Source organism: Salvelinus namaycush, chromosome 17 (assembly GCF_016432855.1).
Source record: "Salvelinus namaycush isolate Seneca chromosome 17, SaNama_1.0, whole genome shotgun sequence".
NCBI lineage: Eukaryota > Metazoa > Chordata > Actinopteri > Salmoniformes > Salmonidae > Salvelinus > Salvelinus namaycush.
Window position 1 is genome coordinate 11,110,663 of NC_052323.1, and position 141,179 is coordinate 11,251,841.

General features: G+C 44.4%; 8 protein-coding genes across 16 annotated transcripts; 7 read left to right on the top strand and 1 right to left on the bottom strand.

The window, feature by feature from the left end:
• Nucleotides 1–4,375: 4,375 nt before the first annotated feature.
• On the top strand, nt 4,376–12,908 carry LOC120062009 (NADH dehydrogenase [ubiquinone] iron-sulfur protein 8, mitochondrial-like). The gene is made up of 7 exons (XM_039011808.1): nt 4,376–4,438; nt 5,213–5,267; nt 5,355–5,423; nt 5,680–5,769; nt 7,399–7,571; nt 12,188–12,316; nt 12,491–12,908. The coding sequence occupies exons 2-7, from the start codon at nt 5,228–5,230 to the stop codon at nt 12,620–12,622; spliced, it is 633 nt and encodes a 210-aa protein (XP_038867736.1). The 5' UTR covers nt 4,376–4,438; nt 5,213–5,227; the 3' UTR covers nt 12,623–12,908.
• Nucleotides 12,909–13,292: 384 nt separating this feature from the next.
• Nucleotides 13,293–17,215, top strand: LOC120062295 (GTP-binding nuclear protein Ran). The gene is made up of 7 exons (XM_039012147.1): nt 13,293–13,353; nt 14,601–14,665; nt 14,814–14,898; nt 15,317–15,442; nt 15,924–16,111; nt 16,450–16,620; nt 16,836–17,215. Exons 2-7 carry the CDS (start codon nt 14,633–14,635, stop codon nt 16,878–16,880), a joined length of 648 nt encoding a protein of 215 aa, XP_038868075.1. The 5' UTR covers nt 13,293–13,353; nt 14,601–14,632; the 3' UTR covers nt 16,881–17,215.
• Nucleotides 17,216–21,010: 3,795 nt separating this feature from the next.
• LOC120062296 (syntaxin-3-like) lies at nt 21,011–46,490 on the top strand. 4 transcript variants are annotated; one of them, XM_039012148.1, is made up of 11 exons: nt 21,034–21,390; nt 41,391–41,465; nt 41,547–41,646; nt 41,743–41,817; nt 41,921–41,991; nt 42,117–42,225; nt 42,318–42,391; nt 42,462–42,596; nt 43,190–43,300; nt 44,526–44,646; nt 45,334–45,444. In XM_039012148.1, the coding sequence occupies exons 1-10, from the start codon at nt 21,361–21,363 to the stop codon at nt 44,616–44,618; spliced, it is 873 nt and encodes a 290-aa protein (XP_038868076.1). In that variant the 5' UTR covers nt 21,034–21,360; the 3' UTR covers nt 44,619–44,646; nt 45,334–45,444. The 4 variants fall into 4 exon arrangements, 3 of the variants coding, with proteins under 3 accessions (XP_038868077.1, XP_038868076.1, XP_038868078.1); XM_039012149.1 differs by lacking the exon at nt 44,526–44,646 and having other exon boundaries at nt 21,011–21,390; nt 45,334–46,490; XR_005478393.1 differs by lacking the exons at nt 44,526–44,646; nt 45,334–45,444 and having other exon boundaries at nt 42,462–43,063.
• A 3,752-nt stretch (nt 46,491–50,242) lies between these two features.
• LOC120062298 (lysine-specific demethylase 2A-like) lies at nt 50,243–68,484 on the top strand. Its single transcript, XM_039012151.1, has 23 exons — nt 50,243–50,519; nt 51,248–51,286; nt 53,927–54,065; nt 54,265–54,343; nt 54,501–54,547; nt 54,671–54,849; nt 56,540–56,646; nt 56,828–56,921; nt 57,028–57,181; nt 57,254–57,369; nt 57,505–57,631; nt 57,727–58,040; nt 59,845–59,922; nt 60,082–60,336; nt 60,413–60,553; nt 60,782–60,871; nt 64,653–64,898; nt 65,006–65,038; nt 65,143–66,179; nt 66,328–66,491; nt 66,610–66,756; nt 66,997–67,212; nt 67,303–68,484. Exons 2-23 carry the CDS (start codon nt 51,251–51,253, stop codon nt 67,482–67,484), a joined length of 3,981 nt encoding a protein of 1,326 aa, XP_038868079.1. The 5' UTR covers nt 50,243–50,519; nt 51,248–51,250; the 3' UTR covers nt 67,485–68,484.
• Nucleotides 68,485–69,101: 617 nt separating this feature from the next.
• On the top strand, nt 69,102–78,342 carry LOC120062299 (ankyrin repeat domain-containing protein 13D-like). Of its 2 annotated transcripts, none has more exons than XM_039012153.1 (16): nt 69,102–69,703; nt 69,835–69,970; nt 71,581–71,705; nt 72,144–72,189; nt 72,355–72,498; nt 72,670–72,859; nt 72,960–73,026; nt 73,117–73,198; nt 73,304–73,365; nt 73,481–73,611; nt 73,737–73,894; nt 74,729–74,842; nt 76,557–76,729; nt 76,943–76,977; nt 77,095–77,319; nt 77,505–78,342. In XM_039012153.1, the coding sequence occupies exons 1-16, from the start codon at nt 69,620–69,622 to the stop codon at nt 77,566–77,568; spliced, it is 1,836 nt and encodes a 611-aa protein (XP_038868081.1). In that variant the 5' UTR covers nt 69,102–69,619; the 3' UTR covers nt 77,569–78,342. The 2 variants fall into 2 exon arrangements, with proteins under 2 accessions (XP_038868081.1, XP_038868080.1); XM_039012152.1 differs by having other exon boundaries at nt 69,104–69,703; nt 76,889–76,977.
• On the bottom strand, nt 78,211–90,198 carry LOC120062302 (signal-transducing adaptor protein 1-like). 2 transcript variants are annotated; one of them, XM_039012160.1, is made up of 10 exons: nt 90,099–90,198; nt 82,091–82,162; nt 81,868–81,984; nt 81,666–81,722; nt 81,267–81,445; nt 81,043–81,174; nt 80,744–80,813; nt 80,439–80,541; nt 78,926–79,102; nt 78,211–78,806 (listed from the first exon to the last, which is right to left on the bottom strand). In XM_039012160.1, exons 2-10 carry the CDS (start codon nt 82,100–82,102, stop codon nt 78,703–78,705), a joined length of 951 nt encoding a protein of 316 aa, XP_038868088.1. In that variant the 5' UTR covers nt 82,103–82,162; nt 90,099–90,198; the 3' UTR covers nt 78,211–78,702. The 2 variants fall into 2 exon arrangements, with proteins under 2 accessions (XP_038868088.1, XP_038868087.1); XM_039012159.1 differs by lacking the exon at nt 90,099–90,198 and adding an exon at nt 82,377–82,751.
• On the top strand, nt 89,440–95,730 carry LOC120062301 (zinc finger CCHC domain-containing protein 7-like). Of its 4 annotated transcripts, none has more exons than XM_039012157.1 (9): nt 89,440–89,499; nt 92,414–92,848; nt 93,637–93,698; nt 93,838–93,933; nt 94,001–94,171; nt 94,328–94,363; nt 94,455–94,559; nt 94,732–94,849; nt 95,022–95,730. In XM_039012157.1, the coding sequence occupies exons 2-9, from the start codon at nt 92,446–92,448 to the stop codon at nt 95,495–95,497; spliced, it is 1,467 nt and encodes a 488-aa protein (XP_038868085.1). In that variant the 5' UTR covers nt 89,440–89,499; nt 92,414–92,445; the 3' UTR covers nt 95,498–95,730. The 4 variants fall into 4 exon arrangements, with proteins under 4 accessions (XP_038868085.1, XP_038868083.1, XP_038868086.1 ...); XM_039012155.1 differs by lacking the exon at nt 89,440–89,499 and adding an exon at nt 89,506–89,684; XM_039012158.1 differs by lacking the exon at nt 89,440–89,499 and adding an exon at nt 89,506–89,684 and having other exon boundaries at nt 94,034–94,171.
• Nucleotides 95,731–96,072: 342 nt separating this feature from the next.
• LOC120062300 (E3 ubiquitin-protein ligase RNF38-like) lies at nt 96,073–118,119 on the top strand. Its single transcript, XM_039012154.1, has 12 exons — nt 96,073–96,209; nt 96,878–97,436; nt 101,204–101,253; nt 104,233–104,444; nt 104,586–104,910; nt 105,050–105,178; nt 114,168–114,335; nt 114,446–114,607; nt 114,774–114,877; nt 115,080–115,283; nt 115,392–115,491; nt 117,190–118,119. The coding sequence occupies exons 2-12, from the start codon at nt 97,169–97,171 to the stop codon at nt 117,250–117,252; spliced, it is 1,785 nt and encodes a 594-aa protein (XP_038868082.1). The 5' UTR covers nt 96,073–96,209; nt 96,878–97,168; the 3' UTR covers nt 117,253–118,119.
• Nucleotides 118,120–141,179: the final 23,060 nt, after the last annotated feature.

Consider the following 141,179-nt stretch of genomic DNA (forward strand, 5'->3'; position numbering starts at 1 on the left):
GGAGTCCAGAGTCTGACAGGGAGAGAGATTTACCTGATAACTTTACTCTGCAATATTTGTATATTTACAGTAGGAATACCATAAAGGCCCAGTGAGGTTCTAATAAATGATTCTATCTATATAGTTGAGTTGTTTGCTCTATCTTACCTGGTAGAGGTCCTTGTTGCGGTGCATTCTGTCTGTGGCACCACACAGCAGTGGCCAACATTTAGCCCTGAGGGATGCTGGGATGCCTTTCTGACACTGCTCTTTGACCTGAGAGACCGGTGGAGAGTAAGGATCATGCAGGAGCAAATACCTGGGTCTGGTGTCCCAGAAGAGGTTACATCAAAAATGCCAAGTACACACCTTGCTGGACTTCTTTAGTAAGACACGATCCCATTGGCTGATGATGTTGATCCACTTCGTCTCTCTCTGTCTAACGAGCTCAGGAGGCGGGCCTTCACTCCTGGCACCAACATATCATAAGCAAAATAAGGTTTTCACTTTAAGCATAACTGTCATAATAACATTTTAAAGTCAGTATCTTTCTAGGGCAGGTAACTAACTCCTCACTTTGACTCTTTCCTGTTTCTGAGGACCAAAGTCCTCTCTAAGGCAGCCAATTTACCAAAATGTACTGAGTTGAGTCAACTGCACCTTCATGTCTCGTCACAGAGAACGAAAACACCGTAAAGATACACAGGAAACAGGAAAACCGCATGGTGGCGGTGTGACTATCTCCATAGCAACAGGTCAGGATGTTCAAGGACACAGAGTGAGAGAGTGTAGGAGATGACTGTTAAGAGGATGTCTGTTATATTTGTGTTCGGTTATTAGCTGGGTTTATTCTATGAACTAAATAAAGAATGACTTATATTTGTATCTATATAAAAAAAAGTACTGTGACGCTGAACTGTGATCTTTCGTGCTACAATTGTTTTTTTGCATGAAGTTGCAAGTTATAGGATGAGTCTTTAGTGTCTTCTGATCACCAGAAATGCCTTATTGCTCAGTTTGTTTCTCTTATCATAACTAATCAATCCTTTAAAGGGCAGTGCAGTTAAAAAGGTGATTTCCACTCTGTTGTTTTTTAGGATATTTCCACACAGGTCGAAATAGCACTGAAATTGTGTAAAAGCTACAGTTGAAGTCGGAAGTTTACATACACCTTAGCCAAAGACATTTAAACTCAAACTCAAAACTCGTTTTTCACAATTCCTGACATTTAATCCTAGTAAAAATTCCCTGTTTTAGGTCAGTTAGGATCACCACCTTATTTTGAGAATGTGAAATGTCAGAAGAATAGTAGAGAGAATTATTTATTTCAGATTGTATTTCTTTCATCACATTCCCAGTGGGTCAGAAGTTTACATACACTCAATTAGTATTTGGTAGCATTGCCTTTAAACTGTTTAACTTGGGTCAAACGTTTTGGGTAGCCTTCCACAAGCTTCCCACAATAAGTTGGGTGAATTTTGTCCCATTCCTCCTGACAGAGCTGGTGTAACTGAGTCAGGTTTGTAGGCCTCCTTGCTCGCACACGCTTTTTCAGTTCTGCCCACAAATTTTCTATAGGATTGAGGTCAGGGCTTTGTGATGGCCACTCCAATACCTTGACTTTTTTGTCCTTAAGCCATTTTGCCACAACTTTGGAAGTATGCTTGGGGTCATTGTCCATTTTGAAGTCCCATTTGAAGTCCCAAGCTTTAACTTCCTGACTGATGTCTTGAGATGTTGCTTCAATATATCCACATAATTTCCCTTCCTCATGATGCCATCTATTTTGTGAAGTTCACCAGTCCCTCTTGCAGCAAAGCACCCCCTCTTATTTGTGTAAGATCTTTTTGAAAAAAATACCTGAAATTTCAGCCTGTTCAAGTGGGATGGAACTTTTGGACATATCGTGATGTCACAATGTGATCTGATTATAATAGACCAATGACTGTTCATCTGGGTAAGGGGGTGGGCTCTAGACCATCCTATCAGCCAAGCATGGCTGTGTATGTAAATATCTTCAAATTTGTTTCCTAGAGCCTACATCAGTGGTCACCAACCGGTCGATCGCAATCAACTGGTCAATCTTCAAGGCATTCCTAGTTGATCACCAAACATTTCTGTAGAAAAGCCAACAATAAAGGCTTGTACTCCTTTTATTTACTTTTTTCCGGGTTGCACTGCTGATGGTAGGTACACTTGATTCAGAAGCCCTGGCAAAGGTAAAGTGTTCCCATTTTGAACTATTTAATTTGTCCGTGGACCGGGAGATCTGTGGCTAAATAGAGTGTGCCTACTGCGCTGGCCAATCGGATAGCTCCAATCACAGTTACTACAGCTTCCATGACCCCCGGCCACAGTAAAGTTTGATACTAGCCTACGTGAGATTTCACTACTTTTAAAACCACGACCAGAGAGAGACTGTCAAAGAATACAGCAAAGAGCTGCTGTTTAATGAGTGAGTTAATGCCTAAGTTTTTAACACTCTCAACACTGTTTTACTCAACACTATTACAAAACAGAAAACGTGCTTCTCCCATCTTCCACTTGAGCTGAATGAGTAACCAAGTGTCTTGATAGCACTGCATTGTTATTATTATCTGCAGCTCGTCGTGTCCATTTTAATATCGAGGAATATTTCACTTTCTCTGGTCATAGGAACAACATGAATTTGTGCATGAGGCAGTGCCACTCGAGTTTTGCCATCAGGTGGAAGACGGTGCGCCCTCTCTCTGGTCAGTCTCACCGGAGGAAAGGAAGGAGAGAGCAGGGACTGTGAGAGGTGGACCATTTGCTGCTCTCTCCATCCTTCCCTGCGCTGCGACTAATGCCGTGTTTAAAACATCTGGGAACTCGGAAATCTCCGACTTCCAACTTCAGTGCGTTCAAGACAACTGGGAAGTCGGAAACTCGAGCATCTTTCTTGAGCACTGACTTTCTGACCTGAAGATCACTGACGTCATGATTTGACCTAGTTTCTTTCCGAGGTCCCAGTTGTCCTGAAGCACCATGACCATCAGATGCAGGTACCATCAGTCCATTATAATAAAAAGCTAATTATTTAAATGTATTTACATTTACTGCACAAACCTCATTCCTACACGACTGTCTTTGTTAGGTTAATGTTACATTTTTTAAGTCAAGGGAAATAAATGATTACAAATATCTTTTTGTTTTCGCTAAATAAACACAGTGATTTATTAGACATACAGTGGTGATTTAAAAATAAAATGACAAAGACTGTACATGGGCTTTAAAAAAAGAGTGAGAGAACAGAAACTGGTTATCAGTGCTGCTAAGCCAGAGACTGCTTCGTACTGACCCGGCAGTGGATCCATTCACCAGGATGAAGCCGAAGCGGTCTGTCTCTGTGGCTGGAGTTGGAACACGGACCTCTGACCCCCTGTCAGAACCAGAACTGTCCTCTCCGCTGGGGGGCATCTGGGTCGGAGTGGACGCACTCAGCATCTTACTCTACTGAGAGAGGAGAGGTCCCAGTTTCAAAAATACTCATCACTTCTGTATTGATGTACCAGAGTGTGTCCGTCTATCTCCGTTGTGTGTATCTGTACTTTATGTGTGTTAGAGCTAAAGCAAGTATAAGTGCAACACAGAAGACTTATCCTGTATATTAAAACCCTTAGATCAAACCTACAGCCCAATTGTTACATAAATAAAGTCATTTAACACAATCTAGGCTTCATGCATACAGTGTGGTGCTACAGAATCTAGCCACAGCATCAACAGATTAAGTTGTTCAATTGGAAGCAGAGGTGAAGCCCTATCTACTTCCTGCCTCGACATAGACTGTGACTGTCACCACACCCGGTAGTTGTAAAGTAGCAATGATGTATAATGGTGTAAAATCAAATACCTTTGAGTTCTCTCTCCTCTTTGATCACTGGGTGGAATGCTTGCTGGAGAGAAGTGTTTGGTTAGAACGAGATTGGAAAGAAAGCGAGAAACTTCCGCTATTCAGTCTTGCTCTCTCACAAACTCATATTGGGAAGTCATTATTGTGTGTGTATATATATGTGTGTGTGTGTGTCAGTGGTGGCTGGTGGGAGGAGCTATAGGAGGACGGGCTCATTGTAATGGCTGAAATGGAATAAATGGAATGGTATCAAACATATAGAAACCATACATTAATTCCATTCAAGCCATAACAATGAGCCCCTCCTATAGCTGCTCCCACCAGTCTCCACTGGTGTGTATGTCTGTGTCTAAGTGACTGTGTATAATAGGAGGGTGGTGTGATGAATAATACCATATTTTGATATGCACTGGATAGTAAGTGCATAGAACTTTGCCACATTCAAAATGGCGACTATGTCTAGCCAGGCTTACAGTAAGTACACCGCTGTTTCACAAGCCTCTTCTGAGTTCCCCTCCTCTCGTGGGCAACAGTGCCAGTGCAGTGGCGGTTGTCCCTTGCGTCTTTTGTCACAGGTTGTGGGAGCAGGTATGTTTCTTTCTGTTTTACAATGTTTGATGCTGTTTTATTAAACAAAGATGTAATTTGACATGTTTATTTCGTTTTTGAATCGTTATTCCTGCATTTTCAATTACAGTGCTTAGAATACTTGCGAAGTAAACGGTCCGGTCTGGATAGCGATATTTAAGTGCGCAGCATGTAATTATTGTTGCCTGGACAGCTTCACCATCATATGGTCCAGACAGCTCAGACAGCCTACTGTCGATAGTGAGTTATTATTCAGAGTTTTAAATAGAACCGTTTTTCCTCAAGGTTTATTTATCAAAACAGCCTAGTTAAAGTTATAAACTATTCGTGATTTACGAGAAACTGCACGCTTTGTCTTAAAACTTTCTTTGCTAGTGACAACGTATTCCTACAGTTGTAGCCTATACATTGTAGATTTTGGGGGGTTATAATTGTACGGGAGCCTACAGTATTTATTTGTAAGGTCAGTGTGATTGGCTGGGAAAGTGTTTATGCATTGCGCCTTTGCGTGACCTGTGACGTCGGCCTAAAGGCCAGATTGGGGATGGGAGATTAGGAAAGTGCAGGGTAAAGCAGCTGCCTGACAATCTGTTCACCGCCTTACATACACTCACAAAGAGGTTTGTGTTTAGGATGTGCTCACTGGAGGTCACGTAGGGGCAGAGAGAAGAGGGTTGTTTCTGCTGTTGGACATGTGGGATCAGGAATCCACCATTTTGCCTATTTGCCTCATTGACCAACTATTCAACAAATGCTCCATATCTCTCTTTCCAGGTGCTTCTTGCTTTGATGTCTACTGCAGTGCGTTTGCTTTACTGCCCCTGGCCAGGTAAGACTAGACGCCTGTAAATCAAATTGCATTCATTGGTGGGGGTGACGGCTACATGTGTCACTGTCTTCTCTGTTTCTTTGGTAGGCACCTTTGGAGTTATCAGCCCCGGTTTGGTTCGACACTTCAGCCTCAGTGTGCAGAGAGGGATGTACAGTAAGTAACACAAATGTTGATATTCAGTAGTACCCATAACAACGAATTTGATTTGGCTTCATAGCTGCCTCTCATCTCTTCTTCTCTTTCTCCTCTCTCTCTCTCTTATCTTGTTCTCCTCTCTCTCTCGTATCTTGTTCTCCACTCTGTGTGTGTGTGTGTGTGTGTGTGTGTGTGTGTGTGTGTGTGTGTGTGTGTGTGTGTGTGTGTGTGTGTGTGTGTGTGTGTGTGTGTGTGTGTGTCTGTGTGTGTATAGAGTATGTGAATGCCAAGGAACTTCCTCTTGATATGAGGTCAATCACAGACCGAGCTGCTCAGACTCTCCTGTGGACCGAGCTCTTCAGAGGTGACACACACCATTTGCATAACACAGTTTCTCTGGAGTCCCCCCCTCTAAAATAAAAATCAAAGTACATACTCTACCAACCACTGTCCATGGTGCTGAAATTGCGACATGTCTATGCGACGGCAAACATTTATAGGTTTTCTGGGGTGCCAGAGCTTAGCTTTAGCTAATGGATAAATGTTTATTGGTAGGCCTATTTGGTCGGCATTTTCTCATGTTAAGCCTAAGATTTCACAAAGCTATACACAGTGTCGCAATGCTGCTATTTTTAGACTGCTGGCTGGCAGCAATAATGTAATTAAAGTTGAAAATTCAAACATTGCAGATTCTAAAATAAATGTTTGATGCAACAGCATACTAATCAGCTACCAATTAATGTTTGGGGGAATAAGCAACTGTCCTGTATAGGTTACCTGAATCTGCATGAGATGAGCCGTCCTTACACTCTCACCCAGCTTGGATAAAATTTGTGCGTATAACCAGTCTATTAATGCCAAATAATAGTCAGTCCATCCTCAAAACACTAGCTTATTAGGGTTTGTTTCATTATGCAGTGTACTATCTTTTGCTATATACCGTATTTAGCTTCTATTTATAAACTTTTTAATAAAAATTCACATGAAATAGCCTAACAAGGAGGAAAAAGTAGTTGGCTTGAGGATAAATTCAGCCACTATTTATTGTTGAACTCAGCTGGTTTTGTCTGGCTAGTAGCCTACACAAATGGGCTGCAATATTCAAGGTAAATTAAATCCAACTTAAGAGACTCCCCTGGTGTCCTGAAGTCCTTCTTTTTTTGTGTGCAAATGTTTTCACCACGGCCTGTAGGTCCAGGTTGGGGGCCTGACTGTTTTCTATAGTGAGTATTACCAACCCAGACAGTCTTTCCTGAGACATTGTGCATTATATGTCCATTGTGCTGCACACAATTTAAACACAGTCTTGAATGATGCATGCCAAGAAAGACCAGAGATAAGAGACAGTTGATATTGCAACCACACAACTCAAACGCTGGTTCAACATGTATGAACAAAAACGCAAACTGCTATCTTTGTTCAGCCCTCAAGAACTGTTGTCTGCTAAAGACGATAATCTGTTTGCATCTGGCAATTTATCGTCTGTCCCCAGAGCTTCCTGTAGGCGACAGTTAATCTCTTTCCGTAACGCGTTGAGGCTGGCAATTAAGAGAGGCTCAATTAAAGATGTTACAAACTTGCTAATTTTGAAGCACAACTCCCTTCTCCACAGTTTTCCTGATGTTGCTACATCAATATAGCTGTTTTTACCATCCCTGTAACTATCGCTTCTGCAGAGATGTTGTTTTCTAAACTAAAAACCACATAGAACTACCTGAGTAAGCTCCCCTCAATCACTTTTACAGTCACATTCCTGAAGCCCAAGAAATGAACGTTTAGCTTCCTAGTACATATGGAAATTAAAAAGGTTTATGAATAACTTTTTGGAGGGTTACTGCCAATGATTTATTAAGTAAAATAAATTAGACATCGATGACAGGCGAGTGGGGTCCCAGAGCTCGTGGTCCCAGAGCTTTGCGGTACTCTGGTGATGTGCACACACACACAGCATAAGTAACATTTATTTACCTGTCTTTCCCACACACTCCTCCAGGATTGGGGATGACTATGAGTTACCTATTCCGCGAGCCCGCTACCATCAATTACCCATTTGAGAAGGGTCCCCTGTCTCCTCGTTTCCGTGGTGAACACGCTCTGCGCCGGTACCCCAACGGAGAGGAGCGCTGTATCGCCTGCAAGCTGTGTGAGGCTGTCTGCCCTGCCCAGGTGACCCATATACACCCACATAAACACACTGGTAAAGCCCTCAATGCCCTGGCCACTATACTCACTAGTACTACAAACTACTGTATGTAGGCATAAGCATCATTAATACCTGCTTGCCTTCGTAAAGTATTCAGACCCCTTGACTTTTTCCACATTGCAATAGGTTACAGCCTTATTCTAAAATTGATTACATCGTTTTTTCCATCCATCAATTGACACACAATACCCCATAATGACAAAGCAAAAACTGTTTTTTATACATTTTTGCTCATTTGTAAAAATAAACTTAAATATCACATTTACTTAAGTATTAAGACCCTCTACTCAATACTTTGTTGAAGCACCTTTGGCAGCGATTACAGCCTCAAGTCTTCTTGGGTATGATGCTACAAGCTTGGCACACCTGTATTTGGGGAGTTTCTCCCATTCTTCTCTGCAGATCCTCTCAAGCTCTGTCTGGTTGGATGGGGAGCGTCGCTGCACAGCTATTTGCAGGTCCCTCCAGAGATGTTCGATCGGGTTCAAGTGGCTCTGGAGCAGGTTTTCATCAAGGATCTTTCTGTACTTTGCTCCGTTCATCTTTGCCTCGAACCTGACTAGTCTCCCAGTCCCTGACGCTCAAAAACATCCCCACAGCATGATGCTGCCACCACCATGCTTCACTGTATGGATGGTGCCAGGTTTCCTCCAGACGTGACGCTTGGCATTCAGGCCAAAGAGTTCAATCTTGGTTTCATCAGATCAGAGAATTGTGTTTCTCATGGTCTGAGTCTTTACGTTCCTTTTGGCAAACTCCAAGCGGGCTGTCATCTGCCTTTTACTGAGGAGGGGCTTCTGTCTGGCAACTCTACCATAAAGGCCTGATTGGTGGAGTGTTGCAGAGATGGTTGTCCTTCTGGAAGGTTCTGCCATCTCCACAGAGGAACTCTGTCAGAGTGGCCATCGGGTTCTTGGTCACCTCCCTGACCAAGGCTCTTCTACCCCAATTGCTCAGTTTGGCCGGGCGTCCAGCTCTAGGAATAGTCTTGGTAGTTTCAAACTTCTTCCATTTAAGACTGATGGAGGCCACTGTGTTCTTGGGACTCTTCAATGCTGCAGACATTTTTTGGTAAACTTCCTCGACGCAATCCTGTCTCGGAGCTCTACGGACAATTCCTTTGACCTCATGACTTGGGTTTTGGTCTGACATGCACTGTCAACTGTGGGACCTTATAAAATCAATTGAATTTACCACAGGTGGACAGCAATCAAGTTGTGGAAACATCTCAAGGATGATCAATGAGAATAGGATGCACTTGAGCTTAATTTCGAGTCTCATATGTAAATAAGGTATGTATGTCTAAAAACCTGTTTTTACTTTGTCATTATGGGGTATTATGTGTAGATTGAGGATTTTCTATTTTTTTCATCCATTTTAGAACAAGGCTGTAACGTAACAAAATGTGGAAAAAGTCAAGGGGTCTGAATACTTTCCGACGGCACTGTGTATATACAAAAGTATGCGGACAACCCTTCAAATGAGTGTATTCGGCTATTTCAGCCACACCCGTTTCTGACAGGTGTAGAAAATCGAGCACACATTCATTCTCCATAGACAAACATTGGCAGTAGAGTGGCATTACTGAAGAGCTCAGTGACTTTCAATGTGGCACCGTCATAGGATGCCACCTTTCCAACAAGTCAGTTCGTCAAATTTCTGCCCTGCTAGAGCTGCCCCGGTCAACTGTAAGTCCTGTTATTGTAAGATGTGGAAACGTCAAGGAGCAACAACGGCTTAGCCGCGAAGTGGTAGACCACACAAGCTCACAGAACAGGATCGCCATGTGCTGAAGCGCATAAAAATTGTCTGTCCTCGGTTGCAACACTCACTACCGAGTTCCAAACGGACTCTGAAAGCAACATCAGCACAAGAATTGTTCTTCTTATTCGATGGGGTTTAACGGCGGTTGGCATCCAATGTTAATGGTGCATTACCCCCACCAGCTGGACAGGGTATTGAATAAGAAACACACAAAAAACATTCCGGGAAAGGGGAAAATGACATCATACAAAATAAAACAAGACAACTATTATTATTTTTTTTTACAAAAACATCATACTTCTTCAATCACAGTCCACTCCAAAATACATCCCTACACAGGCTCAGGGGACTGTGATGGGGTTACATTCACAGACGGAATTTCTTGCACAGCCTCGGCTATGAAATCACGAAGAGCCCAAAAACATTCAGCGGCATTCACAATGATTCCAATTTTCTTAGACTTCTCTGCTTGTGTTGTACAGTTTATGATCCTTGCAATAAATAATACAAAGTCCATCTTTTTAACATGTAGCATTTCACTATCCCTCGGTTGATGAGAAACATTCACTGGTCTTGGTGGCTCTACTACCATTGCTTTTTCCCTGCCACTTGTTCTTTCCAATTTTCTCACCGCCTCCAGATAGGAGACATGCTGGACACGCCTTACCCTTGCCACCTCATTCTCCTTCAGCCTAACAGGGCATTCCAAGAATTCAGGTACATGTTCACCTCCACAGTTGCAGCATTTCCCTTCATCTGGCATACAATATTTTTCCCTTTTGCACACACTTGACACATGACCAAATCTTTTACATGTATGACACTGAAGGGGCTTGTGCCCAGAATCTCTTACAGGGTATATCATAAATCCTAACTTTATATGTGAAGGGAGAGACTCTTTATCAAAGAACAGTAGCATGGATGAAGTGAACTTCTTTTCTCCGTCCACCATACAGGTCAATCGACATGCACCAACCACTCCATCGATGTCTTCAGTAACATCCTCTGCCTTTATTTCTTGCGCCACCCCAGAAATATCCCCCTTGATAGGCTCCCTGCTACGAAAATCCATGCAGGAAACATTCCACTCCGATATCTTTTTGAGTCTTAAAACACGCTTCTTCTGCTCCACAGACACACAAAACAACTAAATAAGACCACTTCTTGTGACTCTCACCGACTCCACACTTTCTTCCAACACATTCCAGATTTTCCTGGAGACGTTAAACGGATTTCCCAAGTATCATTGATCCAAAACCGTGACTCCGACCAAAAACGAGTCTAGTGTTTTCCTATTTTCCAACAGCTTTACTTCTCTTGTTTCGCTTTTTTTTCTTTGTCACTGTAACCCACTCATTCTCACTTTCTGTACTATTAGCTTCACTCGACTCACTAGCAGTTTCAAACAAAAGCTCAGTTTCCGCCATCTCCGTTCCACCGTTTCCCAAACTCAGTTCTGGGTGCATGTTTTTGTTGTTTTTCCGTCTTCCGGCCATATCTTTCTTTAGCTATCTATCTACATGTATGAACTTGGTTTATCGTTGATAAAACCACACAAGAACTGTTCATCGGCAACTCTATGAAATGGGTTTCCATGGCCGAGCAGCTGCACACAAGCCTAAGATCACCATGTGCAATGCCAAGCATTGGCTAGAGTGGTGTAAAGCTCGCCGCCATTGGATTCTGGATCAGTGGAAGCGCGCTCTCAGGAGTGATGAATCACGCTTCACCATCTGGCGCTATCAGACGGAATCACGCACCACCTGCATCAATGCATAGTGCCAACTGTAAAGTTTGGTGGAGGAGGAATAATGGTCTGGGGCTTTTTTTCATGGTTCGGGCTAGGCCCTTTAGTTCCAGTGAAGGGAAATCTTAACATGCATACAATGACATTCAAGACGATCCTGTGCTTCCAACTTTGTGGCAACAGTTTTGGGAAGGCCCTTCCCTGTTTCAACATGACAATACCTCCGTGCAAAAAGTGAGGTCCATACAGAAATGGTTTGTCGAGATTGGTGTGGAAGAACTTGACTGGCCTGCACAGAGCCCTGACCTCAACCCCATCGAACACCTTTGGGAGGAACTGGAACGCCGACTGTGAGCCAGGCTTAATCACCCAAAATCAATCCCCGACTTCACTAATGCACTTGTGGCTGAATGGAAGCAAGTCCCGCAGCAGTGTTCCAACAGCCAGTGGAAAGCCTTCCCAGAAGAGTGGAGGATGTTATAGCAGCAAAGTGGGGACCAACTCAATATTAATGCCCATGATTTTGTAATGAGATGTTCGACGAGCAGGTGTCCACATACTTTTGGTCATGTAGTGTACCTGCAGTCCATAACACTATCCAGGGTATCGGTAACTTCATATACTTTACTATGCAATGGTACCCCAACCAGGTAACCCCTGCAAAGTCCAGTTACCTCCCCCGGTAATCGAATACCCCCTGCACAGCTCATAGGGTACACACTGGTTGTGTCCGAATACCCATATTAGCGTACTACATACTTAAACTGAATACTCATTTTCACGTTTGATCTAGTAGAATTCACTTGTCTTTTCCGAAGCACGTGTTTGACAACAACTGATAATCAGATAAATTGATGCGCTGTTCTACAATGAACGAATGGCGGGAGTCAACGTAATCGCGCATTAGATGACGCAATCTGAGTACTGTTTTGGAAATTTCACATACTATTACACTTTCTGTTTTCATATTATTTAGTATGACGGTATTGGTATTCGGACACTGACATTGTTTATTTCCCTCGGCCTGCTCATTCTGTCCTCTCTCTGCTGCCCCCGTGTCTGCCCCAGGCCATTACCATTGAGGCTGAGACTCGTGCAGACGGCAGCAGAAGGACCACTCGCTACGACATCGACATGACCAAGTGCATCTACTGTGGCTTCTGCCAGGAGGCCTGCCCTGTTGATGCTATTGTGGAGGTAAACAGCTGGCAAGCTCACTCTCTCACACACACACTCACTCACTCAGAGCTTGTCAAATTCTAGTGGCTTTGGTCATTCTAGAACAGAACTTTCAGTAGCATATTCTACAACATCTGGTGTATTCTAGGGTTAAGGGTTTCCTGACTTATTTAACTTTTTCATGTCCTTCAGGGTCCAAACTTTGAGTTTGCCACGGAGACCCACGAGGAGTTGCTGTACAACAAAGAGAAGCTGCTGAACAATGGAGATCAGTGGGAGTCGGAGATTGCTGCCAACATACAGGCAGACTACCTCTATAGATAGACCTAACTACCTATACTATGCATACTGTAAACACTAAGACAATCCTATGTCAATTAATAATACACCAACTACGCAATAGATCATACTTTTAACATAGAGCCAGTAGGCATATTGTCAAAGTCAAATAAACACGCACAAGTGTAAAAGCAAAAGCGCACACATTTGCATTAATCACTATTTGATTTAAGTGTATACCTCATGCAAATGTTGTCATATGAGATTTTGAATAAGTAACTGTCGATTTAATTGTACCTTATTTATTTGTAAGAAAATAAATTGTGTTCTGAAGGCCTCCTGTTTGTACTTTTTCATACTGATTTGGGTATGAAGTACATGTGTGATTGAATGAAGATTAGAAAGTGATGGTTTGTCATAGCTTGAATACAAATATTATAGCTTGCACTCTTTTCCATTGTCTAGAAATCATATGGCCAAATTGCAGAAGAAATTACTGAGAAAAAAAGCAACCATGGCAACAAAACAAAACGTGCATGTTACATTTTACAAAACGTTCATCATTTGTTTTTAAACCATCATAAAGCTGTCCTGATAAAGCTTTACTACGTGTATATCACAGAGTCGCAACGTTTTTTATTATATCTCAATTGTTACAACAAAAATAGTTTATCGCTGGCGTTGATCACGTGATATGAGCGGAAACTGACTCAGGTCATCGCTGAATCTCCCGCGAACGCAGCCATTTACTCTTTTCCGCTTCGTTTCAACGCCGGGTGAGTCTGAACATTTTTCCTGATGTGACGCTAGTCTAAATTCAATTTCTAATCATTGTGAATCAAAATTGGGACAATCAGAGACACCTAAGTGCGTTATTGGTGTATTTATATCTTCAGTTTAGTAATTATTTTGTCAATAAGCGAAGTTATTAGACAGTTGTATTGATTTCTAGGACCACGTTAGCTTTGAGTAGCTCTAGTAGCGAAATGCTAGCTAACGTTAGATGGCAACTTTAATTTATTGTTTCGTTTATAGATTTCATTGAGGATGTTTCGTTATATTGTTATTGTCCATACAAATATCAGATTGTAGCAGTTTTGTGCATGGTTAATTTGTTACATAACAGAACCATTACTTAGACTGTTAACTAACCAGAGAACAGATTGTGCTGCACAGACATTGTTCCAGCCGAAACTAGAAAAGTGCGGCAGCCTGCTGAATGGCGCACTCATTAAATGCTAACTAGCTAACGTACGCGCTAGCTAGCCATCCTCGGCGTTTAGACTGCATGCTGTGCTAGCTAGCTAACGTGACATCACATGAACTGATTAATACTATATTTAGAAGGCATAACTACAGGCCTGCATTTAGGTTATCGATCGGATTGTTTACACGTTGTAATATCCTGATTTGTCAGATGTCCGGAAATATGCAAAGGTTTAGGAATAAATTGCTAGTTTAATAAAACGCGCAGCTAGTTACCAAGGTTTCTTGTTGGTTAGCTTGGACGCGTGCTGCTATGTCGAATGGTTGTTTGGTTGTTGTAGTTCAGTGGTTCACAAACTGCTGTGGGGCGGGGGACCCAAAGAAGAAAACATTTGTATAAAGGAACTCTGTCGGGCTTTAAACATACTTTTGAAAGTTGTGATAGTGCATTATCAGTTAATCTTGTCCTGTTCGTCATTGCACACTTTAGAAAGCTATTTATAACTTGTCAGAAATGTCCAGATCAACTAGCCCATGTCAGCCAAGGTTTCTTTATTTAGTTTTCTTAGCCCATGTATATTGTAATTTGTCACTCAATATCACATTAAACATGAGACAATGTGTAGAATTGCAGAAAACAAGATTTAAACCAGCAAAATTCTCTCCAACGAGGGTGGGAGTGGGAAAAGTTTGGGAACCCCCTTTTTCAAAACTACAATCTCATTAGCCACTACTAGTTAGTTAGTTGATACAGCTAGCCAGGGTAGCCAGCTAACTGTACTAGCTCGCTAACCATACCACCCTGTCTGTGTTTTAGGAGAACATAAAAAACCCACGACACATTCCACAATGGCAGAGGGAGAGCCGCAGGTCCAGTTCAAGGTGAGGATTTTTTCTTCTATCTCACACATTTACTGTTTATTTTGTTTTAGAACATGAAGCAGGATCATGTTGAGTTAGGTCATGGCTGGCTAGCTAGCTGCCGCCCCCGCCAATTGTGTTCCAACTTCTAACGCTCTTACCCTCTCAGCTTGTGTTGGTTGGCGATGGAGGAACGGGAAAGACCACTTTCGTCAAAAGACATTTGACGGGAGAGTTTGAGAAGAAATATGTTGGTAAGTCGCTCCCCATCAGCATTTAATTACTTACACCAACACACCCATTTATATCGCGACCCCCCCCCCCCCAACACATCCACATGTTTTAGGCCTTTGCACTCAGCCTGTAGTGGTAGAATGGTTTATTGGAGTTTTAGTCGTTGGGGGGGGACCATGTTACACTGCAGAGGCCTCCAATAAGAAAGAGAGGATACATGGAGGCACCAGATAACATCGTGCAGCAAGGGATCGACTCGGAATGAAACCAACAGCCACCATTCCAGCACCTGTTTCTAAACGGTCTCTTCCTCTTCTGCCCACTTCCTCTTTTCTCTCCCTTATTTCTCGCTACCTTTCCCTGTCTCCCTCTCATCTCTCCCTTCTTTTGCCTGTCCTGTTGGGTTTCTGCTCTTCTCTCCCCTTTCCCTCTTTCCAGCCACGCTGGGAGTGGAGGTGCACCCGCTGGTCTTCCACACCAACAGGGGGGCCATCAAATACAATGTGTGGGACACAGCCGGGCAGGAGAAGTTTGGAGGGCTCCGAGATGGCTACTACATCCAAGGTATTGTATAAACGTGCTTGTTTGCTTGGCCTGGAAGTTTTGCTGACCAGGAGGAAAAACTCTGGGCCCTAGTTACTAAAAATAACTGCTCTACTGACATACTTGCCTACAGAGTTTTGTATGGAATATCACTGGTCAGTTCTTATAACCGAGAGCTAAAGTTCAGCACCTATTTAAAAGGGGGGAAAAGTGTGTGTATATATATATATTTTTTTAATAACCTTGCCCTGAAGCAGATTACTTTTAGTCAATGAAGAAGTTGCCACCCCAGGGCCAGGAACTGTCTAGTAGAGAATGCAAAGCTATTCTGGGTAAACTGCCCCCTCCAGTAAGGATGCTATGTTGAGTAGATTCATGTTGTGACACTCCCTCTCTACATCCTTCTCTTGCTTTCTTTGCCTCTTCACTCTCTGAATCCCCTTCTGTGCTTTTTTTCTCTGCTCCCTCGTTCCTCTCCACTCTCCTCCTTTCTGCTCTCCAGCCCAGTGCGCAATCATCATGTTTGACGTCACGTCCCGAGTCACCTACAAGAACGTACCCAACTGGCATCGTGATCTGGTGCGAGTCTGTGAGAACATTCCCATAGTCCTCTGCGGCAACAAGGTAGACATCAAAGACAGGAAAGTCAAAGCAAAGAGCATCGTATTCCATCGCAAGAAGAACCTCCAGGTACTCATTACACACTTTAATACAGTTGACTAGCGGTGTTGTACCAAGCTACCCCCTGTACCCGGACTTTGAACTACTCCCCTCTGGGCGCAGGTATAGGGCACCCCTCTGCAAGAAAAACAGAACTAGACAATCATTTGTGCCAGGTGTGATATCCCTCCTAAATAGTTCAGGCGAATGTTCCTATCGACTCAGTAAGGCCAGCAATCCAGTCTTTAAAAAAGAATGTTTTAAATAATGTTTTATTGGTATGTAACTGGTATGAAAGTTGTATTTTAGTAAACATTTTAGACCTTGTTCTCCACAGCTATGTTATAACCCTCTTCTCTCTCTCACAGTACTACGACATTTCTGCCAAGAGTAATTACAACTTTGAGAAGCCCTTCCTGTGGCTAGCACGGAAGCTGATTGGAGACCCCAACCTGGAGTTCGTGGCCATGCCCGCTCTCGCCCCACCAGAGATCCTCATGGACCCCTCCCTCGCAGCGCAGTACGAGCATGACCTCAAAGTGAGTAGAACCGCACAGTGGATGGACTGCGTCGAGACAGTCAAATGTTATCGGTTTAAATTGGATCAGAAGGTTCTGATCTTATCTGTGTCTTACCGTAGGAAATTGGATCAGAATGGCTAGATGATAACAACATGCATCAATGTTGCTGATTTGTAAATGGTGTATCGTCGTAACCCTAACCGTTATTCACTTCTGTCTCCCCCCCTCTCCAGGTTGCATCAGAAACAGCGCTCCCAGATGAAGATGATGACCTTTAACCTGTTGTGTATGTATGTATGACCCCCCCACCCCCGTGTGTCAGGAAGTTGTTGGAGTTTGGCCCCTTTAAATGTAAAATCCCGTTGCAGATTTATTTTTATTTTGGAACTTTTTTTCCGTTTCTGTTTTAAAACAGATAAAAATACAAACTTGGTAAAGTCGTGTGGTTCTCTAGTTTCATTGTAAGACACCCACCCTAGTGTTGGCATGGTAATGTGCAACTCACCATCATCAAGCACCACCCTCTGCCCTTACCCGGCACACGCTGGACTAAGGCCGACTGACTGGAAGCACTTGGGGGAATAAACTTTGAATAAAAACATTCTCAATACAACATGCAGTTGTCTTTGATTCGTTGTTTTGACATGTCGTTGGGGGTAGAAGTTGAGCATTGTAGACTCAAATCTATCCAGTAGCTGATTGATTAAGCAAACTTGCCATAGTTGGGGTGAATTTCAATTCGGGAAGTAAACTGAAATTCAAATTTCCCTATGAGGAAAAATTGTTTTATTGGAATTTCCATAATTGAGTGGAAATGAAATGGACTCTGACCCTGATACTCTGTATTGTGCCGGTGTGGTTTAACTTCTGAAGAAAACACCACTTACCCAGGTTCCTTTTTGATATGACTTCACAATATATTTAAATGATATCTCCCAATGTCCTGGTGGGAATATCACACATTTGGTAAAATAAAAAAGGGCAAATGAACAAAAATGTTTTACTTTTTGCTTATCCAGTATGTGAGGGCATGTGGCACACTGCAGATGTATTCCATCCTGTTTACTCAGGAGGAATTCATTGCAGACTCCTGGCGAGTCTTTAAACACCATGGTTAAAGAGGTGCAACTACTTTTTAAATATGGCCACGGACTTGAAGCTAATGTTATGTACTGAACAAAAATATAAACGCAACATGTAAAGTGTTGGTCCCATGTTTCATGAGCTGAAATGAAAGGTTGCATTTTCCATATGCTCAAAAAGCTTATTTCTCTCAAATATTGTGAACAAATTTGTTTATGTACCTGTTACTAAGCGTTTCCCATTTGCCAAGATAATCCAGCCATCTGACCGGTGTGGCATGTAAAGAAGCTAATTAAACAGTGTTATCATTACACAGTTGGACCTTGTGCTGTGGACAAAAGGCCACTAAAATGTGCAGTTATGCTACAACACAATGCCACAGATGTCTCAAGTTTTGAGAGAGCGTGCAATTGAAATGTTAACTGCAGGAATGTCCACCAGAGCTGTTGCCAGATTATTGAATGTTCATTTCTCTACCATGAGCCACCTCCAATGTCATTTTAGGGAACTTTGCAAACGTCCAACCGCAGATCACGTTTAACCACGCCAGCCCAGGACCTCCACATCCTGCTTCTTCACCTGCGGGATCGTCTGAGACCAGCCAGCCGTACTGCTGATGAAACGGAGGAGTATTTCTATCTGTAATAAAGCCATTTGTGGATATGAACTCACTTGCCAAGTGGGTGGGCCTTCGCTCTCCCAGGCCCACCTATGGCTGCGTCCCTGCCCAGTCATGTGAAATCCATAGATTAGGACCTAAAATATATTAACCCTGGATTTCAGTACTCTACCCTGCACCTTAGAAACTACTGCCCTATGTACATAGTCATTGAACAATGGTCACTTTAATAATGCTTCTACACCAGCATTGCTTGCTGTTTGGGGTTTTAGGCTGGGTTTCTGTACAGCACTTTGAGATATTAGCTGATGTACGAAGGGCTATATAAAATAAACTTGATTTGTTTACCTGCTGTCCTATATAACTAATATGGCACACTTTTTCTACTCATATGCTGTCTATACACACCATTGTATACATATTTATATTCTGGACTCAAACATTGCTTTTGTATTTTTGTTAGGCATTACTGCAATGTTGGAGCAAGAAACAAGCATTTTGCTGCACCTGCGATAACATCTGCAAAATATGTGATGACCAATAACATTTGATTTTAATTGCTGATGCTATGGGCTTTGAAGCCACCGGTAGGACATATTGGCACTCACATATAATTTAAAAGTATGTATTTTTTTTTTTACGGCGGTGTAGGAGTGCCAAGATGGTGGCTTCAACACAGCGCCCCCAATCAGTAATCTAATGTCTATATAAATAATTTGTTGTTGTCTATTCCCCGCGCTACGCTCTATTGGGTTGCAGTTTGTCGGAAAGACCACTGGGTGTCAGCCTTGTTGCGTCTTAGAGAAATCAACATTCCCCGTTCCGCAAGGCTCTGATTGTAGTCTCATTGATTGTGGACTCGTAACAGCCAGTGGTCCAATCAGAATTTCAACAATTCTCAACATTCACGAACGTTCCAGTCCTCAAATTCACTTTAATAGGATTTGTGTTGATTATTGATTAGTTATGTCTGTGAATTGTTTAGTGTGTGTATTTTGAGAGAGAGAGAGAGAGGTATGGTATGGTATTGTGCGCGAGGCTAGACGGCTACTTGCCCACTCTCATTCGTGGTGGTGCCATAATAAAACAACAAAAGCTAACAAATTATCACTCACAGGCCACCCATAAAAAACCCTTTCCTTATCCTTGCTTAACAGAGGGTGGTGCGATCTACCTAACGCATCACCGGGGGCAAACTACCTGCCCTCCAAGACACCTACAGCACCTGATGTCACAGGAAGGCCAAAAAGATCATCAAGGACATCAACCACCTGAGCCACGGCCTGTTCACCCCGCTATCATCCAGCGGTGAGGTCGGTACAGGTGAATCAAAACTGAGACCGAGAGACTGAAAAATAGCTTCTATCTCAAGGCCATCAGACTGTTAAACAGCCGTCACTAGCCGGATTCCACCCGCTTACGTAACCCTGCACCTTAGTGGTTGCTGCCCTATATACATAGACTTGGAATCACTGGCCACTTTAATGTTTACATACTGCTTTACTCATTTCATATGTATATACAGTATTCTATTCTACTATATTTTAGTCAATATCACTCCGACATTGTTCAATCTAATATTTATATTTTTCTTTATTCCATTATTTTACTTTTAGATTAGTGTGTATTGTTGTGAACTGTTAGATACCACTACACTGTTGGCGCTAGGAACACAAGCATTTTTCGCTACACCCGCAATATCATCTGCTAAATATGTGTATGTGACCAATAAAATGTGATTTTAACTGAGAGAGAGATGACATATCTGTGTGACAGTGAATGAGTGAATGTTAGATCCCACTAGAGGTGAAGCAGAATAGGCTATAAACATCGACCCTGTGTAGGCCTATTTACCAAACAAATGTACGCACATACCTGTGAGTAAATACGCAGAGACGTGGTGCACATTCCGATGCGTGCAGGCTTTTTCTACGAGAATATCCTAATGTACATCATATTGTCACTGTCAATGTAGGTGTTTTCACTCTTGATCCCTTTCAGACAATTTTTGTGAACTCAGTGAGGCTCCTTACATTTTTTGTCCAGTGTGAACACTCAAATATTTCAGACTCCTCAAAAGAGTCCCCAAAGCAAACCGAACTGAAACCATCTCAAGAGGTGGGCTGAGTTAGTTTCGCTTGGAGTCCGTGATCTGGATCCTTTTTTAGGTCAATGTGTACACAAAGCTCCCCAGGTTCACTTGTCATTATTCCCGCACCACACACTAGACTACTGCAACACTTCCTTTTTTTTACCCCAGAATTCACTATTTTATTTTTTACTTAACCTTTATTTAACGAGGCAAGTCAGTTAAGAACAAATTCTTATTTACAATGACGACCTACCAAAAGGCCTCATGCGGGGACAGGGGCCTGGGATTAAAATAAATAAATACAACATAAATACAGGACAAAACACATATCACAACAAGAGGGACAACACAACACTACATAAAGAGAGACCCAAGACAACAACATAGCAAGGCAGCAACACATGACACAACATGGTATCAGCACAAAACATGGTACAAACATTATTATTATTATTACTTTAAAGATGACTATATGTGAAAACACCCTGAAGTTACATGAATTCCACTGAGACTGTGCCTCCCCTTTATAGGACATTGGTTGGCCAACACGCACAGGTAGGTATCACGCTGGCCTGGGCGTGGCCCCATACACGACTAGTGGACAAACAAGGAGCCTTTCGCGCATGCGTGAGCTCGAAAGTGCGTTTTATAACAATTACTTGAGAAATTATGCAGGGTGAACACAACTTGTTTTAATCCCCAGACCGAAGAGGAAGAGATTTAGTTTCTCCCCTAGCGGCCATACTGTATGGACTATTGGTGGAAAAAGCAGTATTTCAGCAGCAAAAATCATTTTAAGAAGAACCTTGCCAAGACTTTGGTAAAGTTGATCTTCAACCCGCTGGCGGTGGGATTCAGTTCAACAGCTAGCTGTCCAGCTGGTTGAGGGATTTCACAGATTGGGGATTGTATATTTAAGATTACTATATTTATTTTTTAGCTTGTTTTATTAACAGTCGTCAAGATGAAGGACCGATTGGAACAACTTAAAGCAGTAAGTGAGGTCTGGGAAGTGTGACAGGGGCACCTTTTCACAGAGCGAGACAAATGTTATAACCTCCTGTGTTAATGCAAGAAAGTTCGACAAAATTACTTAACTCATTATCGGAACCCTATTTGGACTGCCGCTATTTGATTACATAATTAATAACGGTTTATTTAACTAGGCAAGTCAGTTAAGAACAAATTCTTATTTTCAATGACGGCCCGGTTCTGAACTGCCTTGTTCAGAACGACAGATTTGTACCATGTCAGCTCGAGGATTTGAACTTGCAACCATTCGGTTACTAGCCCAACGCTCTAACCACTAGGCTACCCTGCCGCCCCTTGAAAAGATGCATGAGAGATGATGGAAAATATCATTGTTTCTGTTATGGTTTTATTGTTCTTCAACTTGGATATTTATACTGAACTAAAATAGAAACGCAACGTGCAACAATTTCAAAGATTTTTACTGAGTTACAGTTAATATAAGGAAATCAGTTGATTTAAAATAAATAAATTAGTCCCTAATCTATGGATTTCACATGACTGGGCAGGGGTGCAGCCATTTGTGGGCCTGGAAGGGCATAGGTCCACCTACTTGGCAGCCAGTGTAACGGATGTGAAATGGCTAGCTAGTTAGCGGGTACGCGCTAATAGCATTTCAATCGGTTACGTCACTTGCTCTGAGACCTGAAGTAGGGTTTCCCCTTGCTCTGCAAGGGCCGCGGCCTTTGTGGAGCGATGGGTAACGATGCTTCGTGGGCGACCGTTGTTGATGTGTGCAGAAGGTCCCTGGTTCGCGCCCGTGTCGGGGCGAGGGGATGGTTTAAAGTTATACTGTTACATTGGTGCCGTGACCCGGATCACTGGTTGCTGCGGAAAAGGAGGAGGTTGAAAGGGGGGTGAGTGAAATGGTTAGCGGGTACGCGCTAATAGCATTTCAATCAGTTACGTCACTTGCTCTGAGACCTGAAGTAGGGTTTCCCCTTGCTCTGCAAGGGCCGTGGCCTTTGTGGAGCGATGGGTAACGATGCTTCGTGGGCGACCGTTGTTGATGTGTGCAGAAGGTCCCTGGTTCACGCCCGTGTCGGGGCGAGGGGACGGTTTAAAGTTGTACTGTTACACCAGGACCAGCCAATCAGAATACGTTTTCCCCCACAGAATTGCTTTATTAGACAGAAATACTATGCGGTTGTGAGGCCGGTTGGACATAATGCCAAATTCTCTAAAACAATGTTTGAGGAGGCTTATGGTAGAGAAATTAACATTAAATTATCTGGCAACAGCTCTGGTGGGCATTCCTGCTGTCAGCATGCCAATTGCACGCTTCCTGAACTTGAGACATCTGTGGCATTGTGTTGTGTGACACAACTGCACATTTTAGAGTGACCTTTTATTGTCACCAGCACAAGGTACACCTTTGTAGTGATCATTCTGCTTCATCAGCTTCTTGATATGCCACACCTGTCAATTGAATGGATTATCTTGTCTAAGGGGAAATAGTCACTAACGGGGAACCGTATGGAACATTTCTGGGATTTTTTTATTTCAGCTCATGAAACCAACACTTTACATGTTGTGTTCTTGTTCAGTGTCATTGCCTGTGTCTCTCTTGGGGACATGTTGGTGTCTTGTGTGGCAGTCAGCAAGTGGGGGGTGGAGGTTGAGGACAAGGTAACGGGATCACGGGTGTGTCAAGTGTGCAGTGTGTCCTGGCGTGCTTCGAGTATTGGAGAATGTGGCGTCACGTGGTCAGTTGATTTCTAATTTGGGCTGACAGTTGTAGGCTTTCATTCCCATATAAACGGCGTTTATAATCTCCTGTAATTAAGCTGCAGTTGTAATTGACACCTATACTAATTAACAATCAGTAGTGTAATGCAAGGCCTATAGTGGTGAGATTGGTGATTGTTCAACATCTCAGATCCCTTTCCACACTCTATTAGCCTAGAACTTGTATTAGGTATTTAGACATTATCCCACTCAATGTGATAGTCGGTAGCCTAGTTTCTAACACAAAACAACCAGGATGTACAATTCCAGTTGAAGACTGTCCGTTTCGCCTTTGGGTGAGGTGCTGCTGATCCACTCCAGCCGTGTCAGATTCTGTTACCATGGCCTTACTGTTGGACAAATATGTGCCATGTTTAGTTTGTCAAATGGTGCCCTGAGTCGTAATCTCCCAGGTACAATGGGTTTCTACTGGGAGGGTAAGTAAAGTCAAAATGGTGTGGCAGTTTGTTCAGGTATGACCATTTACATAAAACAAGACTGACTGGAGGCCTTGAACATCTGTAGGGTTCTCTCTCATCTGTTTTCCTTCTAATGTTTAACTTTGTGTGGCTGTATTGTTGTGCTCGGAGCATGAAAAGGTCAGCTGACAGGTGCAGTAGACAGAACAGACTACAACAGGAAATAAGGGGGATAATTTCCCTGGACACCATATTATATTCAGTCTGGTCTTTGTAGTAGCTCTACAGGTAGATCTCCATATAGATTGCCTTCTCTGTACAGCGGTCTGACTGTACTCTAGAGACATGTTCAGACATGCATCTTTCAGGTACACAGTGACATTCAAAGTGGTTTGTCTTGTTTCCCATAGTATGGCCTTTATGCACTAGTCTCACTCCAGTGCAGTGTCGCCCTCTAGATCAGTCACAATATCCAGAGACTTATCTCCCGGGCTTCAGTCACAGTAGCCTTTGACAGCAAGGTTGCCTCTCTTACTTCAATCTCTTTCCAGTCTATCCCTCTCTCTCCACAACCTGTCATTCTCTCTCTGCGGTGTAGTAAAATTCACATTGGGTAAGGTTCAGCTCTCGGAGAGGAAATGCTGATCCCAAATCAGTTATTATGGATAGTGTAATCTAATCAGAGCCCCTGTCCAACATAAGCGTGATCTGTGTGTCTGTAAAGTCATTCACGGCGTTAATGTACTAGACTAGATCCAGGAAGAGCATATGGTTGAGATTAAGCATTGTAGCGGAATTACAATGTGAGGACCAATGAAACGGCTCCATTATGACGACCCTATAGATTGAGGGTCAATCGAACGTCTCCGTGTTAAACACGTATGTCTATAGACGAATGATCAGTGATGCAGTGCCGTTGTAAAGACTGTCTAGTTATTTACCCTGTTACAGGGGAAATATGCAACTAGACATACCTCGAGCAACGTAGGCAGAATCTGAAGCCTCTAATCACAAAGGCAGGTGGAGTTGTAAATCACAAGACTGGTTTGCTGTTTATGAGCCTGGTTGTGGAAGTTTCTTATAACCGATGACTAACGGGAGAAAGAGAGACACTCCCTCTTAACCTTGTGGTCTCTGTGTTAAACTGACGCACACGATACTCATCACAACCCTCTCTCTCTTTCACACATTTTATTCCCTCTCTTCCTTGTTTATGCTGAATGAGAGCGACAAAGTGAGATGACAGGAAGGAAACGAGTGCTTAGTCTTATCTCACTGCCGCAGCACTACCACTGTGTGAAAGAGAGCAAGAGACTGTTTGTGTGTGTTTTGACTAGGCATGCGAGTGTCATGTCTTTACGTGTATAGTGCCAGTGTAAATCACAAGTGTATCGATATACAACTCTCTCTTGTTGTAAAAATAAAAAACAAGATCCTGGTGAACGCTGTCCTTTCCAGTATTATGATTTTAAAAACAGACTGTATTTGTTTTGTGTCCAACCTGTATGCGATGTGATTGACAGGGAAATTAACTGACTCTGAGACTTTTGAGAACTTAAGTGGCCCTTTCTTGTCTTAACTTAGACCAGGTCCCGGCTTCCCGATAGCGATTGAACTTACAGGCTGAGTACACCGCTCGCGTCGCGTGTGCAAGCGTGCAAAATAAATGTAGAAATCTGTTATTCAATTATTGCACCCACACTGCTCGCGCGCGCCAATGAGCGTCTGCGTTGCCAAGGGCTAATAGTCAGTTCTATTTCTGACGCAGATCGCGCTGAAAGTCATCTCCTCATTGGTTTATAGAAGCAGGTACCCACGTGCCATCTCCTCATTGGTTATACCCACGTGGGTGACTGAAAGACAAACAAGGTCAGTGGTGGTAATGCACCTAATTTATGTAAATTGCCAATCTCAATATAAAGTGAAGAAAAGAAAAAGCCTGGAAGGAGGAGAGATGACAAGAAACGATTCGGTTGACCGTTTTATGTGTGGATTAATTGGCGGATTAGAGGACCTTGTGCATTTCAGGTAAAATAACAACTCAATGTTTATATCCCAGGACAAATTAGCTAGCAACAGCAAGCTAGCTAAATAGGACAAATTAGCTAGCAAGTGCAAGCTAGCTAGCTAAATTGCCATAAATATTTAATGCTTTTCGACCTGTCCCCTAATTAATTTAATTGGTTCAGAGTTTGTTTTCATATTTTAACCTGCGTGTTGTGATTGTGTTTGGTGTGGGGGGACAAAATGCATTTATGCACGATGGCGCACGCGCGCAGTCAGTTTGGGTTCCGTGTTAGGCTTACGAGTGTTTTTAAGGATGTATCTTTTCTACAACAGCCGGAGATGTAACGCACGTTTTTTTCTCCAAAACATAGCGTAGAGAGAATGGTTGCTAAGTGCATTGTAGGAGAATGTGTTGATATTGATGGGATTGAAAGGGCGCTGTTCTCGGATCAGCTTTCTCCAGCTCCGATGGTTATAAAATGATTGCGGGATTGTGCGGATCTCCTTTTCTTTTTCAAGTTTTCTACTGCACCTCGCCTAAACAGGTGTGCGTTTTTTCTTTCGCCTCCATCCAAATATTAACATTATAATTATTTTACAAGACTGACGATGGATCAGCTCCTAGAGCGATATTACCACCTACAGTAGCAAATATTGAGGTGGCTTATTCAAACGCTTACCCAATAAAAATGCACTAAATCACCTATTTGGCACATTTTATGCTACACCTGAAGTATATTGAGACTAATTGCAGACAGTAGCCTACAAGTAGCAAAACTGAACTCAACTACTTTTTATATTTTAATTCAGTCATCTCGGTTTTAATTTGAAGCATTCTAGAGTTAGTTTGTATCAATTGCAAAGACATTGCCAACTTTGTATTTGTAGTCAACTTTGTTCTGAAGACCAATCAATCAAATGTGTATATATACAGTGGGGCAAAAAAGTATTTAGTCAGCCACCAATTGTGCAAGTTCTCCCACTTAAAAAGATGAGAGAGGCCTGTAATTTTCATCATAGGTACACTTCAACTATGACAGACAAAATGAGAAAAAAAACTCCAGAAAATCACATTGTAGGATTTTTTATGAATTTATTTGCAAATTATGGTGGAAAATAAGTATTTGGTCACCTACAAACAAGCAAGATTTCTGGCTCTCACAGACCTGTAACTTCTTCTTTAAGAGGCTCCTCTGTCCTCCACTCGTTACCTGTATTAATGGCACCTGTTTGAACTTGTTATGAGTATAAAAGACACCTGTCCACAACCTCAAACAGTCACACTCCAAACTCCACTATGGCCAAGACCAAAGAGCTGTCAAAGGACACCAGAAACAAAATTGTAGACCTGCACCAGGCTGGGAAGACTGAATCTGCAATAGGTAAGCAGCTTGGTTTGAAGAAATCAACTGTGGGAGCAATTATTAGGAAATGGAAGACATACAAGACCACTGATAATCTCCCTCGATCTGGGGCTCCACGCAAGATCTCACCCCGTGGGGTCAAAATGATCACAAGAACGGTGAGCAAAAATCCCAGAACCACACGGGGGGACCTAGTGAATGACCTGCAGAGAGCTGGGACCAAAGTAACAAAGCCTACCATCAGTAACACACTATGCCGCCAGGGACTCAAATCCTGCAGTGCCAGACGTGTCCCCCTGCTTAAGCCAGTACATGTCCAGGCCCGTCTGAAGTTTGCTAGAGAGCATTTGGATGATCCAGAAGAAGATTGGGAGAATGTCATATGGTCAGATGAAACCAAAATATAACTTTTTGGTAAAAACTCAACTTGTCGTGTTTGGAGGACAAAGAATGCTGAGTTGCATCCAAAGAACACCATACCTACTGTGAAGCATGGGGGTGGAAACATCATGCTTTGGGGCTGTTTTTCTGCAAAGGGACCATGACGACTGATCCGTGTAAAGGAAAGAATGAATGGGGCCATGTATCGTGAGATTTTGAGTGAAAACCTCTTTCCATCAGCAAGGGCATTGAAGATGAAACGTGGCTGGGTCTTTCAGCATGACAATGATCCCAAACACACTGCCCGGGCAATGAAGGAGTGGCTTCGTAAGAAGCATTTCAAGGTCCTGGAGTGGCCTAGCCAGTCTCCAGATCTCAACCCCATAGAAAATCTTTGGAGGGACTTGAAAGTCCGTGTTGCCCAGCAACAGCCCCAAAACATCACTGCTCTAGAGGAGATCTGCATGGAGGTGTGTGAAAACCGTGTGTGAAAACCTTGTGAAGACTTACAGAAAACGTTTGACCTCTGTCATTGCCAACAAAGGGTATATAACAAAGTATTGAGAAACTTTTGTTATTGACCAAATACTTATTTTCCACCATAATTTGCAAATAAATTCATAAAAAATCCTACAATGTGATTTTCTGGATTTTTTTTCTCATTTTGTCTGTCATAGTTGAAGTGTACCTATGATGAAAATTACAGGCCTCTCATCTTTTTAAGTGGGAGAACTTGCACAATTGGTGGCTGACTAAATACTTTTTTGCCCCACTGTACATCCCTTTTTACATCAGCAGATGTCAGTGCTTATACAGAAATCCAGCCTAAAAACCCAAACAACAAGCAATGCAGCTGTAGAAGCACAGTGGCTAGGAAAACTCCCTAGAAAGCCAGGAACCTATGAAGAAACCTAGAGAGGAACCAGGCTCTGAGGGGTGGCCAGTCCTCTTCTGGCTGTGCCGGGTGGAGATTATAACAACACATGGCCAAGATGTTCAAACGTTTATAGATGACCAGCAGGGTCAAATAATACTAATCACAGTGGTTGTCTAGGATGCAACAGGTCAGCACCTCAGGAGTAAATGTCAGTTGGCTTTTCATAGCTGAGCATTCAGATGTCGAGACTCCAGGTGCGGTAGAGAGAGAGTGGGGGAGAGTCTAAAAAAGAGCAGGTCCGGGACAAGGTAGTACATCTGGTGAATAGGTCAGGGTTCCATAGCTGCAGGAAGAACAGTTGGAACTGGAGTAGCAGCACAACCAGGTGGACTGGGGACAGCCAGGAGTCATCAGGCCAGGTAGTCCTGAGGCATGGTCCTAGGGAGGGAGCATACTTAAATTCATACAGGACTCCAGATAAGGCAGGAGAATTATACCAGATATAATACTGACCCTAGCTCCCCCGGCACATAGACCAGGGATTCTTAAACTTTTTAAGCCTGGGACCCAAATTAGAAAGTCTGTTTTCCTGGGACCCAAGTTTATGAAAACATGCAACTATACGTAAATATCGGTACATTTCCTTGCTCTTATGCAAGCCTAAAACAAATGCAATATAGACAAATAACAATTAAATATAATAATATAAATAGCTATTCATGTTTATTTTTGATCACAAAGATGTAGAGCAGAAAACATATGCGCGCACCCACAAACCTAATGAGAGGTGTGTGTGTGTGGTTGATGTTTCAACCAGCATTTCTATTCTGGGCCCCGTTTTTAATTGTGCAACCCTGAGGTCTTGCTCAGCATGGAGTCTGTTTCTGTATGCCAGAGTTGAGAACCCTGACTCGCATAGGTATGTGGCGCCAAACTGGATCAGGACATCTACTGCTTTCTCAGCCAGGCAGAAGACCACATCCTGCTGTAGATGAGCAACCCAGAACTGTGAGTGGGTTTGCCTCAAAAAGCATCTTGCTTCAATTAGTTTATTCCAGTTCAGAATTAAAATGGTTACTTGAATTTTAACAGCAAATGTTCCAACCTACACTTGTTTTCACCAATTATTTCTACAGTAAGATGTACAGTAGGCCTAATCTTTTTTCATCTTCATATGTACTGTTACTTAGGGTTGCACACAACCAAAGCAAGCTAGCTAGCTACTGATAAACGTTAGCTATCTAGCTATATTAGCTGTGTACAAGGGAATTGTTTGAAAGAGAAGCTCACATCTACCACTATAAGAGAGAGTACTCCCTTATTTCTGCATATCATCTGTTATAAAACGACAACAATGCTAGCTGACAAACTTTTCCACTGTCGAAGCACTGTTTCCTGAAGCATTCTTCCCTGTTTTGAAAGAACTCCCTGGATTTACCGTCATGCTGTGGATGTTTGGTCAGGACGTGTCTTTTTAATTTTACGTTTTGTTACTAAGCACTTCCCCGCACAAAAGACATTCTGGGTGCTCCTCGTCATTTCTCAAAGTTTGTATGAAACCAAGAGAGAGAAGAAACGCATCACCGTATTCGCGTTTCATGATGATTGAGCTCAGCCAGAACTTGTGGCTAGCTTGACTCATTTGATGGCGAGTGGAAATGACAAGTCATTGGCTGACAGCGCATCATCTGCTGCTGAACGACAGCGTTGCAGCGTGTGGATCGTGGAGTGATCTTCAAGAACTGCAGAAAAAAGATCTGGTGAACCGCAAAGCACAAGGCATCTCCCTCCCACTCGTGCAGCTGCCAAACTGACACCACTGCTAAGCAGAGAGCGCACCGAGAGCACAGTTGCACATGGCCAAATCAATTCCAGTAATTGATTAAAGAATTATACATTTACTCTAACGCATCGCGACCCACCAATAACAGGTCCGCGACCCATACTTTAAGAAAGGCTGACATCGACTATTGCAGCATAGATACCGGAGGCTGAGACGGGGGGTTGGGGGACACTGTGCCCGTCTGACGATACCCCCAGGACAGGGCCAACTAGGCAGGATATAAGCACAGTCCCCACACCACTAGAGGGATATCAACAGACCACCAACTTATTACCCTGAGACAAGGCTGAGTATAGCCCTCCCACTGCACGAGTCTGAGGAGGCGCAAAACCGGACATGAAAATCACGTCAGTGACTCAACCTACTCAAGTGACGCACCCCTCCTAGGGACGGTGTGGAAGAGCACTATTAAGCCTGTGACTCAGAGGCAGAGAATCCCAGTGGAGAGAGGGGAGCCGGCCAGGCAGACAGCAAGGGCGGTTCGTCGCTCCAGTGCCTTGTCATTCCCCTTCGCACCCCTGGGCCAGACTACACTCAATCATAGGACCAACTGAAGAGATGAGTCTTCAATGAAGACAAAGGTTGAGACCGAGTCTGCGTCTCTCACATGGATAGGCAGACCATTCCATAAAAATGGAGCTCTATGGGAGAAAGCCCTGCCTCCAGCTGTTTGCTTAGAAATTCTAGGGACAATAAGGAGACCTGTGTCTTGTGACCATAGCGTACGTGTAGGTATGTACAGCAGGACCAAATCAGAGATAGGTAGGAGCAAGTCCATGTAATGCTTTGTAGGTTAGCAGTAAAACCTTAATCAGCCCTAGAGGCTAGCACTGGAGTAATATGATCAAATGTTTTTGGTTCTAGTAAAAGATTCTAACAACCGTGTTTAGCGCTAACTGAAGATAGCTTTGTTTCTTTGGGACCTAGAACTAGCATCTCTGTTTTGTCTGAGTTTAAAAGTCAAACATTTTCCACCATTCACTTCCTTATGTCTGAAACACAGGCTTCCAGGCTAGGCAATTTTGGGGCTTCAGCATGTTTCATCTAAATGTACAGCTGTGTGTCATCCGCATAGCAGTGAAAGTTAACATTGTGTTTCCGAATGACATCACCAAGAGGTCAAATATATAGTGAAAACAATAGTGGTCCTAAAACGGAACCTTGACGAACACCGACACTTACAATTGATTTCTCTGAGCACAAACCATCCACAGAGACAAACTGATATCTTTCTGACAGATATCTAAACCAGGCAAGAACTTGTCCATGTAGACCAATTAGGGTTCCAATCTCTCCAAAAGAATGTGGTGATCGATGGTGTCAAAAGCGGCACAATGGTCTAGGTGCACGAGGACCGATGCAGAGCCTTGGTTTGATGTCATTTACCACCTTCACGAGTGCAGTCTCAGTACTATGATGGGGCCTAAAACAAGACTGAAGCGTTTCGTATTCATTATTTGTCATCAGGAAGGCAGTGAGTTGATGTGCAACAGCTTTTAAAAACTTTTTTGAGAGGAATGGGAGATTCGATATAGACCAATTGTTTAAAAAAAAACATTTTCCGGGTCAAGGTTTGGCTTTTTCAGGAGAGGCTTTATTGCTGCCACTTTTTTAGTGAGTTTGGTACACAGCCAGAGGATAGGGAGCCGTTTTATTATGTTCAACATAGGAAGGCCAGGAAGTAGCTCTTCCAGTAGTTTAGTTGGAGTTCAGCTGGAATGTTTAGAGGCCATGACTATTTTCCTGAATGTATCAAGAGATATAGGATTAAAGAACTTGAGTGTCTCCATTGGTCCTGGCAGTTCTGTGCAGACTCATGAAAATTGAGTTTAGGAGAAATACGCAGATTCAAAGAGGAGTCTGTAATTTTGCTTTCTAATGATAATCTTTTCATCTAAGAATTTCATGAATTCATCACTGATGAAGTAAAAGCCTTCCTGTCTTGAGGAATGCTGCTTTTTAGTTAGCTTTGCGACAGTATCAAAAATGCATTTTGTATTGTTCTTATTCTCATCAATTAGGTTGGAAAAATAGACTGAACGAGCAGCAGTGAGGGCTCTTCGATATTGCACGGTACTGTCTCTCCAAGCTAGTCATAAGACTTCCAGTTTGGTGGAGTGTAATTTCCATTCCAATTTTCTTGAAGCTTGCTTCAGGGCTCAAGTATTTTTCTGTATACCAGGAAGCTAATTTCTTGTGACAAATGTTTGTTTTTTTGTTTTTAAGTGGTGCGACTGCATCTAGGGTATTACGCAAGGTTAAATGTAGACGCTCAGTCAGATATTGGCGGTCACAGAGAGACGGCTAAACCATGTGATTCTATGTTTAGCGGAGATCTTCTGTGTATATAAATTGATGGCAAGAAAGCATAATGATGCACTTAGCTATTCTACGAGTGGTCTGAGGCAGGCGTTAGGTTACGAGTGTTTTTCAAGTGCAACATTAATAATGATGGTTTTGGGAAACAGCTCAGAGATTTAACCATGCTCCAAAGACGGTTCTAACGATGAACATAGACTTCATTTTCTTTTCTTGTTGTTTATCAGACGCTCCTATCCAGAGCGACTTACAGGAGAAATTAGGGTTAAGTGCCTTGCTCAACTCGCGGTCATACAGTATTACTGTGCGACATAAAAACTGACGTTCACTCTGCTAGTACAACAGTTAGTTGTAAAAGCAATGGGAAAGTTGACTGTAAAGGTAAAAGAGGAGACTTAAGTCAAAGGATCTGGTCGAAGTAAAAGTTAATGAAGAGCTTACGAGGTACAGGGTAGTCAAGTCAAAATGCAAAGGCTAATAGCGCCAGAGGCTTGAAAGGATGTTAGCCTTAGTGGCTAAAGAGCAAATGGCAACAAAAAAGCCTTGCGGCTAAAAGGAAAAGGCCTGTAGAGCCAATGGCAAGTGATGCTTCCTGAATCACAAGATTATATAGTCAAATTACGTGCATCATTGGACGTTAGTTGATTGAAACTGATAAAACTTTAAATTGAACAATAAAAACAGACTTCTGGAGTTATGCTACTTTTATAATGGGGTAAATACATTTGAATGTAATCACTTTTTGACAGCACCCCTTTTTGAATTGAACGAAACCTTCCATACATATTTGCCCATTGTTGAAGTGCTCAGAAAGTTACGCTTTGGACCTGAATGCCAAAATATTCAAGAGATAAAGGTGATCCAAGTTGACCCATTTTGCAAACCCCAACTTACCATGACTGAGACATCCATGTTTTAATTCAAAAGTTCAGGGTCACTTAGGCCAGCATCCCGGAGTCGCCTCTTCACTGATGACGTTGAGACTGGTGTTTTGCGGGTACTATTTAAGGAAGCTGCCAGTTGAGGACTTGTGAGGCGTCTGTTTCTCAAACTATACACACTAATGTACTTGTACTCTTGCTCAGTTGTGCACCGGGGCCTCCCACTCTTTCTATTTGAACCTTTTTTACTTAAATTTTACATCATCTGAAGTTTTTGTGTTGTGCCTGCTATCGATAACTCAAAATTTCAATGACTTAACCTCAAACCAACTATAAATTGCAGAAATTCGTATACAAATATTGAAAGCATTTAATGAGAACTAAAAGGTGTGCAACATGAAAATATTGTCTCATTTACATTGTGTAGTTTATTGACTGTCCCTAACGATCCAAAGTAAATCCAATTTTGCCACATTTGCACACCAGCTGGCTGAAACTAATTGGCTAAATAATTTGGCCAACTCTTCCCACCTGTGAACACACCCACATCAAACCACACCTTGAAACCAACTCTGGTTTGAATTCACTCATGGTCGTTAGCATTGTTTTATTTTTTATGTATTTTACCCCCTTTTTCTCCCTAATTTTTGATCTTGTCTCATCGCTGCAACTCCCCAACGGGCTTGGGAGTAGAGGTCGACCGATTATGATTTTTCAACGCCGATACCGATTTATTGGAGGACCAAAAAAAAACAATACCGATTAATCGGCCGATTTAAAAATAAAACAAAATAAAACTTAAAACAAAATAAATATATATATATATAAATACATTTTTTATTTGTAATAATGACAATTACAACAATACTGAATGAACACTTATTTTAACTTAATATAATACATCAATAAAATCAATTTAGCCTCAAATAAATAATGAAACATGTTCAATTTGGTTTAAATAATGCAAAAACAAAGTGTTGGAGAAGAAAGTAAAAGTATTCCTGGTAAATTGCACAAACTTCAATGTTTTGTCATAATTACGTAAAATTCTGGCAAATTAGGCGGCCCAAACTGTTCCATATACACTGACTCTGCGTGCAATGAACGCAAGAGAAGTGACACAATTTCACCTGGTTAATATTGCCTGCTAACCTGGATTTCTTTTAGCTAAATATGCAGGTTTAAAAATATATACTTCTGTGTATTGATTTTAAGAAAGGCATTGATGTTTATGGTTAGGTACACATTGGAGCAACGATACGCACCGCATCGATTATATGCAACGCAGGACACGCTAGATAAACTAGTAATATCATCAACCATGTGTAGTTAACTAGTGATTATGATTGATTGTTTTTTATAAGATAAGTTTAATGCTAGCTAGCAACTTACCTTGGCTTCTACTGCATTCGCGTAACAGGCAGGCTCCTTGTGGAGTGCAATGTAATCAGGTGGTTAGAGCGTTGGACTAGTTAACTGTAAGGTTCCAAGATTGAATCCCCCGAGCTGACAAGGTAAAAATCTGTCGTTCTGCCCCTGAACGAGGCACTTAACCCACCGTTCCTAGGCCGTCATTGAAAATAAGAATGTGTTCTTAACTGACTTGCCTAGTTAAATAAAGATTTTTAAAAAATCGGCCAAATCGGTGTCCAAAAATACCAATTTCCGATTGTTATGAAAACTTGAAATCGGCCCTAATTAATCGGCCATTCCGATGAATCGGTCGACCTCTACTTGGGAGAGGCGAAGGTGGAGTCATGCGTCCTCCGAAACATGACCCACCTAACCGCGCTCCTTATAACACCCGCCAGCTTAACCCGGAAGCCAGCCTCACCAATGTGTCGGAGGAAACACCGCTCAACTGGCGACCGGGGTCAGCCGGCAGGCACCCGGCCCGCCACAAGGAGTCGCAGGAGTGCGATGAGCCAAGTAAAGCCCCACTTGCCAAACCCTCCCTTAATCCAGGCGACGGTGGGCTAGTTGTGCGCCATCTTATGGGACTCCTGGCCACGGCCGGTTGTGGCACAGCCCGGGAATGAACCCGGGTCGGTAGCCACTCGGGAGGCCGGGAGGCCCCTGCATTTCTTAATTTTTAAATTGAGGCTAAATTAGGAAGTGCACTCGCTCTTTAAGTTGACATTCGACGGTGGGTGGACCGGCGGTTATCTTTGAAGTAGTAATTAGAAGTTTAAATTTCAGTGGTCTGAAGAGAGAGAATTCATAGAATGGACTTATTTCTATGATTGAAATGACACAACATGCTCTTGAATTCAATTTGTGTCTTAACCGACGGCGGCCACTGCCTCTGATAATGTGAAATAGTGTCTAAGCTACCAGCCTATTGACGTTATAGGTGTAAAAATGACAATATTTATAAAAAATAGGTCTGTTAAATGGTTCAAATAAGTAATTGAGTTAATGGCATTAGTTAATCGCGATTTAATGACAATTTTTTGAAATTCTCATTTGGCCCTAAAGAAAGCTTTTACCATTTTAAAAAGCAGTGCATTGAGTTTCAGGCATACGATGCTTTGATTTTAAGGAATGGAAACACAACATTATCTACATCAGAATGTTTTAATAGCATTTTCACCATAAACAACAATGTTCCCAATGTTTAAGTAGGCGCACTCCCTCGTGCTGTATCAATGTTCTTAAAGTTTAACACCACACACACACACACACACACACACACACACACACACACACACACACACACACACACACACACACACACACACACACACACACACACACACACACACACACACACTTTGACAGCCCTAATTTAAAAAAAACATGTAAATCAAGAAATAATAAAATTGTTTTTGCATTTTAAATGATATCAAACTCAATATTTTATATTTTCCAGTGATTTAATAAATTGATGTCTAATGGTATGGTGGTTACTTTCCGTCCTCCTCTGGGTACATTGACTTCAATACAAACCTTGGAGGCTCATGGTTCTTACCCCCTTCCATAGATTTACACAGTAATTAGGATGACTTCCGGAGGACATCCTCCAATCTAACATCTTGTCCATCCAATCAAAGGATTAGAGAATTAATCTAGTACTGAAAGCATATGCTACAGCCAGCTAGCACTGCAGTGCATAAAGTGTGGTGAGTAGTTGACTCAGAGAGACAGAGGCAATAGTTGAACAGTTTAAACTAATTTGTTAATTTAAAAAATGAAGGAGAAGCAGCAGATGGGTAGAGAGCGAGAACTAGCTATATTTCCTTTTTTAGTTTACCTTTCGCTTACTTAACTAATGCAGCTAATTTTGCATACTCAACAACCAGAGAGGAATGCTAGCTAGCTAGCTAGCTAGCTAGCTGGCTATGGCTATCCAACACTGCAAGCACAGATCACACTTTTTTTTGGCGCCACATAGTATCTAACAGTAGTATCTGCTAAATATGTGTATCTAGTGCAGTAGTATCTAACAATACACACATCTAAAAGAATGGAATTATGAAATATCTAAATATTAGGGGAAAGAATTCTGGGCTAATGTAAGAAATGACACACAAAATACAGCAAAGTTGTTTAGGAGCTAGAAGCAGAGCTGCCATGTCTGCCGGCGCCATCTTTACTGATAGAACAATGAGATCGATATTTCACTGGCTGTATAAATGTGAAGCATCTGCTTGGCGTTTCCACTTACTACCATATATGGTAGTGCGAGGAAGCAGGCAGTGGGAGAAGATGAAAGGAGACTGATTTTAGCAGACATTCTGCTAATTTTCTCATCGATGAAACATTTGATATCCGTACCGTTTTCTGTTCCAAAAGCTACGATCTGTTGCGAACAGAGTGTACTAAGTTTTGTGGACTTTACCCTTTGCCAAAGTTTTTTAAAATGTAGTTGTTTAGAAGGAATGCAAAGGCGAATTGAGTTATTGTGCACTTCAGAGTAGGCGTTCCCTAACGGAAATATGCAAATGTTTACTAGAATGCGCCAATAGGATCTCGCTAGCTCGTGCATGGCTTTGCCCACCTTGCTTGTTCTACCCACTATGACTCATTATTTCCCATTTGAAATGATGGACTGTGGTCTATCTTTGTTTAGTTATAAAAATCTTTGCTGCAGCTCTTCCAAGTCTAGGGAAGCGTTCAGTTTTATTAATTTATTGCCACCATGGCCTGCTGGTATACCTGCTAAACTGCTTGCTGTATACTGTACTATGTGATTGTACAAATGGATTGGATTGTGGGTTTACTAACGCGTTGGTTCTAATTTGTTGACTATAACGTTAATATGGTGACAACTATGTCGGCTGTGAAGGTTTGGCTTAGAGAGGTTTTTGCACCAGGTCACAGACAGCTGTTGTGTTGTGCACTCAAGTCTACAAGCAAAGACAAAAGGTGAGAGCGTGTAGATGCAAGATGGAATTATACAACAAGCAAAGTGATGATGCTGTATGTGGCTGCTATGAAAGTGAACTGTGTGTGCGGGTGATCATGGGTGGATTCATTCCGGAGATTCTGTTGCAAAATGTTTCTTACACGGAAGCAAGCTGAACTAAACTGGGAGGGAGCTACCTGAATGTGTCCAATAGAAACTTGTTTTGTTTCGACTAATGATACACCCCAGATCAGCCAGATGCAGGCTAGAGTGTGCAAGGCAGTATTGAATGTGTCACTGTCTGTCACCTTGATTACTCCAATTTGTATCTCGACCTGTGCACCTACGTTATAAACTGTCATATGTAGGCTAGGTTGTAGCAACCTCATGATGGGTGTAGGGCAAATTCAAGTATTATGTAGTAGCCTAAACCTATCCATTTTACATTGAGCTGGGTGAATGGAATGTGAATGACAGTCATCCAATATGCTGTAATAGAAATAAATTCATGCTCATAAAAAAAATCTTGACCAGTACTAAATGCCACTGAATTTAAATGGTTTTTATTGTACAGAGATTGACATTCAGCAGTTAAGAAAGTTCAAGGTTGGATTGTCACGAGTTCCTGAGGCCTATAACTTGGTGTTCGGTCTGTACTTCAGAACTTAAGTTGTTGGAGCGCTTACGCATGTTATAATTGTAAGCAGGGAAATTACATCTGGGTTGTCGTCTTTGGCCTTCGGATCGGCCCCCACAGAGAGGAAGGAAGGGGGGGGGGGGGGCTCGCTCTCTCCTTTCCTGTTAAAGGATGGGGAAGCATTTGTTCTTCTCTTATTCTCCCAAAACCCAGTTATATAATGCCCCAACTATTTTGTATTGCTTGCTCTCTCTCTTTTCCTCCCCATCTCCCACTCGCCATCTATCTCTATTCATCTATCCACCGACCTACCCACCCTGGGGTACATAATTATTGGCACCCTTGATAAAGATGAGCAAGAAAGACTGTATGAAATAAATAATAGAAAAACTGAGCTATATTGTATGCTACATTTTTGGGGGAAATGATATTATACTAATAACACAGTTGCTCAGAGAACGACATTGTAGACATACAGTTGAAGTCGCAAGTTTACATACAGTTAGGTTGGAGTCACTAGAACTCGTTTTTTAACCACTTCACAAATTTCTTGTTAGCAAACTATAGTTTTTCAAGTCGGTTAGGACACCTACTTTGTGCGTGACACAAGTAATGTTTCCAACAATTGTTTGCATATTATTTCACTTATAATTCACTGTATCACAATTCCATTGGGTCAGAAGTTTACATACACTAAGTGAACTGTGCCTTTAAACAGCTTGGAATATTGCAGAATTTGATGTCATGGCTTTAGAAGCTTCTGATAGGCTAATTGACATAATTTGAGTCAATTGGAGGTGTACCTGTGGCTGTATTTCAAGGCCTACCTTCAAACTCAGTACCACTTTGGCTTGACATCATGGGAAAATCAAAAGAAATCAGCCAAGACCTCAGAAACCTCCAAGTCTGGTTCATCCTTGGGAGCAATTTCCAAACGCCTGAAGGTACCACGTTCATCTGTACAAACAATAGTACGCAAGTATAAACACCATGGGACCACGCAGCCGTCATACCACTCAGGAAGGAGACGCGTTCTGTCTCCTAGAGATGAACGTACTTTGGTGCGAAAAGTGCAAATCAATTCCAGAACAACCGCAAAGGACCTTGTGAAGATGCTGGAGGAAACGGGTACAAAAGCATCTATAAAACGATTCCTATATCTTGCCTCTCAGCAAGGAAGAAGCCACTGCTCCAAAACCACCATAAAGCCAGACTATGGTTTGCAACTGCACATGGGGACAAAGATTGTTCTTTTTGGAGAAATGTCCTCTGGTCTGATGAAACAAAAATAGAACTGTTTTGCCATAATGACCATCGTATTGTTTGGAGGAAAAAGAGGGAGGATTGCAAGCTGAAGAACAACATCCCAACCGTGAAGCACGGGGGTGGCAGCATCATGTTGTGGGGGTGCTTTGCTGCAGGAGGGACTGGTGCACTTCACAAAATAGATGGCATCATGAGGTAGGAAAATTTTGTGTATATATTGAAGCAACATCTCAAGACATCAGTCAGGAAGTTAAAGCTTGGTTGCAAATGGGTCTTCCAAATGGACAATGACCCCCAAGCATACTTCCAAAGTTGTGGCAAAATGGCTTAAGGACAACAAAGTCAAGGTATTGGAGTGGCCGTCACAAAGCCCTGACCTCAATCCTACAGAAAATGTGTGGGCAGAACTGGAAAAAGCGAGTGCGAGCAAGGAAGCCTACAAACCTGACTCAGTTACACTAGCTCTGTCAGGAGGAATGGGACAAAATTCACCCAACTTATTGTGGGAAGCTTGTGGAAGGCTACCTGAAACGTTTGACCCAAGTTAAAATGTTTAAAGGCAATGCTACCAAATAGTAATTGAGTGTATGTAAACGTCTGACCCACTGGGAATGTGATGAAAGAAATAAAAGCTGAAATAAATCTTTCTCTATACTATTATTCTGACATTTCACATTCTTAAAATAAAGTGGTAATCCAAATTGATTTAATACAGCAAATTTTTACTAGGATTAATGTCAGGAATTGTGAAACCTGAGTTTAAATGTATTTGGCCAAGGTGTATGTAAACTTCTGACTTCAACTGTACATTAGAGCCAGGTTTTTAATACTCAGCACACTCCCCTTGCGACACTGAGCCTTTTAATATAATGTTTTCTGAGATTGGAGACCACTTTCGGCGGGATCTTAGACCAGTGTTTCCCAGTCCTGGTCCTTCTGTACCTCCAACAGCACATCATTTTTATTGTAACCCTGGACAAGCACACCTGATTAAACTTGTCAACTAATCATCAAGCCCTCGATGAGCTGAATGAGGTGTTTTTGTCCAGGGCTTCAACAAAAATGTGTACTGTTGGAGGTACTCGAGGACCAGGGTTGGGAAATACTGTCTTAGACCATTCCTCCATACAGAATATTTCCGCCTTCAATTCAAACCACGGGTTTTCAATGAGGTTCAAGTCCAGAGACTGAGATGGACATTGCAAAATTGTGAGCTTTTTTTTTGTGGTCAATTAACCATTTCTTTGTGGATTTGTATTAGTGCTTAGGGTTATTGTCTTGCTGGAAGGTCAAGTGTCAGCCTCCTGGCAGAGGCAACCAGGTTTTTGGCTATGATATCCTGGTACTTGGTAGTTCATGATGCCGTTGACCTTTAATAAAGGCCTCAGGAGCAGTGTAAATCAAAATTGGCCATTCCTGGTCTAGACTATCTGCCAATCAGGGCTGTGTATGTAAATATATTTACATTTGTGTCAACACACCCACACGATCAGAATGAGCAGTTCAATTGGAAAAAGGAAGCTCAAAAAAGAAATTATCAAATATATGGATTTGGAGTTAAATTCATAAAATTAACACAGATTTCTTTTATTAGACTTTTACAGTACAGTGATTGCATAAAAAAAAATGTAAGATTGGGGCTTTAACCCTCTTCTGGGCCCAGCTGATGATATAGCCTGGTAGTAAGTCTGTTTACGTGTTTATTTAAGAAGGAGAGGTCAGCTAAGAACTGGTTCTGTTCCCTCCTCAGCCCTGTCCTCGCCCTTCACAGTGTCAATATCTCCAAGCCTTGTGGTCTCTGTACTCATGACGTCAGTGTGTAGTGTGCATATACTATGGATCCACTGTTTGAATACAGTACATGCAGTACTGATATTGCCTTCTGCTTCTCTTAGACATGTGACAATGACGATGAGGAAGTGGAAATTGCTATCGACAATGCAGCTTTTATGGATGACTTTTTCTCTCAGGTGAGTTCATTTTTCCAAGTGTGTGTGACTGTGTGTGACTGTGTGTGACTGTGTGTGTGACTGTTTTTCTCTCCGTTTCAGATCGAGGACATCAGGATCAGCATTGATAAGGTTGATGAGAATGTGTCTCAAGTCAAGAAGCTCTACTCGGTCATCTTGTCTGCCCCCACATCAGACCAGAGTAAAACATACTGCCTCGGCTCCCTCCCTTCCCTCTGTCTTTGTTGCCTGTTACTGTCAGTGTGTGTGATTTTTTTATTTGCGTTTTTTCCTTCAGAAACACAGGATGACTTGGAGGCTGTCACCAACAACATCAAGAAGATGGCTAACAACGCCCGGAACAAACTCAAAAGTGAGTCCCTCACACATGATACGGCACAAACAGACTAAATGCTGATTGGTTAATACGGGTATGGGTGAATACTGATTGTCGAATCATGTTGATTGATTCTCAGCCATCGAGAGGGATCTGGCGTCTGAGGAAGAGGAGAGGATTTCAGCCGACATGCGGATACGCAAATCACAGGTCAGCCTCCGAAAGTTCTCATCTAACCCTTTACCTGACCCTGTGCCTAACCGTCAATGTGACCATAGAAATTAATATTGAACCATTGGATTGTTACGGCTTGTGACCCTGTCCTGTCCTCCCAGCATGCAGTGCTGTCCAGGAAGTTTGTGGAAGTGATGACCAAGTACAATGAGGCCCAGGTGGACTTCAGGGAGAGGAGTAAAGGACGCATCCGGAGACAGCTAGAGATCAGTGAGTTACACACAGTCTTAGTTTTACATACACACAAATGGACCATAACCCTATGTGTGTTATAATACTGAAATGATCCTCGTGTTTCTCAGCTGGAAAAGCCACGACAGATGAGGAGCTGGAGGAGATGTTAGAGGGGGGAAACTCTGCTGTCTTCACTTCAGGGGTAAGAAAGTGTTTTAGTGTGTGTGTGTGTGTGCGCGCGTGCGTACGAACTAACCACCTCCTCTCTTTAGATCTTGGACTCTGGGATCTCGAAGCAGGCTCTCAGTGAGATCGAGGCGCGACACAAAGACATTGTGCGTCTGGAGAGCAGCATCAAAGAGCTGCATGACATGTTCGTAGACATCGCCATGCTGGTGGAGAGCCAGGTACACGTCTCGTCCTCCGATCCGTCTATTCAGTCATTAATTGATTCCTCCATCCACTATTTCATATCTGCATTTTTAAACCCTACTGTCTGACTTTGTTTCTGTCCCGTTTGCTTCCTCGTTCTCTGTCTGTCATCTGTTTTTCCTTTCTCTTTTCCAGTACCCTCTCCCTTCCGCTGTGCTTTCCTCCTCTCTCCATGCTTTGGGACAGAAGTTCCCCTTGTGTGTGTCTCTATCCATCTGTCTCCCTCCCATCACTCATTCATCTTCAGTAGGAGTCTACATTCTCATTAAGAGTCACATTTTATTCAACATCTTAGTAGCCTACAGGGGTCTGTGAATCACTAAAACCACGTTGGAATCGACCCAACCTCATACTGTAGTCACCACACAACTACATATAATCTCTGTAACCACCTGTATCTCATTGGTTGTCCTATGCTTTCCGGGGGAAAGCCGTGTGCGAGGTAAGCGCCTTCATTCTTTCTAATATAATCCTCTTTGTGACGTTTTTGTCTGTGATGTATTCAATTAGCGTGCAAAGTTTTATTTGTTCTATATCTGTGTACGTGTGTGTTTTTTTTATGTTTCAGGGTGACATAGTGAACAATATAGAGGTGCAAGTGTCTAAAGCTGTGGACCACATAGTAGTGGCTAAGACTGAGACTAAGAAAGCCATCCAGTACCAGAACAAAGCACGCAAGGTACTGCACCCCGTCCAACACCCTAAAATGAATCATCAGCTAGAACCGCTATCTGCCTGAACATAATCAACTATGCTACTGTCCCTGTTTCTAAGAAGCTTCTATGCGGTTAGCCCGAGCTGTGCTCTTAAGGAGCATACCGTTGTTCCTTATGGTCCCAGTACCTTATAGGTTATTTGCCGGGGTAGACTGGCTCTGGCAGCCAAAACAGCCAAATACAGCCAAACAGCCACAGTTCTAGAAACATAAACCCCTTTACTTTCATATCACATCAAAAGTAATTTCACCAATGCAAAATATACACTTACTGTTTTAACCTGCTTTAACACAGTTGCAGCCAACGGTATTTTTGCGGCCTTCCTCCGTTACAGGTTTTCAGAGCATGCCAGATAGCTAATCAGGACAGGTAGTCCCTCTGTCTTCTGTCCGTCTCTCTCTCCCTCTTCTCTTTCCCTTCCTCTGCACGTCTCTTTCCTGCAATGTCCTGCTCTCTGCCAGGGTGGAATAATTGACAGAATTGAGAGCAACATGGACCAATCGGTGGGCTTTGTAGAGCGGGCTGTAGCTGACCCTAAGAAAGCTGCCAAGTTTCAGCAGGATACCCGTCGTGTGAGTGGCTATAGAAACGCCCTGGCCCCTCCCCCTGCGCCGTTGACCAGCCTCTATTGGCCTGGCACCCTGGTACCCAACGATCCCCATCCTAAACCTTGAATTATCCTCCTCCAGATCTGGACCAATAGGAAAGAGAAGATGGATATATATATATATACACACACACACACACACACACACTGTATACTTCTCTGGTCGTTCTCCATCTCGCTCTTTCGTATTTTCCGCTTCCTTTCTAGCTGTATATAATTTCCTTCTTTCAACAGTAACTACAGTTTCATGTATTTCTTCCAGTTATTTATGATCACTTTATGTAACATTTAGCTCTGAGTCATGCATGTGTTTTTAGGCTGTTTGAAAAGAGATGTTGTCGCTTTGTCCAGGAATATGTGGTGAAAAGTGGACATGACCATTTCTCTACATAAAGTGTTGATTGTAGTCAGGGCTTGATAATCATCTTTTCCTCCCTACAGAAAAAAAGTGTTTACTGGTTACTGCTGTTCGGAAGTGGTCACGATAGTGAACACCGATTTTCTCAACAGAAAACATTTTGTAAAAGTGGTTTCTCGCAAGAAAATGGCCTTCATAGCAGACACTTAATTGTTCCCCACAGAAAAAGGTGATCATATTGGCGATTCTGATTATCGTGCTCGCCATAGTGGCTCTGATTATTGGGTTGTCGGTGGGATTGAATAAGAAGCAGTGATGGAAGGTGTCTAAGAGTTGTGTAAAGGGTGAGTAAAGCAGGGGGGGAACTCTGGGGTGTCACAATGGTGTGCGGGTGGATCTGGAACTTTGGCTGTTTCCATTTTCCTTTCCTTCGGCTGTCTCTGGGTGCGTGGTGTGAAGGTATTTCAATGTTTAGGCGCTCATGCTCCTTGGCCTATTTATGAGGTGTGTTGGCGCTGTCTCTGGGTGCATGTCTTATCTGGACTTCCTTCGAAGCATTTCACAAGTGCACTCGTTGCTTATGGTAAGGGTTAGGGTCCATAGAAATAGCATTATGTATCTCTATGGCTGGGTAACTGGTTGGCACTGTGTGTGTCAGTCCCCCAATGGTGTCTTTGGGCTCTGTGAATATGTGGGGTAGTATCTGTGGGTCTAAGTTTCTCATTGGGGTCTTTGGGCTGTGTAGTGTGGCCTGTTTGACTATAAGTGATGACTCACTGGGTTATGATGGGCGGGATCGTCAATTGCTGTCAATCGCTGACTCGTATCGGCCAATAGAAGCTCTGCATCCTCTGCATCAAAGAGCCCCCGGTTGATCAGAATTGCCTGATGATTGACAGTGCATGATATTCCCGTCCATGTTCAGAGCTTCATTTCCCTTGGTAATTCTGTCTGTGTATCACCACCTCATTTATTACCGTAAATACTGATGTATTTGTTCTCCCATGTTTGTTTTTTCTCCCCCTCTGTAGAAGACAATCATAATAGCAGTGGTCTGTACTGTGCTTGCTGTCATCATCCTCGCCATCATCCTATCACAGACAGTAGGGTAATAGAGGGACCACGGCCCCCACCCACCCAACCTCTCCATCTTCATAATCACTCCATTCTGCCCTCCTCCAGTTGTAAGAGGGGGATGTAGACTCAACCAATCACTTCCATTGCCCTGGGATCCTCCCCCTCTCTTACTGTACATCTGACCAATAGAAAAAGGGCCAGCTGATGGGACTGGCGTCTTCCCTGAGGTGGCTGAGAGGATGAGCATCAGCTGGGAGAGAAACAAGAGGACCTCAACTGAGACTGTTTATGAGCCTCTGATAATGCCAATAAAAAGGGAATCTTAAGTAATGTATATCCTTACCCTCACACAACTAAATGGACACCATGCAACACTTCAATAACATTCTCTGAACTGCTTTCCATGTATCCAGTAATGTGATTGATCTTGATCCACACTGAAGGGAATCCATGACACTCCTCTCTCCATTACAAAAAACCATTGACGTAATGTATCCCTGCCACCACCCGTGCCTTATTGTCTTGCCATGATGACCCTCCAAGCTGAAAGGTAGCCAGCCAGCCACAGCCTCCTCCAGCCCACAGAGGAACGGTACATTGTTGATCTCACCTATGATATGTATTGAGGATGGAAACTAGTGGATTTCACTTCAATCTATGTAAAGCAATGTGCATGTGTTTGATGCCGCTTGAATAGTGTGTTTTATAACTCCTAAAGCACACCTAACCTCTGAGCATCAGGTTGAGATATGAGTCTAACATCTGATTTGCGCCTAAAGCCTTTTTTTTTTTTTGCTATCTGTCCAATTTTAAATTAATTTCCATACCTCACACGGTGGCCAATGGCAAGGCTTTAAATGAGACACTGAGGGAAGATCTCAATTACGTACTCGTGTCCCCTCCTTCTAAAAACCCATTGGAGGAGAAGGTCCATGGGGAGGGACCTCTGGCTTTCTCATCCAGTGGGTTTTGAGGAGGGAGGGAGGACGCAATTGATTTCATCCCTGAGGGTCTGGATATTTCAAGACTGTTTTAAATGTAATAGAACTTCACTGTAGTATTATGGTGGATGCCAGAGATTTTAATGATGAAATAAAATGTTTTAAAAATATATTTTGGTTAAGACTGCTGGTGTTGTGGTTCATGCTGCATTGTGCAATAGTGAGTTGGCAGACTTGGCACGTCTGAATGTGGGATAGTTTTACTTTGTGTGAGTGAATCATTGACTGTAGGTGCACATTTTTCTCTGAAGAAAAACGTATTCATGGTGATCTTCTGTATTGGAATACAGTAGTTAACAAGTGGCAATGACAGCAGCACCTAGAGTCTGGTTTAAGGTACTGAAATCAAGAGAAAGTAAGTCTCTCTTTCTCACACATCCTCATTCTTTAATTCACTCAAACAGGCCTGTACTGACACGCGCACACACTCTCCTGTTCACTTGGTTTATCCTTCCCTTTAACTGTCTACTACGGGATGGTGGGGAAATAGGTTGTCTGTGCTTCCATTGGAGTTTGGATGAGACGCTTACAGTCCTTTGGTTTGAAGGGAAAACGTCTGATTGAATTTCACATTTGCAGGATGATCTAAGGAAAGTATTCAGACCCCTTGACTTTTACATTACAGCCATATTCTAAAATGTATTTTTTTTTATTCCCCCTTAACACACAATACCCCAAAATGACAAAGCAAAAGTAGGTTTTTAGAAATTTTAGCAAATGTATTAAACTGTCACATTTACATATGTGTTGAAGCACCTTTGGCAGCGATTTACAGCCGAGTCTTCTTGGGTATGACGCTACAAGCTTGGCACCTGTATTTGGGGAGTTTCTACCATTCTTCTATACAGATCTTCAAGCTCTGTCAGGTTGGATAGGGAGTGTCGCTGCATAGCTATTTTCAGATGTCACCAGAGATGTTCAAGTCCGGGCTCTGGCTGGGCCACTCAAGGACATTCAGAGACTTGTCCCGAAGCCACTCCTGCGATCTCTTGGCTGTGTGCTTTGGGTTAGTTGTCCTGTTGGAAGGTGAACCTTCGCCCTAGTCTGAGGTCATGAGTGCTCTGGAGCAGTTTTTCATCAAGGATGGCTGTACTTTGCTCTGTTAATCTTTGCCTCCATCTAGACTAGTCTCAGTCCCTGCCGCTGAAAAACATCCCTACAGCACGATGCTGCCGCCACCATGCTCCACCGTAGGGATGGTGCCAGGTTTCTTCCAGACGTGACACTTGGCATTCAGGCCATAGATTTCAATCTTGGTTTCATCAGACCAGAGAATCTTGTTTCTCATGGTCAGAGTCTTTAGGTTCCTTTTGGCAAACTCCAAGCAGGCTGTCGTGGCTTCTGTCTGGCCATTCTACCATAAAGGCCTGATTGGTGGAGTGCTGCAGAGATGTTTGTCCTTCTGGAAGGTTCTTCCATCTCCACAGAGGAACTCTAGAGCTCTGTTAGAGTGACCATTGGGTTCTTGGTCACCTCCCTGACCAAGGCCCTTCTCCCCCGATTGCTCAGTTTGGCCAGGCCATCAGCTCTAGGAAGAGCCTGGCTGGTTCCAAACATCTTCCATTTAAGAATGATGAAGGCCACTGTGTTCTTGGAGACCTTCAATGCTGCAGAAATGTTTTGGTACCCTTCCCCAGATCTGTGCCTTGACACAATCCTGTCTCGGCACTCTACGGACAATCCCTTCATCCTCATGGCTTGATTTTTGCTCTGACATGCACTGTCAACTGTGGGACCTTTTATATAGATGGGGGTGTGCCTTTCCAAATCATGTCCTATCAATTTGAATTTACCACAGGTGGACTCCAATCAAGTTGTAGAGACATCTCAAGAATGATCAATGTAAACAGGATGCACCTGAGCTCAATTTCAAGTCTCATAGCAAAGGGTCTGAATACTTATGTAAATAAGGTATTTATGTCTGGTTTTGATGTCATTATGGGGTATTTTATTTGTATTTTATATCACCTTTATTTAACCAGGTAGGCTTACAACTGCGACCTGGCCAAGATAAAGCAAAGCAGTGCGACACAACAACACAGAGTTACACATGGAATAAACAAACACAGAGTCAATAATACAATAGAAAAGTCTATATACAGTGTGTGCAAATGTAGTAAGATTAGGGAAGTAAGGCACAAAATAGGCCACAGTGGAGAAATAATTACAATTTAGCAAATAAACACTGGAGTGATAGATGTGCAAGTAGAGATACTGGGGTGCAAAGGAGTAAAATGAATAACAGTATGGGGATGAGGTAGTTGGGTGGGCTATTTACATATGGGCTATGTGCAGTGATCTGTGAGCTGCTCTGACAGCTGATGCTTCAAGTTAGTGAGGGAGATATGAGTCTCCAGCTTCAGTGATTTTTGCAGTTTGTTCTAGTCATTGGCAGCAGAGAACTGGAAGAAAAAGCGGCCAAAGGAGGAATTGGCTTTGGGGGTGACCAATGAAATATACCTGCTGGAGCGTGTGGGTGCTGCTATGGTGACCAGTGAGCTGAGATAAGGTGGGGTTTTACCTATCAAAGACTTTTATAGATGACCTGGAGCCAGTGGGTTTGGCAATGAATATGAAGCGAGGGCCAGCCAACGAGAGCATACAGGTCGCAGTGGTGGGTAGTATATGGGGCCTTTGTGACAAAACGGATGGCACTGTGATAGACTGCATCCAATTTGCTGAGTAGAGTGTTGGAGGCTATTTTGTAAATGACATCGCCGAAGTCCAGGATTGGTAGGATAGTCAATTTTACGAGGGTATGTTTGGCAGCATGAGTGAAGAATGCTTTTGTGTCCCAGAACTAAGGTATTGTGTGTCGATTGCTGACGATTTTTATTTAATTCATTTTAGAATAAGGCTGTAATGTAACAAAATGTGGAAAATGTCTTAATTTTCTTAATTTAGCTCACTGCTTCTAATTTCTCATTCAGATGACATTGTGGTAACCTATGACTAAGGTTATGAAGATCCTATGCACAATGAGATTGGCGCCCCCTGCCAATGACAGTAGGACATTGTGGTACCATATGTATGCCGAAAACATTGGGTGAATATTTGGATAAATGTATTCTAATGTATCAATGATTCAATGACTTAAATATGTGCATAAGAAAATATGTATGATATTATACTTGAGCACAACATTCAACATAAATATAGTTATAGCTGTGACTCATGGTCAAAATCCTTAATTTACCCAGTCATGTATTTTATTTTATTCATGATGTAACTGTGTGTGTGGTCAGTCATACAAAGTTGTTTCTCGGTATGCTGTGTCAGTATGTAATGTGCTGAAATGTTAGTGATGGTCTTTTCAGTGATGCGTGGTTGTCAGTCATCCAGTGTGGTTGTTATGTAATAGAATGTTGTGTGTGTGCTATTAGTGCGCCTCTTGTCTTTAATTCTCTATTTTTCCTCATCTGTTGAAGAAACTTTTTTATTATTTTGTTGGCAGGTGGCATTCAGAGACTTTTTGAATGGGATGGAACAACTATTGTCCCTCTTACTATATGTTCCCTTGTCCTTGGGACAATGGTCTTTACTGGGAATCTTCAGCCTCACTATGTTCCGATATGATTGGTTTATGTACATAAATTGTTCCCCATAGTGGTCTTATGATAGGCTCTCTTGTTGACCCCATTTTGACACCCCAGCGAATAATGTTTCGCTCACGTCAGTGATCTCTACTGCCATAGGCTGTCACACCACGTGGGGCACGGTTTAAACGGCTCTACAAACCATCTCTGGGAATGACATAACTTTTACCCAATCACAACCTCCTGTGTTGATTTATCCATGTACTATTGGATGGCATTGTAAATCCTGGGGCGGGTCCTTCTCTTTGGGGGTAGTGTGTTTTATGCTCAGCTGAAAATGGCGGATCGAAGCAGATCGCTTTAACTTTATCGCACAATAACAAGGATAACAACCTACAAAGCTAAAAATATGTAAGATGGATACAAAGTTCAGCGATAACTTCTAGAAGCCGCGCTACAGGATAACGTACAGACCACAACCCAAGGAGTTATTGCAGTGGTAAAGTTATCTCAAAATAATACGTTAGCAATTTCCCGATTAGGAAGCTAACGTTAGCGCAATGATGGCTAACTAGCTAACGTTCCGTGAATGAAGACGCTAACGTAAGTTAGATCATTTTATGTACATAAAGATAACCCATAAATGTATCTAACATTATACGATTATATTGTGCTGGGTATGTTGACCAGGTAACGGTAGGTTATTAACTGAAATTGCGTCCGAACAGAGTAGGACCACTAGACACTCAAATGTATTCGGGGAAGTTAGCTAGCTAACTAACAACAGTCTCTTGTAGCTAACGCGTTAGTATATGTAGATAGCATAGCGTTGTAACTCGCTAACAGCCTCTGCTGCAAGTTGGTCAGTTCTGTAACATTATCCAAGGATAACGATATAGTTAAATAACAGGTTTTCCTGCAACAAGTAGCAACAATTATAACTAGCTAATGGTCGCTAGTTAACGTTTAGACAACTAACGTTATTTGATTGTTGTTGCTACTTGTTAGCTACAGTAACGTTAGTTAGCTAAATACATTTGTTGCCCGGTAGCCAGTTATTTAGTACTCAGCATTAACTTACTATATCATAATATTCCGTCAGTTTGTATATTATAACGTTAGCCAAAACTTAGCTAACCTTTATCCTTGTCCCGATACTGTAGCTGGCAAACTCAATCCAAGCGCCAGAAGTTGAGGGTATTTTATATTCATATGCCAACAATTGGCCTATAGTTTGGCTCTCAAAAGCTGATGTTAAATTAGTTAACTGCTCAATTAACTTAGGCTGTACATGGCATTGTGATTTCTCAACGGTCTCATTCCTGTCTTAGGTCATGGAAGACCAGAACCCCCGTTACAGCAAGCGCTTGGTAAGTACAATTTAATTAATAACTACGTGTTGATGTGTTAGATAAAATTGCTTTGCAAGTTGTATTTAGCTAGTTTCCCTAAAGAAAACGACTGTTGCATCGGTAACAAGCTAAATCAACGAGAGTGTTGTGGATCTGTTGGCTTGACAATAGACTGGATGCGTGTCAGTGGGTTCAATGCAGGGTCAGGTTCAAGTTCACTGTTGTCTGACCTGATAATGCTTGCTCATGTCGCTTTACATTAGGTGGAGCTTTTTGTTACCATGCCGTGACTTAGACCCATTTAGGCTTTTCTAAAGGGTGTCGTTTTTTTTGTGACCATTAAAAATAATCCACAGAATTATAGATAATAATGGAATGTTTGTGTGGATCTAAGAATGTATAGTTAGTCAAGATATAAGAATACACCAGTCCAGCTGAGTTGCAGAGCAATAGGAAACAGCATGTGGGGTGTTTTGAGTAAAGATAATACCAAGCATAGCCCGGGTTTGGTGGAACAGGATGGGGGTGGGGTGTTGTGCTGGACCCATCTGTCTAGCCAAGATATGAGAGCAGGGGGTGAATGGAAGTAAGTGGGATGGGGATAAGGCCCTCCTGTGATGCCCATGCAGACCATTGAATGACTGATCCGCAAAATCTTTCTGTTATGAGTCTTTGTGCCTTTGAACAGGGTATGGTAGTAGGTGCCAGGTGCACCAATTTTTGCAAAGCTGCTGGGTTTTTCCACACTCAATAGTTTCCTATGTGTATCTAGAATGGTCCACCACCCAAAGGACATCTAGCCAACTTGACACAACTGTGGAGTCAACATGGGCCAGCGTCCCTGTGGAACGCTTTCAACACCTTGTAGAGTCCATGCCCAGACGAATTGAGGCTATTCGCGCAATTCTATTAGGAAGGTGCTCCTAATATTTGGTATACTCAGTGTACATTGGTGTGTTGCCCGATGTGAAATGGCTAGCTTGTTAGCAGTGCATGCTAGTAGCGTTCAATCGGCGACGTCCCTCCCTCGGAGACCTTAAAGGCAGTTGTTTCCATTGCTCTTCAAGGGCCACTGCTTTTGTTGAGCGATAGTTAACGATGCTTCTTGTGTGGCGGCAGTTGATATATTCAGAGGCTCCCTGGTTCGAGCCAGTGTTGTGGCAAAGAGGAGCAAAGGCAATACTGTTACATGTGCATGGTCTTAGCAGAAATCTCATTCAAAGTGATAAAAATAGGGCTGTGACGGTCTTGGAATTTGAGGTTACGGTAATTGGCCAGGCGAATGTACACACTTGTTTACATGGATATGCTTATTAATAAAACCTATTTGAAACAAGCCATTACACTTCATTATTATCATGGCATTTCATTATTACTATTCAGCTTATTACTTATTATCCTTAATCAACAAATCTGTAGCAGTTTTGTATTGACACAACATTAACAGAGTCAAAATAAAGATGCATACCTTCCTTGTCTGTTGGCTTTTCTGCATATATATATATATATATATATATATATATATATATATATATATATATATATATATATATATATATATATATATATATATATATATATATATTAATACAGATCCTATTTTGATGCAGAATACAATTCAATCGAAGTCCGATGGGTTTTTCCCGAAACATTCGCATAACGTTACAAACCCTGTTGCTGCGGTCATTCGATGGCAGTGGCATATGCTCTTCAAAGAGAGGATGCCGTAATGACAGAAATAATGTAGCCTGAGCTACTGAAAACAGGCCTTTTACAAGATTCAATAATGACAGGAGCATTTGATTCTTATGAAAGAGATGGAGTCCAGACGGTAGTTTCCTAAAAGTAGCCTATCGGCCTATAGAGAGAATCAGCAAACTCACGCACACCCTCTTAAAAGCACCTGTCAATCAAAGCCACCAGCATATGTCAACACAAGCAAATATTTCTCCTTTCCTTAAAACGTATTAAAAAACCTAGGCCTACCATAGGCTTTCGGAAAGTACGCTATAAGATAATGTATTGACAAGGAAAGTATGAAGTGGACAGCTGAGCTATATAATGAAATTGACATTCATTTAAATAGAAACAAATACATGCAAAATGTCCATAGCCTATTTATCATGGCGATGATTATCAAGGGAGAGAGCGTTGGAAAGATTTTTCAAATACTGTGAGGAACTGTTTTGATTTGAATTTGAATGACTTAATGTGTGAGGTGAAGAAAAAATGACTGAAACCCAGCTGGGCACTTTTCTACATTTGACATTTGCCAGGTACTTCTATGCGTGCTCAGGCACTCAAAGTGCCCTAGCCTGTAGCGCTCGACACCCCCACGCATCTCGTGAATTTGCTGCCTGAGCATCAAAGGCGAGTTGGAAAGGGAATGAGATATAGACCGTTTAATAGACAGACTAGGCTAGCAAAACAATTGCTTATAATCATTAGTAAACACTCACTTAGTAAACTATATATATATATATATATATATATATATATATTTTTTTTTATATCCTAAAATAAATGTAAGACTATTTAAACGGTTTTGACAGTTATTTTATTTTCATGGCGGTCTTTGTTCACAACCGTCAGTTACACGGTTATTCAATTATCATCACAGCCCTGGATACGAGTTGAGTTTCTGCTTTGTGTCACTAGCGTACGGGGACGCGGCGGCGCTACCTCGATGACGGGATCTCGGACGATGAGATTGAGGGGAAGCGGACCTTTGACCTGGATGAGAAGCTGCAGAGTGACCGGTTCAACTCCAACCTGGTTAAACACATGGAGGGAAAAGGTCAGGGGTCAAACCACGCTATGATATCCCTTACAGAGGCGTTAACCCAGTTTCTCCTATGTTTATGATCTTGACCTGGAAAAGCTTGTTGGTTTTGTAATGTGGCAAAAAAACATGGCCCTAATTATGGTTCTACTTCTTGGATTACTCTTGGTGTGCCTGCCCTGCATTGTTGAGGGTAACGTGTGTTTCTCTGCAGACTTCACGTTCGAGTACATCCAGAGGGAGGGACTGAGAGACCCTCTGATCTTTGAGAAAAAAGACGGCCTCGGCTTAGAGTAGGTCACTCTTCGTCTTCTAATTATCTAGCCCACCTCCTTCTCTGCAGATCTGTGGGAGATGGAAATATAACTGCTGGCTCACTCTGAATCTCCAGCTTTATTTAACAACCCCCCTCTTGTTCTCTCTCTCTCTCCCTTTCTCTTATTCTGTCAGGATGCCAGATTCTGATTTCAGTGTGAGTGACGTCAAGCTGTTTGTAGGTAAGGCCCAAACTATGAACACTCTTATGAACTCACGGCTGCTGATTTCATCTGATTTTTAAAACAGTGCTGCAGTGCTGTAAGTAATTCTCCCTGCCCTTTGCCTGTCCCCTTCTGTCATAGGCAGTCGGAGGATGGTTGACGTTATGGATGTGACCACTCAGAAGGGCATCGAGATGTCCATGGCCCAATGGCGGCGGTACTACGAGACCCCGCCCTCGGAGCGAGATAAGCTCTATAACGTCATCAGCCTGGAGTTCAGTCACACCAAGCTGGAGAACCTGGTGAAACGACCCGCCTCGGTAAGACACGCGCAGGCGCGCGCACACAAACCAGTAGTGCTGAGTGATTAAGCAACATTATATGCACTACCGTTCAAAAGTTTTGGGTCACTTAGAAATGATCTTGTTTTTGAAAGGAAAGCACATTTTATGTCCTTTAAAATCACATCAAATTCATCAGAAATACAGTGTAGACATTGTTAATGTTGTTAATGACTATTCTAGCTGGAAACGGCAGATTTTTTTTTTTTATGGAATATCTACATAGTTGTACAGAGGCCCATTATCAGCAACCATCACTCCTGTGTTAGCTAATCCAAGTTTATCATTTTAAAAGGCTAATTGATCATTAGAAAACCCTTTTGTAATTATGTTAGCACAGCTGAAAACGGTTGTCCTGATTAAAGAAGCAATAAAACTGGCCTTCTTTAGGCTAGTTGAGTATCTGGAGCATCAGCATTTGTGGGATCAAACCCACAAATGCTGGTGCTCCGTATGTGTATATTCCATAAAAGATCAGCTGTTTCCAGCTACAATAGTCATTTACAACATTAACAATGTCTACACTGTGTTTCTGATCAATTTGATGTGATTTTAAAGGACATAAAATTTGCTTTTCTTTCAAAAACAAGATAAGTTTTGGGCCACTTAGAAATTTTGAACGGTAGTGTATATTTTTTCAGTTATTAAATATCTAAATTACCGACGTCTGTTCAATTACTTTAATTCCATTTCGTTTTTTTGTAAGCCCAACTCGCTGTTTAATTCACGAAATAAATCAAGTCCAGAACTATGTGGGACGCTGGACTGAAGGGAGTTGGGGTTTTTATTAAGCAAATATTCCATCTAATTCAGCACAGAACCCTGGAAAATGACTACATTGTCCATAATCCATTTAGCTTGTTTTTTCCTGGCTCGAACAGAGAGGAAGAGGCGAACGGTTTCACTCTCGCCAAAACCTGTCCAAAATAAGCCCAATGCGTTTTGGACCTAAGCTTGTCGCCTGCCTTGTCGCCTTTGGGACAACGACTCCCTTTGTTAGAGCGGAGACATGAGCATCTCCTCATTATATTCAGATCTCTGGACAGATACACGTTTACGCCTGCTACGTTATGTTAGATATACACAGACCGTATGAGAGAGGAATGTACACAACACAATGAGGAGAGAGACAGAGACTGTTCAGGAAGTTATATCTTATCTACTTTGAAGAACTAGTAGGATGACTAAAGACAGTACAGTATGGGGGAGAATAATGTTAGATGGCCTGGCTGGCTGACTGCTCCTGGCTGACTGAAGTAATAAACACAACTGAAATATTGGATTTCATAGTAATTTCCTATTTTTCTATTGATGTCTATGCAATGTGGATCTGATCAGAGGCAAGGTGAAATTTAGTTTTGGCAATTGAATGTTCACTATTTTTGTCTTTGGAATTTCCATTAAAAAGTCACTGTAGTGTCATTATTTCATAATGCATTTAATGTTTAAAAAAAATAATCAAAGTCGAAGAATTGTGATACTCTTTAAATAGTCGAACCAAAACCGAACCGACCTCGAAGCACTAATCCCTCTGTACAACAAACCAGAAAACCTTGTCAAACACCAAACAATCACATAGCAAGTTCAGGTGTCTGACCATTGTAAACACTGGGCTATCACTTCCACTCAGTGGCGCATGTCCCTGCTGACCTTCCCTCCCTCTCCCCAGGTGGATTTGATCGACTGGGTGGACAACATGTGGCCAAGGCACCTGAAGGAGAGACAGAGAGACTCAACCAACTCCATCATAGACATGCAGTATCCCAAAGTGCAGAAGTGAGTCCCGAACCTGCACCGTTTTATAGCTTTCATTCCACATGTACTCAACCACTTCATTTTAAAATGTTTACCCTACCGTAACAATGCGGTGTTTGTGCGTGGAGCGTGAGTTCATTTAACACACGTCTTTGTTTTTAATGCTGGTTGATGTACGGTGTAAAGATGAATATTCCTTCAGGTACTGTCTGATGAGTGTCCAGGGCTGCTTCACAGACTTCCACGTTGACTTTGGTGGTACGTCGGTCTGGTACCACATCCTGCGGGGGGGCAAGGTGAGACGACACCCAGGAGAACTAGAGCTTAGGCCATTCTAGTATTCTAGTATTTTATTGCATCTCTATGGCTATCCCAATCTTGACCTCTGACCTCCTCCTGTAGGTGTTCTGGCTGATCCCACCCACACCCCAGAACCTGGAGCTGTATGAGGACTGGGTGTTGTCAGGGAAACAAGGGGACATCTTCCTGGGAGACAAGGCTCGGGACTGTCAGAGGATTGAGCTGAAGCAGGGCTATACCTTCATGATCCCCTCGGGTACGTACACACACTGATACACACGGTACATTTTTGTTCCCCCATCTAACCACCTCCACTGTTGATGTCTAGGTTGGATCCATGCTGTGTACACCCCTGAGGACACGCTGGTGTTTGGGGGAAACTTCCTCCACAGCTTCAACATCCCCATGCAGCTCAACATCTACAACATCGAGGACCGCACACGAGTGAGTACACTACCGCACACGCGTCACACAGAACTCCACTGCACATGCAGTGAGGGTAGGGGACTGACTATTACTTGTTGACTACAGGTGAGAGTAGTCACTTCCATTCAATGTCTCATGTGTTCTGCTGTCCAGGTCCCGGCTAAGTTCCGATACCCCTTCTACTATGAGATGTGCTGGTACGTGCTGGAGAGATACCTCTACTGTCTGACCAACACCTCTCACCTCACCCCTGAGTTCCAGAAGCACTCGCTCGGTGTTGGTGAGTGTACACACACACGCACAACAATTTTTATATTTTTCTGTCTCTCATTTGCTCTCTTCTCGTTTTAATCCCTCTGTTTTTGTCCCTCTCAGGTCTGACTCGTGACTCCTCGGAGAACAAGCTCAACGGCCACGTGAAAAACGGCACGTCGGAGGAGAACAAAGACGGAGACGATGATGAGGAAGGAAAGGAGGAGGAAAGGGAGAGCAAGGTCAAAATGGAAGAGAGCGACGAGGATGTCTCCCCCGCTCTGGGTGCCACTAAGCTGGGGGTGAGGGTAAACCTGACCCCCCTGGAGCTGGAGGGGCTGTGGAACCTGCTGGGGAAGCTGGAGGAGCTGCCAGCCCACAAGAAGTGTGTCCCCGCAGGCATCCGCAACGCCCCCGCCCTGCTCCACGACATACGGGTGGGTACAGGGCACCAGTCTAGAATATAATAATATCATGTATTCCGTTTAGCAGATGCTTTCACCTAAAGTCATTTACAGTAGTGTGTACCTACAGGAAACTGCCAAAATAAAGGAAACGTCAACATGGTCTTAGGCCAATTCCCACAAGCGTAAAGAGTTATGTGGATGGGGCTAAATTTGATATATTTTTTACAGAAGAAATATGAAATGCATAACCATGGTAGCAATTGAAAGGGAATAGTTTGGGGATTATGAGAATTTATTTGCCCAAAGTTGAGGACACAACAGTTTATCGGACAGAATGAATCCAAACATTTTGTGCATTTTACATTTACTGTACTTTTCGAAGCATTTTGTTGATAACAAAATCTGAAAATATTCTGGATACATTCAGTAACATAAGAATATTCCTAGAAAATGTGGGGTAAGTGCAACAAGATTTTTTTTTAAATGACAAGGGTTTGAGTGAGAGGACTTACTGGAGTCTGCAAGTGGCCACACCTCTACAGAGTGTGCAGTTCCTAAGTCATTTCAATGCGCTTTTATGACTCAAAGAAGAGTCTTCAACTGTAAGGTACTTTTTTTACTTTTCCAAGATGTACCGTTGAGGAACTAGAACAAGTACACGTGTAGTTTTGTTTGGAACAACCCTGGGTCCCTGCCAATTGTTTACGCAATTTTATCAATCGCAATCTGGATCAGGTGGGCATCATTTGAAAGCTTTTTCTATTCCCAACATGACTAGCCAAGTTCTAAAGTACAATTTTAGTGTTAGGCTTTCACAAGACAGTTCTGAGAAACGGGTCGTAGTTTTGGTGCGCATAGAAAGGAGGTATGGGTGCGTGTTCCGCTGCAAGTTTTCCTCACAATAGACAGTCTCGTTTTGTTCAGAACAACCCTGGATATGACGCCATGTAATCTTGTAATTGTCCATCAAACACAGTGATCATAAACGTTTACACCAGTTTTAGGATATGGAAATGTGAAGTGCACGTTTGGACTCACATGTGTTTGGCTTGCTACTATTATTAATAAAATCCTCAACGTCTGATCTTTCAAAATACATAGAGCCCTTTAATTTACAGCACTTCCTTCTCTAACAATTTTTTTGTGTGCAAAAGTTTCCCAATTACCATGAGGGATGTGAACTACTTCTTGTCGCGTGCGATACCCAAGTTCAGAACGGCTGTCAGTCAAAAACCCATACAGCGCTGTGAAGCACAGAGCCTGAGCTCTGACGTCGTTTAGAACACGTTACTGTGTGCCAATTTAGGCGTTTATCAGTGCCAAAATCTGCCATTTCAACCCTTATACGGGTACGAGTGTAAAGGGTTTTAATAGGGTGTTGGGCCACCACGATCCTACAAAGGTGGCTTGAAATATCTGATTACATGTGCTTTTTGGCTGTTCAGACAGCAGGTAAAAGTACAGATTGGAATCGGATATGCAGATAAAAAGGATTTGAGTCACTTCACACTGCCAGTGTGAACACTGCTTTAGAGACTGACCCAGAAAGACTCACAGCTGTAATCGCTGCCAAAGGTGCTTCTACAAAGTATTGACTCTGGGTTTAATCTAATCCAAGATAAATATACCTTTTTTATGTCCACATTGTTCTTCCACTTCGACATTGGTATTTTCTGTAGATCGTTGAAAATGTTATCCATTTTAACCCCACTTTGTAACGCAACTAAATGTGGAAAAATTCAAGCACTGGACTTGTACATGGTATGGCTCACAGTATCTGTCTGTCTTTCGATCAATAGTGTTGACTTTTTTACGTGGCTTGTGTCCTGTTTAGGCTCTTCTGGAGGACCACCGCAACGACGACCCCAAGCTGTCTTACACTGGGAAGCCCATCGTCAAGTGGCCCAAGAGGGTGAGCCAAGAGGGCACGTGCCTCTCGTACACACGCGTTCAAACACTCACCCGACATGCACGCGCACGTACATGCGTTTAGTCACCACAGTCAAGCCCTCGTCTGCCCCGTGTTGTTGTCTCAACTTTCCTCCCTTCTGCTCCCACCTTCCCCGGCCAGCCGTCGTGGTACCAGCCCCCTTCCCCCTCGCCGGTGGACCGCCCGCGCCCGGCCACGCCCCACAAGCCCACGGTCCCGCGCCCGGCCAGGCCCGCCGCCTCCATCTCGGCCCTGAGGCGGCGACGCGTGCGCTGCAAACGCTGTGCGGGCTGCCAGAGGGAGGAGTGCGGCGAATGCAACTTCTGCAGGGACATGAGGAGGTTCGGAGGACCCGGGCGCATGAAGAAAGGCTGCATGATGCGGCAGTGTCTCGCTGTGAGTATCCAGTGCACCGCCTTCACGCCCTGTGTGTGTGTATAGCATGTTGACCGTTGTCTCTCCCCGTCTCCAGCCTGGCCTGCCCAACTCGGCGGTGTGTGTTCTCTGTGGAGAGGGACAGGGGAAGCAGGAGCTGGCGGACGCTAGCCCTTCCTCCACAACCCTGATGGAATGCTCCAACTGTGCTCAGATCGCCCACCCCGACTGCATCAAGGTGACCAGGCCTCGCACCAGCAGAGACGTGTATATACCTGTACTACAATGTACACTGTAAAATCCCTCTTGTGCAGCATGTACTTCCAATACATATTTTCTTTCGTATCCCACACGAGGGGGTCCTGAACTCAAATGGCCCTTGAGGATGATGGCGGTGTTATAGGTGCTTATAACAGTCCTCTGTGTGTATGTCAGGTGTTTATAGCTGTTCATTCTCCTCTCTCAGGTGCCAGGGGAGGGCAGGATCAACAAGGACCTGCCCAGCTGCTGGGAGTGTCCCAAATGTTACCAGGACAAAGATGGCTCCTCATCAGAGGTATCCCATCATTTCTTTATTGGCATGGGGAACATATGTTCATTAACCAAAGTGAAATGAACAGTCAACATTCAACTCACAAAAGTTTCAAAGGAATAGAGACGTTTCAAATGTCAGATTACAGAGTGCGACGCGCACGTGTCTCTCTCGCTCTCTCTTGCGCTCTGTGTGTCTCTCGCTGTGTGTGTCTGTCGCTCTCTCTTGCGCTCTGTGTCTCTCTCGCTGTGTGTGTCTCTGTCGCTCTGTGTGTCTCTCTCGCTCTCTCTTGCGCTCTGTGTCTCTCTCTCTCTCGCTCTCTCTTGCGCTGTGTGTCTCTCTCTCGCTCTCTCTCTCGCTCTGTGTGTCTCTCTCGCGCTGTGTGTCTCTCTCTCGCTCTCTCTTGCTGTGTCTCTCGCTCTCTCCTTGTGTCTCTCTCGCTCTCTCTCGTGCTCTGTGTGTCTCTCTCGCTCTCTCTCGTGCTCTGTGTGTCTCTCTCGCTCTCTCTCGTGCTCTGTGTGTCTCTCTCGTGCTCTGTGTGTCTCTCTCGCTCTCTCTCGCGCTCTGTGTGTCTCTCTCGCTCTCTCTCGCGCTCTGTGTGTCTCTCTCGCTCTCTCTCGCGCTCCGTGTGTCTCTCTCGCTCTCTCTCGCGCTCTGTGTGTCTCTCTCGCTCTCTCTCGCGCTCTGTGTGTCTCTCTCGCTCTCTCTCGCGCTCTGTGTGTCTCTCTCGCTCTCTCTCGCGCTCTGTGTGTCTCTCTCTCTCGCGCTCTGTGTGTCTCTCTCTCGCGCTCTGTGTGTCTCTCTCTCTCGCGCTCTGTGTGTCTCTCGCTCTCTCGCGCTCTGTGTGTCTCTCTCGCTCTCTTGCGCTGTGTGTCTCTCTCCTTGTGTCTCTCTCGCTCTCTCTCGCGCTGTCTCTTTCTCTCGCGCTGTCTCTTTCTCTCGCTCTCTCTCGCGTTGTCTCTCGCTCTCTCTCGCGCTGTGTCTCTCTCTCGCTCTGTGTGTGTGTCTGTGTGTGTGTGTGTGTCTCTCTCTCGCTCTGTGTGTGTGTGTGTGTCTCTCTCGCTCTGTGTGTGTGTGGCTCGCTTGCTAGCTCTGTGTGTGTATCTGTCTCTCGCTCTCTCTCGTGCTGTGTCTCTCTCTCGCTCTGTGTGTGTGTCTGTGTGTGTGTGTGTCTCTCTCTCGCTCTGTGTGTGTGTGTGTGTGGCTCGCTCGCTAGCTCTGTGTGTGTATCTGTCTCTCGCTCTGTCTCTCTCGCTCTGTCTCTCTCGCTCTGTCTCTCTCGCTCCGTGTGTGTCTCTCTCGCTCCGTGTGTGTCTCTCTCGCTCCGTGTGTGTGTCTCTCTCTCGCTCTGTGTGTGTGTGTGGCTCGCTCGCTCTGTGTGTGTGTGTGGCTCGCTCGCTAGCTCTGTGTCTCGCTAGCTCTGTGTCTCTCTCGCTCTGTGTCTCTCGCTCTCTCTCGCGCTGTGTCTCTCTCTCGCTCTGTGTGTGTGTGTGTGTGTCTCTCTCTCGCTCTGTGTGTGTGTCTGTGTGTGTGTGTGTGTCTCTCTCTCGCTCTGTGTGTGTGTGTGTGTCTCTCTCGCTCTGTGTGTGTGTGGCTCGCTCGCTAGCTCTGTGTGTGTATCTGTCTCTCGCTCTGTCTCTCTCGCTCTGTCTCTCTCGCTCCGTGTGTGTCTCTCTCGCTCCGTGTGTGTCTCTCTCGCTCCGTGTGTGTCTCTCTCGCTCCGTGTGTGTCTCTCTCGCTCCGTGTGTGTCTCTCTCGCTCCGTGTGTGTCTCTCTCGCTCCGTGTGTGTCTCTCTCGCTCCGTGTGTGTCTCTCTCGCTCCGTGTGTGTCTCTCTCGCTCCGTGTGTGTCTCTCTCGCTCCGTGTGTGTCTCTCTCGCTCCGTGTGTGTCTCTCTCGCTCCGTGTGTGTCTCTCTCGCTCCGTGTGTGTCTCTCTCGCTCCGTGTGTGTCTCTCTCGCTCCGTGTGTGTCTCTCTCGCTCCGTGTGTGTCTCTCTCGCTCCGTGTGTGTCTCTCTCGCTCCGTGTGTGTCTCTCTCGCTCCGTGTGTGTCTCTCTCGCTCCGTGTGTGTCTCTCTCGCTCCGTGTGTGTCTCTCTCGCTCCGTGTGTGTCTCTCTCGCTCCGTGTGTGTCTCTCTCGCTCCGTGTGTGTCTCTCGCGCTCCGTGTGTGTCTCTCGCGCTCCGTGTGTGTCTCTCGCGCTCCGTGTGTGTCTCTCGCGCTCCGTGTGTGTCTCTCGCGCTCCGTGTGTCTCTCTCGCGCTCCGTGTGTCTCTCTCGCGCTCCGAGTGTGTCTCTCTCGCGCTCCGTGTGTCTCTCTCGCGCTCCGTGTGTGTCTCTCTCGCGCTCCGTGTGTGTCTCTCTCGCTCCGTGTGTGTCTCGCTCGCTCCGTGTGTGTCTCGCTCGCTCCGTGTGTGTCTCGCTCGCTCCGTGTGTGTCTCGCTCGCTCCGTGTGTGTCTCGCTCGCTCCGTGTGTGTCTCGCTCGCTCCGTGTGTGTCTCGCTCGCTCCGTGTGTGTCTCGCTCGCTCCGTGTGTGTCTCGCTCGCTCCGTGTGTGTCTCGCTCGCTCCGTGTGTGTCTCTCTCGCTCCGTGTGTGTCTCTCTCGCTCCGTGTGTGTCTCTCTCGCTCCGTGTGTGTCTCGCTCGCTCCGTGTGTGTCTCGCTCGCTCCGTGTGTGTCTCTCTCGCTCCGTGTGTGTCTCTCTCGCTCCGTGTGTGTCTCTCTCGCTCCGTGTGTGTCTCGCTCGCTCCGTGTGTGTCTCGCTCGCTCCGTGTGTGTCTCGCTCGCTCCGTGTGTGTCTCGCTCGCTCCGTGTGTGTCTCGCTCGCTCTGTGTGTGTGTGTGGCTCGCTCGCTAGCTCTGTGTCTCTCTCTCGCTCTGTGTCTCTCGCTCTGTCTCTCTCGCTCTGCGTGTGGCTCTGTCTCTCTCGCTCTGCGTGTGGCTCTGTCTCTCTCGCTCTGCGTGTGGCTCGCTCTGTCTCTCTCGCTCTGCGTGTGGCTCGCTCTGTCTCTCTCGCTCTGCGTGTGGCTCGCTCTGTCTCTCTCGCTCTGCGTGTGGCTCGCTCTGTCTCTCTCGCTCTGCGTGTGGCTCGCTCTGTCTCTCTCGCTCTGCGTGTGGCTCGCTCTGTCTCTCTCGCTCTGCGTGTGGCTCGCTCTGTCTCTCTCGCTCTGCGTGTGGCTCGCTCTGTCTCTCTCGCTCTGCGTGTGGCTCGCTCTGTCTCTCTCGCTCTGCGTGTGGCTCGCTCTGTCTCTCTCGCTCTGCGTGTGGCTCGCTCTGTCTCTCTCGCTCTGCGTGTGGCTCGCTCTGTCTCTCTCGCTCTGCGTGTGGCTCGCTCTGTCTCTCTCGCTCTGCGTGTGGCTCGCTCTGTCTCTCTCTCTCTCGCTCTCTCTGTGTGTGGCTCGCTCTGTCTCTCTCTCTCTCGCTCTCTCTGTGTGTGGCTCGCTCTGTCTCTCTCTCTCTCGCTCTCTCTGTGTGTGGCTCGCTCGAGCTCTCTCTCTTTCGCTCTCTCTGTGTGTGGCTCTCTCTCGCTCTCTCTGTGTGTGGCTCTCGCTCGCTCGCTCGATCTCTCTCTCTCTCGCTCTCTCTGTGTGTGGCTCTCTCTCGCTCTCTCTGTGTGTGGCTCTCTCTCGCTCTCTCTGTGTGTGGCTCTCTCTCGCTCTCTCTGTGTGTGGCTCTCTCTCGCTCTCTCTGTGTGTGGCTCTCTCTCTGTGTGTCTATTCTTCTGTCCCTGTAAGATGATACCCACCAACTATATTAATACCTGTTTTCTGATGTTGCCTCTCTCTCTTACTCTCTCCCTCTCGGTCTCAGTCGTCCAGCAGTGATGAGGACAGCATGGCGTCTACAGGTTCTCTCACTACGTCAAAGCATGCCCACCGGGAAGGGATAGGAGTAGGGGAGGCAGGAGGTGGGGTGAGGAAGGGGCGACGTGGCAGACCCCCCCTGACGTCCTCTCTGTCCCAGCGGAGGGCGCCCCCTCCCTCTCAGCGGCTGCTACTGCAGCAACAACAGAACAGGAAGAGAGCCGGCGCACTGGAGCTACGACTCCGGAAGAGTGTGAGAGAGGGAGAACGAGAAGGGGGGGGCGGCGCAAGGTTTTTTTGATTCGTACAATAATTTTTCGCCAAGTCATCTAATTTTAAATCTCTGTCTTTGTGTTGCAGATCAAACTGGAGCGCAGCACGATCTTAGAATCGGTAAGCACATGCAGCCTATTTTAAAGCACCGTATCTCTCTAAACCAGTGTATGATTATTCCAACCAAAGCATTGTTTCACCTATTCTACTCCTCCTCTCTACAGAAGCAGACGCCGTATCTGGAGCGTTCTCACAAGCTCCTGGGCTCCCAGCGTCTGGCCCACCTCCAGAGAGGGGTGTCCTCTCGCCTTCACTCCCCCGTCGGCAGACTGTCCCGGGGCCGTGGGTCCTTCAGAGGCTCCCCTACAGGGGCACGACTCCAGCCCCCCCAACCCTCCCTCAGCGTGGCCCCCGCAGGCAGGGGAGAGGGGCGCAGGGGGCAAGGGCGAGGAGTACGGCTCAGAGGAGGAGCAGCAGGCAGAGGAAGAGGAGGACAGAGACATGGTGGAGCAGAGGAAGAGAGTGATAGCAGTACCAGCAGCAGCAGCAGCAGTAGTTGTAGTAGTGATGAGGAGGAGGAGGACAGGGAGAACGGCGTGCGGAGTGGCAGACGGGACAAAGAAAACCGGCCGCAGAGACGAGGAAGAGGAACAGCCAAAGAAGATGAGGGGGGGAGTGGGGAGTCCAACCAAAACGAGGAGGAGGAGATGGATGAAGACTGGAGGGAAGGAGGACAGGCACAGGCGGAGCCACCGGTCCTCGTAGTGTCGGACATTAGCGACGACTTCATGAAGGGCTCGTATCTCACTGTGACCCTACAGCCGTCGAGGGCCAAACATGATCCAGGGGCCATCGTCCCCAAACTGGAGGCTGCAGTCACCCCCCGCCCTGCCCCTCCCGGACAGATTTACACACAACGCAAGAATCTGGCCCGACCACCCCTCAGGAACCACGCCCCAGACCCTGCACGCTCAGACAGACACACACACATCCGGGGGAGCAACACACACACAGGCGGCTCCCATCAAGACGAGAGGAGAACGAGGCCGGGCAGACCAGAGAGGACAAACAACGGCGCTTCCTCCTCCCGGGTTCCTCCGCTACACCTCCCTCTGTCGGCTTTACAGGATGGGGAGAGGGAGGTGGCGGATGGAGGGAGCGAACCGGGCTGTGAGAGGGAGGTGTGGGTGTCAGTCTTCCGTTACCTGACTCGTGCTGAGCTCTGTGTCTGCATGGCCGTCTGCAAGAACTGGTACAAATGGTAAGGGAGAAATATTTTAGAATGCATTTTATACACACACACACACACATTGATAACCGCAAGAGCTGTGGTAACTATTCATGCGTCTGCATGTGCAAGATTGTATGGGTGCTTGATAAAAAACCTTTTGAAATGTGTTCTGGTGCAGGAGCCTGGATAAGAGGCTGTGGATGAGGATCAATCTGACCGTGTCTAAAGCAATCAGTCCTCAGGCCCTGTCGGGCATCATCAAACGCCAGCCAGTCGCCCTGGACCTCTCCTGGACCTCCATCTCCAAGAAACAACTCACGTGGCTCGTCAACCGCCTGCCAGGTACACAGACAGACAGACAGACAGACAGACAGACAGACAGACAGACAGACAGACAGACAGACAGACAGACTTGAAGTATTACTCACATTGGAGATGTGATTCTCTCTCTCCGGCTCAGGGCTGAAGGATCTCATGTTGTCTGGGTGCTCCTGGTCTTCTATTTCGGCTCTGAGCTCGACCAGTTGCCCCCTCCTGCGCACGCTGGACCTGCGCTGGGCCGACGGGGTGAAAGATGGACAGATCCGAGACCTGCTCAACCCCCCAGGTGAGAGCCCCCCCCCCAGAACCGTTTTCTGTTTTGAATTAAGTACTGTTTGGATAAATCCCTTGTCATACCGTGTTAATTAGCTATGTCCCTCTGGAGTCAGCAGCGGACACACATATTCTCAGTCCTCTCCCTCTTCTTTTCTCTCTTCCGCTGTCACCCTCTTGTCACCTCTTTCTCCTCCGGTCTCTCCCTCCCTCTTTCGGCCCAAATCCCGCCCCCCTCTCTGTCTCTCTCTAGGTTGTGATAACCGCAGTCAGCTGAGGAACATGCAGTCTTTCCGTCTGGCAGGGCTGGAGATCAGTGACTCCACTCTGAGGCTGGTGATCAGACACATGCCCCTGCTGACCCGTCTGGACCTGTCCCACTGCGGAGGCCTCACGGATCATTCCATCAACCTGCTCACTGCCGTGGGCTCCTCCACACGCAATACACTCACTGAGCTCAACCTGGGGGGTAAGCCTTGGACTCGCACAGCACACACACACACACAGGATTGCTACTGAGTTGTCGTTCATATTGAGCACCGCTGTGTCTCTCTCCCAGGCTGCAGTAAGCTGACGGACGCGTGTCTGCGGTACCTCCGCCGGCTCTCCTGCCTCTCCCTGCTGGACCTGCGGGAATGCAAGGGTGTCTCCCGCAAAGCCTGCGAGGCCTTCATCTCGGAGCTGTCCGTCAACGCCCTCTACTGCCTATCAGAGGACAAGCTGATCCAGAGGATATCCTAGAGGCCCGCCGCCTCTGTCTGGGACAGGGGGTTACAGGTCGGGTACAGAGAAAAGACTGTAGAAGGACAAGGGAGGCTTAAAAATCCCCCGCACTCTCAGAAGGGAGTAGGAAAGGAGTGATTAGTTACTACACACTTAGTGGGAGATGGGTTTCTTTACATGTTGTATACATTTTTTGACTAAACCAGACACGAGACTCAGGTGTTTGCGTTCAGGCGCCTACTCTGCGTGATTAAAGTGGGGAGGTCTGGGGTTCCCGTGAGGGTGGCTGGGGTTGCTAGGTGTCATGCCAGACAGGGTTCCCTCCTTACCCTAGTGGTTCTAAGTGCTTTATGACAAGGCCGTCTCTAACCCAAAAGGTGTTGGTTGTGGACTAACTCTTCCAGGAGTACTTTGGGCAGGTCGCTCCATCCTGAGACAGAGGGGTGCGCCTATGAGGGATTCAGGGACGGCGCGAGAGGGCAATCGACGTGTTGACGAGACCACTCCAAAACAAGGGCGGGGTATGAATGAAAGGGATAAAGGGGGGTGACAGGGTAAATGGTGCGATCTCAAACAACAGTTAGAATTCAGGTGCTATCACTCCCAAAACTCTCCCTGTTTTGTACAAATATGAATCTAGGACAACCGTCTCTATTTTAGGACATGCCCCTCACCCCACTTTGATGCATTTTCTGTTTCCCATGGATAAAATGTGAGTTCCTTTCCGTTTCACCTGCTAAGATTCAGTGTATAAATGTATGATTTGCTGTCATTATTCTGCCCTGTTACCATTCAGTCTAGTTCTTCTAATGGATACTTATTTCTTACCCACCCCACTCCCTCACTGCCAAATCTAAAAAGAATATAAATATATACTTTTGTCTAAATGTTTCCCTATTTTAGAAGATGAAGAGAAAATCCTGTAGCATTGTAATTATTTTCACAAATCTTTTTCACTTATGTTTTTTGGTTTATTTTTTTTATTTTTAAGAAAATTAAAAATTAAAGATCAACTGTGCCAGATGTAAGTGATTATTTTGGGGGGCTGATATTAGAGAACAGGTCCACATATGTGCAGACTCTCATTTCACAATGGGTTAATTGATGAGCACATGAGTAATATGGTTCTGGGGGATCTACAGGGTTTGGCAACTTTTGTTCCAATGTCAGGTGATTTGGTGAATTAGGTGTGCTGGGCTGGAACAAGAGCCTGGGGTCCCCAGGGCGAGAATTGAAGCCTGCATACATGTAATCCCTACTTTTTATTAGGTTAAAAGAGATTTTCTCACTATTGCCCCACCACCACACTACTAAGCAGCTGGTGTAAAAGTGGGATAGTGCAGTTGTGTACGCCTTCGATTGTATGACAATATGCATCACGCCCTTCCCTCCAAATGCTAGCCATAACCTGGAGCTGAAGCGACGCGAAAAATAAATAAATAATACAAACTGGGGTGCATTTTGTCGCAGATGCTGCGGTCTGTTTTTGTTAAGAATACTGGACTGTTTAATTGGGTTTTGTTGTTCCCTGAAATATGAACACCGAAAAGACACATTGATATCATCGGAGGTATCATCGACTCGAGTGACCTGGATGTGAAATCCAAATAGGCCGTATATTGGTCTATTATTTTGACAGCACAGGATCAGAAAAAAACCCATCGCGAAAGCGAGAGAGTGATGATAGGAGTTGCTAGCTAAGACATCGTCAGGACTTGAGTCCATCGTTTGTTACAATCGGCATTGCGAGACTAATGGTTGACATGGTCAGGCGTGCAATGTCAGCTAGCTAACCAGCAAGCTGGAATGGAAAATAAGAACTGTCATGATTTTAGCCAAGTACTGTCATGATTTTAGCCAGTTAGCTAGATTACCTGACTAATGGGTAGAAGAGAGCTAGCTAGCCATGTATTTCAAACGGTACATACTCATAGCTTATTGCTAATTGCGTTAGCTACTTTGCTAGTTACCAGTTTTATCCTGTAGAATATTGCTAGTTTGCGATTTTTTATTTTGTGCACGTGTACTTCCACGTTTCTTACCGCTGGAAATCACAAGTTTGCTGCTGCTGTGAAGTGAAACACTGAAAGCTGGTTAGCAAGTTGCTAGGTAACATCATTAGTTTGCTAGCAGCTAGCTATAGATAAACAACAATGGCTCAAGAGGCGTTTCCTTTACATTTTCTGGTTTGGAACAACCAATACATTGAGCTTGAACGTGAACTACAGCAAAACGAGGTAGGTCAACCGGGGGGTAGTAACATCAGTTTCTTTTCTTTTTCAACCATTACTGTTTTGATTTTAACAGCTGCCGCACCGCTGAGAGGCGTGCCCAGCTTTCATGACCCACCAGGGCTGTTTTTCCACAGGAGAATGTGGAGCGTTTAGACCCGCGGGGGCGCACCCCGCTAGAGCTGGCGGTGTGTCTGGGCCACCTTGAATCAACCCGTGTGCTGCTCCGACACTGCGCAGACCCGACGCACTGCAACGCGCAGAATTGGACTAGTGAGTGTATAAACTGGGGAATGACTGGGAAGAATAGTGTTCTCCATAAACAAAGCAGGGTCATTTATATTGCAGTCTGTTTGTTTCGAAGGATAGCTATGTGGGTTAATATCGTGTGTCTGGGGGGTCGTTCCATTTGATTTAAATTACGTACACCTTTTTGGTTTGAACGAAACTTTCCATATTTATATTTGCCCATCGTAGAAGTTGTCAGAAAGTGACTTTTTGGACCTGAATGCCAAAACATTCAAGAGATAAAGGTTCTCAAAGGGCTGCCCTACTCTCCTTGAAGTCTATGGTACCACAAAGATCGTTAGGTCCACACGTCAGATAATGTTGACTTGAATTAGAATATCAGTTGTTTTAAATAATACAGTCGGTCTTCCATAGGGAACCTAGATAATAGAACAGACATTCCATATTTAAGACGACATACGACTGTAGGTGGACCAGCAGCCATCTTTGTGTAAGTAATTGGAAGTTAAAACGTCAATTCAATTTACATTTGAATGGTGTACCAGCTACATTGCAGTGGTCTGAAGGGATACTGTAAGTCCATTCTATTAAATTTATTTCTATGATTTGAAATGCGCTGTCTTAACCGAGGGCGGACACAACACAAACACCACAGATTATGTAGATGAGGTTCTTAATAGCCTCATCGAAAACCTATTTGCTAAATAGGGGTTGGAGCCCGCTGTAAATCAGTGACACCTCGCAACACGTCAAACCAATCAAATGCCTTGCTTGGGTGGAGCTGGTGTAATGAGCTAAAGGAGGACGGGCTCATTAATGGCTGGAATGGAATTAATGGAACAGAGTCAAACAGTGTTTCCATGTGTTTGATACTGTTCCATTCCACTGGGGACAGTGCATGAGAGTGGCTGGGAAATCGCTTATTTTAAAACCTATTCAAAATATGTTGATGTATGCCGATTTTGTGCATAGAGCACACTTCTGGGAAAACAGAATTCATTTTTTCCTCCAGGTTTTCTTCCATTTTCTGCAAGGTTGCAAACTAGCATACGGAACAACTCTGCAAAATGTGTCCTACCGGGTCTGAAAAAAGGGATGAACACGTATCACCAACAAGCATGTGGGAGAGGGTTGTTGAAATGTAACATCCAATAAATCAGCGGTCCATTCAAACCATTTTGGCCAATACAAAATTCTCCAGAACTCCAAGGGAGGCGTGACAACGAAATGGTTTTGAAGGTATGGCTACTTGAATCTAGGGTCTAAGCTACAACATATGCGAAAATGAAAAAAATCAGAGTGCACCCATTAAAGGTTACATTTTTTTTCTTTTTTTTTAAAAATGTTTTAAAATAAATTATAAAATAGTTTGATAACCCTGTTTGTAACCTTTTTTAATGATTTCAAACTCAACCGTTAATATTTTCCAGTGATGAAGACTTGGATGTCTCATGGTATTGTGTGGTATGCAAAATGGGTCAACTTTGAACTCTTGCTCCTGAATGTTTTGGCATTTAGGTACAAACAGTTACTTTCTGACCACTTCTACCATGCCTAAGTGTGTATGGAACATTTTGTTCAAATCAAAAGGGTCCAAAAATTATTGAAATCAAATGGAATGACCCTATGTCCAGTTTTGCAGGAGGCAGTGAGCACAGGGGACCCCGAGCTTTGTCAGCTGGTGTTGCAGTACAGGGACTTCAAGCGAGCCACAGAGAGACTGGCTGGCATCCCAGAACTGCTCAGCAAGCTAAGACAGGTAAGACCGGTAGCGTAGCGGTTAAGCGCGTTGGGGCCAGTAACCGAAAGGTTGCTGGTTTGAATACCCGAGCCGACTAAGGGAAGAATCTGTCGGTGCCCTTATTGCTCCTGTAAGTCACTCTGGATAAAAGCGTCTGCTAAGTGACTAAAATGTAAATGTAACACACCGAAAGGTTGCTAGATCGAATCCCCGAGCTGACAAGACGAAAAATCTGTCGTTCTGACCCTGAACAAGGCAGTTAACCCACTGTTCCTAGGCCGTCATTGTAAATAAGAAGTTGTTCTTAACTGACTTGCCTAGGTAAAGAAAGGTTAAATAAAGAAAGAAAAACACTTTGCAGTCTTCAGTTCATCCACATATAACACACAAAGGTAACACACCTGTCAATCAGATACACCATTGCACAGATACCTGAAACACACTCCCCTCTTTCAGGCTCGGGATTTTTACGTGGAGATGAAATGGGAGTTCACCAGTTGGGGTGAGTTTCCGATGGTCTCCCAGTGGTCGGTTTCAGCACCACACAGAGCATTAACTCCCAATTCTACTGTCACTGTGATGCACTGAAGTGTTTACAGTGGTATTAATGCCACAAATTCTCTGTCCCCCTCTCCCCATCCATCTCCCCCCTCCCTTCCTCGCTCAGTCCCCCTGGTCTCCAAGGTGTGTCCCAGTGATGTGTACCGCGTGTGGAAGAGTGGCTCGTGTCTGCGGGTTGACACCACTCTGCTGGGCTTCGAGCACATGACCTGGCTCAAGGGCCGTCGCAGCTACATCTTTAAGGGCGAAGGTATGACACACTGGTGATATGGCTAGTTATTCCACACTGCGTTTCATCTGTTGCATTTCTGTTTTGGAATGCGTGGTAGCCTCATGGTGGTTTGTGTTGTTTCCATAGCGACCGGTTGAATGGTGATAAAAGTGTGTTTTGTCTCCATGGGAACGTGTGTTGTTTCCATAGAGAATGGTGCCATGGTGATGGAGGTGGACCATGACAAGCAGGTGGTGTACACCGAGCCTCTGTCTCTCTCCCCGCGGGACGCCCCATCTCTCCTGGCTGCCATGCTGCCCACCCAGGAGAACACTGCTCAGAGACTCACCTCTCCCATCGTCTCCACACACCTCAACACACGCAACATCGCCTTCGAGAGGTAACACACACACACATCGCCTTCCAGAGGTAGCTACTTCCAACATACTCACCTACCTGGTCTCTCTCCTTATGCTTCTCTCCTGCTCTTTACTGCACAGGAACAAGTCTGGCATTTGGGGCTGGCGCTCTGAGAAGAGTGAGGCAGTCAGCGGCTACGAAGCAAAGGTGAGCCCTATTGGACTTTAAAAATGCTTCTCATAAAAAAAAAAAGAGTTTGTTGACATTTAAAATACTTTTTTCTTTGGTTTGTTTCAGGTATACAGCGCCACTAATGTGGAGTTGGTGACTCGGTCAAGAACAGAGCACCTGTCGGACCAGGACAAGTCCAAGAGCAAAGGTACACACACGCGCGCACACACACACATACAGAACACGCTTCTGTTTAATTTGTTCAGAGTATACATACACCCACAGTATGGTTCTAACCCTCCTGTCCTCCCAGGCACCAAGACTCCTCTTCAGTCCTTCCTGGGGATAGCTGAGCAGCATACCGCTAATAATGGGGTGAGTTTCACAAAGACACACCATCACCTCAAGTTGTATGTGGTGGATAGGTGCTTTGATGGACTGACAGATGGACGTGCTCATTGGTGTGTCTGTCTCTCCCCATGTCTCTCAGAGTAATGTGTGTCAGTATGCCAGCCCCCATAACCCCACAGCCATCACAGCTGAGGAATACTTTGACCCAGAGTTCCAACTCAACGAACGAGACATCGGACGCCCCGTGGAGCTCACCAGCAAGGTCCAGAGGTACTGCTGTTGCCATGGCAACATAGAACCGGGATAACCATAGCAAACACACAGTCAAGCACAATATCACCACCATGTTTAATGCAAGTGTCTCTCTCTCTCTCTCGCTCTGTCTCTGTCTCTAGGTTTAAGGCCCATCTGTGGTTGAGTGAGGCTCACCCTCTGTCATTGGCTGAGCAGGTCACGCCCATCATTGACCTCATGGCCATCTCTAACGCCCACTTTGCCAAACTACGTGATTTCATCACCCTGAGCCTGCCCCCTGGCTTCCCTGTCAAAATAGGTGAGGTTTAATACCTAAACTGACCCCTAGGCCATACCTCCTAGGCTGGGGTCAGGATCTGAAACGGACAGTCCCAGAGAGAGAGGACATTGAGAGGAGGAGGTGCTATCAGAAGAAAAAGGAAGCGCTTTACAATTTAGGCTGAAACAAAGTGACAAGAGTTTGAAGATTTACGTTCTCTCTTTCGCCCTTCCCACCTCACATCTCTCTCTTTCGCCCTTCCCACCTCACATCGCTCTTTCGCCCTTCCCACCTCACATCGCTCTCTTTCGCCCTTCCCACCTCACATCGCTCTCTTTCGCCCTTCCCACCTCACATCGCTCTCTTTCGCCCTTCCCACCTCACATCTCTCTCTTTCGCCCTTCCCACCTCACATCTCTCTCTTTCGCCCTTCCCACCTCACATCGCTCTCTTTCGCCCTTCCCACCTCACATCGCTCTCTTTCGCCCTTCCCACCTCACATCGCTCTCTTTCGCCCTTCCCACCTCACATCGCTCTCTTTCGCCCTTCCCACCTCACATCGCTCTCTTTCGCCCTTCCCACCTCACATCGCTCTCTTTCGCCCTTCCCACCTCACATCGCTCTCTTTCGCCCTTCCCACCTCACATCGCTCTCTTTCGCCCTTCCCACCTCACATCGCTCTCTTTCGCCCTTCCCACCTCACATCGCTCTCTTTCGCCCTTCCCACCTCACATCGCTCTCTTTCGCCCTTCCCACCTCACATCGCTCTCTTTCGCCCTTCCCACCTCACATCGCTCTCTTTCGCCCTTCCCACCTCACATCGCTCTCTTTCGCCCTTCCCACCTCACATCGCTCTCTTTCTTTCTCTCTCAGAGATCCCTCTGTTCCATGTGTTGAATGCTAGAGTGACCTTCAGTAACCTGTGTGGCTGTGATGAGCCTGTCAGCTCTGTCACTGTACACACACCAGAGGAGGCCCCCGAGGCTGGTAACCACACACACACACGCACATACATATATACATATGTATGACAGTCGAAGTATATATATATATATATATATATATATATATATATATATATACACTGCTCAAAAAAATAAAGGGAACACTTAAACAACACAATGTAACTCCAAGTCAATCACACTTCTGTGAAATCAAACTGTCCACTTAGGAAGCAACACTGATTGACAATAAATTTCACATGCTGTTGTGCAAATGGAATAGACAAAAGGTGGAAATTATAGGCAATTAGCAAGACACCCCCAATGAAGGAGTGATTCTGCAGGTGGTGACCACAGACCACTTCTCAGTTCCTATGCTTCCTGGCTGATGTTTTGGTCACTTTTGAATGCTGGCGGTGCTCTCACTCTAGTGGTAGCATGAGACGGAGTCTACAACCCACACAAGTGGCTCAGGTAGTGCAGCTCATCCAGGATGGCACATCAATGCGAGCTGTGGCAAGAAGGTTTGCTGTGTCTGTCAGCGTAGTGTCCAGAGCATGGAGGCGCTACCAGGAGACAGGCCAGTACATCAGGAGACGTGGAGGAGGCCGTAGGAGGGCAACAACCCAGCAGCAGGACCGCTACCTCCGCCTTTGTGCAAGAAGGAGCAGGAGGTGCACTGCCAGAGCCCTGCAAAATGACCTCCAGCAGGCCACAAATGTGCATGTGTCTGCTCAAACGGTCAGAAACAGACTCCATGAGGGTGGTATGAGGGCCCAACGTCCACAGGTGGGGGTTGTGCTTACAGCCCAACACCGTGCAGGACGTTTGGCATTTGCCAGAGAACACCAAGATTGGCAAATTCGCCATTGGCGCCCTGTGCTCTTCACAGATGAAAGCAGGTTCACACTGAGCACATGAGCACATGTGACAGACGTGACAGAGTCTGGAGACGCCGTGGAGAACGTTCTGCTGCCTGCAACATCCTCCAGCATGACCGGTTTGGCGGTGGGTCAGTCATGGTGTGGGGTGGCATTTCTTTGTGGGGCCGCACAGCCCTCCATGTGCTCGCCAGAGGTAGCCTGACTACCATTAGGTACCGAGATGAGATCCTCAGAGCCCTTGTGAGACCATATGCTGACACATGCACATTTGTGGCCTGCTGGAGGTCATTTTGCAGGGCTCTGGCAGTGCACCTCCTTGCACTTAGGCGGAGGTAGCGGTCCTGCTGCTGGGTTGTTGCCCTCCTACGGCCTCCTCCACGTCTCCTGATGTACTGGCCTGTCTCCTGGTAGCGCCTGCATGCTCTGGACACTACGCTGACAGACACAGCAAACCTTTTTGCCACAGTTCGCATTGATGTGCCATCCTGGATGAACTGCACTACCTGAGCCACTTGTGTGGGTTGTAGACTCCGTCTCATGCTACCACTAGAGTGAGAGCACCGCCAGCATTCAAAAGTGACCAAAACATCAGCCAGGAAGCATAGGAACTGAGAAGTGGTCTGTGGTCACCACCTGCAGAATCACTCCTGTTTTGGGGGGTGTCTTGCTAATTGCCTATAATTTCCACCTTTTGTCTATTCCATTTGCACAACAGCATGTGAAATTTATTGTCAATCAGTGTTGCTTCCTAAGTGGACAGTTTGATTTCACAGAAGTGTGATTGACTTGGAGTTACATTGTGTTGTTTAAGCGTTCCCTTTATTTTTTTGAGCAGTGTATATACACACGCTAACTCCCCGTTCCCTCTGCTCGCAGGGCAGGCCCCCCCCCCCTTTCACTGCGAGGTGGACCCCTCCGTTTTTCAACCACCCCCGGACTACACCACTCTTGGTCCGGGCCGCAGCGAGCCAATGAGAGATGAGGATGATAACTTGCTGCAGTTTGCCATCCAGCAGAGCCTATTGGATGCAGGGACAGAAAGCGACCAGGTGAGACAGGAAATAAGTGTGTTTTAGAGCTGGCAAATCCATGGTTTAATATAAGTCATTGATCCACATCTTAGATATTTATCAGCTTCAGATTTTCATGATGATTGCCATGGAAGTTCAGTAAGTACAAGACATGCATAATAATGCCTCTATCTGTAGGTGACTATATGGGAAGCTCTGACTAACAGTCGTCCTGTTTCTGGGCATATACAGTCACCACTGTACGAAGATGACTCTCAGCTGGAGAGGTGAGAAATCGTACCTCCATTTCCCCTTCACCATGTCCATGTCAGATCATGTATTACAAGGCTTTCCCTCTCTAGCGTTACCTTTTAAACTGTCCTCCCGCTACCTCTCTCTGATAGGGCGATCCAGGAGTCCCTGTCGATCTCATTGGCTGGTGGTGAGGAAGGAGATCCCGTATCTCCCCTGTCAGTCTCTCCGTCGGACCCCGGAGCCAACTCCCCTCCCTCCTACAGCTCAGTGGCTGAGCCCCGGATGCCGGGACCGTTTTCCGTGGTGAACAGCTTTGACGAGCAGCTACGCATCGCCATGGATCTCTCGTGCAGGGAGCAGGAAAAGATGGACAGGTGTGAGAGAGGCGTTTTCTTGCTTTGTTCATCCATTGTTCTCTGACAAGAGGATGAGGAGAGGAACCCATCCTAGAAATTTTGAACATATTCATGGAGAGGGGCATTAATAGGATGGAAGGAAAAGGATTTTGGGTGATTGACTTCCAGTTTCTATGCCAATTGACTTATGTTTCCTGTTACAGGGAGAGGCAGCAGGAAGCGGAGGAGCTGGAGAGGATCCTTCAGCTTTCGCTCTTAGAGAAGTAGCCACGACAACGGCAGAGGATTGAGGAACAAACGTGTTAATTTATTGTATATTTTTTATCCTGCAATGTTAAATTATTATTATTTTATTGTTCATTTGTTTATTTGATGATGTCTTAACGGGGCACTGAAAGAGTACGGGTACAGAATTCAGGGAGGGAGGGAGTTAGACATGGTACTGGCTGCAAGGTAGGTAAAAGCAATAGGGTGGAAACTACTTTGTGGGCAATTGCCATATTTGCTGTCGCCTGTCCAGTGGGAATGAGAGGGGGAGAGGTACTGGGAGGGAGAGGTTGTCAAACTAGCAGTGAGGCTCTGAGAGCAGATACTTTTGGATGGATGAAGAGGGAAATGTTAACATCACTTTGCGTTTTGCTTTCTTTTTCACAACCCTGCTGTCATTATTTTGAGTGATAAAAATATTTTAACCTTTGACCTATGATACAAACAAATAATAGTGACATAGTATTACAAAAAAATGCTTATTAGATAATTATTTTAAAAAATGATGTTATAATGTTTGAAACAGAATTATGTTGGTTGATTCTTGCGCGTGACTTGGAAAATACATTTACTCAATGTTCCTGAAGCATTGGTGTGGTAGTTCATTTCTGAATGTGTGTGTAAAGATGAACCAGTCAGACATCTAGGCCAGTGTTAATTTTTATGCAAAATGATATTACACAGAATCTATATAACATTGTGTTATGTTCAACTCGAGAGAAGCATGAGCTGTAAAAATTAAAATAAAATAAAACGTTTTTATTTAAAAAGCCAGCATGATTCAAACAGTACAAACAAGACGATATTTACATATCACTACAGTTTAAACTTGATTCGTTTCTCTTTTTGTAGTGCTTATTTGAAAAAGTAGTTTGAATTAGATGTCATTCACTGAAGCCCGTTCTACACGTATTGGCATTGGCACACGGAGGATTTTCAGGATGTTGCCTTGCCATTGGGACTTGATGGTACAAACTCCCCTGCTTGTATAGTGCCTCTTTATGTCAGACATAAAACCATGCTAGATACAGTAGATGACGTAGCTACGTGCTGTTAGTGGTGATTTAGACAAGATTACACTGGAGGAGGGCGTTTTCCTCGGTGACAGTTTGACGGTACTGCTGTTGGTGCGTGTTATTTTTGTGTAGGGCGTAAAAACGGTGTCCCTGTGTAGATCTGTTCCTTCCTCCTCTGTAATGCTATGCGAAGCTCCTGATGCAGATCTTTAGGTTCGGGGCCTGGAGAGTAGAGAGACGGAGAGTAGAGACAGACAGAAGAGAAGTTTAAAGTACAAGTCTGGGACTTCACCCACGTCTATTGTAAACACACTGATGCTCTGAAGCTTACTGAGACACACCTGATATGTCATCTGCGTCCTGATATTCGTTCCCTGCCTCCGTGGCTTTGGTTGGAATTAGGGGTATGGGATAGGAGGGAGGGGTGTCCCCCGCCGGGGACTGTGTGTGGATCATCGGTGCCACTCTTGCCCTCGGGACCGTTTTGGGTGGCAAAGTGGACTTTACGGGTGGCAGCTCTGATGGGCACAAGTTACACACACTGTATGATACATAAAAATGATATGATCATTACGGGGATAAGTTTAGCCTTAAGTGGTGAACAATGTTCCCTTTAAGCTGTGTGTGTGTGCCGGGGGAGCTGCACAGAATAAATATCAGTCTGCGCAGAGAAGCACGAGATTGAACTACTCAACTTTCTAGATTTCCCCCCTTATTTAATTAACACTATCAACGTTGCCCTTTACTGTGATCGAATCAACGCAGTAGTAGCCACTTTCAATGCAACATACCAAAACAAAATGAACGATGCTAAACTTACTATACAAAACTAACTATGCAAGAGATTTTGTTGTAGGCAGAACGCACCGGAGTTGGATTCTATTGCAATGACAGGCACAACTCAGCTGGTACTCTACACAGACGGGTGCGCCGTAACCAATCAGAGATTGCAGTAGGCCTGTATTCAAATAGGCCATTGCCATATATGGATCTGTGCCATTCACTTTGATCTGGACTGTGTTTACAGCATGAGCGGTTCTGAGTAGATTTGCTTGTTTTGAGATCAAAGTGAGAGCTGCATGTAACCACATGTGCACATTTGTTCATATCCCTTGCTAGTTAGTGAGTTCTTAGCCCAGTTATAGATCATTTGTAGTCAGCAATGGTGGAGTGATTGCTTCCTACAAGAGCACAAAATATGTACATTTCTAGACATCTTTGAAAAGCAAGTCAGGTAAAGAGCTTTTTTGTCTTAAAGAGGCAGTGTTGTATTTTGAGACAGGCTTGAATAAGATAAATATCCAATAGGCAGAGGGTAGCATAATTTGTCAGATTTTCTGTAATAATGGTATTGGAATAATAATGCATTGTATTTTGTAAAGTGGTTTGTTTGCATCAAACAACACAACATTTTCAGTCACCTTGTCTGAAGTAAAAGTGGATTAACAGGTTAATGTTAAACCTTGCATGTTTTTTTCAAAGGTTTAATGGAATGTAGGCCTACATTGAACACCACACATTGGCTGCTACTGTAGGCTGAATGAGAGAACAACTATTTCCATGGTAAAATGTTATGGGATCCATTTTCTCCATTGTTTTTGATGGTAGGCCACTCTGGTAGGCCTACATTATGTTCAAATAGCCACAGTAGCCTAGTTGACCACTGTCTAAAACGGCAAATTAAAGCAGGAACAGCCTCAGTGTTCACAGTAAACGCACCCTGGAAGTTGCATAGAATTTTCAAAACATTCAAGTTTGTGCTCAGCAGACCTGAAATTTGCTCAGTGCTGAAATGTTTTTGAGGGAGCATTGGTGGGGAATCAAGTTATTTGTGGAGTTATGATGCTCTCTCACCAATGCAGGTGTCGTAGGTCTGCGGAACCAGGTATGGTTGTAGACGGAACTCTGTCTCAATCAGGAAGTGATCTAGCACCGCCGCCAGGGAAGGGACAGTCACCTGATGAAACAGAGATACATTAGGAAGTTACCTCATTGGAGGCAGGCATACGACAAACATGTCATTTCACAAAAACAACTTGACAGACTGTCAAGGCACTAAGCGTATATGGACTGTTGTCTTTCAAATCAGTGCTATGTTTTGAGCCCATCCTGATAGGATGAGAGTCAGTGGAGAGTCCGGCTGGAGGAGCAGGACTCACCGGCGAATTTAGTTCTATGACGAAGCCTGTGTCTATGGAAAGCACTTTGTAGCTCTTCATCACCGGGCCACTGAAAGATAGAAAGAGTCCGGTAAGTCTTAAGAGTACTCACAATGTCTCCTCTCTACTCCCTCAACCAGAGACACTGTTTTCTTATGGGGTAAGGGTGCTGTTGTCAATACAGGTTTGTTTAGTGGACGGTGAAATACTTGAGGTCTGTAAGTAACAGAGGAGTTACAGGGTGTTGGAGTCTGCGGTTAAAGGTCAGGCTTTGGGGGTAAGGTGTTAAAGCTCAAGACCTGGGGTTGTCCTGTCTCAAGGTGATGGCGTAGTTAGTGTTGTCGGTCGAGGGGCGGAGGATGATGTTGCCGTACTCTGTGTTCTCTTTCAACATCTTCTCTGCCTTCTGACGAGACACAGGGAAGAAACAGCTGGAGGGAGGAGGAGAAAAAGAGGCTGAGGAGACAGGGAGAGAACAATACATTTTAATGTAAAAATAGAACAGAAACATGACAATACTCACGGGGGGATTCCAGAGAAGGTGTTGTCATATGTGTTGCCTGGGGAGGAGGAGGGATGGATAGGGTAGGTGGTGGTAGGCAGAGGAGAACAGGGGGCCAGTCTCTTCTGCTCCTCAGACAGAACCTCTTCCAGCCTCAGTATCTGACCTGGGAGCAGCTGCAACTTACTGGGGATCTCCCTCTGTAGGGCACACCATCAGTATCATCATCCCCAAAAGATGCATAATACTAAGGTTTATATTTTTTCTCTCTGTCTGTAATCACGCACCAGTGAAACAAATTGCAAGCTTAATTTGCTATTTAGTTTAATCTGTAAGTTCTCTCTTGATACTTACCTCCACGGAATGTGGGTCAAAATAAGTATTTAACGGTGACAATGTGTGTGTGTGTGTTATACTTACAGTGGCCACAGTCATGATGAAGCCTCTCCACTCCTCTCCTGTGTTGGGGTTATCCACCTACATCAGATATCAACAGTTAGTACTCCTGCCAAAGATGCCTGTTATGGCTGCAGTATTGCGCAATAAATTTTATATGACTATTTGCCAGTAAGACATTATGTATAGGAGTGGCAGCAATATGACTGAATGTAACATAAATTACCTTAAGCTGCACCTCCTCATTGGACAGGGTGAGAGTGTAGATGGTCGACCTGTTCTTTTGATAGGGAGCATCCATCGCCATCGACTTCAACATCTGAAGGTCCAGTTTCTCAGAGTACTGACAGGGAATTACATATCTGATTAGTCAAGCCACAGATCGAATCCAATACTTGATTCAAGTACAATAAAACTGAGAGATTAGATGATATCAGCTATTCTCTTACTGTGTCGTGCATCTGGTCTGTGTACAGAAAGATTGTAGATCCACGGAGCTCTCCATAACATTTCTTGAAGTCCTGGAAATGGTTAAACCAGAATCAGAATGAAGTCCACTACTCTACACTAGCAGAGACATGCCCAACAGCTTTACTTGATACAGTAAAAATACCTAATTCTAAATTCTAAGTTCACTATCCTTTTCATTCTCTCCTCTCTCCCTTGTGATTACAGTCTATGTCATTCTCTTTCTACGATTCCTTATTCCCACTCCACCATTCTCTACCTCCTTACTTTCTCTCCAGTGTATTTCTTCAGCAGGTGTCCTGAATAGTACAGAGGTAGAGCTGTGATGGTGTCCCTCCTCTTGTACACCCCTACGGGAGTTGCTGCCATGGTCCTACTTTGTCCCGGTTCAGGCCAGGTCGGTTCGTTCTAGTTCAGTTCACTATAACCCAGACCAATTGGGTCCCTGAGATAGCCCTCTGTGACCCAGTTCACCACTGGAACTGATTCACTCAGAACTTTTACTCCTGCAGAATAATTAAGTGTCTGTGTGATTCATTGATTTCGCTTATCGTCTCCTCTCTCCCTCAGTCCTCGGTCAGTATAGGGACTTAGAGAATGAGGAAGCAGTGTAGTGACTTACTGAGGGAAATGTACCACCACTAGGTAGGGCGCCCTTTAGCACTTTGACCCGGGACTGACATGCGCCTGCACGCATGCATGCGCGCACACACACACGCACACACACACACACACACACACACACACAGACACACACACAGGCACCCTCATAATCACTTTCCTTTTGCATAATAGCTTTCCTTTTGCTTTATTTTTTAGACGTGTGCTTTATGTTGGAGTGTTTCCCAAATTGACTTTGTTTTTCCGGATGTGTCGCCTAACAACCACTGCCCTCTGTGAGTACACAAACCAGTACTTCCCATTAACAATGAAGAATTGTATTTAAACAGTTGGGGGGGAAATACACAACTGGATAGATCATGTCATTAGATGAGCACATGACTGACTGATTTCTTCAAACTGCGCTCTTCCCAGAAGTCATGTCCACCTTTGGGAGATTGCAGACAAAGAACATCCTGAATCTCTGACACGTCTGGATATGTATCACCCATCAGACCAAACAAACCAGGTTTGCTCCCCTCTCCAACTCCTCCCAAACTGCGGCCATATCCATTTTATAAACCAATATTAAAAGTGTTATCGAACTAGATTTAAAAGTGTTATGTTCTATAATCCTGGCCTTATTTTCCATATCTCTTTAATATTGCCCAGCATGATGGTCTCTCTCTGCCTGGACTCATCTGGACACTAGTATCTATACAATCTGGTAAGACGAAGGGTGGGGGTGTGTGTCTTTTTGTCAACAACAGCTGGTGCGTGATGTCTAATATTAAAAAAGTCTTGAGGTATTGCTTGCCTGAGGTAGAGTACCTTACGATAAGCTATAGACCACACTGTCTACCAAGAGAGTTCTCATCTATATTATTATACTAAGACCTCACTCAACCAACTCTATAAGGCCATTAGCAAACAAGAAAATGTTAATCCAGAAGCGGCGCTCCTAGTGGCCGATGACTTTAATGGAGGCAAACTTAAATCAGTTTTACAAAATTTTCACCAGCATGTCACGTGTGCAACCAGAGGGGAAAAAACTATAGACCACCTTTACTCCACACACAGAGATGCATACAAAGCTCTCCCTCACCCCCCATTTGACAAATCTGACCATGATTATATCCTCCTGATTCCTGCTTACAATCAAAAACTTAAACAGGAAGTACCCGTGACTCAGTCAATAAAAAAGTGGTCAGATGACGCAGATGCTATGCTACAGGGCTGTTTTTTTTAGCACAGAGTGGAATATATTCCGGGATTCATCCAATGGCATTGAGGAGTATACCACCTTAGTCATCAGCTTCATCAATAAGTGCATCGACGACGTCGTCCCCACAGTGACCGTATGTACATATCCCAACCAGAAGCCATGGATTACAGGCAACATCCGCATCGAGCTAAAGGCTAGAGCTGCCGCTTTCAAGGAGCGGGAAACTAATCTGGACACTTATAAGAAATCCTGCTATGCCCTCAGACAAACCATCAAACAAGCAAAGCATCAATACAGGATTAAGATTGAATCCTACTACACCGGCTCCGACGCTTGTCGGATGTGTCAGGGCTTGAAAACTATTACGGACTACAAAGGGAAACCCAGACGCGAGCTTCCTAGTGACGTGAGCCTACCAGACGAGCTAAATGCCTTTTATGCTCGCTTCGAAGCAAGCAACACTGACGCATGCACGAGAGCACCAGCTGTTCTGGATGACTGTGTGATAACGCTCTCGGTAGCTGATGTGAGCCACAGGTCCATATGGATTACCAGGACGTGTACTTAAAGCATGCGCCGACCAACTGGCAAGTGTCTTCACTGACATTTTCAACCTCTCCCTGACTGAGTCTATAATACCTACATGTTTCAAGCAGATCACTAGAGTCCCTGTGCTCAAGGAAGTGAAGGTAACCTGCCTAAATTATTACCCTCCGTAGCACTCACGTCGGTAGCCATGAAGTGCTTTGAAAGGCTGGTCATGGCTCACATCAACAGCATCCTCCAGGATACCCTAGACCCACTCCAATTCTCATACCGCCCCAACAGATCAACAGATGACGCAATCTCAATCGCACTCCACACTGCCCTTTCCCACCTGGACAAAAGGAACACCTACTGTATGTGAGAATGCTGTTCATTGACTACAGCTCAGCGTTCAACACCATAGTGCCCACGAAGCTCATCTCTAAGCTAAGAACCCTGGGACTAAACACCTCCCTCTGCAACTGGATCCTGGACTTCCTGATGGGCCGCCCCCAGGTGGTAACAACAACACGTCTCCCACGCTGATCCTCAACACTGGGGCCCCTCAGGTGTGTGTACTTAGTCTCCTCCGGTACTCTCTGTTCACCCACGACTGCGTGGCCAAACACGACTCCAACACCATCATTAAGTTTGTTGACGACACAACAGTGGTAGGCCTGATCACCGACAACGATGAGACAGCCTATAGGGAGGAGGTCAGAGAACTGACAGTGTGGTGCCAGGACAACAACCTCTCCCTCAATCTGAGCAAGACAAATGAGCTGATCGCGGATGACCGGAAAAGGCGGGACGAACAGGCCCCCATTAACATCAATGGGGCTGTAGTGGAGCGGGTCGAGACTTTCAAGTTCCTTGGTGTCCACATCACCAACGAACTATCATGGTCCAAACACACCAAGACAGTCGTGAAGAGGGCACGACAAAACATTTTCCCCCTCAAGAGACCGAAAAGATGTGGCATGGGTCCCCAGATCCTCAGAAAGTTATACAGCTGCACCATTGAGAACATCCTGACTGGTTGCATCACCGCCTGGTATGGCAACTGCTCAGTTATCTGACCGTAAGGCGCTACAGAGGGTAGTGCGTACAGCCCAGTACATCACTGGGGCCAAGCTTCCTGCCATCCAGGACCTATATAATAGGTGGTGTCAGAGGAAAGCCCATAAAATTGTCTGAGAGAACCAGTCACCCAAGTCATAGACTGTTTTCTCTGCTACCGTGTACCGGAGCGCCAAGTCTAGGACCAAAAGGCTCCTTAACAGCTTCTATACCCAAGCCATAAGACTGGCCACCGGACTATTACATTGACCCCCCCTCAATTTGTTTTGTACACTGCTGCTACTCATTGTTTATTATCTATGCATAGTCACTTCACCCCTACCTACATGTACAAATGACCTCAACTAACCTGTACCCCCGCACACTGACTCGTTACCGGTACCCCCTGTATATAGCCTCGTTATTGTTATGTTATTGTGTTACTTTTTTGTTGTTGTATTTATTTATGAAAAACGTAGTAGTTAAAAAAATACATATATATTTTCACTTTAGTTTCTTTGGTAAATATTTTCTTAATTCCTCTTAAACTGCGTTATTGATTTTGTAAGTAAACATTTCACGGTAAAGTCTACACTTGTTTTTTTCAGTGGATGTGACAAATAAAGTTAGATTTGATTTGAATCCCTGCTCCTCCAGATCCTTTGGCTCCTCCTATTGGTGTTGTGGAGGCTCACCTACACCCTATTGTCCCTGGTCTATTTGAGCGTGGGGTTTAACACGTCATGTCTCTTCCAGGTTATTGGTCTGTTGCGAAATGTTACATACATTACATTCAACACCATTGTGTGTGCTTGTGGTTTTTCCTTGCATTCTGTATAAGATTGCAGACATCAGGCATGATAGGGTGGCAGTGTAAAGTAGCCTTAGTGCCTAACATATGATGTACAGAATGATGCCCTGGTTGTTTCTGTACCATTAGGGGCCGGCCCTGGATGCTAGGGCACCCCATGTGTGCTCTTTTTTTTTTTTTTTGGAACTCAGTCGGGGCCTCAATTTACTATTGAGAGTAAGAATAGTAGAATACACCAGGTGTAATTAAGAAAAATGTGGTTGTGCATCAGCAGTTTCTCTTATATCATTCAATTAGCCATCGATGTCAGCTAACAATTTTTAGACCGGTAGCTAGTCTAGCCAGCTATGTAAACTTGTAGTGATCATGCACGAATACAGACCGGGCACGTGCCCAGGGGCCCTGACCTCTAGGGGGACCCCCTTGATTTTGTTAGTCATTGTCACTCAGATATATGAACATGTCATGGCAAAATGGTTAGAGTTGCAGAAAACTGCAGATTTTTTATTCTTTCTGCCCCATGACAAAATGTGTAGAATTGCAGAACACTGCCACTTTTTTCCAACGCCCTCAACGGGGCGAAATGGCAAAATGTGTAGAATTGCAGGAAATGTACTCAAATGTTTCTCTGCCGTCAAGAGGGGGGCCACCTACATGTTTTTCTGCGAGGTGTGGGGCCCCCCAACCAGATCTTTCTTACCATGGCCTTGTTTCTTTTAGACACTCAATCATGTTATTTGGAGGTCCAGTGGAGGCCCTTGACTTTTTACACATTGTTACATTACAGCCTTATTCTAAAATGTATTACATTGCCCCCCCCCTCCCATAATCAATCTACACACAATACCCCATAATGACAAAGCAAAAACAGGTTTAGAAATGTGTGCAAATTTATTACAAATAAAAAACGGAAAGATTTAATTTATATAAGCATTCAGACCCTTTACTCAGTATATTGTTAAAGTGCCTGGGGCAGTGATTACACCCTCAGGTCTTCTTGGGTATGACGCTACAAGCTTGGTACACCTGTATTTGGGGAGTTTCTCCCATTCATCTCTGCAGATCCTCTCAAGCTCTGTCAGGTTTGATGGGGAGCGTACCTGCACAGCTATTTTCAGGTCTCTCCAGAGACGTTCAATCGGGTTCAAGTCTGGGCTCTGGCTGTGCCATTCAAGGAAATTCAGAGACTTGTCCCAAAGCCACTCCTGCGTTGTCTTGGCTGTGTGCTTAGGGTTGTTGTCCTGTTGGAAGGTGAACCTTCACACCAGTCTAGGGTCCTGAGCAGGTTTTCATAAAGGATCTCTCTGTAGAAAAAAAATGAGGAAGGGAAGCGCTGCTAAGGTAAACAATAATACATTTTGGTGGACAGAAGGTGCTCTTTGGTAAAAGGGGTAAATTGGTCATCAAAAATAAATATTGAACATGCCATACAAATGAAGGCCTTTCAATTATATGAAGAGTGCCTTGGTCCTCTCCTTTCTTTTTAAGGATCTCTGTACTTTGCTCCGTTCATCTTTCCCTCGATCCTGACTAGTCACCCAGTCCCTGCTGCTGAAAAGCATTCCCACAGCATGATGCTGCCACCACCATGCTTCACCGTAGGGATGGTGCCAGGTTTCCTCCAGACGTGACGCTTGGCATTCAGGCCATAGAGTTCAATCTTGGTTTCATCAGACCAGAACATCTTGTTTCTTATGGTCAGAGTCCTTCAGGTGCCTCTTGGCAAACTCCAAGTGAGCTGTCATGCCTTTTACTGAAGAGTAGCTTCCATCTGGCCACTCTACCATAAAGGCCCGATTGGTGGAGTGCTGCAGAAATGGTTGTCCTTCTGGAAGGTTCTCCCATCTCCACAGAGGCACTCTGGAGCTCTGTCAGAGTGACCATCGGGTTCTTGGTCACCTCCCTGACCAAGGCCCTTCTCCCCCGATTGCTCAGTTTGGCCGGGCAGCAAGCTCTAGGAAGTGTCTTGGTGGTTCCAAACATCTTCCATTTAGGAATGATGGAGGCCACTGTGTTCTTGGGGATCTTCAATGCTGTAGAAATGTTTTGGTCCCCTTCCCCAGATCGGTGCCTCGACACAATCCTGTCTCGGAGCTCTACTGACAATTCCTTTGACCTCATGGCTTGGTTTTTGCTCTGACATGCACTGCCAACTGTGGGACCTTATATCGACAGGTGTGTGCCTTTCCAAATTATGTCCAATCAATTGAATTTACCACAGGTGGACTCCAATCAAGTTGTAGAACTATCTTAAGGATGATCAATGGCAACAGGATGCACCTGAGCTCAATTTCGAGTCTCTTAGAAAAATGTCTGAATACATATGTAAATAAGTTTCTTTTTTTTGTTTTTTTTGTTTTTAATACATTTGCAAAAATGTCTAAAAAAGTATTTTCGCTTTGTCATTATGGGTTATTGTGTGTAGATTGATGAGGGGAAAAAATTATTTAATCAACTTTGAATAAGGTTTTAACGTAACAAAATGTGGAAAAGTCAAGGGGTCTGAATACTTTTCGAATGCACTGTACTTCCACACTATGAGGTTGGAATAATACTGTGAAATTGTGAAAATGATAAGGCCCTTTTAGTGTAAAAGCTGTTTGAAAAGACTGTCTGAAATGTCCACCTTTTTTGGTAGGATGAAGTTTTGGCCTGCCTGGTGACATCACCAGGCGGTAAATTGGTTAATAGACCAACAAGAAAGAGAGTTCCAAACCTCTCTGGCAATAATAGCTAGTTTTCAGTTTCCCCCTCCCCACTCAGACCACTCCCAGACAGTCCTAACAAAATTCTTGCTTGAGAAGCTATTTTTGTTTATTTTTTACAATTTTAACTTAAAACGATCACAGTAAGGTACTTAATTGTTACCCATAAATTATTTGAAATTTAGATAAAAAAAGCTGCATTGGACCTTTAAGAATTGTTTTGTGTACTGAGTGAATACATTGAATATAAAGACAAAGTTAGGCCTATATGAGTTTTTTTATCATGTGCCCAGAAATATCATTTAGAATTTAAAGGCATCACATCGTCCTTTGAAAAACTAAACGTTTTTGTCAAGGACAGGTCGCCAGCATGTGGATGTTTTTGTTGTCCAACCAAATGTACGGCTCGTAAGGGGGGGAAACCCCGGGAACATTATTACCCGAAGTCTGTCCAACACTGAAACGGTTGGTAAATAAACTTCCCACTTAGCTAAAAGTGATAGCATGTTAGATTATCAAATTAGATAGCTAACATATTTTAAATACACTATTTTCGTAACTCCCATTTTACATTTTAGTGGACTTTTAATAAGCCATCGCGGTAAGTTAGCAGTACGCCACACGAGGACACTGTCAGCACAAATTTAATAGTAAGTTACAGTTGTGAATAACCTACAAGCTAACAACAAAAATCATAGACAAATAATAATAAAATAAACTAATGATGTCAAATCAATTGATGTCAAAATCATGGAGTGCTGTAACGTTAGCTAGGTGTCGCATTAGTTGGAATAATGTCAGCAGCTAAATTCGCGAATGGAAATGTCAGCTAGAATTTACAAAAGATGGCAAATGAAATAGTACAGTAACGTTAGTTAGCTGACGTCTGTTGGAAAAATGTCAGAAGCTGAATTCATTAATGGAAATTTGTCAGCTATTATTTACTATTGAAGTTTTGATTATTTAATTTGGCAAGTCAGTTATGAACAAATTCTTATTTACAATGACGGCCTAGGAACAGTGGGATAACTGCCCTGTTCAGGGACGGAACGACAGATTTTTACCTTGTCAGCTTGGGGATTCGATCTAGAAACCTTTCAGTTACTAGTCCAACGCTCTAACCACTAGGCTACCTGCCACCTGTTCAGGTTTAAATTGTAGTCGCGAGATTCAAATTTGAGTTAGCATTGGGTGCGTTCGAGCGCAGTGGTGTAACATGCTGACCAGACCGGACACGTCGCGTGCGCGAGCGTCGCAAAATAAATTTAAAAATCCATGTTATTCAATTATTGCACCCACACGTGCGCAACGCCAAGGGCTAAAATAGAAGTCGTTCCTATTTCTGACGCAGATCGCGCTGAAAGTCATTTCCTCATTGGTTTATAGAAGCAGGTACCCACGTGCCATCTCCTCATTGGTTATACCCACGTGGGTGATTGAAAGAGAACTTTGTTGCCGGTTGTCGTGGTAATACAATGAAAGTTTAGATGCGATCACCATATAAGTTCAAAGATGTAAAAAGCCTGGAAGGAGGAGAGATGACTAGAAACGATTCGGTTGGCCGTTTTATGTGTGGATTAATTGTCGGAGTAGAGGTCCTTGTGCATTTCAGGTAAAATAACTCAATGTTTATATCCCAAGACAAATTAGCTAGCAACAGCAAGCTGTGAGCGCAGTGGTGTAACATGCTGACCAGACCGGACACGTCACGTGCGCGTGCGTCACAAAATAAATGTAGAAATCCAAATTAGCTAGCAACAGCAAGCTGTGAGCGCAGTGGTGTAACGCGCAGCCGGTTTGGGTTCCGTGTTAGGCACTGCATCTCAGTGCTAGAGGCGTCACTACAGACCCTGGTTCAATCCTGGGCTGTATCACAACCGGCCGTGATTGGGAGTCCCATAGGGCAGCACATAATTGGCCCAGCATCGTCTGGGTTAGGGGAGGGTTTGGCCGTGGTAGGCCGTCATTGTAAAATAAGAATTTGTTCTTAACTGACTTGCCTAGTTAAATAAAGGTTAAATGTACAAAGTAAAAAATAAATCATCCTACGGCCATCGCCTTGCATAGAGCTCGCCAGCTTGTAGTCCTAAAACTCGAAAATTAGTTACCTCAGGTTCGATAAACGCTGAAAATGAGGTATTATGTTAACACAGGCTTAGGAGATCTTATACGTTTTGTTCTGTGAGATAATATCAGTCAGTAAACATTAAGTTGATGAATTGTGACGCCTTTATGTGCTTTTTAAAATTTGATTAATGCTTAAATTCACAAAAAGTGATGTTAGCTGATTAATATTGTGTTTACCACAGACCTTATTTTCGGCGTTTATTAAAAAACGCCATTCATTTCCCAGTAGGCTTTGTCCAATGAACCATGGCGGAGTTAGTGCCTACAAAAAGACGCCATTACTATTTATCTTTATTGTGGGAGGATCTATTGTCAACCAATCATTAGGGTTTTTGTTTGACCCACGCGAACGTGACCAGACATGACTGAAACAGGAACCAACTTTGCCACAGATGCATGCATACAGTGGCGTAGTACAAATGAATGTGATATTTGACACTGTCACTGATTGTAAAATGTACACACATATGATTTCATTTTGTGAATGTGTGATATCGGGGTTGGAACCATGTTTATTTTGACATTATAAAGACAAAGTTGTATAAACAATGGCAACATTGCATGTTGATCTGAGCCTTGCTGTCAGAAAACCACAGTCAGACTTTCGGCTGTCGCAGATACATCTCCCCTGACTTAACTCCCAGTCGGTTGCTTCACCTTACCACTCAAAAGCGCTCTATGCCATTTCCATAGAGGGCAGGTGCTCCAGTACCTGTGTGTGTTAGAGATGAGTATGACCTGTCTCCACTCTAACGCCCAGGAAGCTCCAATTCAAACTCCCATTAGACAGCTCTGCAAGTGTTATAATGTCAAAATACATTAGTTACTCACCAAATATGGAGTTTCGCTGAGCAACTATCTTAATTTACACCCGTTACGGCCTTTATGTACTTCCAAAAAAGGTCTAAATCAAATGAAAATAGTTGCTCAGCGAAACTCCGTATTTAGTGTGTAACAAATGTATTTTGGCATTATAACGCTTGCAGAGCTGTCTAATAGGAGGTTGAATTGGAGCTTTCTGGGCGTTAGAGAGAAGGCAGGATGAAATTACACAGATAATGTGTTTTTCAGCCAGCAGGACAAGTTGTGGCATGTCTGCCGGTGATGGAAGTCAACGGACTGGCGAAACACAAAGCTATAATATTTACACAGCTGTAGTTTAGTTAGCTACGTTGATGGTACTGAGGTTGGTATAAAGGACCATACTAATTTGCCACATTTTGTCGACTGTGTGGTGTTGTGTTTTAAACAGGGAGATCTGTCACACCTTGCCATCAGAGTGTGATGATGATGGGCCACCAGAATGATGAGGAAGAGGGTGGTAATAAAGACAACAGATTCTACATCGAGGCCTCCAGCAGCTCAGAAGGTGAGCTGGGGTTTAGTCAGTACAAACAGTCCAGCTCACCGAGAGCTCCCCAGGCCACTGGAGGAAACTCTCCCCTAGTTCTTGCCTTCCCTCTCTCGTCTGGCCGAGCTCTACGGGACGTGTCGCCACTGGACAGCAGCCCAAGCCCAACCTCCAGGCGAAGCCTCCACTCAGAGCGGGACCTGGACCTGGAGTATGATGACGAACCCCTAGAGGAGTGGATGATCCTGGGAGGAGAGGAGCAGGAGGGAGACAGGTACATCCAGCTCAACCTGGGGTGCTGGAGCAGCAGTTCAGAGTCGCCTTCTGGAACAGAGGGTGAGGACCATACAGTTTAACACTTGATAGAGTTCTGCAGATGAGAGTTCCACAGACAAGATAATTCCACAGACAAGAGAAAAGTTCAGCAGGTGGATAATTCCACAGACAAAAGGACTTCCTCAGATGGAGTTCTATGGATGTTATATTGATTTATACCATGGTGTTGTTGAATACTAGTTTCTGATTGGCTTGAAGGCATTCTAGAGCGATAATTATTTCCCTGTAACGCCACGGTATATCAGCACAATAGAATTCAATGGCTAGTTCATTTTTGTTTTTGTTTTTTTAAACCTTTTATTTATTGTTTTTTTTACTCCTTTTTCTCCCCAATTTCATGGTATCCAATTGGTAGTTACAGTCTTGTCCTATCGCTGCAACTCCCGTACGGACTCGGGAGAGGCGAAGGTCGAGAGCCGTGCGTCCTCCGAAACACAACCCAACCAAGCTTCTTGACACAATGCCCGCTTAACCCGGAATCCAGCCGCACCAATGTGTCGGAGGAAACACCGTACACCTGGTTTAAAAGGGATAATCAACTCGGGACTCTATGCGTTCTCTGGAAAATAATGCAACTCCGCGGAAGGTCAGTTCCACTCCGCTAGTGCGTCGTTGTTTTCGATAGAACGCATAGCCTCTCGTTGAGTATCCTTTACGTATTTGAATGTATCCCTCGTAGAGATACATATTTGTTATACAGAGCAGCAGTATATGGATATTAATGACTTGTTTGGACACAATGGTTTGCATGTGTTATAAAGGCGCAATGCTTGTTGTCTCTCTCACAGATGAAGAACTGAATGCAAAATATGCTCTCAAACACAACTGGGCCATAATAGAGAAGGACAAGGTACTATTATCATTAGTTTTCACTACTCTGGAGTTTAGGTCCGTTTCAGTCTTCATGAAGCCCTCAAGTCTCAGATGATTGGCTTGTTCAAACAATTCTTTATCCTGTTTCTGCCCTGTTCCGGTTCTGTGAAAACCAGCCACGCCCATACCGCTATTTCACCTCTGACCGGAGCCTCACCTGTCACAACTGCAACAAGACTGGACACCTGGCCAAGGGCTGTACCACCCCGAGGGTAAGACACACACACACACACACACGTGTGCTCCAACACGGCTCACGTTGTGTTTCTCTGTAAACAGAGGCGACCCACCTGTGTGTTGTGTGGGCTCCAGGGCCATGTCCAGAGGGCCTGTCCAGGCCGGCACTGCCACAGCTGTGGGCTCCCCTCACACGGGTACCATCCCTGCCCTGAACCCCCTTTCTGGAACCAGCACTGCCACCGCTGTGGGATGGCTGGCCACCTATCAGACGTGAGTGTGTGTGTTTACCACAAGCCTTTATGTGCGTTTGTGTGTGTTTATGTGTGTTTGCATGTAGCCATGAGCATGTGCAGTATGTGTTCATGTGTGTGTCTTTGTGTTGAGTTCAGTGCAACAATGCCTTAATGTGTTCTGTGTCCTTCCCAGGCTTGTCCGGATACATGGAGACAATTCCACTTCACAGTGAGTGACCATGGAAAGGAGGGGAGGGAGGAAGGGTGAATTATTAAAATATTGGAACATGTCCCCTGACTGTTTTGTCTTCTTGCTTTAGACTCAGCAGGAGGTTCCCCTCAGGCCACACGTTGACCACACCCACAAACACTACAGACACACCGCTCACTGCTACAACTGCTCCAGGAGAGGACACCTCGGCCATGTGAGACCATCTACATCCGTTGTCTGTCTTTCTTTGTGGCTCTTTCTTTCTCTTATTCCTTTCTCTGTTTGTCCTTTAAAAAATATCTTATTGTCCCTCTATCTCCCTTTCCCTCTGTATTTTTTGCCCACCCTTCCCCCCTTCTCTCTCTCTCTGCCTCTCTCTCTCTCAGGAGTGTACTCAGAGGAGGATGGTCAGTGGGACGTTTGCCTCGCTCCCCTACGTCTGTCACTACGACAACAAGAAGGACATCGTCAAACTGAACACCAGGATACACAGAAAAGCCAGAGGTGATACACACACACACACACACACACACACACACACACACACACACACACACACACACACACACACACACACACACACACACACACACACACACACACACACACACACACACAAATGTGTCGCAGCATGTATTGTATTTGTTGTTGAACGTGTTTTGCATGCTGTCTCCAGAGCTACAGGAGGAGGGCTTCATGCCTCTGTTAGAGCGCCAGAGGACCTACGTGACACCAGGGGGCAGTAGTGAAGAGGAGCGGCCCTCCCCAGCTCCAGGGAGGAAGAGAAGCCTGGAGGGCAGGAGGAAGACGTGGCCGGAGAGACGCAGGGAGAGACGGGAGGTGAAGAAGCTGAGGAGAGAGGCCCAAGCCAGGAGAGCGGTTGGGACGACCAAATGGGGCTCAGACGAGGTTGTTTACACCAGGGACCACTTTAAGAACCCCCACAGAGAACCCATACCTCCCCCTCAGAAGAAGAGACGCCGTGAGGAAAGGAGGGAGAGCAGGAGTGAGGAGAGGAGTAGGAAGAATAGAGAATCAGAGAGGTGGAAGAAGAGAGGAGGGCTGAAGCGTGGGTACCTGTACCCCCGTGATGACTTGGGACCCATGTATGATCACCTCCTCTCCCCCAAAAATAGGGTGCGGATTTCATAAGAAAACAGAGATGTTAAGTTTGTATTGTATTCCATTATGTTTGAATAGCTGATGAGTGTCTTGAGAATTTTAGTCAAATGTTATGGACAAATGTGGGTTTTATTCTTTTTGGTAGAAATGGCTGGGTTGTGACATTGCAGGACACTGTTGGAGTATAGGAAAGGTTAAACAAATATATTTTTTTACGTATTCACCCTACTTGAATGATTGACAAATAAAGCATTAGGCTAGGGCGATGTCTTTATTTTCTTTAGACCGATTCGTTCACAATACCAAATACTGAAACAAGACTACTACATTATTTATTTGGTTGGTTCCTCCCCCTCGCTTACCAGACAAAATGAATCAACGCAGTGCTCGATTGTTGTCGGGATAATCAATAATATGGCCTGAAAAGACACCACTCGTTTTATATCGAACAAATGTTCAAATAAATGTATTCGAGTAGTCTGATGATGTTTGCACATCGCAAGAAATGCGTCTTGAGATTTTTGTACTCGATTAGAGTGGTCTGACCAGAGATGCTAACATCCCATTGATTGATATCCACTTACGCTCCACACTGACATCTACAGAGAAAACATCACCAGCTTCAACAGTGAATGTACAATGCGTGGTGGGGATTTAAATCTGACGAAGACCAACATTCTCTGGAGATCAGACAAGGCATTCGGCTGCTTCTAGCTGGGATCAACCAACACCGTCTAAAAAGGTTAGCAGCATGCATGCCAACAATGAGCAGAAATTCTAGCAACGGATCTCGGCAGCTAGCTAGTTAAATTGTTTTTCTAGCTCGTTAGCTTTCCTGTTAGCAATAAGCTCGCTAACGTAGACAACGACGGGTTGAGCTAACAATTTAGTAGCAAAACAACGTAGCTAGTTATCCATATAGAATTTGTGGAGGGTTACCAATTGTAATGTGGGAATTGGGGAATATTACAAATGTATCTAACGTTAGCAAACTGCATTTCTGAGCTGTGGTTTATTAGCTAACGTTAACTAGCCCGCGAGACTGCTAACGTTAGCTAATATGCTAACGTTAAATAGCAGCCACCTAAGTTTGTTGGCTGGCTAGGTAGTTACAGTTGTAGTAATATTATTTACTTTAATATCAGTTGTGTGTTAACATTATCCAACCATCAAATAGTGTAACTGAATGTGGAACTCTGGCGAGCGTGTGTCATTTCACACTAACAAGTAGCTAGAAAACCAGTAGTAGACAGGCAAGCTTCATATGAGACAATAGAAAAACCGAAACGGGTACAGCCCAGATACATAGGTGCATAACAAATATTTAGTCTATCAGGATTGTTTTGGACGTTTTCATTATGTGCCTTGCTATGACCGAACAAACTAATATACCAAATTGACCTCCTATAGGGATAAAATAATAAATCCATATTTGGAACGTTTTTAACTGACGGTGACGCGCAACACAGACCAAGAGAAGGTGCACGAACGAACTTATTCACGAACGACCGTAGAGAGGACGGCTCGAACACCCGCTGCTTCCAGTTTTACCTACGCCCCAATCCGAGCGGTTCATGCGAAGGAAGGGACTCCAGAACAGGCCGATTACGAAGATAGCAAGGCGAGGGAAATAGGCTACGGCAAACCTCCATCTCGCCCAGATACCTCCATTACGTCCACCTACCACCGCTCCCTTCAGCCATGGACCCCCCGAGGACTCGGTCGCGGTCACGGTCAGGTTTTTTTCACTATGGCATGAACGGTGGTGGCAACAGCAATAACGCAATCAACAACGGGAACATGAATGCCAGCGGAGGGATCGGGGTGAACTACCCGCAACAGAACAACACCGGCTGGGCTCCGCACACAGTGCGCAGCTATACAGAGAACCAGCACACCCAGGGGAACTACCTGTCTAGCGGGGCGCAACGCCACGCTTCGCATGGAGCACACAGACACCCCGGCACTGGTAAGCGTCAACGTCTCCCTCCCTTTTCCCTACTAATCTTGATGCATCACACCCCGTGCATAGTTGAGTGTACCATGCAATTTAGCAGGTGCCAGGCTTGACATGTAAACAGTGCAGTGTTCCTCTTAGCTGTATAACATCTTCAGTGCAGGGTTCTAGCTGTTTGTCTGAAAATATTCTCATCCAGTGTTTTCTGTAGTCAGGTGACTGAGGGGTATGGACAGAAACTGTTAGTAGCATCCTCACTGCTTATGTGAAAGGCCTGAACTGCCTGTTTGATCAATAAATTGCCTACATTTCCAAACAACATTCATATATTTCAATTACTGAAAGATGGCTCATGCTGCCTCCAAAGAGTATTTTTAAGGGAGCTTTGGACAAATGGGAGCTGGATGAGACAGTTTTGGACATGGTAAATTAGCATGTGGAGGTATGTTTTGAATCGATAGCCCAAATTGATTTCAAGAAAAGACGTTCATTATTTGCACTCCGCAATTTTATATACAGGGAATTCAATCTGTGTTACCCAGTAGTGTTTTGTGGGTTCCACTTGCGTTAGAGATGTCGACGTATTCTCTTTAACACCCAGGAAGCTCCTATTCAAACTCCCATTAGACAGCTCTGCAATTATGTCAAAAATAAGTTTGTTACTCACCAAATATGCAGTTTTGCTGAGGAGCTCTTTATGTACACCCGTGTTACAGGCAGTATGTACTTCCAAAAATTGACAATTTTCCAAGCAGCTGGGGGGAAAAAATCTATTCGGTACCTCCAATGCATGAATCACTAATTACTGCCACGCAGAGGTCAGACGTCAACAACCGCTCAAATCAAATTATGTCGATCACATATTTATCATATGTTATTGTGGGTGTACCGAAATGCTTGTTCCTAGCTCCAACAGTGCAGTAATATCTAACAATACACACACATCTAAAAGTAAAAGAATGGAATTAAGAAATATTCAAATATTAGGACGAGCAATGTCAGAGTGGCATTGACTAAAATACAGTAGAATAGATTACTGCATATACAGTACCAGCTCAATACATTGGAGAGGCATTTTTTGGGTTGCTTGTAAATAGATATTTAGACATTTTTGGGATGTACATATTGGCTGTGACGGGACTAAATGAAGATGGTTGCTTTGTGAAACTCCTTATTTTGTGAGTAACGGAAGTATTTTGACATTACGCTTGCAAAGCTGTCTAATGGGTGTTTTGAACCAGAGCTTCCTGGGCATGTCATAACAATTTTTTCAGAACAAGCTCTATTTTGGTTGGCTCTGGTACGTTCTAATTCACATTTACATTTGTCATTTAGCAGACTCTCTTATCCAGAGACTCAGTAGTGAGTGCATACATTCTATTGTTCTTCAAACAAGAAACACACAAACTAAATTGCACAACTAATTGCATTAGTACTGTACAAAGTTAGAAGTGCGCTATTTGATAGATTCCCCCTACCTAGGGCTTCCAGTGGGGAGACCTGAGGTCAACCTACCACCGCCTCCCCATCTCGTACTTCTGAGTGGGAGACCTTCCCAGGCAGTAGCCTGCCTAGCTCACAAACTAGACTCAGGGCGCCCACTCCGACAAGGTTAATTGAACCACAGTCCATTACAGTGACATCATTGACATGACGTGCAAATGTGCGATAGAAAACAGATCGCGCAAATGTCACTATTCCGACTTTTTTTAAATATTTGTATTGTGCAGTCGCCCTGTGCCGCCCCCGGGAAGATATCGCCTATGCCTAAATCCGCCACTGGATTTAGGAGTAGCAATGGGATATAGATTGACTTTATTCAGTCAAGTTCTACACCTTTTTTAAAAACTCGTGAAACGCAAACTGTTTGCTCAAATAACCGTAAATAGCCTATGCGCCCCGACTTTGTGGCTGGCCGTAGGCCTATTAAACATGCAAAGAAATTAAATGAATGTGCCTCAAAAAGATAAGTGGATTTCAACTCCATTATTATCACTGACGTGGGATGTGTAAATTCACTCTCACACTAGATGGAGCATCATGCGCTCCCTCCATGAAAAGAATACATTTGACTGCAGCCAACTCCAGCGCACAAAAATAACACGAGTGCAGAGAGTTGGGACAGACAGCAGGCTGACAAACCAGTTGTGGTTCCCTGTCATCGCTCGACTTTGTGATTGACAGGCGCTGTCCTATCGTTCATCCGTAGAAGTTGCGTATCGTTCATTCTAGCGGGAGAAAGCTATACAGACTTCTCTGACTAGCGAATTGAAACTTTTTAAATGGAAAGAAGCCCAGTTAATTTATGAAGTGGAAAAAGTAGCTGGCTGACAATGAGTCTGTTATCGGCTGTTCACCCGACAGCCGGAGATTATGAAAACGCTGCTCTGAGGAAACATACCATTAGAACAGACTGGATTACCTCGAGGCAGAAAGGCATATGAATGAATGCAAGCTTTTAATGAAGAGCTTTTGTAATAGCTCTGCCGCCATCCGGACCTAATAAATAACCCACACAGGAATATGTGCACGCACGGACACACCTGGCTACACACTTGTGCGGCTCACAAACCTTCACACATTAGACTCACTTGCCAACACACACTGACGCACTACAAAGAGGGATTTATGGGTCTGACTGAAATTCTGTATCTCCCAGCTGTTTTATCCTCCTCCCCTGCTCTAAGCAGATGCCTCTTGAATACTGTGTGTGTGGGTTACAGCGTATTTGGTTTAGTGTGTGCTGTGAGCAGAGCTCTCGGCATGTCACGCCTCTTAACATTACTTTCAGGGGAATGTGTCTACTGGATTTGGAGGTGCTGAATATGCCACTTCATTTCACCACTGTTTCTCTCCCTCGGTCTGAGCTCGAACAGACAAACTGCTTGTTTTGGCCTTGAGGAAGAGCAGCTTAGGCTTGGCCTAGTGGCTCAATCCTGGAGCCAGGGTTGTACGAATCATGCTGCCACTGGCTCAATTAAGTGCCCTTTCTGTACCGAGGCCCAGGGACTAGGGCCTATATAACCTGGTAAACGTCACCCAACCCGGCCCAAACCTTTCCCTGTGTCACATCACACGGCTCAGTGTCTGGATCTCTGTGTCCCTCCCCGTCGGAGCTGAGCGCCAGTCGCCTGGCTGCTCTTTTCGGTTCTGCTGCCACTGGCGGAGCGTCTTTGAGCTGTCAGTCTCACCCGACTTCATAGAGCTGTGGCGTCGCAGGGAGAGGAGCGCTCTCCGATCTGTTTTTTTTCTGAGGAGCCTGAGGGAGGCAGGGGGCTAGTTGGGGGAGGGAGAGAGGTGGGGGTGTTTTTGGATTTCAGGAAATTCCGTCAGCACAGTTCAAGGGCGTCTCTGCCTGTGAAAGATTGGAGCGTGTGTCTGTGTAATATTGTAGTGTGTCTGTGAGACAGCAGAGGGGGTAGTTTTAAATTTGAGATAAGAGAGATTGTTACATTGTAGAGAGCATGGTTCTCCCTCTTGTCAGTGGAAGACAGAACATTGTCTGTTTTTTAAACCAGGCCATTCAAAGTCACTAAGACACATTCAGACCTAGACTGAGCAGACTTTATCCAGCAATACTAAGTGTGTATATGTTCCCTCAAAGGTTAAACATAATTTGGGCAGCTACTTTCTCTACAGATGGTAATCGCAGAGAGGGTTTAAAGGAGCATGACTGCTGCTGTACATGTTAACCAGGCCCGTCCAGGTCTATGTTTGAGTCTTTGTATAGCCTACTGCCTGGTTTGGCCCTCCTGTTATTCTCTTTCTCTGGCCTATAGGTGTCCTTCACTTCCACCCTGATAACGTCTGCAGTGATGAGCGGGACAAGGTGAGTATATTTTCCTATTACACCCAGTATCAGGACCGCTGTAGGAATGCTATAGCATGGTGTTAAAATGGAACTGACAGTGTTTTAGCAGCATGAAATCTTATAAAACTATGTTCATATGATGCTTTTATTTTTTTGTAACATGTTCTGTCAAGCGGGCACATAGATATGGTCATTTTCACTGTGTCAAACTTTCATAGAATGTTTGGGAATGATGTAGAGTAAGGCATTTGGCTTAGATTTTTATAGCAATATAGAGTGGGAAAGTGGCTGTGCATTTGAACAATTAAGACACTGCAGTAAATAAAACCGAATAAAAATGCCAGTCTTGTCCAGGCTACACAGATTGGTGCACCATAGCCAATCAGCTACAGTAGGCCTATATGCAAATAATCCATTTGCTACATGGTTCTGCCATCCCTCACTTGGAACTAGAGTGTTTACAGGCAGTAGCAACAGCACAACATTAGATCATTAGAAAGCATTTGCCAAAAGTCACAAAATATACCGGACTGTATTTCTGCACATACAGTACCAGGCAAAAGTTTGGACGTGCCTACTCATTCAAGTTTTTCTTTATTTTTACTATATTCTAGAATGTTGAATAATAGTGAAGTCATCAAAACTATGAAATAACACATGGAATCATCTAGTAAGCAAAAAAGTGTTAAACAAATCAAAATATATTTTATATTCTTCAAAGTATCCACCCTTTGCCTTGATGACAGCTTTGCACACTCTTGGCGGTCTCTCAACCAGCTTCATGAGGTAGTCACCTGGAATGCATTTCAATGAACAAGTGTGCCTTGTTCATTTCAGGAATTTCTTTCCTTAATACGTTTGAGCCAATCAGTTGTGTTGTGACAAGGTAGGGGTGGTATACAGAAGATTGCCCTATTTGATAAAATACCAAGTCCATATTATGGCAAGAACAGCTCAAATAAGCAAATAGAAATGGCAGCAAATCATGACTTTAAGACATGGTCAGTCAATACGGAACATTTCAAGAACTTTGAAAGTTTCTTCCACTGCAGTTGCAAAAACCAAGTGCTATGATGAAACTGGCTCGTGTGGACCGCCACAGGAAAGGAAGACCCAGAGTTACTTCTGCTGCAGAGGATAAGTTCATTAGTTACCAGCCTCAGAAATTGCAGTCAAAATAAATGCTTCACAGAGTTCAAGTAACAGACACATCTCAACATCAACAGTTCAGGGGTGACTGTGTGAATCAGGCCTTCATGGTTGAATTGCTGCAAAGAAACCACTACTAAAGGACACCAATAATAAGAAGAGACTTGCTTGGACCAAGAAACACGAGCGATGGACTTTAGAACGTTGGACATCTGTCCTTGGTCTGATAAGTCCAAATCTTAGGTTTTTGGTTACAACCGCCCTGTCTTTGTGAGACGCAGAGTAGGTGAACGGATTATCTCCGCATGTGTGGTTCCAACAGTGAAGCATGGAGGAGGTGGTGTGGGGGTGCTTTGCTGGTAACACTGTCGTGATTTATTTAGAATTCAAGGCATACTTAACCAGTATGGCTACCACAGCATTCTGCAGCGATACGCCATCCCATCTGGTTTGCACTTAGTGGGACTTAGTGTTTTTTTTCAACAGGGCAATGACTCAAAACACACCTCCAGACTCTGTAAGGGCTATTTGACCAAGGAGAGTGATGGAGTGCTGAATCAGATGACCTGGCCTCCACAATCACCCAACCTCAACCCAATTGAGATGGTTTGGGGTGAGATGGACCGCAGAGTGAAGGAAAAGCAGCCAACAAGTGCTCAGTATATGTTCTCAAAGCATTCCAGGTGAAGCTGGTTGAGAGAATGCAATGAGTGTGCAAAGCTGTCATAAAGGTGGCTACTTTGATGAATCACAAACATAATATATTTTGATTTAACTTTTTTGCTTCCTACATGATTCCATGTAGTTTTGATGTCTTCACTATTATTCTACAATGTAGAAAATAGTAAATAATAAAGAAACCCTTGAATGAGTAGGTGTCCGCTTTTGACTGGTACTGTATGTAAATACCACGGAGTCTTCTTACATTTGGGAAATGTACAGTCCTATTGATCAAACCACGAACAGGTAGGGATCTCCTCCCTTTGACTATTAGATCAACAACTGTTAGATTTAACCTCATATTGTTCTGGCTAACGCTAACAGTGGACAAACCCTCTCAAAAGGTTTCAGCTTGTATTTGGCTGTCAAAATTGCACTGATAAACGATGGAGAATAATAGTAGCCTGCTTGCCATTTTACAAACGAGGTATCCATAGTTGGCATAAGTCGTTTTTAAGTTCAGCCTAGTTAACTAGCAAAATGATTCACATTTCTTGCTAGATACCCAAAAGACACCAATATCTCTAGCTACAGTCACCGAAAAATGTATATGGGGGAAGTTGGCCACTCATCCACTCATTGGTGACTTGACATCCTTCCAACGGTTAGGTAGCTAGCTAGGCTCTGTGCTTTTAGCTTACTAAATGAATAGCTACATGAATAGATAAGCTAACCTATTAACCACGTTATGATATACTTGTGATGCCCTCGCTTGTTTGATTGTATTGGCCTTAATTGTCTTTTTTTTGTGTCAAATATTGAGTTAACTGAAACCGTGCATCCGTATGAATGGCTGTAAGCAGCAAACAATGTACCAGCTGTGATTTACAACCAGAGAGCAATTTTTGTTGGACTACCAAGAAATGTAATGGTGAATTATATTAATCATGCATTAAACTGCATCCATCTATTCTGTCAACAGTACCCTACTCTGCGTCAGGTCCTATTTCGCTAAAAATTCCATATTTTTAAAAACATTATATGAAGTTGGGTTTGTAGCATAAATTGGGAATTTTGTTTTTGATTTATAATTCTGTTTTAATATCTGCAAAGTAGTTAACTCTGTCAGTTCTACTTAAAAAAAGTATCTGTCTCTCTCTCTCTCTCTCTCTCTCTCTCTCTCTGTAGATGGAGGACAGTCCTAGCCCTAAGCGACAGCGTCTTTCCCAGCAGTCTATGTTAGATCTAAGCTCTGCCCCTCCCCCCGCCCCATCTTCTCCCATTCGTCCCTGGGAGCTACCCCACACCCCCACTACCTGGGCCCCACCCCCACCCAGTCGCAGACCACACCCACACTACCTGCCAGAGCGATGCCACACTCCTGTCCGCAACCGCCGCAGGTAAGTGTGTGTGTTAAATGTTACAATGGGTTCGGCATCATTGTAGAGTAATTTTTCCTCTGGGCATTATCTGTTGTGATGAGGATGTTTGGTAGAAAGAGACTGACATCTTAATTTCTCCCTCTCTCTTCCCCCCCCCAGTCCTCCAATGAGACGCCAGCGAGGCCGCCGTGACCGTCTCCCCCACCACCAACCCCCCCACCCTCATCACCACCACTACCACCACCATTACCACAACCCGCACCATCACCCCCACCACAGCCTCTCAGCAGGACTTCAGGATGAGAACTACCGCCACCCCGTCCCCCCTCAGAGTTACCCCTATAACCAGCCTGAGGAGCGCCCCTACCACCCCCCCAACCTGTCCCCTCGCCCCCTCCACCACCCTGCTAACCTGTCCCCCAGGCTGATGCACCCTCACCCCCCTCAGCAGCAGAGCAGTATGGTGCTGGACCTCCATGACCAGGTCAGTGAGGAAACAGGAAGCTGCTTTTTACAGTTGTCAATAAAGCATTATTGAATTTGATTAGGGCCATCTTTTATGCTTCTACGTGGGGGTTCAGGTAGTGTGGTTGTTTGAACTCTGATTTTTGACTTCTGCTCAGGTGTCGTACCCAGTCTCTCCCCCTGGCGGCCCCCCCGGCCTGCCCTCCCACTCGGCCCCCCAGCAGCTCCCAGCATGCTCGGTGGTCTTTAGTGGGCAGCACTACCCTGTCTGCAGTGTCCCTCCATCTGTGAGTTCAACTAGCCTGACTGTCTGACTTGTGTATCTCTTTGATACTCTGACACTGATCATAATGTCTACTTCATGTACAGTTCCTTCAGAAAGTATTTATACCCCTTGATTTATTCCACATTTTGTTGTTACAGCCCGATTGCAAAATTGATTAACACAAAATAATTCACCCATCTACACACAATACAATAACACAATAGACAATTTTCAGATCTTGACAGGGATTTTCAAGTAGATTTAAGTCAAAACTAACTCGACCACTCGAACATTCAGTCTTCTTGGTAAGCAACTCCAGTGTAGATTTGGCCTTGACCTTTTAACAGAACAATACAATTCATCTCCCAGTGTCTGGTGGAAAGCAGACTGAAGCAGGTTTTCCTCTAGGATTTTGCCTGTGCTTAGCTCCATTCTGTTTTTTTCTTAGTCCTAGAAAACTCCCCACTCAATGATTACAAGCATACCCATAACATGATGCAGCCACCACTTTGCTTGAAAATATGGAGAGCGGTACTAAGTAATGTCTTGAATTTGATTTGCCCCAAACATAACACTTTGTATTCAGGACAAAAAGTGATTAGCTTTGCCACATTTTTTTGCTGTTAACCTCTAACACCTCCCAAACCCTGATCCGGGAGCACCCCCATCAGTAGAAAAGCTACTAGCATAGCCTAGCATAGCGTCACAAGTAAATAGTAGCATCTAAATATCATTAAATCACAAGTCCAAGACACCAGATGAAAGATACACATCTTGTGAATCCAGCCATCATTTCTGATTTTTAAAATGTTTAACAGGGAAGACACAATATGTAAATCTATTAGCTAACCACGTTAGCAAAATACACCACTTTTTTACTCCACCATTTTTTTACTCCATCAGTAGCTATCACAAATTCGACCAAATAAAGATATAAATAGCCACTAACCAAGAAACAACTTCATCAGATGACAGTCTGATAACATATTTATTGTATAGCATATGTTTTGTTAGAAAAATGTGCATATTTCAGGTATAAATCATAGTTTACCATTGCAGCCACCATCACAACTCTCACCAAAGCGACTAGAATAACTACAGAGACCATTGTGTATTACCTAATTACTCATCATAAAACATTTCTTAAAAATACACAGCGTACAGCAGATGAAAGACACAGATCTTGTGAATCCAGCCAATATTTCAGATTTTCTAAGTGTTTTACAGCGAAAACACAATATAGCGTTATATTAGCATAGCAAACATCACAACCGCATTGATTCAAGCCAAACATAGCGATTACGTATAAACCACCAAAAGATATTAATTTTTTCACTAACCTTCTCAGAATTCTTCAGATGACAGTCCTATAACATCATATTACACAATGCATATAGAGTTTGTTCGAAAATGTGCATATTTAGCGGCACAAATCGTGGTTATACAATGAGAAAAGTAGCAAAGCTGCCCAGAAAATGGCAGGAGAAATCTTTGAAGAGGCACCTATTCTAATCAGTAACTATTCCAAAACTTGACTAAAAAATACAGGTTGGACAGCAATTGAAAGACAAATTAGTTCTTAATGCAATCGCTGGGTTAGATTTTTAAAATTAACGTTACTTCAAGCATACAGCGTGCGCTAAAGCGAGACCGCACCATAATTCATGGCGGAATTATTATCTGACATTTGTCAACATAAGTACGAATTAACAGCATAAAGACTGCTTACTATTAGCTGAGCTTCCATCAGAATCTTGGGCAAGGTGTCCTTTCTCCAGAACAATCGTCTTTGGGTTGAAAGATGTCCTCTTGTCCGGTCGAAATAGCCGCTAATGTTAGCCGCCAACTGGAGAGGTGTCCAACTCGTGAAAACGCATGGCAAAGAAATCCCAGAAAATCGCAATAAACTGCTATAAACTGCTAAGTCGGTTTAAATTAACTACCTTATGATGTCTTTAACACCTATAACGAATAAAAACATGACCGGAGATATAGAACTACTAAAACGAAAGCGTTTGCAGGAAGCCATTGTGATGTCTTCATGCGTCAGGCGCACCGTTGAAAAGGACGGTACTTCCATTCCACGGTCTTATATAAGGTCCCAGATTGCGCAATCCACTCCATTCAAATTCTCCCCGCTTACTGACATCTAGAGGAAGACGTATGCAGTGCATGTAGCCCGATGGCTTACATGGGGACTTATAAACTGACCTCAGAACAGGGACCTCGATTTCTGAAATCTCACTCCCTGACAGGAAATGTGCTGCAGAATGAGTTCTGTTTCACTCACAGACATAATTCAAACGGTTTTAGAAACTAGAGAGTGTTTTCTATCCAATAGTAATAATAATATGCATATTGTACGAGCAAGAATTGAGTACGAGGCAGTTTAATTTGGGAACTCATTTTAACAAAGTCTAAATGGCGCCCCCATAGGCTCAAGAAGTTAATCCAACTATTCACAAACTGAGGTACGTGCAATGCCATCGGGGGTACGCCAAATAAAAATGTGATTCACATTTAAAAAAAATCATTATTCACATTTTCAAACGGTACATTTATGGTTTCCAATGGGGCTATGCATTTGGGTGAGTTTTCTCTCTCGCCTGAGTAGCCTCGTTTCACTGCCAAAAATAAAATCCAACCATCTAGTGTTAAGCGAAATAATGCAATGTCAAATAATTAACATCCAATCACATTAACTGTTACTCTCTTGCGGGAAACCTTCACTCTTGCACAGACATTTAGAAACAAAACATGACAATAATATTTAAAAAATAATCCACAGGAGTTTTGAGTGAGAATTAAGACGCTTTTGAGTAGTAAGACATGTATAAAAGCAACAGATACCATTTAATATGAAGGGTATAGAAGTGTATTTATATGGTGAGCTACCGAGTGGCTACGACAGGCAAGCCCCATAATATTGTGGAGGACTTAATTCTTGCTGCTGCTGTGGATATGGCTGGAACAATGCTGGGGGAAAGGCCAAAACTAAACAGACAATGTCTTCATCAAACACTGTTTCATGACGCATCAGTGACATGGCAGGAGATGTTTTGAAACAATTACTGCTTCGCATACAAGCCAGTGAATTGTATATGTTACAGCTGGATGAGTCAACAGACGTGGCGGGCCTGGCACAGCTCCTGGTATATGTCCGTTACGTTTATGACGGGTCAATTAAGGAAGACATCCTCTTCTGCAAGCCACTGGAAACTAGGATAACATGAGAGGATATTTCTACTGGACAGCTTTGACATCAAATGGACTTTGGTGGTCAAGATGTATTGGTATCTGTACCGATGGTGCAAAAGCCATGACAGGAAGACCTAGTGGAGTGGGAACGCGTGAGCAAGCAGTTGCTCCCGAGGCCACTTGGGTACACTGCAGCGTCCACCGAGAGGACTTTGTTAAAGCAAGGCCCCTGAACTCTCGTGAATCTTCTGCACCATGCAATGATATGGGCAGCGACCATGTAACGCTTTTACAACGTACAGTAGTGCGCTGGTTTTATTTGTTATTTTTGTTATTTCACCATTTATTTAACCAGGTAGGCTAGTTGAGAACAAGTTCTCATTTACAACTGCGACCTGGCCAAGATAAAGCAAAGTTGTATGACAAAAACCACACAAAGTTACACATAAACAAACATAACACAATAGAAAAATTTATGTACAGTGTGTGCAAATGTAGTAAGGTTAGGGAGGTAAGGCAATAAATAGGCCATAGAGGTGAAATAATTTACGATTTAGCATTAATACTGGAGTGATATATGTGCAAGTAGAGATACTGGGGTGCAAGAGGGTAAGTAATAATATGGGGATGAGGTAGTTGGGTGTGCTATTTATAGATTGGCTGTGTACAGGTTCAGTGATCGGTAAGCTGCTTTGACAGCTGATGCTTAAAGTTAGAGAGGGAGATATAATTTTTTTGCAATTCGTTCCAGTCATTGACAGCAGAGAACTGGAAGGAAAGGCAGCCAAAGTAAGTGTTGGCTTTGGGCATGACCAGTGAAATATACCTGCTGGAGCGCGTGCTACGGGTGGGTGTTGCTATGGTGAGATGAGATAAGGCGGAGCTTTAACTAGCAAAGACTTATAGATGACCTGGAGCCAGTGGGTTTGTCGACAAATATGTAGTGAGGGCCAGCCAACGAGAGCATACAGGTCGCAGTGGTGGGTAGTATATGGGGCTGTGGTGACAAAACGGATCGCACTGTGATAGACTACATCCAATTTGCAGAGTAGAGTGTTGGAGGTTATTTTGTAAATGACATCGCCGAAGTCAAGGATCGGTAGGATAGTCAGTTTCACGAGGGTATGTTTGGCAGCGTGAGTGAAGGAGGCTTTGTTGCGATATAGGAAGCTGATTCTAGATGTAATTTTGGATTGGAGATGTTTAATGTGAGTCTGGAAGGAGAGTTTACAGTCTAACCAGACACCTAGAATATATGGATAACTACAAATACCTAAGTCAGAACCGTCCATATAGTGATGCCGGGCGGGCAGAGATCGGTTGAAGAGCATGGATTTAATTTTACTAGCGTTTAAGAGCAGTTGGAGGCCACCTAAGGAGTGTTGTATGGCGTTGAAGCTCGTTTGAAGGTTTGTTATCACGGTGTCCAAAGAAGGGCCAGATGTATACAGAATGGTGTCGTCTGCAAATCAAATCAAATGTATTTATATAGCCATTCGTACATCATCTGATATCTCAAAGTGCTGTACAGAAACCCAGCCTAAAACCCCAATTGGCAAGCAATGCAGGTGTAGAAGCACGGTGGCTAGGAAAAACTCCCTAGAAAGGCCGAAACCTATAGGAACCAGGCTATGAGGGGTGGCCAGTCCTCTTCTGGCTGTGCCGGGTGGAGATTATAACTTGCTCGGGCAAGTTGCTGCAGGGGGTGCTGAGATGTTGGTTATCAAGGGGCAAATTATCAAGGGGCAAATTTTTTCAATTGAGAGACGAGGTTAAAGTTCTGCTTTACTGACCACAATTTTTAATTGTCTGACCACTTGCATGGTGACGAGTTTTCACACGACTGGCCTATCTGGGTGATGTTTTTTCTCGCCTGAATGATCTGAATCTAGGATTACAGGGACTCCACAACTATATTCAATGTGCGGGACAAAATTGAGGCTATGATTAAGAAGTTGGAGCTCTTTTCTGTCTGCATTAACAAGGACAACACACAGGTCTTTACATCATTGTATGATTTTTTTTGTGTGCAAATGAACTCAAGCTTATGGACAATGTCAAATGTGATATAGTGAAGAATCTGAGTGAGCTGGGTGCGCAATTACGCAGGTACTTTCCCAAAACGGACGACACAAACTGGATTCGTTATCCCTTTCATGCCCTGCCTCCAGTCCACTTATCGATATCTGAACAAGAGAGCCTCATCGAAATTGCAACAAGCGGTTCTGTGAATGATTTAAATTCAATTGAAGCCACTGCCAGTTTTCTGGATAGGGCTGCGCTATCCTGCCTTGGCAAATCGTGCTGTCAAGACACTGATGCCCTTTGCGACCACGTACCTATGTGAGAGTGGATTCTCGGCCCTCACTAGCATGAAAACGAAATACAGGCACAGACTGTGTGGGAAATGATATATGACTGAGACTCTCCAATACAACATTGCAGAGTTACAGTGGGGCAAAAAAGTATTTAGTCAGCCACCAATTGTGCAAGTTCTCTTACTTAAAAAGATGAGAGGCCTGTAATTTTCATCATAGGTACACTTCAACTATGACAGACAAAATGAGGGGGGAAAAATCCAGAAAATCACATTGTAGGATTTTTTATGAATTTATTTGCAAATTATGGTGGAAAATAAGTATTTGGTCAATAACAAAAGTTTATCTCAATACTTTGTTATATACCCTTTGTTGGCAATGACAGAGGTCAAACGTTTTCTGTAAGTCTTCACAAGGTTTTCACACACTGTTGCTGGTATTTTGGCCCATTCCTCCATGCAGATCTCCTCTAGAGCAGTGATGTTTTGGGGCTGTTGCTGGGCAACACGGACTTTCAAGTCCCTCCAAAGATTTTCTATGGGGTTGAGATCTGGAGACTGGCTAGGCCACTCCAGGACCTTGAAATGCTTCTTACGAAGCCACTCCTTCATTGCCCGGGCGGTGTGTTTGGGATCATTGTCATGCTGAAAGACCCAGCCACGTTTCATCTTCAATGCCCTTGCTGATGGTAGGCTTTGTTACTTTGGTCCGAGCTCTCTGCAGGTCATTCACTAGGTCCCCCCGTGTGGTTCTGGGATTTTTGCTCACCGTTCTTGTGATCATTTTGACCCTACGGGGTGAGATCTTGCGTGGAGCCCCAGATCGAGGGAGATTATCAGTGGTCTTGTATGTCTTCCATTTCCTAATAATTACTCCCACAGTTGATTTCTTCAAACCAAGCTGCTTACCTATTGCAGATTCAGTCTTCCCAGCCTGGTGCAGGTCTACAATTTTGTTTCTGGTGTCCTTTGACAGCTCTTTGGTCTTGGCCATAGTGGAGTTTGGAGTGTGACTGTTTGAGGTTGTGGACAGGTGTCTTTTATACTGATAACAAGTTCAAACAGGTGTCATTAATACAGGTAACGAGTGGAGGGCAGAGGAGCCTCTTAAAGAAGAATTTACAGGTCTGTGAGAGCCAGAAATCTTGCTTGTTTGTAGGTGACCAAATACTTATTTTCCACCATAATTTGCAAATAAATTCATTAAAAATCCTACAATGTGATTTTCTGGATTTTTTTCTCATTTTGTCTGTCATAGTTGAAGTGTACCTATGATGAAAATTACAGGCCTCATCTTTTTAAGTGGGAGAACTTGCACAATTGGTGGCTGACTAAATACTTTTTTGCCCCACTGTATGTGCATCCTTTCAAGCACACCCTTCTCATTAACCTGTGGTGAGTTATTCACAATATGATGAACAAATAAGGTTTTATATGTAAGATGGTTAAATAAAGAGCAAAATTATTGATTATTATATTATTTGTGCCCTGGTCCTATAAGAGCCCTTTGTCACCGGGTTGTGACAAACTCACACTCATGTTTAATAAATGTATTGTGTGTGTGTGGCAGGCTTACAATGATGGCAAAGAAACATTTAAGTGTGCTGACCCTGGTGCTAGAGGGGGTACACAGCTGGAGGTTGAATGTTTGAAGGGGTACTGGGCTATAAAACGTTTGGGAACCACTGCTTTATTGTCTTGTTGCAAACAATGCATGTTTTGGAATATGTTTATTCTGTACAGGCTTCCTTCTTTTCACTCTCATTTAGGTGTTGCGGAGTAACTACAATGTTGTTGATCCATCCTCCGTTTTCTCCTATCACAGCCATTAAACTCTGTAACGGTTTAAAATTCACCATTGGCCTCATGGTTTCCTACCTCTCCGGGAGCTGTGTTAGGGAGGACGCCTGTGTCTTTGTAGTGACTGGGTGTATTGCAGCACCATCCAAAGTATAATTAATAACTTCACCATGCTCAAAGGGATATTCAATGGCTGCTTTTTAAATGTTTTACCCGTCTACCAATAGGCGCCCTTTGCGAGGCATTGGAAAACCTCCCTGGTCTTTGTGGTTGAATCTCTGTTTGAAATTCACTGCTCGACTGAGGGACCTTAAAATTATCTGTATGTATGGGTTACAGAGATGAGGTAGTAATACAAAAATAATGTTCAACACTATTGCACACAGTGAGTCCATGCAACTTATGTGACGCCTTAACACACAATTTTACTCATTACCTTATTTAAGCTTGCCATAACAAAAGGGTTGAATAGTTATTGACTCATGACATTTTTTGTATTTTCATTTTTTATTAATTCAAATAACAATGTGAAAAACAATTCCACTTTGACATTATGGGGTTTGGTGTGTAGGCCAGTGACAATGTGGAAAAGGTCAAGGGGTGTGAATACTTCCTGAAGGCACTGTACCTCCTTCCTACCCTGTTTTCCATCAGTATGTGTGTTCATATCCATGTGTACGTAATGCATCTTTGTCGTGGGTGTCAATAATTGGAGCCTTTTGTGTATATACTCAGGACCGTTTCCTTTATACTGTTTTTCCACTGTATTTATCCTAGATTCTAGACATAGCTCATTGTGGTAGATCTACTGCTGTGCATATCATTCCTAGTATGTATTTTTGGTGCATGTACTCGGATTGCATTTGGGTTACTGGTCATGTTTGGATTGGTAAATGGATTTGTTCTGACGTGACTTCTAGTTTTTGATTTATTAGTTGTACTTGTTTTGACATTTTACTGCCCTGTTCGGAGCTAGTAACACACACCAGCATTTTACTGCCCTGTAAGGAGCTAGTAACACACACAAGCATTTTACTGCCCTGTAAGGAGCTAGTAACACACACACCAGCATTTTACTGCCCTGTAAGGAGCTAGTAACACACACAAGCATTTTACTGCCCTGTAAGGAGCTAGTAACACACACACCAGCATTTTACTGCCCTGTAAGGAGCTAGTAACACACACACCAGCATTTTACTGCCCTGTAAGGAGCTAGTAACACACACACCAGCATTTTACTGCCCTGTAAGGAGCTAGTAACACACACCAGCATTTTACTGCCCTGTAAGGAGCTAGTAACACACACACCAGCATTTTACTGCCCTGTAAGGAGCTAGTAACACACACACCAGCATTTTACTGCCCTGTAAGGAGCTAGTAACACACACACACCAGCATTTTACTGCCCTGTAAGGAGCTAGTAACACACACACACCAGCATTTTACTGCCCTGTAAGGAGCTAGTAACACACACACCAGCATTTTACTGCCCTGTAAGGAGCTAGTAACACACACACCAGCATTTTACTGCCCTGTAAGGAGCTAGTAACACACACACCAGCATTTTACTGCCCTGTAAGGAGCTAGTAACACACACACCAGCATTTTACCGCACCTGCTATAACATCTGCAACCAATACACTTTGTATAGAGGAGAGATGAAATCATAATGTCATATGGTATTTCTCTCTCTCAGGTTCTGCAGACGTGCTCTGTGCAACATCTGCCCATGCCCTACCCGTTCCCCTCTCTGCTGTCCAGTGACCCCACCTTTCTCCTGCCCCCTCAACACCTGTCCCACCATCCCCCTCACATCCCCCAGCCCGGACAGTTTGGATCCTACCCCACACAGCAGGCCAGATCGGTGAGTGGCGCTAGGGTTTTACAAAAGGGGTGTGTGCTAGTGTGTTCAGTCTAGCATTACAAGCCATTTGAAGCTCATTAATGACATCTCTCTCGCTCTTTTTAACCTAGCCGTTACAGAGGATAGAGAATGACGTGGAGCTGTTGGGGGAGCACTTGTCGTTAGGGGCGGGTCTACACTACCCCCCTGCGGCCCACCCCGGCCTGCCCCCCCACTCCACTCAGCTCCATTTCCTCTCCCATGAGCCTCTTCCACAGGAGTTCTTTGGAGTGGTGAGTGTCTCTCTTGCCTCTGCTCATTATCCCCAATCCCCTTTAGCTCTCCCACATCAGAGGGATTGTTGCATCATTATCTTGTAACTCATTTAAAAGGCCTGCGTTGGATGTTTTTTCAGTTGGTCATATGAAATCCAGAAATTATTTCTCCCTTCTCTTTCAGTCGTATCCTAACTTCATGCCACGGCGAATCCCAGGACGACGCTACCGCTCGCAGCAGCCACTGCCACCCTCGCCTTACCACCCCAGTTTCCTGCCTTACTTCCTGTAAGTCACCCATCTAGCTCTACATCATGGGTGTTGTAGTTTAGACAATCAGGAGACTCTGTCCTATTGGTTGGAAGTAGCCTACTCTTGTGGCATAGCGTATTTGTGTGAATGCAGTCAAGCTCTTTTGTACTCTGTTTGTCACATGAGCTGTGTATGCGTAGTGTCTGTAGGTAAGTGCGTTTCTCTCCCTGTCTGTCAGCTCTATGCTGCCAGTCCAACCTACAGGCCCTGCCATCAGCCTGGAGCTAGACGTAGATGACGGAGAGGTGGAGAACTACGAGGCTCTTCTCAACCTGGCCGAGCGTCTGGGAGAGGCCAAACTCCGAGGACTGACTAAGGGAGACATCGAGCAGCTGCCTTCCTATAGGTTCAACCACAACAACCACCAATCAGAACAGACGCTGTGAGTACTTCCCCTTGACCTACCAGAACCGAGGATACTATCCTCCTCGCTGATCCGAGTATACAGCTGGTGGTTTTGTTGAAATGTTGTAATGAAGTTGTGTTGCAGGTGTGTGGTGTGTATGAGTGACTTTGAGTCTCGTCAACTGCTGCGAGTTCTACCCTGCAGTCATGAGTTTCACGGGAAGTGTGTCGACAAGTGGCTCAGGGTGAGTCTCTCGCTCTAGTATTTCACAAAGCACAATCAACTACACTGAACAAAAATATAAAATGCAACACGTGAAGTGTTGGTCCCATGTTTCATGAGCTGAAATAAATGATCCCAGAAATGTTCCACACGCACAAAAAGCGTATTTCTCTCCAATTTTAGAGCAGACATTTGTTTACGTCCCTGTAGGTGACCATTTCTTCTTTGCCAAGATAATCCATCCACCTGTCACGTGTGGCATATCAAGAAGCTGATTAAACAGCATGACCATTACACATGTGCATCTTGTGCTGGGGACAATAAAAGACCACTCTAGAATGTGCTGTTTTGTCACACAACACAATGCCACAGCTGTCTCAAGTTTTGATGGAGCGTGCAATTGGCATGCTGACCGCAGGAATGTCCACCAGAGCTGTTGCCAGATAATTTAATTTTAATTTCTCTACCATAAGCTGCCTCCAACCTCGTTTTTGAGAATTTGGCAGTACGTCCAACCGGCCTCGCAACCGCAGACCACATCTACGCCAGCCCAGGACCTCCATATCTGGCTTCTTCACCTGCGTGGTTGTCTGAGACCAGCCACCTGACAAAACTGTGGGTTTGCACAACCTGAAGAATTTCTGCACAAACTCAGAAACCGTCTCAGGGAAGCTCATCTGTGTGTTTGTGGTCTTCACCAGGTTCTTGACCTGACTTTAGTGGTCAAATGCTAACTTTCGATTGCCACTGGCACGCTGGAGAAGTATGCTCGTCGTGGCTGAATCCCGGTTTCAACTGTACCGGGCAGATGGCAGACTGTGGGAGAGCGGTTTGCTGATGTCAACGTTGTGAACAGAGTGCCCAATAATGGCAGTGGGGTTATGGGCAGGCATAAGCTACGGAGAATAAACACAATTGTATTTTATCGATGGCAACTTGAAAGCACAGAGATACCGTGCTGAGATCCTGAGGCCCGTTGTCATGCCATTCATCTGGCGCCATCACCTCATGTTTCAGCATGATAATGCAAGGCCCTGTGTCGCAAGGATCTGTACACAATTCCTGGAAGCCGAAAAATGTGTTGGTTCTTCCATGCTCTGGATCAACGTGTACGACAGTGTTCCAGTTCCTGCCAATGTCCAGCAACTTTGCACAACCTTTGAAGAGTTGGACAACATTCCATAGGCCACAATCAACTCAATGCGAAGGAGATGTGTCGCGCTGCATGAGGCAAATGATGGTCGCACCAGTTACTGACTGGACTTCTGATCCACGGCCCTTTTTGTTTTTAAGGTATCTGTATACCAAGTCATGTGAAATCCATAGATTAGGGCCTAATGAATTTCTTTCAATTTCCTTATGAACTGTAACTCAGTAAAATCTTTTAAATTGTTGCGTTTATATTTTTGTTCAGTATACTTCTGAGTTGGTAAACAAACTGACAGGGTGTATACTGCCAGCTGGAGTGTTATCTGAACAGGTATAAAGCCAAGGCTGGCGAAATATATATATTTTATGTTGCTTTTAAAAAAAAATCTGTGTAGTTGGCAAACGCAAGTTTCTAGATACTGTGAAACATCTTATGTCTTAATACCTAGTTCTTGATCCAACCGAAGCGTCCTCTAAAAAAACCAATCTGAAGTTCTCCTGTAATGATTAAGTCATCCCTGCGTGTTAACTATGTATCCCTCTCTCCCTCTCTGGTTGTCTCTTGCTCCAGGCTAACAGGACGTGTCCCATCTGTAGGGCTGATGCCTCTGAGGTCCAGCGAGACTCAGAGTGACCACCAGGGGGAGTCAACCACTGACTGTCAGACAGTTTTCGCACTGCCCCCCCCATCTCTTTTCCTCCTCCTGTAACTCTGCTCTCATCTCTCATTTTACTGCCCCTCCACCTTCAATCTCTTTTTGAAGTGTTTCCTCCTCCTGTAACTCTGCCCTTCATTTCTCCTTTAGCTCTCTTGCCCTTCTGTTCTCTTCATCCTCACACGCCATTCCCTCTGGTCTGGCACACCCCCCTTGTGTTTCTCTAGCTCTGGATGTCCCTCAGCTGAACCCGCTGGAGGGTGGCTGGGTGTGTGCGCGCACAAGCTAATGTCCATCCGTATGATTCCTGTCCTTGGTATGTGCCAGCGTTTGGTTTGTGTGTATGAGAGACTGTATTTTTAGTTAGTCTCTGATCATGTATTTGTGTGTTTAGACTTGGGTATCCACATGTATTTGACACTTAAGGGCCCATGCCACTCCGCTGCCTCTCTGTAGCCTGAGCTAGTTGCTTTTTGTTTAGTTTCTCTGCCTGGCAGTTTACCTCATCATTCCTGTTGGTCATTGTTACCACGACGACACGCTTCACTGTATTCCTCTGAAGTTTCTCATAATTTTTCTTTATTTTTGTTCCTTAAAAGATGATTAGTTTCTCTGACTTTGCAGTGGCACATGTGTTATATACTGTATAAATATATGAATATCTGTATACCAAATAAAAGGCTTGATATGAACTTTAAAAAAAAAAATCACATTTTTGGACCGTTTTTTAAAAATGAATTATGAGATGTGATGCAGTTGGGTTTGATTGTGCTGGATTGATTAGTCTGTTCTGGATGTTAGACTTTACGTGGTGGTTAATTAATAAAATACATGATACACACTGATTTGTCTGCTGTCTGTTTCATGTAGAGCGGAAACGCCAGAGCAAACGATGGCAGAGTGAACTTCAAAGTAGAAGCTGGGCGTCCTATCGCCTCTCACCACGGAACGCGGTCTGTCAATTTCCCGACGGTTTTACATGCTTGTCAACACCGGGAAGGTGATTTCCTTACCCCACAACCACCTGCTGCTTTTAATCGTCAGTAGTTCTGCTGTGTTTCTTCTCTCAATAGATGGGGACTGGCTTTCTGTATTTGGGCTTCAACTGTAATGACTGCAAATTGCCAACAGGTGGCGTCACTGTTCTTTGTAAGGCATGATTTATTTTACAGAGAGGGGATGGGTCTCAATTGAAGGGTCGAGCAAGCAACCAGACGGTTTCTGGTATCAAATCCCGGGTCCGACGGGGGACAAAAAGATATATATATTTGGAAGTTATAGACCTTTATTAATGTCTACATTACATTTTTGCCACATTTATTCTATTACAGATACCTTAATGCATACTTTAAATTGTGCCCTCTGACCTGCATAATGTGACCATACAGGATTACTTTCACCTCTTTTAGTCTCATTCATTGCAGACATTTACTCCCTCTCTCTCTTCCTTCTCTATCTTCTAGTTCTCTTCCACTCTCGTTATTCTCCCTCTTTCCATTTTTCTTCCTTTCACCCTGCTGCCTTATTGTTCTCTCTGCCTGCCTCCACTTTTTATTTTATTTTACTCTCCTTTGTCTGATTCATGATGACGCAGCAGCTACAACAGCGTTTCCCAAACTCGGGTTCTCTGGACCCCAAAAGATGCACATTTTGGTTTTTGCGCTAACACTACACAGCTGATTCAAATAATCAACTAATCATCCCAATTTGATCGTTTGATTCAGCTGTGTAGTGTTAGGGTAAAAAAAACTAAAAAAACTGAATGTGGATTCTGAGGAGAGAGAGACGGTTATTATTCCACACTTCATGCCCCGAGTCTAAGTAACCTGATGCATGGAGAGTTAACGAGATCCGTTTTGCACATTGTCCCTTCACGCCACACTGGTGCGTTGGGCCTGTTTTGGAACAGGCGCTCACAACTCTGTCTGTTACAGAGATACTGTCGGGATTCATCTGACCCGCCGCACATTCCACTGGGCTCGCAGATGCAGACGGACCTCAACACACAGGCGACACTTGCGTTTGCATGTGTCGTGGGATGTGCAGAGGGAGGAAGAGGGAGGGTAGAGAGAGGGGGAGTGAGTGGTAGGTAAAGGGAGGTAGAGGGAAGTAGTGGATGGAGAGAGAGTCAATGATAACAGCAGTTTTATGTCTATAAACAGAAATGCATCTCAGCTCTGACCAGGACCGGGTCTAAAGATGAGGATTCTATCAGCAGATTAATTAACATTCTATCAACTGTACCACTTTCACTAATTATGCCGCGGTAATACAGTGACAGTTGATTACCAAACAGCGAAGCGGGAGTGAGAGAGTCTGGTGTGTGTGTGTGACAGAAGCGTGAGAAACCAAGAGAGATGAAAGCGAGCGAATCCGAGAGTTTATTTTGGGAGTTCAAGTTTAATTGAATCAGATGCCCTTTGGTCTAAATGATGACTCAGAACAATAAGCAGAGGAGAGGCAACCCTTCCCATGTCCTTCACCCTAAATACCTCTCTTTTCCTCTTTCCTCCAATGTGACCACCGCCCATCCCCCATCATCATCCCCTCCAAACCATCCTCCACCCCTCGCAGAGTAATGAAATGGAAGAGATATGAGATTTCTGCCTAAACTGTCTCTCTCTGTCTCTCTCTGTCTCTCCAGTTAAAGCTGATTGAATTCACTGAGCACTATGTTTCACATTCTCTCTCGCTTTCTTTCTGTCTCTCTGTCTCTCCAGTTAAAGCTGATTGAATTCACTGAGCACTATGTTTCACATTCTCTCTCGCTTTCTTTCTGTCTCTCTCTCTGTCTCTCTCTGTCTCTCCAGTTAAAGCTGATTGAATTCACTGAGCACTATGTTTCACATTCTCTCTCGCTTTCTTTCTGTCTCTCTCTCTGTCTCTCTCTGTCTCTCTTTCTCTCTCTCTTATTCAGATTCAGCCACACACATAGACAGATACAGACACGCATAATGTCGTCCTTCAAACTGATGCGCCATCGCAGCATTATCACACATACATTATCTCTGTGTTACACATGGAGAAATTAACATTAGGTTAACTTGCAGCTTCCAATTACCGGTCCTACTCATAAGAATTTGGCTTTGAATCTCTGGTTGGTTGGCTCTCCTAAAGCTGTTCACTGATTTGCTGTAAATCCTCTAGCTGTTTCTTGATTGGTGGCATGTCCTCAGGGCTGCTCTTGGATTTGTTGTAGAGGAGTTGTGCTTATTTGAAGACACATGAACGGAACGACCTCGGATTCCTCGGTTGGTCCCTCACACAAACACTTTTCCTGTCTCTGTCTATTTCCTATGTCATAGATTGGTCTCTTTATGTTCTATGTTATACATTTGGTTGAGCCTGTAAATATAGGAGTGTGTGTGTGCGTCTACCCAAAGAAGGAAACGTTAATTCTATGTACAGCAACTGTAGTGAACTGCTGCTGTCATGCTGGATTTCAAGATGTGATGTAAGTGGTGTGACGTCACAGTACTCTATAGGGCAGACCCTCGGGCACTGTTAGGGGTGCACTGTTAGGGGGGTACTAACAGTGCCATGAGGGTGCCAAGCCACTGAGGGGGTCTTGGACTCCTGATTCATATCACGCTAGACAAACTCTTACGAGTGTTCTATTATACCCAAACGAGCTGAATCCTCTCTCTCTCTGTCCCTCTTCTATCCATCTTTTGTTTTATTTATTTTGTATTTCACCTTTATTTAACCAGGTAGGCTAGTTGAAAACAAGTTCTCATTTGCAACTGCGACCTGGCCAAGATAAAGCAAAGCAGTTCGACACATACAACACAGTTTCACATGGAATAAACAAAACAAAGTCAATAATACAGTAGAACAAAAGAAAACAAAAAGTCTATCAATAGTACAGTAGAAAAATCTATATACAGTAGAAAAATCTATATACAGTAGAAAAATCTATATACAGCATGTGCAAATGAGGTAGGATAAGAGAGGTAAGGCAATAAATAGGCCATGGTGGCGAAGTAATTACAATATAGCAATTAAACACTGGAATGGTAGGATGTGCGGAAGATCAATGTGCAAGTAGAGATACTGGGGTGCAAAGGAGCAAGATAAATAAATACAGTATGGGGATGAGGTAGATTGGATGGGCTATTTACAGATTTACAGCTATGTACAGGTGCAGTGATCTGTGAGCTGCTCTGACAGCTGGTGCTTAAAGCTAGTGAGGGAGATGAGTCTCCAGCTTCAGAGATTTTTGCAGTTTGTTCCAGTCATTGGCAGCAGAGAACTGGAAGGAGAGGCGACCAAAGGAAGAATCTTTTGGGTGTGACCAGTGAGATATACCTGCTGGAGTGCGTGCTACGGGTGGGTGCTGCTATGGTGACCAGTGAGCTGAGATAAGGCGGGGTTTTACCTAGCAAAGACTTCAACGAGAGCTTACAGGTCGCAGGGGCTTTGGCGACAAAACGGATGGCACTGTGATAGACTGCATCCAATTTGTTGAGTAGAATATTGGAGGCTATTTTGTAAATGACATCGCCGAAGTCGAGGATCGGTAGGATGGTCAGTTTCACGAGGGTATGTTTGGCAGCATGAGTGAAGGATGCTTTGTTGCGAAATAGGAAGCCGATTCTAGATGTAATTTTGGATTGGAGATGTTTAATAAGAGTCTGGAAGGAGAGTTTACAGTCTAACCAGACATCTTACCTCTCTCCATTCAATTCTCTCTTGGTCCCTCTATAAGGTGTTTCTCACTCTTTTCTCACTCTTTCCCCCTTCCTTTCCCCCCTCTCCCTTTTGAGAATCCTGCTGCCTGTATGTGAGTATTTCTGTGCAAAGTATTTCTATGCAAAGTGTCCCAGATCGACAGGGTACATGGAATATCCATCCTGCCACTTTAGAAGGCAGCCGGGGCGCCAAGCTCTGCCCGATTCACTTACACGCGGCTTGGTACATTGTCACGCACGCACACACAGTCTTGTATAACTAACCTTGTGGGGACACACAATTCGGTCCCTTTCAAAATACTATTTTACCTAACCACTACCCATAACCCAAAAACCTAACCCTAAAACTAACCCTAGCTCCTGCCCCTAAACCTAATTCTGACCTTAACCTTAAACCTCCTAGAAATAACATTTGACCTTTTGGGGATTTCTGGTCTTCTGTTTGTTATATGTATTTCATGGGGATTTCCCACACTGCATGTGCTGTGACTGCTGGCCATGTCATCATGTTCTGAGCTGTCACAGGTTATCACTGTCACCCCGAGCACACACGGCGTGTGTGTGACGGGAGCAAGCAAGGAGAAGCACAGGGGCTCGCGTGGAGGGAAAGTTGGGAGAAGTCCCTCCATTTGACGTGTTTTGCTGCAGCAGAAGAAGGCAAGGCAAACGTGGCACATCAGATGGAGCACCAACTGTACACAGTGTGGCTGTGTGTTCTGTGTTGCATCCGCATGAACATGTTCAGGAATCTCTTTCCACCGGAGAAACGCGTCTTAAGACGTCTCCATGCTCAGGCACGGGATGCATCCTGAACAAACCCAAAATGGCAGGGTGAGACGTTTGTGCTGACTCCACCTCGCCAGGATGAGAGAGAATAGAGAGGTGTTCCACCAGCTTCCCCCTGGGGTCCACAATGGGCCCGGCTAGGCTTTTGTTTCTGCCTGTTTTGTTTCACCGCTTTGTCTCACCCTCGTTTCAACACTTTTGTCTGTTCCTTCTGTTCAAAACAGCAGTGAAATCCCTCTGCTGGCTGGATGAATGTGTGTTTCTGGATGATGATAATAGTCCTAGGGTGGTTTTGTTTCTCTCATAATCCTATTTTCCTTTTGTATCGTGTGCATTTCATATTTGTGTGTGTGTGTGGTTTGCGATGTGTATTTGTAGTTATCCACCATGTGTGTTTCAGTGAGGATTCCGTTGTGTGTGTGTGTGGCATCTGGTCTGTACTCATGGTGTAATGTGTATAGAAGTGTGTATTACTTTTAAACAGGAAGACGGTATAGAAGCATCTATCAGTCCTCCCGTGTTTGTGTCCTTTGCTTCCTGGTGCCAGGGCTTCCTCTGACAGTGACTTTGATATGATTGGTCAGTTGGCATACAGGCAATGTCTCGCCTCCGGTGCTTTCAGAGGGGCGCACTGAAGCCTCATTCTGAACTCTCTCTGCCCCCTTTGCCCCCCTCTGTCCTCCTCCGCGCCCCCACCCCTCTCTGCCCCCTTTGCCCCCCTCTGTCCTCCTCCGCGCCCCCACCCCTCTCTGCCCCCTTTGCCCCCCTCTGTCCTCCTCCGCGCCCCCACCCCTCCTTTCACAGAGGGTAGAGAGAGTTGGGAGACAACAGCTAGATCTTTTTTCATCACTGTATTTCCAAGCAGTGGAGGCTGGTGGGAGGAGCTGTAGGAGGACGGGCTCATTGTAATGACTGGAATGGAATAGATGGAACGGTATCAAGCACGTCAAACATGGAAACCATATGTTTGACTTTGCTCCATTTATTCCCCTCCAGCCATTACAATGAGCCTGTCCTCCTACAGCTCCTCCCACCAGCCTCCACTGATTTCAAGTGACACATATGGCGAAAATCTCAATTGTGTTTGTGTACGTGTGATTGTGTGATATACACTATGTCATTGATATTAATTCAATCATGTGTGATAGGGTTATTGCCAGCGTCAATCAAGATCTGTTATTCTTTGCTTCGGTGGCTTTTGCCTTAAAGATTTTTGGGACCAACAAAAACAAATGTAACATTTTGGTTTTATTCATGTTATTTTGGAGGCTCCAGAGTATCTGTCATGCAAAATGTGTTGGAAATGTGTTTGGGTCCAGCTAAGGAGGCTGTTTGGCTTTCTGTAATAAAATTGTGTTTGTATTATCATGGTCAACAAAAGTCGCTAGAGAGCGAGGAGCCAAGTAAACAATATCAAACAAGGACAGACACACACCCACACACACGCAGGAGAGCAGGTGCAGCAAAAGGCCAGAGGCCTAAAGCGTGAGGCACATCATCACGTGTCACACCTTATCTTGGCACAGTCGTGTGTGTGTGTGTGTGTGTAGTTAGTCATGTTGAATCTCTGCTCAGCCAGAGGGTTTTCGTGGTTCAAGCAGTGAAACGCTGAACTGATTACAGTGACAGAAGGCCAAACACAGTGACAGCAGGCATGCACGCACGTACCCACTGTGTGTGCACGCCTCTCTGTGTGTCTGTCTGTGTGTGTTATGACCTATCTGTGTTGAAATGATTCACTATCTGTTTTTCTCATGTTCCTCCAGTCGACCCCCGGACCATAAGTCTGAGGGCTCAGGAGGAATTAAACAACCTCTTATTCCTCTTCCCCCCCCTCTTCCCCCCCCCCCCCCCCCCCCCCCTCTTCTTCTCTCTCTTCCTCCCTCTTTCTCTGCTAATGAAGTGTCTATGCCTTAATGCTCATGTTCACTAATTTGGGTGAAGAACCAATTGGCTTTATCTTCATATCCAACCTTAATACTCCTTTTTTACCCTTCTTCCTCATTTCTCTCCCTCGCTCCCTCTTTCGGGGTATTTGGAATGTCCTGCCAGTGATTCGTGAGGAGCAGAAGGGCATACCTGAAGCAGGGGATAGAGCAAAGTGTGTGCACGTGTGTGTGTTGGGTTGAAATAATGCTGATTCACGTGCAGAAGAGGAGGATGAAGAGGAGACCCTACCCTTTATAACGGGGCTGATCAGCACTAAGCAGATACACCTTTCTTCATGACAACATTAAAATAGAATATAACTTATATAACTTATAAAAGTGAAATAACTTTCCACACTGTTGGTTTCCCCTCACAATGTTGGTTTCCCTCACAATCTTGGTTTCCCTCACACTGTTGGTTTCCCTCACACTGTTGGTTTCCCTCACACTGTTGGGTTCCCTCACACTGTTGGGTTCCCTCACACTGTTGGGTTCCCTCACACTGTTGGTTTCCCTCACACTGTTGGTTCCCTCACACTGTTGTTTCCCTCACACTGTTGGTTTCCCTCACACTGTTGGTTTCCCTCACACTGTTGGTTTCCCTCACACTGTTGGTTTCCCTCACAGTGTTGGTTTCCCCTCAGTGTTGGTTTCCCCTCAGTGTTGGTTTCCCCTCAGTGTTGGTTTCCCCTCAGTGTTGGTTTCCCTCAGTGTTGGTTTCCCCTCAGTGTTGGTTTCCCCTCAGTGTTGGTTTCCCCTCAGTGTTGGTTTCCCTCAGTGTTGGTTTCCCTCACAGTTGGTTTCCCTCACAGTGTTGGTTCCCCTCATAATATTTACCTTTTTTATTGATCCCCAAGAATATATATATACATTTTTTAATGGACCTTGTAGACTGTCTGGAGCTCATCAACTTGACCTGAGGAATGTAGGGTGATTCTGAAATAATACAGTCCAGAATCTAGAATTGTATATGGTAAACTGTAAGTTAAATGATAGATACACTCACATTCTATGCACTAGCCAGTAGGATGGCTGCTGTAAGTGGGTTTATAGGATATTTAATGGAGGCAATTCTTGAGGAACAGATTAATGAATAAATAATATTGGGAGAGAGCTGGACTGCATCACTAACAGTGAGGATACAGCATGTGATATCTCTCTCTCTCTCTCTCTACCCATCTCCCCCATTCTCCCTCTAAACCTGTATCTGTTGAACTGTCCCACCCTCTCTCCTCTCCTGAGAATCCTCTTATCTTTGTCTCCTCTGCTTTCTCTCTGTCTCGTTGCTAATGTTATCGGAGTAGGCTTTGCTTCAAGTGTTAATGTGTTTATATCATGTGCTCTGCCTGCACTCCTCTCTCTATGATCTATGGTTGTTTTCAACATATTGATATGCATCTGTTTTCCTTGTTGGGCCTGTGCTGGGGAACGGGCATTGATATAGTCAGTGGGACCAATAATAATCTGAGGTTCAAAACCTTGAGCTTTACTCAAGCCCTGCAGGGCAATCTCAGACTCCACTGAGCCAGAAAGACAGAATTTGAACTTTAAGGTTAAATACTTCTATGAACTTATCAACCTTCGTTGACATGTTTAAATGAAACTGATTTATCCTCCCTCCCAAGTGTTCCAGTGTTTAAAGGACCAACTTTATTTTGTTAGTAATTTAAAAGTTATGACTGCATGTTATAAACAGGTTAAGGAATGGCCTAAAGTAGATAGTTAATGATCTTAATTTGAATTAAAAGCTTCCAGGGTCTCCCAGTAGAGGGGTAGAGGAAAGGACACCATGAAATAACAGGATAGTTCATCAGAACACATGCCTGGTGGCACACAGACAAAAACCAGAGTGATTAATAAGATTTGGAAAGGGTCCTCGATGTTCATCTTAAGGCCCTAATCCTGTGTGTGTGTTTCTGTGTCTACTCTGTGTGTGTGTTTGTGTGTGAGGAGGCAGAGAGGGAGATGTTCTTGGTAGATTCAGTAGGGTGTATTATTTACCAGGGAAATACCTGGTAAATAATACCTTAATTGAGCTAAGAAACCTCTTTTACGAGGGTGACCTGGCCAAGAGGTCAGCAGGAAGTAGTCGGCGTGTTTATACATAGGACACAATGCAATACTTTAAAAACAATCACAAGCATTGTCCTCTACCAGAGCTTTAAACTCAACAAACGATACCCTCTCCTTCAGTTCTAAACTGTTTTGCAGCTCGTTCTAAGACAACGTAGAATTATAGGGAAATTACATTTTTCCCATTTCCGTCCTGTCCTTCGGAACCGTGAACGATAATAGCAGTCGAGCACGGAGACTGTAGGTTTGTGATGACATGGTAAGTGAGGATCACAGATACGAGGGAAATAGTACAAGAAATGCTTTGTCCACAAAGATGTACCAATGCTTCAGCCTTCTGGTAGGAAGAAAAGGCCACTTCACCATGTCGTATAGATTACAGGGACGGGGGAGTGGTCTTGCATTGGTTCTAAATCTAAGCGCCTGTGATACAGTGTCCAGCATCTTAAGGATGCTGGTTGAGCAACAAGCTCTCACAGACTCAAGTCAGAGTTAGACGGTCCTCCATGTTTCTCAAACTTCAAATTTCAAAGTTGCTCCAAACATGTTTATGGTTAAGTTTAGGCATTAACTCTGAATTCTTAAGGTTAGGCATTAACTCTCAATGTTTAAGGTAAGGGTTTGGGATAGGCTTAAAACAAAAATATGCAACCTTTTGAACCAGAGACAGATGCTTACACCCATCGCCATCGCCATCCACAACACCCTATCAAAACCGAAACCTACTTGAAGGTAACAGCGCTCACTGTTGACCCTAGTGGCCGGTTTCCACACCATATCCCAACGTCCTCAGACTTGTATCATGGGTGACCTGGCTGGGCTGAGTCATAGGATGCAGCGTTGTGTGTCTTTTTGTCCTGTCGGCATCGATTCGCTATTATCGGTCAGTTTGACGCCGGCCACTGTAAACCGGCATCTGTGGACGCCAGTGGCCTGTACTCGTCATAGTCTGTTAGAGAGATAAAAACAAAAACAGCAAGAACGATGACGGAAAAATAGAAAAGGAGAATGTGAGGAAAGAGAAAGCAGAAGTCTCAGAGGAGAACAAAAAAATCATGACCATCTGTGTGCTCGTTTGAGAGGGTCTGTAAGGACGGTGCACAGTGTGTGTGTGTGTGTCTATCTGCGAGTTGTTGATGCATTAGAACGTGTGTTCGAGAAAATGTGTGTGTGTGTGTTTGCTTGAGATGGTGTTTAGGGACAAGGTTTGTGTGTGTGTGTGTGTGTGTGTGTGGACACAGTGTTGGCGCTGGGTCATGGCGCAGTCTGAGTCAGGTGTGTACTGTCTGGCTAGGGTTGAACACAGTACGAATCATGGTGACATAACCTTGTTCAGGACACACCTCCTCCCTACAGGAATCAACAACAGACAACACAATCATCCCTTTAAGACTCAGGCCCAGTGTTCCCTGTAGGAATACAGTAACGAAGCACACAGTACACACTAACCCTACATTATGAACATGTAGCAGTTAGAAGTTCCCTGTAGGAATACAGTAACGAAGCACACAGTACACACTAACCCTACATTATGAACATGTAGCAGTTAGAAGTTCCCTGTAGGAATACAGTAACGAAGCACACAGTACACACTAACCCTACATTAAGAACATGTAGCAGTTAGAAGTTCTCTGTAGGAATACAGTAACGAAGCACACAGTACACACTAACCCTACATTAAGAACATGTAGCAGTTAGAAGTTCCCTGTAGGAATACAGTAACGAAGCACACAGTACACACTAACCCTACATTAAGAACATGTAGCAGTTAGAAGTTCCCTGTAGGAATACAGTAACGAAGCACACAGTACACACTAACCCTACATTAAGAACATGTAGCAGTTAGAAGTTCCCTGTAGGCAATCAACTCAGCTTAACCGTTCTGATACTCCTCACTGCATCTCGTATCAAAGGTTTGGCTGGACTTCGCTAAAGACCCATAGATCTCTACATTACTTCCTTTTGGTTTACAAGGCCCTATAAACTTCCGTCTTATCTAACTTTGCTGTTGAAGTACAGACACCTGAGTTGCCTAACCCGTTCACAGGATTGGTTAACTCTCTCCACTGAGCTAGGTACATCTGCTTTTAGTTTTAATGCACCGTATTGCTGGAACAAAATCCCAAATACATTTCATCTTGATGTTCTAGTGCCGTTCAGGCAATTTAAAGTAGTGATTGGGGACTTATTTGTGGAGGAATGTCACTTTTTAACTAGGTGATTTGTGATGTTCTATTTGTGCTTCCCATGACTGTGTTTTTGTATTTGAATGTACACATAGATACATACAGTACCCGTCAAAAGTTTGGAAACAGCTCATTCAAGGGTTTTTCTTTATTTTGACTATTTTCTACATTGTAGAATAATATATAATAATATTTTTAATAAACCCTGTTTGATTGTCTTGTAAAACGTTTGCCATTCTATTGCTTATGAGTTTGTTATTATTTTATGGTCGCAATTTATAAAATGTATGGGTCTGTAATCAGCAGGGGACTCTCCAGATTTTCCTGGTATTTATATAACTGAGATAAGTTTCATACATGGAACTGAGAAGCACTGAATTGAGTGAAATGTGTTGTCATTTGGGTATATATGGGCACTACTATTCCCAATATGTTAAATAGAATTCTGAGTTTAAGCCATCCATTCCTGGTGCTTTTCTCCGTGCCAATGTTTTAACTGTCTTTATTTTTGGGTAATCTACAGTACCAGTCAAAAGTTTGGACACACCTACTTATTCAAAGGTTTTTCTTTATTTTTACAATTTTCTACATTGTAGAATAATAGTGAAGACATCAAAACTATGAAATAACACATATGGAATCATGTAGTCACCAAAAAAGTGTTAAACAAATCAAAATATATTTGAGATTTGAGATTCTTCAAAGTAGCCTCCCTTTGCCTTGATGACAGCGTTGCACACTCTTGGCATTCTCTCAACCAGGTAGTCAGGTGTGCCTTGTTAAAAGTTAATTTGTGGAATTTCTTTCCTACTTAATGCATTTGAGCCAATCAGTTGTGTTGTGACAAGGTAGGGGTGGTATACAGAAGATAGCCCTATTTGATAAAAGACCAAGTCCATATTATGTCAAGAACAGCTCAAATAAGCAAGGAGAAACGACAGTCCATCATTACTTTACGACATGAAGGTCAGTCGATTTGGAAAATTTCAAGAACTTTGAAAGTTTCTTCAAGTGTGGTCGCAAAAGCCAAGGGCTATGATGAAACTGGCTCTCATGAGAATCACCACAGGAATGGAAGACCCAGAGTTACCTCTGCTGCAGAGGATAAGTTCATTAGAGTTACCAGCCTCAGAAATCTCAGCCCAAATAAATGCATCACAGAGTTCACGTAACAGACACATCTCAACGTCAACTGTTCTGAAGAGACCGTGTGAATCAGGCCTTCATGGTCGAATTACTGCAAAGAAACCCCTACTAAAGGACACCAATAAGAAGAGACTTGCTTAGGCCAAGAAACATTAGCAATGGACATTAGACCGGTGGAAATCTGTCCTTTGGTCTGATGAGTCCAAATTTGAGATTTTGGGTTTCAACCATAACCAGTATGTGTCGGATGGCATGACCTAAAAAGAGAAAGTGGAGCAAAACCTGCAATCACACTCATACACACCTGCAACCCCACCATCCAGATTCAGACATTTTTATCTATCGTCGCAGCAGGGATGGCTCTGACTCATCCACACTAGTCTGTTGCCAGTGGTGAACAACCTGTCAGAAACACAGAGTGGGATCTCTTAAGCCCCATCTCTACCACAGCCATCCCCTCCCTGCTCCTCCCTTCACCATCTCTCTCCTCAAATGCCACTACTATTTGGTATTTGGTATTTTATTAGGATCCCAATTAGCTGTTGCGAAAGCAGCAGCTACTGTTCCTGGGGTACACACAAAACATAAAACTTAATACAGAACATTAATAGACAAGAACAGAACTACATACATTTAAAAATGGCACACATAGCCTACATATAAATACATACACACAAAATATCTCGTTCAAATAGGGGAGAGGCTAGTAAAAATCCCCTGTCTTAGGTCAGTGAGGATCACCACTTTATTTTAAGAATGTTAAATGTCAGAATAATAGTAGAGATAATTACTTATTTCAGCTTGAATTTTTTTCATCACACTCCCAGTGGGTCAGAAGTTTACATACACTCAATTAGTATTTGGTAGCATTGCCTTTAAATTGTTTAACTTGGGTCAAACGTTTTGGGTAGCCTTCCACAAGCTTGCCACAATAAGTTGGGAGAATTCTGAGCCATTCCTCCTGACAGAGCTGGTGTAACTGAGTCACACTTTTTCAGTTCTGCCCACACATTTTCTATAGGATTGAGGTTAGGGCTTTGTGATGGCCACTCCAATACCTTGACTTTGTTGTCCTTAAGCCATTTTGCCACAACTTTGGAAGTATGCTTGGTGTCAATGTCCATTTGGAAGACCCATTTGCGACCAAGCTTTAACTTCCTGACTGATGTCTTGAGATGTTGCTTCAATATATCCACCTAATTTCCTTCCTCATGATGCCATCTATTTTGTGAAGTGCACCCACAACATGATACTGCCACCCCCGTGATCCACTGTTGGGATGGTGTTCTTCAGCTTGCAAGCCTCCCCCTTTTTCCTCCAAACATAATGATGGTCATTATGGCCAAACAGTTCTATTTTTGTTTCATCAGACCAGAGGATATTTCTCCAAAAAGTATGATCTTTGTCCCCATGTGCAGTTGCAAACCGTAGTCTGGCTTTTTATGGCGGTTTTGGAGCAGTGGCTTCTTCCTTGCTGAGCGCCCTTTCAGGTTATGTCGATATAGGACTCGTTTGACTGTGGATATAGATACTTTTGTACCTGTTTCCTCCAGCATCATCACAATTTCCTTTGCTGTTGTTCTGGGATTGATTTGCAATTTTCGCACCAAAGTACGTTCATCTCCAGGAGACAGAACGTGTCTCCCTCCTGAGCGGTATGACGGCTGCGTGGTCCCATGGTGTTTATACTTGCGCACTATTGTTTGTACAGATGAACGTGGTTCCTTCAGGTGTTTGGAAATTGCTCCCAAGGATGAACCAGACTTGTGGAGGTTGACAATTTGTTCTCTGAGGTCTTGGCTGATGTCTTTTGATTTTCCTATGATGTCAAGCAAAGATGCACTGAGTTTGAAGGTAGGCCTTGAAATACATCCACAGGTACACCTCCTATTGACTCAAAGGATGTCTATTATACCTATCAGACATAATGTTCTGGAATTTTCCAAGCTGTTTAATGTTTCTATGCTATACAGGGCTGGACAGTGAGGGCATGACTATATCATATTCTTTGCTGGCATGTGTAAGCCTGTCATGGTGGGTATATGTTAGTGCATGTATGACTATCAAGATCACAGCGTAGTTCGATTGAATACTGCAGGGTACTATTACATATGACATGAAGAGACTCTTGGTCACACAGACAACACTGGATCCCACTGAGACAGCTCTGACCAGAGACACAGTAGACATGCTTATTACAGAGAGAAGGGGAGATGAGGAGGAAGGGAGAGACAAAGAGAGAAGAGGGGAGAGAGAAAGGAGGAGAAGGGGGTGGAAAAGAGGGAGAAGATGGGGAGGGGGATATATGCGGAGGAGAGAGGGGGACATATGCAGAGGAGGGAGGAGAGGGGGGAGATATGCAGTGGAGAGAGGGGGAGATATGCAGATGAGAGAGGAGAGAGGGGGAGATATGCAGATGAGAGAGGGGGAGATATGCAGAGGAGAGAGGAGAGAGGGTGATACATGCAGAGGAGAGAGGAGAGAGGGTGATAAATGCAGAGGAGAGAGAAGAGAGGGTGATACATGCAGAGGAGAGAGGAGAGAGGGTGATACATGCAGAGGAGAGAGGGTGATACATGCAGAGGAGAGAGGAGAGAGGGTGATACATGCAGAGGAGAGAGGAGAGAGGGTGATACATGCAGAGGAGAGAGAAGAGAGGGTGATACATGCAGAGGAGAGAGGAGAGAGGGTGATACATGCAGAGGAGAGAGGAGAGAGGGTGATACATGCAGAGGAGAGAAGGGGAAGGGAGGGGGAGAAAATACATGTAGGGGAGAGAAGGAGAAGAAGAGTATAGTAGTTGTCAGGGGAGGGGGACTGAGTGTATGAGGTCCTGTCCAGAGACTGAACCATCAGGGTGAGTCGTAGTCATCAGAGTAGGACAGTGTCTGGTTGTGACACACCACCAGCCTGGAATTAGGGAACGCCCTGTCCCTGCCTGTCATATGGGAACACAAATGTCCCACAGTTATATGAATTTATTATATTACGCAGACACCAACTGAATTTCAATGGGAATTGCCTCCTACACAACGGCATGGTCGATGAGCACTTGAAGGTAAAGAAACAGGACTCAAACCTACAAGCAAGCCAATAGTATGACAAATGAATGGGTAGAGAAGCGTGGGTTAAAATGGGAATGGAGTCAGAGGAGAAGAGAGGAGAGAGGTGTGAGTCAGGGGGAGAGGAGAATGGCAAGAGACAGAAAGGTAGATACTGCTATGGGTAGGTTGGTGGGGAATGTGTCGTCGTGGCTGAAGAGAGAGTTTGGCGCTGGTGTTGAACTACTAGTAGAAGCTGTGTGGATAAGTGGTCATTATATTGCCATTGCCACACGTCATGGCTGATCCCGTGAGGAGGACAAAGTGATAGGGATTTAGAGTGTTTTGTTTGTTTGCTTGTAGTTGGGGGCTGCTCATCTCAGGGACCTGGTCTCAGTGTCCAGTGGCACAGCTGTCAGTGAGCTCTAGGTAGCTCTTATTAGATATATGCTGTTTCCACTTTCCCTCCACCCTCGGCCTTCCACCTCCCCCACCTGCAATACCCCCACACGCAGACACACTCACACACACACATGCGCACGCACATACACACACATGCGCACACACACATGCATGCACACACACACACACACTGTGACACACACACAGGGCAGGGAATGTTAGGTGGACCAATGTTTAAATCTCGTGCAGATTGTGCAAATGTATTTTTTGTTTGTTTGTTTGCTTGTAGTTGGGGGATGCTCCTCTCAGGGACCTGGTCTCAGTGTCCTGTGGCACAGCCTTCAGTGATCTCTAAGTAGTTCTGATTAGATTTCATGCATTTTCCACTCTCTCTCCACCCTCCATCCTCAGCCCTCCACCTCCCTCCCTCCATCCACCCACCACATGACAGCTTTTAGGAGCAGGCCTAATGGTCATTATTTTTTTCTTCAGTGAGTTGGGGTGACCGGGAGTGAAGGGGGGCAAATATAATGATAAATGTTAATTTGATGTGCCTCTGCTATGGCATGCTCACGTCGCTTTGTGCTGGGATATACTGCTTTAAAGTAAATATATACTGTTGTCCTGTGAATGTGTGTGTTGTGTGGGTTTAGGGTTGGAGTTGACGAGAGGAGTGTGTAGCTTCTCTCAATTCCTCGCTAGCTATTCATCTTCCTCCTCCCTTCTGTCCACTCTACAGAAATATCCCTGAGAAGTTAGCGCGGTTTAGCACGGGTCTCGGCTAAACCGTGTTTAATTAAGTTCACGCAGAGTTAATTGCATAATCTCACTCCACAGTTATTACCTCGTCCCTTACCAGCTGAGGCCGCAGTGCGAGGCTGGAGTTGTGTTAGTTCTCGGGTAATGAAATGAAACGCTTCGCATGGTTTCAGCACTGACATATCTCACTCTTCACCGTACAGCATACTCAGTCAGTCATGAGGCGTTCAGCCATCACTACACTCATAATTGGCTTGAGTGAAGTGGGCCCGACACTTTTTGAGTATAATTATTAAGTGTGGTATATCCAATGTGTATGTGTCACTGTATGTTTTGCAGCGTGGTTAGGGCACATTCGCTTGTGTGATATACTACAATGCAGACCTTGTCCACAGTGGCAGTTGACCTTTCAACCAGAGTGGCGGTCGACATTTCGACCAGAGTGAGTCAACTTTTCAAACAGCACTCTAAATGGTCCTTGGAATATCCACTTTTTTTTTTAGATAACCCTACATGAATGTATCTGATATTTCTGTGATGGGTTGATGATTCTTCCGCACCCAAAGCCCTGCCCCTTGACGCACTCCGCCTAGCCAGCGCCTCTCTTCGGGCTAGCGGAAAGGAACGGCTTAATGCGGTGCGCATCATACCCATTCACCCGGTCTAATATGTTTAATGCAGATCACGTAGATATCGGGCATCATGGTGCCCACATAGTTATTCTGCATGGGCTATCAATCTCGCTCTATTTTGATCTTTAGGGGCAAGTTTTTTCTCTCTGTTATGATCGTGCGTTATGGTGATGACTGCTTGGAAGCCTGAAAAGAAAAAGTTGTTATTTTATTTGTCAGATTAAAAGCCGTATTTTGTGTTATTGGAGTGGCGCCCCATGGAGAAGGGGTTTAACTTAAACCAAAATTAGTTTTTCCAAGGATGAATCCCCCTTCAATTAAAATAAGTAAATGCAGCCTATGTCTGAAAGGCTTTCCCGAACGACCGCCTCGGGGATCTCTACTGTAATTGCTTCATGTTTGTTGTCACAAATGTCAACTGTGTAGATCAAAACTGAGCGATATATGGAGACTGGAACCTATCGCAGCCCGACGGAAAGCGCACCAGGCGGGCAGGGCAAAGTGAGGACGACCCCTTTAATCATTCATCTACAGGACTACCCTATCTTCAGTAACTGGTCATTCAACTCCATCGCCGCCACATTTCAGGGAAAATAACGTTTCAATACTCAAGTCAAATTAAGGATACCTTTTCTGCGCCCCCGGTTTGCTGTGCGCTCACAGTTCCTGGTAGGGTCGGACGCGTAGCCCCACTCAGACGCGTTGTGACAGAAACAAGCCTCCGCATCTGGGAAGAGTGAACAATCTTCTCCGCGCCTCGTAACGAGATTTGAAGCCTCTCCCTTTATCAAACCAACGGGCATCGTCGGATACCAACGACTTAAAATGACACCTTAAGTCACCCTCTTACCGCGCGCTGGTGTGTGCTGTCTCGAGGTATTATTTTTCATTTTCACACTGAGGGCGAAAAGGGGGGAAAACAGACAACTCGTACATCTCCAAGTTTTCGGGTGTCGGTCGCAGTGGAGGGAGAGAGAGGCGATGGCAGACCCGGTGACAGCAGCACTCGTTCTCCTGGTTCTCACCTTGGCAAGTGAGTAATCCCTCCAAATCTCCTCGGCCCTGTGCGGGCCCGGGACCCCCGGGGTACCCTGGGTATACCTAGACAGGACCTTCACTATTGCTTACCGTGGCTCTTCATATTGTAATTCGGCCGCGACACACCCTGCATATCCATGGTGCTTACAGTGTGGGGGCAGCCTATTTTTAACGATTCTAATTCATAATAATTTCGTTTGACTATCAAGACATATGATGCATGAAGTCAAAGACAAATATTCTAATTCCTGTCTGGATAGCACCTAGGCTATGTGTAACGGGGGTTATGTTAATAATTGTTTCTATGAGAGGCGAGACTACTGTTGTAAATGATGATGATGTTTAAATTGTTTCCCTGCTTTGATAACATTATATATTTTCAACGGACAGACCAGTGGGGAAAGTATTGCAGGTATTCCGTGCGTCAGATTGTTTTTAGGCACGTGATTTTAACGGCTCCGTTAACTAACGTGCTCGCTTTTTACACAACATACACGCTGGCTGTTATGCACTACGCAGCAATGTGTGACATACACACACAGGCCCAGAGAGAGGTCTCCGAATTTCACACACAGTATTCATCTTTATTAGGCTTGAAGCTAATAGGCCTAAGGTTGAAATATTTTGGCCGAATTGTAGAAAGGATCAAACTGACTCATCATAACACTTCTTTGAAATCTTTTGACATTATAGGTCTTTTATGACAGCCATTTAAATGTTGTGTCTAATTGAACACACACAATGCCAAATAAACCTGCTTGATTAGGCATTTATGATTTCATAATGGCTAATTGGGCTTAATGGTTCACTGCTGATGATGATTAGGACGTCAAGGTGCCTTTCCACCCTGGATTTGGAATATATACGTTTTACTCAAACCCAAAGAGGAATTTAAATACGTTCCTTTGACTTACCTCTACATTGTAGATATGTCAGTGCGTCACATATTTAATGGTATGCTAATGTTGACAATGGTGCTGAATTTCTGCCCCTTTTACCAACGCTATCCAAGGTGCTGAATACGGGCCCGTTTACAGATGCTGTCCAAGGTGCTGAATAAGAGCCCCTTTTACAGACGCTGTCCAAGGTGCTGAATAAGAGCCCCATTTACAGACGCTGTCCAAGGTACTGAATTAGGATAGGCCTACGTTTCAGTTTAGTCATGCTATTCAACTCAGTCTACTCTACGCTGTTGGTGAACACTGGGGCTGTTGGAAAATACTGTTTCACTCCAAAAGCACAAGTCTCTGAAGATTAGATACTTGGATTCTCAGATAGGCCTAATGAGTGGTCACCCTGTGAATGTTTTCTCAACTTCCCTTATCTTCCTCCTGAGGACATGTAGTGAGCACCTGCAGACTAGATGCTCAGCCTGTCCTCTGAGAGCTGTCTCGGGAGACAACATAGCGTGACTGTGTCACTGTCACCTCTTGTCTCACTCTGTCTGGAAACCACTCAATCTGGCAACCGCCTCTGTAGAGTTTAGCTTCGTGTTCTCACTGTCTTGCACTCTCTCTCTCTTTTTTTTGGGGGGTGGCTGTAAAGTTTGGAGGGTTGTAAAGATTAGTCTCTTTTACTCACTATCTTTCTGTCTGGCTGCAACTCTCTCGTTCACATGATCTTTTCTTTTCATCTGTCTGTTTCTACCTCCATCCTCTCTCTCTCTCTCTCTCTCTCTCTCTCTCTCTCTCTCTCTCTCTCTCTCTCTCTCTCTCTCTCTCTCCTTCTCTTTCTCTCTCCCTCCCTCCTCCCCTAACCTCTCTCCCCCAGTAGCAGCTGCATGCTGTAGTGGTAGCCTATAGTGCGGGTGTGCTAACGCGTGCTAAAGCTAACTCTGATTAGATCTCTTGTTTGTTCACTGGCTTCTCAATGCCCAGGAGTGCAGGAGGGGAAATCACACGCTAGCAGTCTTTAGCTTGCTGCACGCATGCACACCCACCCCAAAGAATAGAATACTTCCCTGGTTAATCTGGTGACCATTTTCAGAGAGCAGAAAAACATACGATAGAGGGAGAGAGAGCGAGAGAGAGAGAAACCGGAGAATGAGAGAGCGAGGAAGAGAGAAAAATAAAGAGAAAAAGAGAGAGAAGTAGAGTGGTCTCTTATGTAGATGACGTTCTGTGAGAGCCAGCAGCAGGAGTTGCATCAGTTGGTTTTAGAAACCAGGCTCTGCTCCCGCTCCTTCCCATGGCCACATTAGTTAATGTGAGAATGACAGACAGGGAAAGGAGAACAGAAGAAAACCACTCTCCCTTACCTGCCTTTGTTCCGCTCGACCTGCACTTGTAACCTGTTATTGTCGCTGGAAACGAGAGTGGAGAGCGGAGCAGAGGGGGACAAAGAAAGAGAGGAGAGGAAGAGGAGGGGGAGGAGAGAGGAGCAAGGGAAGAGAGGAGGGGGAGGAGGGGGAGGAGAGAGGAGCAAGGGAAGAGAGGAGGGGGAGGAGAGAGGAGAGGAGAGCAAGGGAAGAGAGGAGGGGGAGGAGAGAGGAGCAAGGGAAGAGAGGAGGGGGAGGAGAAAAATCAGTGCCGTGCACAGACCATTCAGGGGGCAGGTGCTCAAAATGAAAAAAGGGCACCCCTCGGCACCCCCCATTTATTTTTTACTGATTGTGATTTATTTTAAATGCTTTTAAATCATATAATATGAATCATCTTCTAACTGGTATACGGCTGGATAGTGGCTTGTGTGGATCATGTCGTAGTTTCAATATCAACAGTACTGCCACAGCAGCATACCATTTGATCAACACTTGATAACACTTGATTTACATCATCATTCATATTCAGTCTGGTTGGCTGATAGCCTGCGGTTAGCTAGAGTCTAGACTAGCTGTGTTTCTGCTGCCCTGACACACATGTGAAACCCCCGACTGAGGAAGGGATGAGGCTGTGTTGGAGGGTCGTAGATGCAGCCTCTCCTCTCTATGTCATTCTGCATCTCTCTCTGATGCGCGTATCAGCCAAGCAGACCCAATATTGATGATGGAAATCAAGTGTTATTCTGCTGTGGCAATAATGTTGATATTTAATCTAGGTAGCTTGCTACACACACTGGACCAGTGAACGCAACTTGTTTGGATGCATGTTTGGATACTGGGCGCGCGCAATCTCTGTACAGGGCATACTGGGAAAAAGGTACAACCGGGCGCATGCAATCTCTGTACAGGGCAGACCAATGGACAGGACTGGACGGGTTGTGGCGAACTTGACGACGTCACAAAGACTTGTATCTGTGCACGTGCCTGAGGGCAATGGAAGAGAGGAGGGGAGTTGGGGGGAGGAGAGCAGGCTGGAGGAGGGCTGATGTGAAGAAGGGCGGCAGGGTGTTCCGTGAGGGTGTAGTTATTCTCAGCGTGGGAGTGTAATGTTGCCTGTCAGCTGGAACACAAGTGCCCCTGAGACTGGGAGCAGAGCATGCATGAGCACGCACACACACAGGCACACACACAGGCACACACACACACACACACACACACACACACACACACACACACACACACACACACACACACACACACACACACACACACACACACACACACACACACACACACACACACACACACACACACACACACACACACACACACACACACACACACACACATCACCAGCAACAACAACAGGTCAAACACAGCCAGCGCAGGCAATATAGAAACTGCACAGTTACAACAATGATCACAGTCAGCACAATTATCACCATTACAAGATTCACAGTCAGAGCAGCCAAAACACAAGGTTAACCAAAACAGGCCACCATAGGCAGCTACAGATATAGTATCTGATCCATCATAACCAGAGTCACATACTGAATATACTGTATATAGCTGAACTCTGGTAGATATAGGTGCAGGGTAGAGGCAGACACAGCGGAAGGGAAGGCTGAAGTGGTTGACCCTGACAAGGCAATATCACCACCATGGGTCATTGAATAATTTACACACTGGATACTTCTTCTGCCCATGAAGAAACAGAGTATGCGGGAGATGGTGTCTTTTCCCACATTAAACCAAAATATGTTACTTTGAGCATTTGTCTAAAGTATAACCAAGGTGTGTTTGTATGTTTGTGCGTTGCGGAAGAGACTGTTGTTGTTTTGCCCAGTAGGAAATAGAAGAGTCATAGTAAAAGATTTGAGTTTCAGGCTTTCTGCATGTGAGATGATGCTGTTTTTATTTGAGTACAGATGAATTATTGAAGCAGTTAGAGTGCAGCAAGGTGGAGGAGGAGGAAGAAGAGGAGGGGGAGGATGAGGGGGAGCAGGAGGAGGAGGGGCAGGAGGAGGAGGAGGAGGAGGAGGAGGAGGAGCAGGATTATAAGAATCATTGGGGTTAGAGAGCTGTGTGTCCTGTTTAGATTTAGAGAGCCGTGTGTCCTGTTTAGATGTAGAGAGCCGTGTGTCCTGTTAAGATATAGAGAGCTGTGTGTCCTGTTTAGATGTAGAGAGCCGTGTGTCCTGTTTAGATGTAGAGAGCTGTGTGTCCTGTTTAGATATAGAGAGCTGTGTGTCCTGTTTAGATATAGAGAGCCGTGTGTCCTGTTTAGATGTAGAGAGCCGTGTGTCCTGTTTAGATGTAGAGAGCTGTGTGTCCTGTTTAGATATAGAGAGCTGTGTGTCCTGTTTAGATATAGAGAGCCGTGTGTCCTGTTTAGATGTAGAGAGCTGTGTGTCCTGTTTAGATGTAGAGAGCCGTGTGTCCTGTTTAGATTTAGAGAGCCGTGTGTCCTGTTTAGATGTAGAGAGCCATGTGTCCTGTTTAGATGTAGAGAGCTGTGTGTCCTGTTTAGATGTAGAGAGCTGTGTGTCCTGTTTAGATATAGAGAGCCGTGTGTCCTGTTTAGATGTAGAGAGCCGTGTGTCCTGTTAAGATATAGAGAGCCGTGTGTCCTGTTTAGATGTAGAGAGCCGTGTGTCCTGTTTAGATATAGAGAGCCGTGTGTCCTGTTTAGATATAGAGAGCCGTGTGTCCTGTTTAGATGTAGAGAGCCGTGTGTCCTGTTTAGATATAGAGAGCCGTGTGTCCTGTTTAGATATAGAGAGCCGTGTGTCCTGTTTAGATGTAGAGAGCTGTGTGTCCTGTTTAGATATAGAGAGCCGTGTGTCCTGTTTAGATGTAGAGAGCCGTGTGTCCTGTTTAGATATAGAGAGCCGTGTGTCCTGTTTAGATGTAGAGAGCCGTGTGTCCTGTTTAGATGTAGAGAGCCGTGTGTCCTGTTTAGA

Excerpts from the sequence above, each read along its gene's own strand:
- LOC120062009 (XM_039011808.1), top strand. The coding sequence starts at position 5,228 with ATGTCTACTGCAGTGCGTTTGCTTTACTGCCCCTGGCCAG. Across the intron at positions 5,268-5,354 it reads GCTTTACTGCCCCTGGCCAG|GCACCTTTGGAGTTATCAGC; the intron begins GTAAGACTAGAC and ends TTTCTTTGGTAG. Across the intron at positions 5,770-7,398 it reads GTGGACCGAGCTCTTCAGAG|GATTGGGGATGACTATGAGT; the intron begins GTGACACACACC and ends ACACTCCTCCAG.
- LOC120062295 (XM_039012147.1), top strand. The coding sequence starts at position 14,633 with ATGGCAGAGGGAGAGCCGCAGGTCCAGTTCAAG. Across the intron at positions 16,112-16,449 it reads ATCGCAAGAAGAACCTCCAG|TACTACGACATTTCTGCCAA; the intron begins GTACTCATTACA and ends TCTCTCTCACAG. Across the intron at positions 16,621-16,835 it reads AGTACGAGCATGACCTCAAA|GTTGCATCAGAAACAGCGCT; the intron begins GTGAGTAGAACC and ends CCCCCTCTCCAG.
- LOC120062296 (XM_039012148.1), top strand. The coding sequence starts at position 21,361 with ATGAAGGACCGATTGGAACAACTTAAAGCA. Across the intron at positions 41,466-41,546 it reads TGGATGACTTTTTCTCTCAG|ATCGAGGACATCAGGATCAG; the intron begins GTGAGTTCATTT and ends TCTCCGTTTCAG. Across the intron at positions 41,992-42,116 it reads TGCGGATACGCAAATCACAG|CATGCAGTGCTGTCCAGGAA; the intron begins GTCAGCCTCCGA and ends CTGTCCTCCCAG.
- LOC120062298 (XM_039012151.1), top strand. The coding sequence starts at position 51,251 with ATGGAAGACCAGAACCCCCGTTACAGCAAGCGCTTG. Across the intron at positions 54,548-54,670 it reads TGACGTCAAGCTGTTTGTAG|GCAGTCGGAGGATGGTTGAC; the intron begins GTAAGGCCCAAA and ends CTTCTGTCATAG. Across the intron at positions 66,180-66,327 it reads TGCAAGAACTGGTACAAATG|GAGCCTGGATAAGAGGCTGT; the intron begins GTAAGGGAGAAA and ends GTTCTGGTGCAG.
- LOC120062299 (XM_039012152.1), top strand. The coding sequence starts at position 69,620 with ATGGCTCAAGAGGCGTTTCCTTTACATTTTCTGGTTTGGAACAACCAA. Across the intron at positions 73,895-74,728 it reads TGGCTTCCCTGTCAAAATAG|AGATCCCTCTGTTCCATGTG; the intron begins GTGAGGTTTAAT and ends TTTCTCTCTCAG. Across the intron at positions 76,730-76,888 it reads CAGGGACAGAAAGCGACCAG|GTGACTATATGGGAAGCTCT; the intron begins GTGAGACAGGAA and ends CTCTATCTGTAG.
- LOC120062302 (XM_039012159.1), bottom strand. The coding sequence starts at position 82,478 with ATGGCAGCAACTCCCGTAGGGGTGTACAAGAGGAGGGACACCATCACA. Across the intron at positions 81,446-81,665 it reads TCATCATGACTGTGGCCACT|AGGGAGATCCCCAGTAAGTT; the intron begins GTAAGTATAACA and ends TGTGCCCTACAG. Across the intron at positions 78,807-78,925 it reads GGACGCAGATGACATATCAG|GCCCCGAACCTAAAGATCTG; the intron begins GTGTGTCTCAGT and ends TCTACTCTCCAG.
- LOC120062301 (XM_039012157.1), top strand. The coding sequence starts at position 92,446 with ATGATGATGGGCCACCAGAATGATGAGGAAGAGGGTGGTAATAAAGAC. Across the intron at positions 94,560-94,731 it reads GGAGAGGACACCTCGGCCAT|GAGTGTACTCAGAGGAGGAT; the intron begins GTGAGACCATCT and ends TCTCTCTCTCAG. Across the intron at positions 94,850-95,021 it reads GATACACAGAAAAGCCAGAG|AGCTACAGGAGGAGGGCTTC; the intron begins GTGATACACACA and ends TGCTGTCTCCAG.
- LOC120062300 (XM_039012154.1), top strand. The coding sequence starts at position 97,169 with ATGGACCCCCCGAGGACTCGGTCGCGGTCACGGTCAGGTTTTTTTCAC. Across the intron at positions 104,911-105,049 it reads TGCTGGACCTCCATGACCAG|GTGTCGTACCCAGTCTCTCC; the intron begins GTCAGTGAGGAA and ends ACTTCTGCTCAG. Across the intron at positions 105,179-114,167 it reads TCTGCAGTGTCCCTCCATCT|GTTCTGCAGACGTGCTCTGT; the intron begins GTGAGTTCAACT and ends TCTCTCTCTCAG.